Below are 121,896 nucleotides of genomic sequence, written 5' to 3'. Positions count from 1 at the left end.
CATGGGAGGAAGTTCTCAGGCACTTAGCTGTATGCGGAGGAGGTTTGAGACACTATCGTGCCATAATCCAGAGCAGAATTTTTACAGTTGGAATGGTGGGAAATGCTGTTCATATAATTTAACGATGGAAAAATTCTTGAAGAACAGCGCGAATGCTCACATCTGTTCTTCTCTGTGTAAAAACCTACGTGCTTGCTAGCAATCATATTCGAATTAGACCAGCATACCTCATCAGCTGTAAGAAAATATATGATTTTAGGTAGGATTACTACAAGCGTGAATGACAGAATTTGTCTATTGAGTGGAAAATGTAGTAGTTGCGCTACATTAAGAATTATATTCACTTAACATATCACTAATACTTTATTTACATGTAAATGGTTGTGTATCAACATATATACAATAAAAATGTGTTACACACAAAAAACTTGCAATAAATAAATAGGAAACGAACATTCAACAGAAAACACTTACAATGAGGCTATAACCAGGAATGCAATGCAAGATTAATTTATTTATCAAGGGAGTAATCTTAAAACATTCTCATTGAAAGAGTATCTTTTGTCTTTCTTCCAACAATGAAAGTTGACGTTAATTCAGCAGTCTTGTTCACGGATCGGCTGACATCTCCTACGGCCAAAAAATCTTGACTTCGACCTTGTAGCATATGATCTTGTGTTGCACTTCATTATACATCTCCCAAACCAGGCTACCTTCCACCTGAAAATAAATCAAAACTTAGCATCGTACTTACTGCGTTGATACACGTATTTGTAATACTTCCTAACTGCCATACAAATATGCATTGAGTGAACAGCATGGAGAATCAAATGTTCTGTAAGTTAAGCTCTTAAAGTGCTGACAACAGTCACAATAGAAGGTTTACTTTATGCTATAGGGATTGTATCTGTCTTGCATCTTCCTTTACATACTAAATTAAAGCTACCAGCTGTTTGTATATTTGGGCTAATGTCAGGAACTACTGTACGGACTCTGATGCAGTTTTCACAAATAGGTTCACAAAGAAGATTTGTGTATACAGTTTATAACTACACTACTGGCCATTAAAAATGGCTACACCAAGAAGAAATGCAGATGATAAACGGGTATTAATTGGACGAATATATTATACTAGAACTGACATGTGATTACATTTTCACGAAATTTGGGTGCACATATCCTGAGAAATCAGTACCCAGAACAACCACCTCTGACCGTAATAACGGCCTTCGTACGTCTGGGTACTGAGTCAAACAGAGCTTCGATGGAATGTACAGGTACAGCTGCCCATGAAGCTTCAACACGATAACACAGTTCATCAAGAGTAGTGACTGGCGTATTGTGACGAGCCAGTTGCTCGGCCTCCATTGACCAGACGTTTTAAATTGGTGAGAGATCTGGAGAATGTGCTGGCCAGGGCAGCAGTCGAACATTTTCTGTATCCAGACAGGCTCGTACAGGACCTGCAACATGCGGTCGTGCATTATCCCGCTGAAATGTAGGGTTTCGCAGGGATCGAATGAAGGGTAAAGCCATGGGTCGTAACACATCTGAAATGTAACGTCCACTGTTCAAAGTGCCGTCAATGAGAACAAGAGGTGACCGAGACGTGTAACCAATGACACCCCATACCATCACGCCGAGTGATACGCCAGTGGCGCGATGACGAATACACGCTTCCAATGTGCGCTCACTGCGATGTCGCCAAACACGGATGTGACCGTCATGATTCTGTAAACAGAACCTGGATTCATCCGAAAAAACGACGTTTTGCCATTCGTGCACCCAGGTTCGTCGTTGAGTACACCATCGCAGGCGCTCCTGTCTGTGATGCAGCGTCAAGGGTAACCGCAGCCATGGTCTCCGAGCTGATAGTCCATGCTGCTGCAAACGTCGTCGAACTGTTCGCGCAGATGGTTGTTGTCTTGCAAACGTCCCCATCTGTTGACTCAGGGATCGAGACGTGGCTGTACGATCCGTTACAGCCATGCGGATAAGATGCCTGTCACCTCAACTGCTAGTGATACGAGGCCGTTGGGATCCAGCACGGCGTTCCGAATTACCCTGCGAACTCACCGATTCCATATTCTGGTAACAGTCATTGGATCTCGACCAACGCGAGCAGCAATGTCGAGATACGATAAACCGCAACTGCGATAGGCTACAATCCGACCTTTGTCAAAGTCGGAAACGTGATGGTACGCATTTCTCCTCCTTACACGAGGCATCACAACGTTTCACCAGGCAACGGCGGCCAGCTGCCGTTTGTGTATGAGAAATCGGTTGGAAACTCTCCTCATGTCAGCACCTCGTGTGAATGCTCTGAAAAGCTAATCATTTCCATATCACAGCATCGTCTTCCTGTCGGTTAAATTTCGCGTCTGTAGCACGTCATCTTCGCGGTGTAGCAATTTTAATGGCCAGTAGTGTATCTCTGTATTTGAATACGCCTGCCTATTCCAGTCTCTATGGCGCTTCACTGTATAGGTACAGTAAGGTTTTCAGCTACACACAATAGTAAAATGTCTTTATCAGCATCAGTATGTAATAACAAATCTGCACCATCTGCACTTTTCACAGTTAATCTATTCATTACAACATGAACTTCCTGAGTACGAGTAGGTAATTTCAGCAGAAATTTTCTCCTAGCTTTGTAAATGGATTTACTTAAGCTGTTGGCATTTAATGGCTATTTCTTCTCTTTTCGGTTGGTACTAGAGGCTAAACGCGAGGGGCGTGGGTTCTGCGCCCAAATCTACAAGCATCACAGTACCACCGGGGGTGGCGATTTTGCAGTGCCTCTGGCGTGTTAAAAAAAAAAAAAAAAACTTCCGCGCATCACAATTTTTTTTTCAGAGTAACTGCTTTCCTTAAGTTTTACTTAAATGATGCGCAGCAGCAGCAGCAGCAGCAGAACAAAAAAGAAAGATAAATGTGCTGCAGCAACGTAATGCACAGCGGTAGCTCGACAAAAGCAGCTATCAAGGAGCTTGGTTGATTAGGTTTTTGCATATTCCCTACATTCATCCAAAATTGCTCTCTCAGTTTTCCATCTTTTCCACTTTGTACGCAATAACTGTTGAAGAAATTATTTCTGTAACGAATTCGTTCTCATTTTACAGGTTCCGTCCCACTAAGAGCCTTGCACTTATATTAGTTTCTTCTTCTTCATCTTTACCATCACCCTTATCCAGTATTTCTACGGGGTCAGCACCTTTGGATCTGGCAATGCCAGTAATACGGGGTGGCCTCTGGCTGTCGCTATCTCTTCCCCCTCTGCCCACATTTGGACCTCATCTGTCTGCGTCCAGTGTTATCACATGTGAAAGTAGAGAACATTTTCGAAGCGTTTTCGAATCATGTAACAGAGGAGGGATATGGATACCAGCCCAGTATTCACCTACTCGGAAGTGGGGAACCACCTAAAAACCGCATCCAGCTTAGCCAGCACACCGGCCCTCGTCTGTGCGGGCTATGCGGGCGAGTGGGCTTACTTCAGTTGAAGACAGGGAAATTTGTGTAGAAGGTTGTGATTATGTTTCGTTCATTCTTATTTAATATTGTACATCTCGATTCAAATCAGTGACGCATGTATTCCTTGCACTCCATAAGATAAAAATTTATGATCTACGAAGGCGCGCTGAAAATTAATGACCCCGAATTTTTAGTGTTAAAATTCTTGAAGCTTTTTTTTTAAAAAAAAAACGTTAGTAAGATAATCTTTACTCTCCATTTCAAAATATTTATTTCTCAACGAGGTCACTCTAGTGACGAATCCATTTCTCCAAACTAGAGACCTGTTTGTGGATACCGTCACTGTGGAATGTTTGAGTTTGTTACAGAGCCACAACCTCACCTGTGCTAGTATCGCTTCGTCACTATCAAAGTAAATTAAGGTTGGTAGATTAGGTCTTTGAACATCCCACACTGTCGCGTCTCGGCACAGCCTCACTATACAAAGAATGAAGTAAGTGCGAACTGCGCAACGCAATCGGGACGTTAACGACAATGGGTTAGTTATAAATTGCTGTCAACCTTTATATTGGAGATGAGAGGGAGAGAATCAAAGCAAATAAGTTTCCTGAAAATAGGTTACAGAATTGCAATAGGCAGAAAATATTGGTTAGTTTCTATCAAGTTTATTCTCACCTATACTTATGTGAGGTGTTGGACCATAAACCCCTTAGTAAGATTCAGTCTATTTATTTGGACTTGCTACTCCAAAGCTAATTGCCAGTACATATAAGAAACAAGTACAAAGCAATCACTTGTTCTTGATTAGCTCTGAAATCTCGCTAAGTAATTGAGACAAAGACTGACAGCCTCTGTTCAACTCTATTCCAATGAAACTCTAAAAATCCTACTTGACCTGCAGTTCCTGAGTGTCCACCAGAGTCTATCACCGTCTTCTCGTAGTTGAAGTCTTTATCAGCTGTATCGGCTGCTATGGGCCTACTCGGACCCACTGGCGTCTCGCTGCGGAATCTCCAAACTGCCGGCACTGGCTCTGAGTTTGCATCTGAATCTCTGCTTCTAGCTATTCCGCTCCCCGACCTTTTATTTAGTTTCTCATGTACTTGGGTGCACACGAGTTAATTTGTTTCACACGACCCTTTCATTTCTAAGTGATCGGGTTGCACAAGAATGCCTATGGTTCCACACGACACTATCGTTTCTAATTGGTCGGCTTGCGCAAGAATGCCTTCGGTTCCACACGACACCTTCGTTTCTAGCTGCACACAACTCAATTTGGTTCCACACGAGTTTTTTCCGCACGTGACTGACACTCTCTCTTGCTCATACAATGTAAGGTTTCACGGCCGGTATTGTCTTCACTTAGAACTTCCGGGCTGATAGGCCGTGGTCGAAGTATAAAACTCTCTCCTGACGTTTCGTCTCCGACTGCGGGAGACATCCTCGGAGGTACTGCAGTTCGCCGCTTTACCTCCGAGGATGTCTCCCGCAGTCGGAGACGAAACGTCAGGAGAGAGTTTTATACTTCGACCACGGCCTATCAGCCCGGAAGTTTTAAGTGAAGACTCTCTCTTGCTGTATTATCGCCCTGGTGTTTGCGTCTTCCATTGCGCAAGTTTGATTCAAGCTGCTTCCTCTGACAGGAAGTCAAACACTAAGGAATTTGATCAACAAGCCATACTTGGCAGCCTCCGTCGCTTATCTTGTCCCTACGTCCTGGTGGACTATTTCTTAATGTCGACTGGCTGTTTGCCTATGGAGCCTGGACTCTTATTATGGTCTCAAAAGCAAGAATAAAAACTAAAATTTTCTACGGTCACAACAACACATTCATCCAAAATTGCTCTCTCAGAATTCCAACTTTTCCTTTACACTTTTGGAGAAGGTGAAAATCGGATGGGGCCACATCGAGAATGTACAGAGGATGATCGATAACAGTGAATACAAGGCGTGGGAATGCTGCAGATGTCACAGCGCTCCTGTGTGTCCTGGCATTACAATACTGAAGGAAAGGGTGCTCCATGTGTGGACTAAGTCTTTGAATTCGAAACTCGATCACAGCACATTGTTTCTCGTGCACCGACATAGTTACACGCTACAATTCGGAGCCCTCTAGCGGCAGAAAGGTGCAAATATATAGACACGAATAATACAGATTTAGAATATTAATAACGTTTGTTTCACTCAAAAGCCTTGAGAGTTATCACATAAAACAATTGGAGGCATTGCTTTTCTGCACGTCCTCGTAGTAAGGAGCTGTTACTGTTTTTATACTGTGGATGAAGGTGAAGAGCCCATTTCTCTTCAATAAGACCTTTAGGCCGATTTGGTTAACTTTCTGACAGATGGGTGACCGTTAACACTACCAAAAGGTTAACGAGAAATCACGCGCATGCTACTTGTATAGCGCACAGCTTTAGAATATTAGCGTGTGGTTGCAATAGCTTTCGTAGACTCGAAGAGGGGACAAAGTCAACTGTGAGCATCGGTAGGTGAGGACAAGGCGTGAATGGCAGCACTTATGCAAACAGTTCTATTGCGTGCGGGACACCTTGTTTACGAATAACATGCACACCTGATCAGCAATTTGACGTCACGCAGTTAGCTGCTGCAGGTGTCCGCTGAACAGTCCCGAAAATCATGTTTTGGAACTGATGGCGTGTCTGAGATACAGTCTCGCGAAAGTGACGCAGGCTTTCTCGGTATTAACAGACGCAAAAGGGCGACAGGTTTCGGGAGTCTTACTTAGAACACACTGTATTTACATTACACTGTCTTTCTATCGCCATTGTCACAAACAAAAGCACTACGTCGCCAGTCGTGTTATGCCTTCCTCTTCCACCGCCGGTACCAAAACATAAACATACTTTTGGGAATTATACAGTGCGACATCTGCCGACTGTTTTCTCAGAAATTCAAGTCTGGTTCGTAGCTCATGTTTCTGGAATAACGTCAAGGCAGAAATTCTGCGATACGTTAGTGTTGATCACGGTCTCTCTCCGTGGCAACTGGGGCTTCAAGTTTGACGAGATTTTGGATGTCATGTACCAAAAGCTTTCGATTAAAGTTAAAAAAAAATTCTGACTGAAGACCACATGTGTAAAAATAACAGAAAGCGAAAAATTGTCGACAGACAGTATCAAGAACAGTAGAAGGGGCGTTCAAAAAGAAACGAGCCGGAGTCATAATTACAGAAACCAGTACCTGTATGTTACAAGTATTGACCCTGACTGTTGAGACACTTGTCCCACTGTGACACAAGGCGGTGAATGGCTGTCTCATAAAATTCCCGGGGCTGCGATGTTAGCCAGTTCCGCACGTACAGCTGGACGTCGTCGTCCACACCAGTGCACGAAAGGTTATGCTGAGGTACTTCTTTGACCAAGATGGCCCCCTTCTGATTCACTTCCTGCAGCACGGGACAACAGTGACTGCCCAGCGTTACTCGCAAACGTTGACCACACTTCGCCAAGCGACCAAATCAAAACGACCAGGCAATCTCACCTGTGGGGTCATTCTGCTCCACGACAATTTCGCCATTTTTGGTCCCATTAAAAAGGCTCTGAGGGGCAAACTATTCACTTCGGACGACAACGTCCAGCTGTACGTGCGGAAATGGTTAACATCGCAGCCACGGGAATTTTATGAGACAGCCATTCACCGCCTTGTATCACAGTGAGACAAGTGTCTCAACAGCCAGGGTCAATACTTCTAACATACGGGAACTGGTTTCTGTAATTATGCCTCCAGCTCGTTTCTTTTTGAACGCCCCTTATATTTAACAATGATACATTTTATCTTCATTGATTATACAAATTCAGATACAGAAATTTCAGATTGGAAATTTACTTAATACTTTCGGCTCCGTAGCCGAGGTCGCTATGACATGAAATGATAATTAAATGGACACCCTAGCTGCAAGCAGGCGTTGATATACTTCATTGGGGACATATTGAAAATGTGTGCCCCGACCGGGACTCGAACCCGGGATCTCCTGCTTACATGGCAGACGCTCTATCCATCTGAGCCACCGCGGGCACAGAGGATAATGCGTCTGCAGGGACTTATCCCTTGCACGCTCCCCGTGAGATCCACATTCCCAACATGTCCACACCACTACATTCGTACTGCGCCTAATAGATGTTTGCCCATCATACTCATTACTCGTGGCAGATTAATCTACCAAGTCCCGTACGAGTTCGGGCATAGCGTGTGCGTTCGCCCAAGAAGGTCAATGGCCGGGAAGCCATATTTTTAACTATATATGACGGTAGTATCTGTTCCCGTAAGAACAGTTACCGTGGATGACCATGCAGCTTTGCTAGAAATGAAATGATAATTAAATGGACACCCTAGCTGCAAGCAGGCGCTGATATACTTTGTTGGGGCCATGTTGAAAATGTGTGCCCCGACCGGGACTCGAACCGCGATCTCCTGCTTACATCCACGGTAACTGTTCTTTCGGGAACAGATACTACCGTCATATATAGTTAAAAATATGGCTTCCCGGCCATTGACCTTCTTGTGCGAACGCACACGCTATGCCCGAACTCGTACGGGACTTGGTAGATTAATCTGCCACGAGTAATGAGTATGATGGGCAAACATCTATTAGGCGCACTACGGATGTAGTGGTGTGGACATGTTGGGAATGTGGATCTCACGGGGAGCGTGCAAGGGATAAGTCCCTGCAGACGCATTATCCTCTGTGCCCGCGGTGGGTCAGATGGATACCGAGCGAGGTGGCGCAGTGGTTAGCACACTGGACTCGCATTCGGGAGGACGACGGTTCAATCCCGTCTCCGGCCATCCTGATTGAGGTTTTCCGTGATTTCCCTAAATCGTTTCAGGCAAATGCAGGGATGGTTCCTTTGAAAGGGCACGGTCGATTCCCTTCCCAATCCTTCCCTACCCCGAGCTTGCGCTCCGTCTCTAATCGTGTTCGGTCAGAGGGTTAGGTGCCCTCTGTAATAAAAAAACTGAGTTAATCGATCAACAACGAACCTCAATTGACGTCTTACGACGTCCGCCCCGAGCAGATACAACGAACAAAAGCGAACAAAATGAGATAAAAAAAAAGGATGGATAGAGCGTCTGCCACGTAAGCAGGAGGTCCCGGGTTCGAGTCCCGGTCGGGGCACACATTTTCAACATGTCCCCAATGAAGTATATCAACGCCTGCTTGCAGCTAGGGTGTCCATTTAATTATCATTTCATTTTTAGCAAAGCTGCATGGTCATCCACGGTAACTGTTCTTTCGGGAACAGATACTACCGTCATATATAGTCGCTATGACATACTAATACGTTGTTCGAGAGTCTGGAAGAATCGTATCGTGTCTTAGTGATGGAAGGAAATTTCATCAGAAAGATGTGGCTGGTACGGAGATAAGAAGTTGCAGCATGGAGTTTCTGATCAACAGGTCGTGTGCAGTGACCAAGCTCTCCGTAGTGCCTAAAAAAGTAATCACATATAATTCCCTCAGTGTTGCACTGATTCAAAATTTCCGACACTTTCCCTCAGATTAGGGAATTTGTTTGCTCTCTGTATCTGACCATCAAAGCGTCTGGGAGTAAGAATCTGTAGTTATCCAAACAGCAAATACGTGGACTGCTGGTTCTATTCAGGATCTAGGTTTCCGTGAAAGAACATGCCATCCCATACAGCTAAGTGATTGTGATGCTGTCCTCACTGCTTTTAACATTTGTTGTCATTATTATTATTATTACTACTATTAGTAGTAGTAGTAGTAATAGTAGTATTCTGACACATTGATTAATTCAACAGATGATTATTTGAACTGTGGTAATTTTTCATACGTCTGTTATCAACACATTTCTTATTACACAGGCAGCGACGGAAAACTGTTTTAATGAAATTGATTTGCTTGGGTTTTATAGAGTGTTGAACTTTAACACAATAACAAAAAATCAGTATAAGTCATCAGTATTCAAAAAATGCATTTTCAGTGATTTTAATGTCATAAATTTCATTTATTAATGTAGTAATATGAAGCTGAAATTTCGATGGTAGTGGTTGCACAATTATAAATTGGTATCTGCTGCGATAAGCCCTTGGTCTCTCCTGGCATTTACGATGAGTTTATGATTAATAAACGTGAAATAAAAATTACAGGTTTCGTAAAGAGTATACTTTTCGCACTTTAGAAACGTTCTGTCCCTACTGAGACAGAGGGAGGTGATGCTAATTAGTTTTAAATCAGTTGCAAAGTGAAAGAGCTACAACATATTGAATGTTTTCGACTGCTAAGCACTTCGCCGGCGTCGTAGGGTGAAGTGGTTGTCAGGGAGTCCGTTGCGAGGCCACGTCACACTCTACACGGTATCAGCGACACAGATAATACGAAAACAATTGGAAAACAGGTACCAATGCTGGTAGGTGTTAAAAGGCTTAACTCACTGTACAGTGGGATACGTTATTTTTTGGTGAAAAATAATGGGGAGGGACAAAGCCACGCTTACTGAAACGATTACGAGATTAGTCAACGCAGAGAAGATCAGAAATGTTTGTTCAGTCTGCTTTTTTTAATCCTGTATATTGACAAGTTTCGAGAAGATCATTGGTGATTGTGATAAGAAGAGCAAAATTCGTTAGTGTGTTAACGAGATGTAAGAGACTTCTTTTAAGGGCAATGTGAAATATTTTAGTATTGTCACAGAAAAGAGGCTTCAGAGTTTTGGCGATAGCTTGTTTGATATGGTGGAGCAAAACCATCTGAATGTCGTGTGTGCCATAGTAGGCTACATCGTTTGTGATGATGATGTTTGGTTTGTGGGGCGCTCGACTGCGCAGTCAAATGGTTCAAATGGCTCTGAGCACTATGGGACTTAACATCTGAGGTCATCAGTCCCCTAGACCTTAGATCTACTTAAACCTAACTAACCTAATGACGACACACACATCCACGCCCGAGGCAGGATTCGAACCTGCGACCGTAGCAATCGCGCGGTTCCGGACTGAAGCGCCTAGAACCGCTCGGTCACCAAGGTCGGCGACTGCGCAGTCGTCACCGGCCGTACAGAGTCCCAATTTTCACACAGTCCAATGTTTAACTCAATCCACTCTAGCAACTGTCACAAATGACGATGATGATGATGAAATGATGGGGACAATACCCAGTCCCCGGGCAGAGAAAATCCCCAACCCGGCCGGGAATCGAACCCTGGACCCCGTGATCCAGAGGCAGCAACACTAGCCACTAGACCATGAGCTGCGGACTACATGGTTTGTGAACCGAGAAAATGACTACGCATCAACGCCGGCAGACGAACTGTTCCGTGAGAAAACTATTTCGTAAATGCTACAAGGATTTAATTCATAAATGTTCAGACAATGGACAGTGCAGGGGAAACGGATAATGGCGCCAGAAACCTGATTCTTTAATAAATCGAACTCTCATGTATAAAACTGTTTGAAACGTCTGATTAATTTCCAAATGCGTTAATGTGTTAAATATTTGAAGGTAAGGATGTAAAATCTTTGTGGCTGAAGATGCAAAGCCCTAATTATGTTAGTTTTCTTAACGTCGGATTTTATAAGAGGTGTGTGGAATAGGGTTCAAAAATGGCTCTGAGCTCTATGGGACTTAACATCTATGGTCATCAGTCCCCTAGAACTTAGAACTACTTAAATCTAACTAACCTAAGGACAGCACATAACACCCAGCCATCACGAGGCAGAGAAAATCCCTGACCCCGCAGGGAATCGAACCCGGGAACCCGGGCGTGGGAAGCGAGAACGCTACCGCACGACCACGAGATGCGGGCGTGGAATAGGGATGAGACTGGCAACACTCAGAGTGACCTGGCAGCTCTGAGTTGTTCTGCTTGTGTAGATCAGTGTGTTCATCCCTTACAGATGCTCGGTCCGAGTTTCAGCTCCGTAGAACCGTCACGTGATTTTTGAGAGCGCTGTCAGCGAAGCTGTATTTTTGTTGTGTGTTATGGAAATGGAACAGAGGAATTTACAGCAACTTCATACCGCCACGTTCTGTGTTGAACTTGGTGTCTCTGCGAAAACCTTTCAAAAGTTAAAACAGAGTTATGGGAAAATTCCATATCAAGAGCACAAATTTTTCGGTGGCACAAATAACTTTTGAAAGGTCGCGAACACGTTGGAGATGACCTTCAACTTCAAAAACCGACGAAAACGTCGAATGTACGCGTGGTCTTGTGAGATTGTTCCTCCACGCCAAACTGTATACCAAGAGTTTTACACTCCTGGAAATGGAAAAAAGAACACATTGACACCGGTGTGTCAGACCCACCATACTTGCTCCGGACACTGTGAGAGGGCTGTACAAGCAATGATCACACGCACGGCACAGCGGACACACCAGGAACCGCGGTGTTGGCCGTCGAATGGCGCTAGCTGCGCAGCATTTGTGCACCGCCGCCGTCAGTGTCAGCCAGTTTGCCGTGGCATACGGAGCTCCATCGCAGTCTTTAACACTGGTAGCATGCCGCGACAGCGTGGACGTGAACCGTATGTGCAGTTGACGGACTTTGAGCGAGGGCGTATAGTGACCATGCGGGAGGCCGGGTGGACGTACCGCCGAATTGCTCAACACGTGGGGCGTGAGGTCTCCACAGTACATCGATGTTGTCGCCAGTGGTCGGCGGAAGGTGCACGTGCCCGTCGACCTGGGACCGGACCGCAGCGACGCACGGATGCACGCCAAGACCGTAGGATCCCACGCAGTGCCGTAGGGGACCGCACCGCCACTTCCCAGCAAATTAGGGACACTGTTGCTCCTGGGGTATCGGCGAGGACCATTCGCAACCGTCTCCATGAAGCTGGGCTACGGTCCCGCACACCGTTAGGCCGTCTTCCGCTCACGCCCCAACATCGTGCAACCCGCCTCCAGTGGTGTCGCGACAGGCGTGAATGGAGGGACGAATGGAGACGTGTCGTCTTCAGCGATGAGAGTCGCTTCTGCCTTGGTGCCAATGATGGTCGTATGCGTGTTTGGCGCCGTGCAGGTGAGCGCCACAATCAGGACTGCATACGACCGGGGCACACAGGGCCAACACCCGGCATCATGGTGTGGGGAGCGATCTCCTACACTGGCCGTACACCACTGGTGATCGTCGAGGGGACACTGAATAGTGCACGGTACATCCAAACCGTCATCGAACCCATCGTTCTACCATTCCTAGACCGGCAAGGGAACTTGCTGTTCCAACAGGACAATGCACGTCCGCATGTATGCCGTGCCACCCAACGTGCTCTAGAAGGTGTAAGTCAACTACCCTGGCCAGCAAGATCTCCGGATCTGTCCCCCATTGAGCATGTTTGGGACTGGATGAAGCGTCGTCTCACGCGGTCTGCACGTCCAGCACGAACGCTGGTCCAACTGAGGCGCCAGGTGGAAATGGCATGGCAAGCCGTTCCACAGGACTACATCCAGCATCTCTACGATCGTCTCCATGGGAGAATAGCAGCCTGCATTGCTGCGAAAGGTGGATATACACTGTACTAGTGCCGACATTGTGCATGCTCTGTTGCCTGTGTCTATGTGCCTGTGGTTCTGTCAGTGTGATCATGTGATGTATCTGACCCCAGGAATGTGTCAATAAAGTTTCCCCTTCCTGGGACAATGAATTCACGGTGTTCTTATTTCAATTTCCAGGAGTGTAGAAAGGTGTCCTTGAAAGGCTCAGAAAAAGTGTGCATCGAGTGAAACCGGGAGACCGGACACTGCAGACAAATGGATGCTGCATCACGGCAACACCCCATGTCGCACGATCATTTCCAAGGAATTTTTGACCTCAAAAGGCATTCCCGTTGTTGCACAGCCTGATTTAAGTTCATGTGACTTTCTCCTTTTCCCAAAATTGAAAAATGTCTTAAAAACACATCATTTTGCGTCTCTGGAGGTCATTCAAAACAAATATGACCGACATGTTGAAGGCCCTACCATTGAAACTTCTCACGCTGCTACCAAGAGTGGGAACGACGACTAGCCTGTGTATAGCTTCCGAAGGGAATTACTCCGAAGGGAACAATATTGTTATCCGAAAAAAAATAAAAACTTTGGAAGATAAAAAATCAGTCCCATTGTTTTTCTCACACACCTCGTAGCGTGTGTAATTTGCAGTCCGTTTGAAGAAAAGCTAGTTTTCCACACATTTCAATGTTTATGAAGATGTAATTCGTGAACTATGTCTTGTAGAATGATATAATTTTGCAGGTACATTCAGATACTGCCTGGAAAATGTGTTGCGAATAAAAATGGTAGTAAAGAAGTAACAAATTAAAACGCCTTGCCTGGCGCTAAGTTTTAGTGTATGAACATCGAAAATGTGACTTGCAATAAATTTTTTTCCTGTTATTATTTTGTGGTGAGTGTCAGCGAAAAAATTTAGAAAAGGTTTTAAATTATGTGTAAAGTTTGTTTGAAGTCGTAAGTGCTCTAATTTGCTAATACAATATGAATATATTTAGGGTGATTTGGGCACTGCGAGGTATGCTCTCTCTAGACAGATACACAGTTTCTAACTTTAATACCTGTCTTATTGTGGCGAACTTTTAACGTAACGTTATGTCTCATAATGAAAAGCTCATGTTAGCATTCTAAATTAACCGAATAGTTATATGAAATAGAGAAAATCAAATTTTTGTTGCCCCTGGAACCCGTTACATGGGCAACTTTCAAATGGAACTGGGTGACCGGGTCATCGTTTCAGCCGTTTATTGATATATACGATAACAAGGTAAAAGATTTAATGATACTTATTCAGAAATGATTAAAATTTCCACAGCAGGAACACGATGCACCTGCAATTTTTTGAAACCGAAGTTTCTTTATAAACGCTTTAGCTGTTAATGTTTCTAATGTAACTAGTTCAGCGCCCGTTGCCTCGCTCTCATAGACTGTATGACATGTAAATATTTTTTGTTTTTATTTAATCGATTTTTTTTAAAAACCTTCATCCTCCGTTTCACCCCCATAGGGCTTGAATGTCTAAAAACAGTGAAATACTTATTTTTTTAATTTCTAACTGAGAAGCCAAATTTAAATTTTCATAGATTTATCTTTAAAAATGGTTTCATAATAAATTATTTTCATAAAAAAACTCATCCCCTATTTCATCCCCTTAGGGGCTCAATTTCCAAAAAACACTGAATCAAATACCTTTCTACTTGTAACCAAGAAGTCAAATACCAATGTTCATAGGTGTAGCTTTAAAAGAATTTTAGTAGTTCTTTAACAATGATACTTTTCAAAAAAAGCTTTTACCCAGTATTTCATCCCCTGTAGGGTGAAATTTCAAAAATGCTAAAACACCTATTTCTTTATTTCTGGTGGAGAAACCAAATATTCATTTTCGTAGGTCTAGCTCCAAAATTGCCTTAATAGCGACATTTTTTTTTAAAAAAAACCTTTACTCCCTATTTTACACCGTTAGGTTCGGAATTTCGAAAAGTCCCTTTCTAAATGACGCCTATTATGGGTTCCACACCTTCTGTAGAGGGGGTGGAAGATCTGCTGGCACTAGTATTGGCCGCTGCACTAGAAACTGAAGAGACTCCAGGTGGAATAGAGAGTGTGTACCAGAACATACTTCGTAGGTGCAATGTCGGCAATAACGTTGGTAGTCGCCACATCAAGTCGAAGTTTAGACATCAGTACTGTTCTGTACGTACAGTATGCTAGGTTCTTTTTTGTTTCGGGATAATGTTAACTCGTAGTGTTTAAGTGCTAAATGGTTCAAATGGCTCTGAGGACTATGGGACTTAACATCTGAGGTCATCAGTCCCCTAGATTTAGAACTACTTAAACCTGACTAACCTAAGGACATCACACACATCCATGCCCGAGGCAGGACTCGAACCTGCGACCGTCGCAGCAGCGCGGTTCCGGACTGAAGTGCCTAGAACCGCTCGGCCACAACGGCCGGCTTTAAGTGTTAACACTAAAAAAATGTGATAAGGTGCTAAAGGGATGTTTCGTTATATTTCCTTTCAAATTGTTACCTAATAATTGTACTGCGTCACACCTAATTCATTTCCTCAAGCAGAAGGGGATGAGCCAAACCTCTGTCGTAGAACGGAAACAGTACATTTCCGAACTTGGGTTCCTGTTCAGAATATTGTATACTCACTCCACTCTACAAGTTCTAGAAGTTTGTAATGGGAATTTCCGAATACCCTGTATATATTCAACTAAACTGCTTTCGTCGTAGTGTATTCCCTTATTAAGGAAATGCACATTCACTGTACTCATAGTGAACGACCTTATACTTATCTACTTAGTCTTACTAAACAACCAGTTCTAGAACGAAGGTTACATTTCGAAAGTAGGTGCGTAGTGCGTTTATCCTAAAGCGTCAAGTTATCTGTATATCTCGATAACAAGTGTCTTCAAGAGGTCGATTCTGTGTGATCCTTCTTATCACTTTGTTCCACAAAGCGATTAAAGTGCCTGAGATTTCTGTGACCACCGCCTTGCAATGGACTATTTCTCAACTTATTGATAAAACTTCCTTCAAGATGTCAGTTCCGGGAAGTATTCGTTGATATCCGATCATCCTTGGAGGCAATCGTAAGGCCTGGTTGCAATGAGACCTCAATATTGTGATCCTTCGCGTTGTTCAGCATCATTCAAACATTGACTGATGTGTGCAGTCATGAAAACTGCACTCGGGAGCTAGGGGTGCCACATTTTTGTCCACGTATGCCTTTGCTTCCAGCACTTCGTCACATTTACGCAGTCCCATGATTTGTTACTGAATCATTGCATGTACTTAAACAAATGTTTTTAATCATCAGATGTACCATTTATCTAAAAAGATGCTGAGTGTACAGTACGCACACCAAACGACAAATGAAGATTCGGGACTGATTGTATCAACAAGTGGGGAGAAATTACTCTGACGTTCAGAGGGTCCAGTTCTCGGATCACTACTATTATTCCTTATTACACTGACAAGAGCAGAAATATTGCTATTTTCTGATCACGAGTAACGTACAGTATAGGAAATAAGGATATATGTAAAACTGGTTCTTCACAGTTTTTAAGTGTATGCATTGATCACGATTTGCATCAAAATCACATGTTACAGATATTCTCCAATGCTTGAGCGCAGCAATATTTGCTCTAAACTTATTTCCTGATTTTAGTGCTTAGAGCACTAGAAACGTAGCTTAGCTTTCATCAACTGATATCATATGGAATAATTTCCTGTAGCAGTTCCATACGTAGAAAAGGCTCTGAGCACTATGGGACTTAACAGCTGTGGTCATCAGTCCCCTAGAACTTAGAACTACTTAAACCTAACTAACCTAAGGACATCACACACATCCATGCCCGAGGCAGGATTCGAACCTGCGACCGTAGCAGTCGCGCGGTTCCGGACTGAGCGCCTAGAACCGCGAGACCATCGCGGCCGGCTCCATACGTAGACACAAAGTACCCATTTCACAGAAAAGTGCTGTACGGATAATACACCCTTTATCTAAACAATTGCTTAAGAAACTGGCCACACGATAAGCAGTCTCACAATACATTTACTCTTATATGAAGTTTGATATGAGGAATGGGACACTATTTTGAAATAGTTGTATTCATAAATATATCGATTGGATCGAAAAGAGTCTCCAATATCCACAAATTAACCTTACATTTGCACCGAAAGGAGCATAGTATGCACCCATAAAAAGATTTGTCCACCTTTCTAGTGATTAAAAGTACGTCTGACTGATGATCCATAGTTTAATATGAATTTCTGAACAAAAAGCGTGTATGTAAATGGGCTATACTTACAAATTTTGTCTTTTATTAAGGTAAAAAAAGATAAAAATCGAGTTATTTGTATGACCAGCACGTAGCTATACTTTCAGAGAAGTAATTTATCTTACTTATGAATCCAATGACACGATCAAAATACGAAAAGAATGAAAAATACAAAGAGTATGATCCGAAAAGAAGAAAGGAGTGAATGTTTTAATAGCATTAGAGTCTGGGACACAAAGTGGCTATTGAGGATGTTAAATGCCAGCTTGTCTGATTAGTGCTAAGTAGCACTTATCTGTAAGGCTTAATAAAATTAATAGTTGACACACAAATTTGTTATGAATTGGAATGATAATCAGATTTCTACAGCGAATGGCTTCACTTTTACGGGGAAAAAATTACTATTTTCTTGCTAAAAACAACAGTCTTTGTGAAATGTGAATTTAATGAGGCGCGGATTAATACTATCATGCTGAGCTCAAACTTTGGCAAGCTACACAACAGTTTTCCAATCACATTTTATAACGGGGTCGCCTAGAAAAGTTGAAACATCGATTTCTTGTGAAAGGTGTGGTTCTGCTCCGATCGCATTTAGGGTTTATTAGTGGGTTATCAAATTGCGAGAGGAAGGGAAAAGTGAAGGGGAGACAAAAACATTTTAGTAGTGGCTGAGTCGACGTTTTTAGAATTAAACAAGTAGGACGGAAATCCTTATGTATACGAGTTTTTTGATGTCGCGTTCTTTATTTCGAAGTGAGGTGGTGGTAGTAGAGGAAAGCTAATTACGTACATACACTCATTCATTCATTTCCACGTCCAGTCAGCATTTCCAGAAGGCAACAGCTCCCATGGCCTTGTTGTTTCCCTCGATCAGGTCCTGTGTGATGCAGGGTTGTTGATGCTGAAGACAAATTAGCAGGTGGGCCGGGTCTTGTGTTGTTCCGCATTCGCAGCATGTATCTCCATCAGCTGAAAGAGGGTCCCATTTTCGTATGTTGATCTTGCAAAGAAGAACGCCCACCCTACGACGATTGAGCGATCTCCAAATAGGGTAGGGCAAGTCATTTCCTGGAGCTAGCTCTTCCTTTACAGGGATATCAGGTGGTAGTTTGCTCTTCCACCTGGTGATGAGGTTAGACTCTGGTGTTCCCTCTAGTGGTTGAGTCCTGGCGATGAAGCTCTTTCTCGACTTCAGTCGACGGACTGCAGCCTGATTGTCATGCAGTGGATGTCGGGGATCATAAGTTTGCTTAGCCCTCTCTGCATCAGCAGCAACAGCCCTTCTAATAGTTGGGGGAGCTATTCCAACAATCGGTTAGATTTTATCGACTGGAGTTGGCATACATCCCGACAAGATTCGGACGGACTCATTCGTTGTAATATCAACCTGTTTGGTGTGAGTGAATGCACTTCACACAGGTGAAGCATACTCTGCAGCGGACACACACAAAGCAAGAGCCTAAATTCTCAGGACGGGAGGACTTGCTCCCCAGGCGGTGGATGTATGCTTCCTCAAGATGTTATTCCCTGAACTAACTTTCAGCCTGGTGCTATGGCGATGTTTCTTGGAGGACAGAGTTCGGTCAAGGGTAACACCCAGATATACTGATGTTGAACAATGTTCCAGTTGTTTGCCTTGCCATGTAACGTCCAGTTCCCGTCGAGCTTCTCTATTCTTCAAGTGAAATGCGCACGCCTGAGTCTTGTTGGGATTTGGCTTTCGATGATTAGCTTTGTAGTAGGAGCCAAGCGTATCTAGCGCAGAAGTCAACTTTTTCTCTGATTCTTCAAACGTCTTTCCTTGAGCAGCCACTGCAGTACCGTTAGTATAGATCAGGGCTTCACAACATACGTGCTCGCGGAGCAAGCTGTGAGCAGCAAGGCGCGAGCACGGAGCAGCGCGAGCACGCTACCCCCACTACCGGACGGAGAGTGGGGAAAGTCACGTGGGGCACACAACAGCTGCCCCCAGTCAATGTAAATCCGCGGCCGCCTGCAGGGATATCACTCACGAATTATTACTGCGACAAATGAAACAAATAAAGGAGAATGTACACATGCCACATAATTTTATTAGCTTCTTGTATGCCTCTACATTCGCATTAATTTGTGACCTGGTACACAATAAAAGGTGTCACTGAAGTGTGGGATTCACGGTTATCTTGTACTTTTTGCCCTTTACAATTGCGTCTATGTTCGGAGTAATTGTTCTTGTGCATTTTAGGCGCAGTGTGCAGTTTAAATTTCGATCAGACAATGCGTTTCTCAGGCGCGTTTTGTTACATTTCATTGCAGAGGACAGTTGTTCACAAACATACGTGGAACCGAACATTGACATTATTGTAGCCGCCAGTTTGTGCAAACGAAGAAATCTATCCTGAGGGAAGTGTCTGTAGAATTCCAAAATGTTTTTCTTGTTCTGAAATTTGTCTCTGTATTCTCTGTCACACTGCAGGTCAATAATTTCTTGCTGCAACTCAGGACGAATCTCTTAAATATTCGCTGAATATGGAGAGAACAGATCAAAATCACTGTCTAGTGCTGTCAGATCTTGAAAGCGCTGATCAACTAAACTATGTGAATAACGTTCACAGTCTTTGTGAACATCTTGCATGGATGATAATTTAGGAAAATGAGCTAGGTTTCCTGTTTCCAGCTGACTCACCCAAAGTGTCAATTTCATTTTAAAAGCTCGTATTCGATCTATGAAATGAGTAATTAGCAGATCTTTACCTTGTAGTAAAATGTTCAAAGCATTCAGATGGCTAGTTAAATCTGCTAAGAACGCGACGAGATCACATTCAAACGTGATCGCGCATTTCCCCTCCCTCCCCTCCCTCCCTACCCCGCGACCTTGCTCCTGCTCGCGAGCACGCACATGAGCAGACGCGAGTACTCGCGCTGAAAACCGGCCAGTTGTTAAGCCCTGGTATTATAGATGAAAAGCCTGGAATTTTCCATTATGGGCTGGTCATTAGTGTAAACATTGAAGAGCAGAGGAGCGAGTACACTGCCTTGAGGTAAGCCATTCTTTTGTATGTGTCATCTGCTCTTTTTACCATGGAGAGAGACTGTTCTGCGAAGAGTGTACCAATAAGGGATGTTAGTTTGTAATCCTTGGTGAGTTGGTTCATTTTCCTCAGCAACATACACTGATAAGCCAAAACGTTATGACCGCTGTCCACCGCAACGTTGGATGCCGCCTGGTGGCGTTGAGGCGGTAACAAAAGTATGTAAGCGGAGCAAACAAGGACAGGGGACCACCCTAGCGAAGACATGGGCTGCAAATGTGGAGATACATTGAGATAAGGGAATCTGAAAAACGGCAGATTATTATTACGCAGAACCTGTGAGCTAGTATCTCGAAAACGGCGAAACTGGTCGAATGTTCACATGCTACTGCCGTGAGCATCTACGGAAAGAGGCAGAATGAGAGTGAAACTACTACTAGGCGCTAAATGGTTGGACGTACACGACTCTTTACCGAATGTGGGGTTCTGAGGCTTGTTTTCTTTGTAAAGTAGGATAGATGATGATCTGTGTCATCTCTGTCGGAAGAGCGCAATGTTGGTGCACGCACAAGTGTGTCGGAGCACACCATTCAACGTACATTGTTGAACGTGGAGCTCCACAGCAGACCATCCCTACGTATTCACATGTTGACCAAACTACATCGTCCATTACGATTACAGTGGGCACAGGCCGTCGGGTTTCGACCGTCGATTAATGGGAACGTGTCGGCTCTTCGTGGTGAATCACATTTTTGCTACACTAGGTCGATGGTCGTCTCCATTGACGCCGTCACTGAGGTGAACGGCAGAGCGAAACGTGCTGCGCGACATGGACACAGACTGGCGGGAGCAGTATTACACTATGGAGACATTCTCCTGCGCTTGCGTGGCACCTGTGATGGTAATCGGAGACACGCTGACAGCTGCGAACCACCTGCATGCTTGGTGTCTTTCCTGACAGCGATTTCTTTCACCAGAATAAACGTTCGTGTCTCGGAGCCAGAACCATGCTACAGTGGTTTGAGGAGCGGATTTCCAAGTCTGGGTGGGAGTTCAGTTCTGCCAACACTTCATCCTCTGTGATTACCAGGCTGAGCTTGGTGATCACAGTGGTGTAGGTGAGGGGCGACGGGGAGGCTGAGGCTGACGAGGAGTGGAAGCGGAAAGGAAGGGTGTCAGAGAGGCTTGGGGGCAAAACATAACTCACGGGAGTTTTCGCAGGAGGTCTGTGTGAAAGGATGGGGACGGGGACTTGATAAGGACTGAGTCCCTGCGGGGAATGAGTTGGGAAATGGGAGCACCAGGTAAGTACTTTCGTATCTCCATGGTGAGGGTACGAGTGTCGAGGAACTTAGGATCGGCAGTTGACAGGACAAAGGTGTGGAGGGTGGGGGCCGTGGTATGTGTGGCAGGAGGAGGGGTCGTGTCCATGGAGATGGCAGGGGGAGGGGGAGGTGGTGTTGACTTTTTGTGGGAAGTGGCGGGAGCAGGGTCGGAAATGACGCGCTTTTGGGGTTTTTTGGAGACTGGAGGCTGGGAGGAGGGGAGAGGAACGAGGAGGAGAGGAAGGTGGCGGGTGGCAGATCCCTGTGGCGTAGTGGAGGCACCGGGAGAAGCAGCCGGTTCAGTGGTGGCGACGGTGGCTCGGCGCGACGTGATGCGTGCGGGAGATGTAGATGAGGAAGTGACGGGGTGGGTGAGAGAGGGGAAGCCGACCACCTGGGGGGCGGCAGCAGAGGCGGCAACAGAAGCGTACGTGAGGGCGGGGGTAGTACTGGGAGCTGTTGAGGGTGTGGAGGCTGGACGAAGGGTGTAGAGGTGTGGGTATACAGCAGGGGAGGAGGTAGGGGGATGGGTAAGTGAGGAAAGGGGAGGGAAGGTGTGAGGTGGGAGGCCAGGGGCGGCACTCCAGGAAGTGACTGTGGGAGAGGGGGAGGGGGAGGTGTAGATGACAGTGGAGGTGGGAGTATTCACTGTAACGAACTCACGTTGATGTTTCGGCCACCAAATTCGTCTGATGTAAATCCTATGGACACCATCTGGGTCGTTATCGGGCAGCATCATCCCATTCGCAAGTAAGTGTCCCGTTATTTACGCGAATTACACGACGTGTGCGTAGACTAGCTACACTTGGTCCACGACACAATGTTCCTGTAACACCTCCCTCTGAAGATGACCCTGCAGTGGCTCGTAAACATGTTTATGGTTGAATAAATCGTAAAAAAGCGACTGGTTGCATATTTATTACCAGATAAACGCCAACGCACGGTACTGTTTTTTAGCTTGCTGTATATGAGAAGCTCAATATAATACGATGTTATATACGTACTCGTAACACTCAGTCACTACAGTGCCGTTCTTAAACCCTTCAGTTTTAAACTAAACGCATGCCGTATGCAGTTCACCAAATACACCCACGGAAAAATACTGCACTACATCAATCAGCCGCGCGCAACAGTGGGTATACTTCGCGCGTTCATTTGTTCGACAGCAGTAGTCCTTTTAAAAGTAGTAGGTCTTCATTGCAAGCACCGATATTAAAATGAAAATGCAACATTGTCACGGCTTGTTTTGTTTGTTGTTTTTTGCCGCTACATGATACAACCGTGTAGAAAAACAAATAGACATAAACTGATATTGTAACCTTGCTTCAAGTTCACGTGGAAGTGTCATGCAGCTGTCATAAGAAAATACAAGCTGTTACTGGCCTGTCTTTTCTAGTTCGTTCTTATTGGAGCGTTCTTCAAATGACTTGACGGACACGGCGGTGTAATAAAAAGAGAACAAAGCCTCTTTGACGCAGTTTGTCGAACAAATGAACGCGCCAGCTTATATTAAAATACACTGAAATTTGCTGCGACAGATTCACAATGCTCCCAACTTGTAACACAATCTGATAAAAAATGTTGAAACTAAAGAGTAATTAAACGGAAAAGTTTAACTAACTCCGTTTTCATTATTTGGTTTCTGTAAAAAAAAATTAAAAGATGAGATCAGTAAATACGAATTTAGCGACCGAAAACAGGACTTTTGACGTCCGGTAGGGATGTTCCACCAAACACCATATTTTTATTTAAAAACCAGACTGTCCGCTCTAAAATCGGACAGTTGGGAACCCTACCCGTTTCTCTGTGTATATGACACTAGACAAAAATTGTACATTTAACAGTATGCTGTTTTTTCAGAAACTTTTATATTAGGAAAGTTGCGTATGTGGCTTATCGGTCTATGGTTAGAATATTACTAGGCAGTCTGAATGACCAGAAATATTGTAATGCTGCCCATTTGCAGATTAAAACTATGCAGAATAGTATAACAGAAGCTACTGCCATCGAAGACTCAGGTGCTGGAGAGGTCTCTCTCATACCCCGTATACCAATGATCCCAACCGATGTATCCATTCAATTTAAGCGAATCAAGGTTTCGTTTGAAGTAACAGTAAAGGAGGCTCAAGATCGGACATTTAAATACGTTGGAATTAATCTAAGATCAGAGCGTTTTTACCAGGCTCAGTTGTATGTTGCCGTTTCACTAACTCTTACCATACAGTACACCTACAGCTAAAACTATATATTATTAAGACATAGGGTGTATATAGTTTTAACCAACAACTGGGTACTCAGTTACATATACGCTGTGAGAATGTACTGTTTTGTTTTCTTCCTCACAGTCGAGCATTTCAACAATTAGACATACCTCTCGCATGGCCAGCTTGTTGTATGTTGGCCTTTCATGTACTGGTAGTTCTGAAAACCAGTTTATACTCTTGCCACAGAGTATCAAAAGAATTGTAATATTATCAACTTTAAAAATATTGTACTGTGTACAAAAAATTTAAAAAGGAAACCTTAAAAACAATAAAAACCAAAAACAAATACAAAGTAGTATTTTTCATTCATATTCTGTATCATTTGCTGTATTATAATTTCGAGTTCCATAGCTTGAAAGTGGACGACGTCTCAACGAGAACCCGAAATTTGCGTTCTGACAAAATGGTTCAAATGGCTCTAAGCACTATGGGACTTTGAGGTCGTCAGTCCCCTAGACTTAGAACTACTTAAACCTAACCAACCTAAGGACATCACACACATCCATGCCCGAGGCAGGATTCGAACCTGCGACCGCAGCAGCAGCGCGGTTCCGGAGTGAAGCTCCTAGAACCGCTCGGCCACAACGGCTGGCTGCGTTCTGACACAACTGACATGGACATCCCCCCCCCCCCCCCCCCAAAACACACACACACAGAAAAGGGGGGGGGGGGTGGAAAGAGAGAGGGAGAGAGGCCTGTAATCTGTTCTCATTTACATTTCATTGTTATAAAATATATTCATGTTGTAAATAGAGTCAGGTCCAATTATGGAAGTAGGATCAGAAATGAAATACAACACTTAGCATTAGAAGCACCATTGTTATGGGCACCAACGTACAGTTGGAACAGAACTGAACTCCTGGATGGAAAGTGCTGACATTTATACAGGTATTGAATATTCCAGAATATACAAACATAAGAACTTTTGAGAACATTCCAGAAATGATAAATACTAAATAACAAATAATTGCTGGTGGCTGGGTCTGAAGTGATGACCTGCAGGATGCCAGTGAGTGGAGCTAACTGGTACGTATATCCCGTTCCTATATGCATTTAGGTGTTACGAAAGATTGCCAGCTTCGCTAGTGTAAAGCGTAAATCATAGTTCGATATCTGATCTTCAGCCGAAGTCAAGCGTCGAATACTACCGGTCATTAGCAGCTCTTGTTAGGCAACAGACAATGGGAATTCCTAAACACCTTAAAACTTTGACAAAAATATACGATTATTAGTCTTGAGATAAAAGGAAGTGAGAGATAGTGGCTGTAATCTGGTAGAAATCCCCGTTTCTCATGGTGCCGTCTCTCAGACAATTTCCCATTCAGTGATTTGATTAGATCTCCCCAGATATGACGGGTCTGCATTTCACCAAGAACTAATCGCTTTATATCGAAAGACAATATCAGCAGTACATACTTCAAGTGTAAATTGTTTTCGTGTCCTGGCAAAACATGAGACGCTCTATGAAAATATGCTTCATGACAATATGCGAGACTTAGGTGATTCTGTGTAGTTTGAGTATCTCTTTAAACCAGTATATCTCACCTTATAGCTTTGGTTAAAAATTATTAAAAAATCAGTTGCTGTAGAGCGCTGCTTTTTAAAAATTAGCAGTTTTTGGAGGTTCACGTGCTCTGTGGCTCAGGCGATAACTATTTAGTACAGGTGATTTCATCCCTTCTCGCTATGGAATTGTACCTCACTTTTAATTTGACACCCACAAACAGAATCGTAGAATAGTTTCGATACTCTTGCGACACAGAGCAACGATTCTGCATGGCGGTAGCAATCAGCGTGGATCGGGGCGGTGTTATCGGCGCTGGGGTGCCGGCCATTCTTCGTATTTTGTGTAGTATTGTATTGTATGTTAACCTGGGACCTAGAAACGACGGAGAGGCTCCGTCCCCGCCGCAGCCGTTGTGGTCCACAACCCCACGACGACTACCGCAGTCCACTTCACCCCTCCGCCGCCCCACACCGAACCACTCTTTCAGGGTTATCGTGCGGTTCGGCCCCCAGTGGACTGGAACCCCCCATCTCCCCCCCAGGGAATGTCTCACACCAGACGAGTATAGCTCCTATGTTTGCGTGGTAAAGGTGGTGTACGCATACATGGAGAACTTGTTTGCGCAGCAATCGCCGACATAGTGTAGCTGAGGTGGAATAAGGGGAACCAGCCCGCATTCGTCGAGGCAGATGGAAAACCGCCAAAAACCATCCACAGACTGGCCGGCTCACCGGACCTCGACCCAAGTCCGCCGGGCGGATTCGTGCCGGTGACCAAGTGCTCCTTCCCAGTCCAGAAAGACGTGCGTTAGACCGAACGGCTAACCGGGTGGGCTTCTTCGTATTTTACTGTCCGTGTTAATACAAATCGATACAATAAATACCGCACAGGACTAATTTGGGACCTCTCTATCGAATGGGCACTTAAAATTCCCCTTTTAAAAATAATTTTGTTCGTAACGGGAAACAAACCCACGCTTTCTGTTGACAATGGACTTCGCGTGAAAGATCCGATGAGCCGTAATTGTTTGGGCTGACCCTGGCTACGCAACCGCAGATATCTGCCGAAACACCTGAGCCTGACGACTGTTAAGAAGGACACGCTCTGTGCGTGTGTGTGTGTGTGTGTGTGTGTGTGTGTGTGTGTGTGTGTGTGTGTATGTCCATGTGTATGTATGTGTGTGTGTGTGTGTGTGTGTGTGTGCGCGCGCGCATGTTTTTTCTCTGGAACTTATAAATAATATATGAAACGAAAAATTATTTGGATAGGTAAACATAAGAAACGTCACTGTTTCTGCGGAGTTACAATCACACGCTAGTAAGTAATTTTCAAGAGCAATGATTTATAATTTTTTAAGTAGAACATAATATTTTATCATGTTGCTGAAGTATTCAAATCAGCTGTGTACAGATCACTTTGTACAAAATTTCTTTAGGGAGCTAGAAACCATCGAAGTTTTAGAGCTGCTTCGATGTGGTGTTTGAAGTCATCTAGAGTTGTCGGTTCTGTGACACAAACACGAATCTGCTGGTGTCAAACCGGGCGACTGGGCGGGCAGTTACTGAGGACCAAGGCTTCCTAAACATCAGTTTTGTTGTACAGCATCATGCGCAGAAAGCGCTTGGCAACCATGTGCTAAATCCACATTCGGCCTGTATGCGTGATCTTTTTGAGTAAGATTAACTGTCGATGATAGAAAATAGACATACCTCACCCGTTGGAGAACTGGTAAGCAGTGTGGGATTGCCAACTTCATGTTCAAGGATTCCACACCACACATTATTGCACCGACGATCGATACAATCTACTCACCTAGACTTTCTGTGACGCAGTAATCTGTATTGCGACGGTTCAGTGTAGCGTAACTTGTGATTGTGGAGTCACCACAGAACATAATAGACCGTAAGGCGTACAGAGTACAAGTGTTCACGGCGCACTCGCAGAAAGTAGCTCTCTGTTCCCATGTAGCTCCTTTGTCACTGACAGGTGGTAGTGTGAAACCTGAGACCGCGTAATGGAGAGTGTTGTACCTAGTAACACTTTCACATTTTCGCGTCCACCCAGCCTTTTAATAGAAGTTAAATACAGGGCTATTACAAATGATTGAAGCGATTTCATAAATTCACTGTAGCTCCATTCATTGACATATGGTCACGACACACTACAGATACGTAGAAAAACTCATAAAGTTTATTTCGGCTGAAGCCGCACTTCAGGTTTCTGCCGCCAGAGCGCTCGAGAGCGCAGTGAGACAAAATGGCGACAGGAGCCGAGAAAGTGTATGTCGTGCTTGAAATGCACTCACATCAGTCAGTCATAACAGTGCAACGACACTTCAGGACGAAGTTCAACAAAGATCCACCAACTGCTAACTCCATTCGGCGATGGTATGCGCAGTTTAAAGCTTCTGGATGCCTCTGTAAGGGTAAATCAACGGGTCGGCCTGCAGTGAGCGAAGAAACGGTTGAACGCGTGCGGGCAAGTTTCACGCGTAGCCCGCGGAAAATTGGCTCATGCCACAACTGGAGACCGACAGCGCCGACTTCATCTTTCAACAGGATGGTGCTCCACCGCACTTCCATCATGATGTTCGGCATTTCTTAAACAGGAGATTGGAAAACCGATGGATCGGTCGTGGTGGAGATCATGATCAGCAATTCATGTCATGGCCTCCACGCTCTCCCGACTTAACCCCATGCGATTTCTTTCTGTGGGGTTATGTGAAAGATTCAGTGTTTAAACCTCCTCTACCAAGAAACGTGGCAGAACTGCGAGCTCGCATCAACGATGCTTTCGAACTCATTGATGGGGACATGCTGCGCCGAGTGTGGGAGGAACTTGATTATTGGCTTGATGACTGCCGAATCACTAAAGGGGCGCATATCGAACATTTATGAATGCCTAAAAAAACTTTTTGAGTTTTTGTATGTGTGTGCAAAGCATTGTGAAAATATCTCAAATAATAAAGTTATTGTAGAGCTGTGAAATCGCTTCAATCATTTGTAATAACCCTGTATATTTTCTTAGAAGCTGACAAATCCAGCTGTTCAATTTACCAATGTTTTGCTAGAAACGAGAACAAAAATTGAAAGTGTTTGTCGTGTAATATCAAGAAAAAGTTTCATTTCCATGTATTCGTGAAAACACTTTCGAAACCATGAAACAGTCGAACAAAGAAATATGCATAATGTGCAAATGTATAAGTACAGCTACCGAGCGATATGGCGCAGTGGTTAGCACACTGGACTCGCATTTGGGAGGACGACGGTTCAGACCCGCGTCCGGCCATCTTGATTCAAGTTTTCCCTAAATCTCTTCAGGAAAATGCCGGTATGGTTCCTTTGAAAGGGCACGGCCGATTTCCTTCCCCATTCTTTCCTAATCCGAACTTATGCTCCGTCTCTAATGAACTCGTTGTCTACGGTACGTTAAACACTAAACTCCTCCTACAAGTACAGCTACTTCGCGTGTCTACACGCGATTATGCAAACGCCTCTGCGGCAACGCTTCTTCATAGCTCTACTGTTTTCGCATACAGTCGTTTGGGCTTCAAGGCTGAAAGCTGTCTAAAGCTCTGCCAGGTGTCAGGGATTTCCTGAAGTTGACTCGACTGCGGGAGTGTAATGTTTTAATGCTTCATGCATGATGCGGCGTTTTTTCAAGCATCTCACTGCTTATGACGTCATATGTCTTGAATTATGAGTCGTGTCTAAGTACACTACTGGCCATTAAAATTGCTACACCACGAAGATGATGTGCTACAGACGCCAAATTTAACCGACAGGAAGAAGATGCTGTAATATGCAAATGATTAGCTTTTCAGAGCATTCACACAAGGTTGGCGCCTGTGGCGACACCTACAACGTGTTGACATGAGGGAAGTTTCAAACCAATTTCTCACACACAAACAGCAGTTGACCACCGTTGCCTGCTGAAACGTTGCTGTGATGCCTCGTGTAAGGAGGAGAAATGCGTACCATCACGTTTCCGACTTTGATAAAGGTCGGATTGTAGCCTATTGCGATTGCGGTTTATCGTATCACGACATTGCTGCTCGCGTTGGTCGAGATGCGGTGACTGTTAGCAGAATATGGAATCGGTCGGTTCACGAGGGTAATACGGAACGCCGTGCTGGATCCCAACGGCCTCGTATCACTAGCAATCGAGATGACAGGCATCTTCTCCGCATGGCTGTCACGGATCGTGCAGCCACGTCTCGATCCTTGAGTCAACAGATGGGGTCGTTTTCAAGACAACAACCATCTGCACGAACAGTTCGACGACGTTTGCAGCAGCATGGACTATCAGCTCGGAGACCATGGCTGCGGTTACCCTTGACGCTGCATCACAGACAGGAGCGCCTGCGATGGTGTACTCAACGACGAACCTGGGTGCACGTAATTTTTTCGGATGAATCCAGGTTCTGTTTACAGCATCATGATGGTCGATCCGTGTTTGGCGACATCGCGGTGAATGCACATTGGAAGCGTGTATTCGTCATCGCCATATTGGCGTATCACCCGGCGTGATGGTATGGGGTGTCATTAATTACAAGTCTCGGTCACCTCTTGTTCGCATTGACGGCACTTTGAATAGTAGACGTTACATTTCAGATGTGTTACGATCCGAGGCTCTACCCTTCATTCGATCCCTGCGAAGCCGTACATTTCAACAGGATAATGCACAACCACTTGTTGCAGGTCCTGTACGGGCCTTTCTAGATACAGAAAATGTTCGACTGCTGCCCTGGCCAGCACATTCTCCAGATCTCTCACCAATTGAAAACGTCTGCTCAATGGTGGCCGAGCAACTGGCTCGTCACAATACGCCAGTCACTACTGTTGATGAACTGTGGCAACGTGTTGAAGCTGCATAGGCAGCTGTACCTGTACATGCCATCCAAGCTCTGTTTGACTCAATGCCTAGGTGTATCAAGGCCGTTATTACGGCCAGAGGTGGTTGTTCTGGGTACCGATTTCTCAGGTCCTATGCACACAAATTGCGTGAAAATGTAATCACATGTCAGTTCTAGTATAATATATTTGTCCAATGAATACCCATTTATCATCTGCGTTTCTTCTTGGTGTAGCAATTTTAATGGCCAGTAGTGTACATTCAGCGGCATATGAGGATACCGCCTGCGAAACATGTTGCGAATACAGTTTGTAACAAAGAAGTAATAAATATAATCATAGTGCACGGTGCGACAGTTTTTCAGACATCTCATTGTTAATACGTCATATCTTCAATGTATGTGCCATACAACAATAAGCGGCATATGTGAATACTGTCTGCTAAATTTCTTGCGACTGCAGTTAGTAACAACGAGGTAATAAATGTAAACGTCAAGCACTATGTGCCAAAGGCCTTGCCGCAGTGATAATACCGGTTCCCTTCAGATCACCGACGTTAAGCGCTGTCGGGCTGAACTAGCAGTTGGATGGGTGACCAGTTGAATGGGGGCCGGCCGCGGTGGCCGTGCAGTTCTAGGCGCTTCAGTCCGGAACCCCGCGACTGCTACGGTCGCAGGTTCGAATCCTGCCTCGGGCATGGATGTGTGTGATGTCCTTAGGTTAGTTAGGTCTAGGGGTAGCGTCTATGATTCATAATCAAAAAGTCTTCGGTCCCGGCTTCGATCCCCACCACTGCCTAAATTTTGATAAATACTCAGCATTGGCGGCCGAAGACTGCCGACATAAGAAGTCAGCCTCATTCTGCCAACGGCCTTATCAAAGAGGGCGGAGGAGCGGATAGAGGTTCAGGGCACTCTCTTGTCCTAGGGGTGGGAAATTGCCCCTAAAGGCGGAAGAATCAGCAATGATCAACGACATGAGGATGCAGAAGGCAATGGAAACCACTGCGTTAAAGACACGTAACGTGTATCCACAGGACATGTGGCCTGTAATTGAAGAAGTGTCATGATGATCTCTCCATTGGCAAAAGATTCCGGAATAGTCCCCCATTCGGATCTCCGGGAGGGGACTGCCAAGGGGGAGGTTACCGTGAGAAAAAGATTCAATAATCTACAAAAGGATAACGTTCTACGAGTCGGGGCGTGGAATGTCAGAAGCTTGAACGTGGTAGGGAAACTAGAAAATCTGAAAAGGGAAATGCAAAGGCTCAATCTAGATATAGATATAGTAGGGGTCAGTGAAGCGAAGTGGGAGGAAGACAAGGATTTCTGGTCAGATGAGTATCGGATAATATCAACAGCAGCGGAAAATGGTATAACAGGTGTAGGATTCGTTATTAATAGGAAGGTAGGGCAGAGGGTGTGTTACTGTGAACAGTTCAGTGGCCGGGTTGTTCTAATCAGAATCGACAGCAGACCAACACCGACAACGATAGTTCAGGTATACATGCCGACGTCGCAAGCTGAAGATGAACATAGAGAAAGTGTATGAGGATATTGAAAGGGTAATGCAGTATGTAAAGGGGGACGAAAATCTAATAGTCATGGGCGACTGGAATGCAATTGTAGGGGAAGGAGTAGAAGAAAAGGTTACAGGAGAATATGGGCTTGGGACAAGGAATGAAAGAGGAGTTCTGTAACAAGTTTCAGCTAGTAATAGCGAATACCCTGTTCAAGAATCACAAGAGGAGGAAGTACTAAGGAATGACGAGATACGTTTGAAGTTCTCTAACGCTACAGATACAGCAATAAGGAATAGCGCAGTAGGCAGTACAGTTGAAGAGGAATGGACATCTCTAAAAAGGGCCATCACAGAAGTTGGGAAGGAAAGCATAGGTACAAAGAAGGTAGTTGCGAAGAAACCATGGGTAACAGAAGAAATACTTCAGTTGATAGATGAAAGGAGGAAGTACAAACATGTTTCGGGAAAATCAGGAATACAGAAATACAAGTCGCTGAGGAATGAAATAAATAGGAAGTGCAGGGAAGCTAAGACGAAATAGCTGCAGGAAAAATGTGAAGAAATCGAAAAAGAAATGATTGTTGGAAGGACAGACTCAGCATACAGGAAAGTCAAAACAACCTTTGGTGACATTAAAAGCAACGGTGGTAACATTAAGAGTGCAACGGAAATTTCACTGTTAAATGCAGAGGAGAGAGCAGATAGGTGGAAAGAATACATTGAAAGCCTCTATGAGGGTGAAGATTTGTCTGATGTGATAGAAGAAGAAACAGGAATCGATTTAGAAGAGATAGGGGATCCAGTAATAGAATCGGAATTTAAAAGAGCCTTGGAGGACTTACGGTCAAATAAGGCAGAATGGATAGATAACATTCCATCAGAATTTCTAAAATCATTGGGGGAAGTGGCAACAAAACGACTATTCACGTTGGTGTGTAGAATATATGAGTCTGGCGATATACCATCTGACTTTCGGAAAAGCATCATCCACACAATTCCGAAGACGGCAAGAGCTGACAAGTGCGAGAATTATCGGACAATCAGCTTAACAGCTCATGCATCGAAGCTGCTTACAAGAATAATATAAAGAAGAATGGAAAAGAAAATTGAGAATGCGCTAGGTGACGATCAGTTTGACTTTAGGAAAAGTAAAGGGATGAGAGAGGCAATTATGACGTTACGGCTAATAATGGAAGCAAGGCTAAAGAAAAATCAAGACACTTTCATAGGATTTGTCGACCTGGAAAAAGCGTTCGACAATATAAAATGGTGCAAGCTGTTCAAGATTCTGAAAAAAGTAGGGTTAAGCTATAGGGAGAGACGGGTCATATACAATATGTACAACAACCAAGAGGGAATAATAAGAATGGACGATCAAGAACTAAGTGCTCGTGTTAAGAAGGGTGTAAGACAAGGCTGTAGCCTTTCGCCCCTACTCTTCAATATGTACATCGAGGAAGCAATGATGGAAATAAAAGAAAGGTTCAGGAGCGGAATTAAAATACAAGGTGAAAGGATATCAATGATACGATTCGCTGATGACATTGCTATCCTGAGTGAAAGTGAAGGAGAATTAAATGATCTGCTGAACGGAATGAACAGTCTAATGAGTACACAGTATGGTTTGAGAGTAAATCGGAGAAAGACGAAGGTAATGAGAAGTAGTAGAAATGAGAACAGCGAGAAACTTAACATCAGGATTGATGGTCACGAAGTCAACGAAGTTAAGGAATTCTGCTACCTAGGCAGTAAAATAACCAATGACGGACGGAGCAAGGAGGACATCAAAAGCAGACTCGCTATGGCAAAAAAGGCATTTCTGGCCAAGAGAAGTCTACTAATATCAAATACCGGCCTTAATTTAAGGAAGAAATTTCTGAGGATGTACGTCTGGAGTACAGCATTGTATGGTAGTGAAACAGGGACTGTGGGAAAACCAGAACAGAAGAGAATCGAAGCATTTGAGATGTGGTGCTATAGACGAATGTTGAAAATTAGGTGGACTGATAAGGTAAGGAATGAGGAGGTTCTACGCAGAATCGGAGAGGAAAGGAATATGTGGAAAACACTGATAAGGAGAAGGGACATGATGATAGGACATCTGCTAAGACATGAGGGAATGACTTCCATGGTACTAGAGGGAGCTGTAGAGGGCAAAAACTGTAGAGGAAGACAGTGATTGGAATAAATCAAGCAAATAATTGAGGACGTAGGTTGCAAGTGCTACTCTGAGATGAAGAGGTTAGCACAGGAAAGGAATTCGTGGCGGGCCGCATCAAACCAGTCAGTAGACTGATGACCAAAAAAAAAGGTTTAAGTAGTTCTAAGTTCTAGGGGACTGATGACCTCAGATGTTAAGTCCCATAGTGCTCAGAGCCATTTGGACCATTTTTTGATGGGTGACCATCCGGTCTGCCGAACGCTGTTGGCTAGTGGGGTGCACTCAGCCCTTGTCAGGCAAACTGAGGCACTACTTGATTGAGAAGCAGGCTCCGGTCTCGTAAACTGACACATGGACAGGAGAGCGGTGTGCTGACCACATGCCCCTCCATATCCGCAACCAGTTACGCCTATGGGCTGTGGATGACACGGCGGCTGGTAGGTGCCGTTGGGCCTTCATGGCCTGTTCGAGGGGAGTTTTAAGTCAAGCTGTTTTTTCATGGATCTCAGTATTTATGACATCATATTTCCCTGAAGTATGTGTGGTATCCATATATAACTTTGTAGTTATATTTAGTGGTGTATGTGGATACAGTCTGCGAAATGTGTTACGAATACAGTTAGCAGCAAAGAAATAGTAAATTTAAACGTCATGCATGATGTGACAGTTATTCACACAAGTCATTGTTTATGACGTCATATCTCCTGAACTGTGATAGGTAGGTGGTTCTTACCACCACAGAAATTTTTGCCTGACATTAAGAGATGTGTGTACTATGTTTGATTGAAATCAATGTAGTGGTTTAGGAGGAGATGTGGAACACACACGCACACACACACACACACACACACACACACACACACACACACACACATACACACACACAATCACTTTTATAAAATGTATGGATTCCATTTTGCAGCGACAGCATTCACTTGATGTGTGCTGCAGTGTTTTATGAAGTTACAACCATTACTCTGGAAAATTGACGTTTTTACAAATGTGAAAAACTGTTCCAAAATATAAAATGGTCTTGTACCTAGGAACAAATACTGTTTATGATAAACTGTTTCAAGTTGCAACATAATCTTGTATCAAGGAACAAATAATGTTTTCTATTCAAATTTAAAAGTGTTGCAGTCGAGGACACCCTGTCAGTACTGTATTTAATAATTTGTGTGTCTATTACACACAAAAAATCAGTAAGCGCAACGAAGTTAAACGGAAGTGCGTTTTATCAAAAACCAATTGCAGGTTTAAAACGTTATGAAATAGAAGCTATTGACCAATTAGCAAAATGGGTCAAATGGCTCTGAGCACTATGGGACTTAACATCTGAGGTCATCAGTCCCCTAGAACTTAGAATTACTTAAGCCTAACTAACCTAAGGACATCACACACATCCATGCCGAGGCAGGATTCCAACCTGCGTCCGTAACGGTAGCGCGGTTCCAGACTGAAGCGCCTAGAACCGCTCGGCCACACCGGCCGGCGCCAACTAGCAGAAATTCCCATTTTCAAGACAGGAAAAATTATTAGGAAGTTATAGAAACTCAGTTCATTTGCAAATATCACGTCTTCCATGGTAGGAGACCTTCCGTTTCAAGCCGCAAGACTGTGCACAACTGGCGACAAGTTATCTAACTAGTTTTGTAAGTATACAGAATTTTGTTCACCATAAAACTTTGTGACTAAAGAGTTAATAACTTTATTGTGTTATACAGCACTGAAATATGTAAAACTTGTAATACTTACTAACAAAACGCTGCACCAAACACAACCTCACGTCTAAGAACGAAAGTAGTAGAAAATGCCGGAAAACTGTTTTCGGTGGTTTCTAGTGCATAATTCTTTATGTGATTTAGATATCTGTTACTAGACTGAAATTGTGACTGGATGCACTATCGTCCAGGTAGTATGAGCTGAAATTACGTATGTGAGCCTGACTTGGTAGATATGCTAATGCGTTGATGCGGAATCGATTTACGGGGGAAAAAAGTTCGTTTCAGTTTTGGCCACTAGGTGTAGCTCTGGCGCTCTACAGCATATCATCGACGTCTCCGGTGTTTGTATTGTTCAGATTGTCTAAGCGGTGGTTATAATAAAATCAACAGTTAGGTATCTCACTTGTTTTACTTTATCTGCCCATGTCCTGTTCCTAATCCAATTTGTACCTGGGGGCCAAAATTGGAACAAATCTTTTCCAGTGTAAAACGATTCCGCATTAACGCATTAGAATATCTACCAAGTTTCGCTGCCATACTATAATTGCAACCCACACTGGACCTTTGTGAGTAGCTGCATTTTAATTGTAACAACACAGTACAACTCTCGCCTACTATTTGCCACACAGATATAAAGCTGCAGCTGGCCGCTGTGGCCGAGCGGTTCTAGGCTCTTCAGTCCGGAACCGCGCTGCTGCTACGGTCGCAGGTTCGAATCCTGCCTCGGGCATGGATGTGTGTGATGTCCTTACGTTAGTTAGGTTCTATGCGCTTCAGTCCGGAACCGCGTTGCTGCTACGGTCGCAGGTTCGAATCCTGCCTCGGGCATGGATGTGTGTGATGTCCTTAGGTTAGTTAGGTTCTAGGCGCTTCAGTCCGGAACCGCGCTGCTGCTACAGTCGCAGGTTCGAATCCTGCCTCGGACATGGATGTGTGTGATGTCCTTAGGTTAGTTAGGTTTAAGTAGTTCTAGTCTAGAGGACTGATGACCTCAGATGTTAAGTCCCATAGTGCTCAGAGCCATTTGAACCATTTTATAAAGCTGATATTACTGACTGGACATGAGGATCGTCTTGTATTGCAACACTTCCATATCCTCAATTCTTTCTGGTCTTCGTCTATTATGACGCAGCCTTCAGAAACTACTAGTTTCTTGAAGTTGTAATTTAGCACGTAAGCTGATGGAACACCTCGACCAAGATAAACTATGTGATCGAACGCATCCGGACACCCCCAAAACATTAGTTTTTCATATTAGGTGCATTGTGTAGCCACCTACTGCTAGGTACTCCATATCAGCGACATCACTAGTCATTAGACATCGTGAGAGACCAGAATGGGGCGCTCCGCGGAACTCACGGACTTCGAAAGTAGTCAGGTGATTGGGTGTCACTTGTGTCATACGTCTGTACGCGAGATTTGCACACACCTAAACATCCCTAGGTCCACTGTTTCCGAAGTGATAGTGAAGTGGAAACGTAAAGGGACATGTACTGCACAAAATCGTACAGGCCGACCTCGTGCCGGTCGCTGTGGCCTAGCGGTTCAGTCCGGAACCGCGCTGCTGCTAAGGTCGCAGGTTTGAATCTTGTCTCGGACATGTGTGTGATGTCATTAGGTTAGTTAGGTTTAAGTAGTTCTATGTCTAGGGGACTGATGACCTCAGATGTTAAAGTCGCAAAGTGCTTAGAGCCATTTGAACCATTTTTAAAGCCGACATCGTCTGTTGACTGACAGAGACCGCCGACAGTTGAAGATGGTCGTAATGAGTAATAGGCAAGCATCTATACAGACCATCACGCAGGAATTCCAAACTGCATCAGAATCCACTGCAAGTACTATGACAGTTAGGCGGGAGGTGGATTTCATGGACGAGCGGCTGCTCATAAGCCACACATCACGCCGGTAAACGCCAAACAACGCCTCTCTTGGTGTAAGGAGCGTAAACGTTGGACGATTGAACAGTGGAAAACGTTGTGTGGAGTGACAAATCACGGTACACAATGTGGCGATCCGATAGCAGGGTAAGGGTATGGCGAATACCCTGTGAAAGTAATGTGCCGGCGTGTGTAGTGCCAACAGTAAAATTCGGAGGCGGTGGTGTTATGGTGTGGTCGTGTTTTTCATGGAGGGGCTTGCATCCCTGATTGTTTTGCGTGGCACTATCACAGCATGATGTTTTAAGCACCTTTTTGCTTCTCACTGTTGAAGAGCAATTCGGGGATGGTGGTTGCATCTTTCAAAACGATAGAGCACCTGTTCTAATGAACGGCCTGTGGCGGAGTGGTAACACGACAATAATATCCCTGTAATGGACATGCCTGTACGTAATCCTGACCTGCATCCTATAGAACATCTTTGGGATGTTTTGGAACGCCGAGTTCGTGCCAGGCCTCACCGACCGACAACGATCCTCTCCTCAATGCAGCACTCCGTGAAGAATGGGCTGCCATTCCCCAAGAAACCTTCCAGCACCTAAATGGTACCTGCGAGAGTAGAAGCTGTCATCAAGACTAAGGGTGGACCAACACCATATCGAATTCCAGCATTACCGATGGAGGGCGCCACGAACTTGTAAGTCACTTTCAGCCAGGTGTCCGGATACTTTTGATCACATAGTGTATCTCACGGCATTATTCACGCCTGTTTCCTGGCATGTTGGCATTACTCGAGCATTAGTAACATCCCAACGTACGCACTGGATGTGTGCTGCATATTTATTGCACGTCAGTGTCTGTAGCATGTCGAATCTTGTTTGTTTGTGTAATCAGATTTACTTCGTCTGTGCCAGTGTAAGAACACACTTTACAATTTAAAAGAACATAACTTCAAAGAGGGCATCGAGGACGCGTATCGCTACGTGACACCAGCAACTTTTATGTAGCACAGTGTCGTGCATCCATACCTAAAACTTTGAAAGTTTCTGGCTCCATTACAAAAACTGGTAGAAAGGAAATTTAAATAGGTTCAAATGGCTCTGAGCACTATGGGACTTAACTTCTGAGGTCATCAGTCCCCTAGAACTTAGAACTACTTAAACCTAACTAACCTAAGGACATCACACACATCCAAGCCCGAGGCAAGATTCGAACCTCCGATCGTATCGGTCGCGCAGTTCCACACTGTAGCGCCTAGAACCGCTCGGCCACCCCGGCCGGCTCTACGTAGTAGGTTTAAATACAGGGTGAAAAGTATTTAAACCGACAAACTCTGGCAGGTTGAAGGGGACATCAAAACAAATATTTTTCCCTAATGCCATTTTTTCCTATGAGGATTATTTAAACCTGTGGAGGCCGTATTAACCTGTGTAACCTTTGTTTACGTGTAAATGGAGGCATTTTCTTCAGTTGTAGGCAACTGCTATCCACCAGTGTAGTAGTGCATTGTCTCTGTTTACTAATGAAGCGATACACCTGGAGTGAGTACACTGATATGGTTTGTGCGTACTACGTAGCGCACCACAACGGACGAGCTGCACAACAATATCCTAATCGCCGTATCCCGCATCATACGACCTTTGCTGCTGTGTACCAACGTCTGCATGAGACCCGGTCATTTAGCAGATTACCTGGACAGGGACAACGTCGTACGGTAAGAACGCTGCAATTTGAGGAAGCTGTCTTGCAGCATGTGGAGCGGGATCCTTCAGCCAGCACTCGTGCAATTGCGCGTAACATGGGGACGAATCAGACGAATGTAAGAACAGTCGTTCGAGAGCAATTGTTACGTCCATTTCACTTACAGCGTGTCCACAACCTGGAACCAGTTGATTATCCACCCAGAGCACAGTTTTCGCAGTGGTACCTGGAACAGTGTGAAATGTATCCTACATTTCCATTGTTTACCGATGAAGCAACGTTCGGGGGTGATGGAGTCTTCAACATGCACAGTTCGCATGTTTGGAGTGAGGATAACCCCATGCCACAGTTACTAGCGATCATCAAGTGCGGTTCTTCGTTAATGTGTGGGTCGGTGTCGTTGGGGACTGTTTAATTGGGCCGTATCTGCTGCCTAGGCCATTAAATGGCAGGCACTATTACAATTTTCTCGCCAGAGCATTGCCAGAATTGCTGGAAGACGTCCCGATCAGTAAAAGACAAACCACGTGATTCCAACATGACGGGGCGCCGGCACATTTCAGTCGTCGTGTGCGTCGATTCCTGGACCGACTTTTCCCAGAAATTGATAATCTAAGTTCATAGCTCCACAGAAACAGTGACGTTTCTTACGTCTACTAATCAAATAAATTCTCCTTTCACATACTATTGTGTAAGTTTCAGAGAAAAAAACGTTACCTGAAACACCTGGCACGTATAAAGCACGTTCGACAACGGATGCAGAAATATTTTGTACCAACTTCCTGTTTTATTTCGCTTATCATCGCCTCAGCTGTAAACAGTACAACAACCTTTCCCAAAAAGAATAAATAATCTTTTTAATTGTCGACCAGTGTGATTTGTTAGAGTAGCATCTGTATTATCACCAAATATTATCAGTCATTCAGTGCCCACTGTGATTGTAATCATATCGCAGTGATTAAGTCATAATTTTTTCTATTGAGGTAAGAGGTACTCGTCCCCTGTGTAATTTGCTTGTCAGTTCTTTGTGTGTTGATACGTTTCCGACGCATCTTTAATTTATCGGCTTTATCTGTCATCGCTAATTGAGTTGGCGCCATATGTGACGTGAAAAGAAAGCAGAGCCCTGATAAACACCATTTACGCAACGTCGGTATAAAAACTTCATTAAAGAAATCAAGCCTGAAACTTGGTGATGAACAGTGGAAAATGAACACAGCTCAGAAATTTTATATTTGCATGGGACACTGATAGAGATCAGTAAGCACTGCATTGGAAATTTGCCACTTGAGGCAATGATGTATATAAGAGTCAATTGTGCTGACCTCCGTCAATCCTGTGTGGTAAGGATCCCACAGCAGAGCGATACTCTAGCAGAGGACGGACAAGCGTGGTGTAGGCCCTATTATTATTATTCTTATTATTATTGTTATTGCAGTGCCTAAACCAGCGAAAAGAACGAATGAAATTTTAGGAACACGCAAAAATTCATTACAAATAGCCAGTAGACTAGAAACAGATTGCAAATTTTTCGGTTGCCCTGTACTGTTGTCTCTGAATTAGAAGGCCCTCTCGGAAAGGTCCGATCAGGGGAAGAGGATTTGAAAGAAGAATGTCCATTTCTACCATAAATAGTTTGCGCTCACACACATTTACATGATTGTTCTCACTTCAATGTTTGGTAGAAGCTACAAAGAACACTTTCCGGCTATTTCTCCACCGTTGTAGCCCAGAACTGCACGTGGAAAGAAAATACACACATAAATCTTTTCGTACGATCTCTGATTTCTCCCTATGTTGATGTAAGTCACCAAAATACTTTGGCAAAATTGGTGATTAAAGGTTCATGAAAAACGACTTTGTTTTCATGATTACCATCCCTTATTGTATCCTTGACACTCTCTCCACTATTTCCAGATAATACAAACCGAGCTGCCCTTCTCTGAACTTTTTCGAAGTCTTCTGTCAATCCCACCTGATAAGGATCCTGTACCGAGCAGCACAGCTACTACCAGTAATAATAATAACAAAATTAATACTAATAATAACAATAAGATGCATAACTTATCCGACAAATAATTGTATTTTTAGAATTTTGTTGCTTTGTACATAATAAAGTACAGTTTAGGGCAATAACGAAATAAAGTGCAAGCCTTTGCAACTCTCCATTTCGCATTTTTGGGTAAGTGGGAGTTTTTCGTGCTTTTTCATTTTTTAGTACAAATGTACAAGATCTCTAACAGATGTATTAATTCACGAATTTACTTCCGGTCTGAAAATCAGATATTCTTACGCTGCACCCACACAACAACTTGTGCTAACTATCACGATCAAAGGATTTGTTCTAGGAGGCCCCATTTCCTTTGCGGCTAACCTTTTTTGGTAATTTACTTTTCTGTTCCCAGAACGAGATTTTCACTCTGCAGCGGAGTCTTCGCTGATATGAAACACCTGCCGCACCGAGATTCGAACTCGGGACCTTTGCCTTTCGCGTGCAAGTAATCTACCGACTGAGCTACCCAAGCGCGGCTCACGACCTGTCCTCTCAGCTTTACTTTTCTGTTAGCATTTAAAATAGATTCAGCATAGTTCTTGTTTACACTGCACGCGATAGCCGATTCACATATAGTAAGCAACAAACTTCAAAGTGCGTTTGTGGAAATTATTAAATGGTTCAAATGGCTCTGAGCACTATGGGACTTAACATCTGAGGTCATCAGTCCCCTAGAACTTAGACCTACTGAAACCTAACTAATCTAAGGACATCGCACACATCCATGCCCGAGGCAGGATTCGAACCTGCGACCGTAGCGGTCTTCCTGTTTTCATGCTTGATCTGTGTTCATTTTTTGACGGTCTATCCACTAGAACGTTTTGCCACTACATCTGCCCGTTGTCAGCGCCTCAAATGGATTACTGTATGATAAAATTCATAACTTAATATACTATAACTCATTCACAAAATAAGTTTACTGAGAGTACATCTTTAATATATACTGATGTCTGATCTAATTTTACTCCAGTAAAAGTGAGTCATTCAGCGTACCTGAGGAGCGTGCTATCACCTAGCGGGATTTGTACCGAGGAAATGATGGTAAAAGTCTGCCATAGAGCGCTACTAACTGGTGGCCCTGACGTAAACTTCTTGTTGAAAGGCAAGGGCTAGCTGTGCACGTGTTGAACCGTGCACATTATTTACCAATGCGTGTGCATTTGACCCATGAGCCAATTATGTCACGCAAGTTGCTCATGCGTAAAAGCAGGTGCAGTTCTGTGACCAGTGCCAACCACCACGGATGAACTTTGGATCCAGGTGAATGCAGCATGGATGGCTATACTACAGGACGCCAATCACGCCTTATAAGCGTCGATGCCATCATGCATGGATCAACTTATCATGGCCCATGGAGACTCTGTGACTACAAGGCAACAGGACACATGCTGAGCCGAGGTGACTGAAATACTGATTATTTCTGCAGAGCACACTAATGTACATATCCTGTGAATATAAACGTTCTATCTCTAGTCGTTCAAGGTGTTCTGTTTTTTTTTTTCTCTCAACATGAGTGTATGTTTCCAGACCAGAGATGAATGGAGAATCAGTCTAGCGACGATGCTAGCCACAAATCATGAAATCCGCAGATATGAGTGATTTTGTCAAAGGTGAGGTTGCTACGGTCCGCCGCCTGAGAAAGAGAGTCTCAGAAACGGAAAAGGTGGTCGGCTTTTCGCAAGCTACTGTCATGAGTGCCTATGGAAAGTCGTTGAAGGATACTGTTCAAAAGTTCAAATGGCTCTGAGCACTATGGGACTTAACTGCTGAGGTCATCAGTCCCCTAGAACTTAGAAAGACGTAAACCTAACTAACCTAGGGACATCACACACATCCATGCCCGAGGCAGGATTCGAACCTGCGACCGAAGCCGTCACGCGGTTCCAGACTGCAACGCCTAGAGCCGCACGGCCACACCGGGCGGCGAAGGATACTGAAACCACGAGTAGGCGACAAGCTGTTTTATGTCTACGCTTCATCGTAGAACATTGATGATGTCGGAAGCTTGCCCGCTCTCTAAAGCTCTCTCTGTGGCGAATATAACGACAGAGTGCTGGCACAAGTGTTTCTGAACATATTGTTCAGCACAAGATGTCAAACATGGGGCTTTTCAGCAGCCGATCCCTGTGTGTTCCCATGTTGACCCAGCAAGAATGTCAGCTACAACTGCAGTGGGCGCTGGATCATCTAAACTGGACCGTGGATCTATGGAAACGTGTCGAGTGGTGAGATGAATCACATTTCTTGATACACCAGGTCAGTGACCGTGTCAGGATAAGCCGTCATCTGGACAAACGGCTGTTCGAAAGATGCATTACGCCACGGATGCAAACTGATGAGGGCAGTATTACCTGGACTCTCATCGCACCTGTGGTACTAATAAAAAAGAAGCAGCATGACAAGCCGTGAGCTATGTGAATGTTATTGCAGACCATGTCACCCCTTCACGCTCGATGTCTTCCCTGATGGCGATGGGATCTTCTATCCATGTCACAAGGCCTGATTCTTGCTACAGTGTTTTGAGGAGCATTCCAGTTAATTCGCGTTGACGTCATGGCCACAAAATACGTCTGATCTTAAGCCGATGGAACACATGTGCTTTGCTGTACGGAGCCAGTTGCGCTCCTCAAACCTCCGACCCGTAATTTGGGAAATTGCCTGATCTGTCCGTAGATATTTGGTGCTATCCGTCTCGAGAAACCGACCGAGTACTTGTCTTATCCATGTCGCGTAGAATCTCTGACGTATTGCGTTCCAAATGTGGCCTACGATGCCATAAGTTTATAATGTTGTGGCTCATCAATGTATACACGGGGTCAGAAACAGTCTGAATAGATAAGTGTGTTGAAGGGTAGATTGTGCTGTGAAATAATTGTTAAGAAACAATGACATATGATTCCATATTAATTTAATACTGCCGCCTTCTGAAGAAGACAGATTTAAATCTGTCGAAACCTAGGTAAAGATTACTTTATCCATTGCAACTGGTCGGCTGTTTTTAGTCTTATTATATTGTTGAGAAACAACTTCGATACGTTGCGCCGTTTCCGAACTAATTAGCATTGATGCTAGCCAACCAAGCCGTTGCACGCACAAATTCAAGCGGCCCGCCAGATACACCTACATCCACACTCCGCAAGCCACCTGACGGTGTGTGGCGGAGGGTACCATGAGTACCTCTATCGGTTCTCCCTTCCATTCCAGTCTCGTATTGTTCGTGGAAAGAAACGTCGTCGATATGCCTCTGTGTGCGCTCTAATGTCTCTGATTTTATCCCCATGATCTCTTCGCGGTATATACGTAGGAGGGAGCAATATACTGCTTGACTCCTCGGTGAAGGTATGTTCTCGAAACTTCAACAAAAGCCCGTACCGAGCTACTGAGCGTCTCTCCTGCAGAGTCTTCCACTGGAGTTTATCTATCATCTCCGTAATGCTTTCACGATTACTAAATGATCCTGTAACGAAGCGCGCTGCTCTCCGTTGAATCTTATCTATCTCTTCTATCAACCCTATCTGGTACGGATCCCACACTGGTGAGCAATATTCAAGCAGTGGACGAACAAGTGTACTGTAACCTACTTCCTTTGATACAATTAGTGACAGTTGTTGTCATAGTGTAGACGATAGCACACGAGACTGCTCAGCATTTGACTCGGGTTCAGATCTTACTGTCGTCCCATCCCTAAGTTTTGTATAGCTGTCTTATTCGGTTTTAGAAAAACAAACGAAGAATTCGTTTGGCGACGTCGTTTGTGGTGCTATACTTGAATTTGCTCACTGGCTAACTTCACTGTTAAAAGAATAGGTAACGTAGCAACGTGGCGATTTTTTTCTTAACAGTTGTTTCTCAGCACAACCTTCTTTGCAACATGCTTACAAGGTTTTCAGACTGTTTCTGACCACCCTTCATAAACGACCTAGTGGGTAGTATCGGGAGTTACGTGGGGCTGTTTGCAAATGATCGCAACGCTGGAAAGTTGTAGTGAAACGCAGGAAGACTTGCATTGGTACAGGGATTGGTATTCGACACTCAGCATCAACATATTGGGCATAAATAGGTCAAAAGGCATGTTACTGTAAGATAACACGATTGCTGAACAACCGCTGGATGCAGTCACATACATTAAATACCTGAAATTATACGTGTGGAATGGTTTAAAGTGAAGTAACACTCCAGAACCTATCTTTTAATTCCATCATTGCTTCTTCGATGTAGAGATTGAACAGTACGCCTGTCTTACACCCTTGTTAATCCCAGCACTTCGTTCTTCGACGTCCACTCTTATTATTCCCTCTTGTCTCATGTACATAATGTATATTACCCCCCTCTCCCTATAGCTTACCCCTATTTTTCTCTGAATTCCGAACATCTTGCAACATTTTACACTGTCGAACGCTTTTTCCGGGTCGACGAATTCTATGAACGTGTCTTGATATTTCTTTAGTCTTTCCTCCATTATCAATCGCAAAGTCAGAATTGCCTGTCTCGTGCCTGTACCTTCCCTAAAGCCAAACTGACCGTCATGTAACACACTCTCAATTTTCTTTTCCAATCTTCTGTATATTATTCTTGACAGCGACTTGGATGCAGGAGTTGTTAAGCTGATTGTGCGATATTTCTCGCACTTGTCGGCGCTTGCAGTCTTCGGAATTGAGTGGATGACATTTTCCCGAAAGTCAGATAGTATGTCCCCAGACTCATATATTCTACACACCAACGTGAATAGTCGTTTTGTTGCCCCCAATGATTTTAGAAATTCTAATGGAATGCTAATAAGGACATCTGTCCTATATGATACTAAGTCCTCCAGAGCTCTCTTAAATTCTGATTCTAATATTGGATCCCCCATCTCTTCTAAATTAACTCCGTTTCTTCTTCTATCACATTAGACAAATCTTCCCCCTCGTAGAGGCCGTCAATGCAGTCTTTCCACCTATCCGCTGTCTCCTCCGCAGTTAACAGTGGAATTCCTGCTGCACTCTTAACGCTACCGCCCTTGCTTTTAATTTCCCCGAAGGTTATTTTGACTTTCCTATACGCTGAGTCAGTCCTTCCGACAATAATTTCTTTCCCTATTTCTTCACATTTTTCCTGCAGCCATTCCATTCTAGCTTTCCTGCATTTTCTATTTATTTCATTCCTCAGCGGCTTGTATATCTGTATTCCTGAATTTCGCCTAACATTTTTGTACTTCCTTCTTTCATCAGTCAACTGAAGTATTTCTTCTGTTACCCATGGCTTCTTCGCAGTTAGCTCCTTTGAACCTACGTGTTTTTTTCCAACTTCTGTGATTGCTCTTTTTAGAGATGTCCAGGATGCAACGTATACAAGGTTTTAGGGGTATGCATGCGGTTTCATCTCTTGACGACCGAGGTCAGTGTTCCGAACAACGTTACACCAGTATTTACTTCATCTGCAGACTAATAATTATAGCTATTACGAATACCATGTTTTTACGTTGTTTAGTACTTTGTTCGGAAACCAGACGGCAGTTATGTCGAGGGGCACAAAAGGAAAGCAATCGTTGAGACCTGAGTGAGTCTGGGTTGTAGCCTATCCCTAATGTTATTCAATCTGCATAAAGGAAACAAAAGAAAAATTTGTAGAAGGAATTAAAATCCATGGAGAAGAAATAAAAACTTTGAGGTTTGCCGACAACATTGTAATTCTGTCAGAGACTGCAAAGGACCTGGATGAGCAGCTGAGCGGAATGGACAGTGTTTTGAAAGGAGGATATAAGGATATAAGATGAACATCAACAAAAGCAAAACGAGGATAATGGAATGTAGCCGAACTAAAGCAGCTGTTTCTGAGTGAATTAGATTAGGAAATGAGACAAAGCAGTAAACGAATTTTGCTATTTGGGAATCAAAATAACGGATGATGGTCGAAGTTGGGAGGTTATAAAATGTAGACTGACAATGACAAGAAAAGCGTTTCTGAAGAAGAGAAATTTGTTAACATCGCGTATAGATTTAAGTGTCAGGAAGTCCTTTCTGAAAGTATTTGTATGGAGTGTAGCCGTGTATGGGAGTTAGACATGGAGGATAAATAGTTTAGACAAAAAGAGAATAGAAGCTTTCGAAATGCGGTGCTACAGAAGAATGCTGAAGATTAGATGGGTAGATCACGTAACTAATAAGGAGTTACTGAATAGAACTGGTTCAAAATGGTTCAAATGGCTCTGAGCACTATGGGACTTAACATCTGTGGTCATCAGTCCCCTAGAACTTAGAACTACTTAAACCTAACTAACCTAAGGACATCACACACATCCATGCCTGAAGCAGGATTCGAACCTGCGACCGTAGCAGTCGCGCGGTTCCGGACTGAGCGCCTAGAACCGCTAGACCACCGCGGCCGGCGAATAGAACTGGGGAGAAGAGAAATTTGTGGTACAACCTGACTAGAAGAAGGGACTTGTTGGTAGGACACATTCTGAGGCATCAAGGGATCAGCAATTTAGTACTGGAGGGAAGCGTGGGGGGGTAAAAATCGTAGAGGGAGACCAAGAGATGAATACACTAAGCAGATTCAGAAGGATGCAGGTTGCAGTAGCTACTCGGAGATGAAGAGGCTTGCACAAGATAAGAGTAGCATGGAGAGCTGCATCAGACCAGTCTTTGGACTGAAGACCATACCACAACAGTACTTGCAGGTACATGTGGCATAAGCAAGCCATTAATGCTTATTTTCTCTTGGGCAGCAGGTCAGGTACTAGAGTGCGGACACATGGCTCAAAACGGATAGACTGTACTGATAGGCGTACTGTGCTTCACAGTGCTGTTACGATGCAGATAACCAGTCCTTGGACGATGCGAGCTGCGTAAACGGGGACGCTATCGTCTTGGAATACGCAGTAACAACAGGGAACAAAAATTCTACCACGGGATGGACCTGATCAGCCAAAACGGTCGCAAAATTCTTGGCAGTAATGAGACCTTGCAGAGTAGCTACAGGGTCAAAGGAATGCTCTGAACTGGCTGGCCAAATCATCGTCGAACCCTTGCCAGGCTTCATTCTTGGGACGCAAACTCGGTCAGAAGTCGGAAAAGTGCGAGACAAGACTCATCCGATTAAATGACTTCCTTGTGTTGCTCCATTGTCCAGGTTTTAGGGCTTCAGTGGCACATTTTCCTGCTACTGGCATATGCATCATTGATGAGTGATTTTGAATTACAGATCGCCTTCAGTTCACACCTTCTGGAGTTCCCTTCATGTCGTTTTGACGCTGAGAAGATTCGTGTGAGGACATTCACTTCTGCTGTAAGTTTCACAGCTGACATCCTCTTATTTTTCATCACAATCCTCTCCTGAGACCGTATCACTCAACACACACTTTAGTTGTGACTTAGCGGATGATATTTTTCCATTTTCCCTGTATGCGGATACATCTTTGATACAGTGCCTCTTGGAACACCAAGTTCTTTCGCATGGGAACACCTACCATGGGCCCCATTCTGTATTGTTCATACCGACTGGTGCAGTAGGTTAGCCTTTGTAGTGACGTCATTTTCGGTTCTTTATCCGAAGTAGCTATTCTGTAAGCTTCTGAAACCTTTTACCGATCGGAACTCCTGCCGATTTTTCGACAACTGTACCGCGAGGTTTTAGATTTCGGTATAGCCTTCTCATTCGGTTCGGTGTAATTTATTTGCACCTGGAATTTGTTGTTTTAGACATATTGAGAGGTTTTACCTTCAGATATAGTGATTGTGTTTCTGAAGGATCACCAGGACACGTCCGGGTGAAAAGTGAGTTCATGATAGACTGTTTTGCTTTGTTAGAAATATGGTTTGTATTGTTGTTACTGTGAATAATTATAACATAAAGAACCACTTCACTCAATATCATCACAAAATACCTATTATTTTTATGTAATTAAGAGTTTAAAAAATCATTAACTTTCAAAACGTCAGCTCTGCTTATGTATATCACCTGAGTGTTAGTCAAAATTACTAGTGACTTCGCATACCTTTTTCTGCAAATGGTTTACTTATGAATTATCGAAACACTTGTAAAACTTTTAAGTAACAATGCAAAGCAATTTTGTGAAGCCTGATAGAGGAAACCTTCCAAAATTTCATGCATTTACGGCTTACGTCTGCATCATTCGGCAATGAAGTCAGCTTACATCTCTCTCGACTGGAATTATGTGGTATAAAGCACTAAAGGCATGCAAGTTGTAGCAGCCAACTGGGTAAGGCCACTAGCTGCCTTGTCGTAGGTTGCAGGTTCGCAAACCGCTAGGTACAAAAGACTTCATTAATCGTCAAAATAAAGCATTTATCTGAGATATTCGTTGTTTTTTACACGTAAGAGCGCGCTTTCTCAGTAACGAGTATCTTCGATTTCGTGACTTCCGTATGTTTAAATATTGCTGTGCGTGAAACAACTGCAGTGACATTTATACTTTTTCTTGTCACAAATAAATCACCATTTTTTTCTGAATATGTAGCGATTTCCGAGTGTGTGAGCAGACAGAAATCTAAGAGTACAACTTAAATTACTGCGAATGAAACTAGCAGCAATCGTCTTTGTACGCTAGCTTGTCATAAGTATTTATCTGCGATCGAATCCTTAACAACAGTAGACAGAGATGACAGATTCCCGCCACAATATTTTATACCACCATACATGAAACATTTTGATTCATCAGATGCATGTTATAAACTACAAAGAACTTCTGTAGCTGCACTCGCCACATGGTCTTGAAAAGGCGCTTTTCATAAATTTCGTTTTTATGAAACACATCGTTGATGTATCACGCAGGGGAAGAAGCTACTTCGTCATTTGGATCTCAAGGACCGAGTTACAACCACCTTCTAAGCATCTTATTATTCTTTGACACTCTCTTAAAAGAATTTTCGGGTTCGTGGAGATGTGTTCCATCTATGCAGTTGATTGCCCTCTATTGAAGGCAGTTTGTTTATTGCCATACACGTTTCGCTTCTTTTATTTGTGAAGCATCTTCACGAATCAAAGAAGCGAAACGCGTATGGCAGTAAATAACTGCCTTCAATTAGTTGCATAGATGGAACGTTCCTCCACGAATTCTGTAACAACTAAGGAACGAAGGCAAACAGAAAAATGACTAATTTTTTGAGTGTTTCTATAGATGTATTTGTACAGTGTGGTACTACAAATAGTTCAAATGGCTTTGAGCACTATGGGACTTAACATCTGAGGTCATCAGTCCCCTAGAACTTAGAACTATTTAAATCTAACTAACCTAAGGACATCACACACATCCACACCCGAGGCAGGATTCGAACCTGCGACCGTAGTGGTCGCGCGGTTCTAGACTGAAGCACCTAGAACCGCAGGGCCACACCGGCCGGCTGAGGTAATACATTACTAACTTATATTCCGAAACGTAAACCCAAAACAAGACGTCGATGTCAATGAGAATAAAGTGACATAATGTGGCACATATGACAGTTTCCAGAACACAATCAATATTCTGTTGTTATAATGCATTCATGGAAGAACGTTCTCAGCGAAATTTGAACAGTATTACAGTATTATGTACTCTAACCACACTTTTCGGAACTGTGATGAACAGCGCGCCTGTTTCGGCTGCTAGCCACTTCAGGTTCGTGCCGCTGTGGCGCTGCAGTGCGCATACGAGATCTGAGGCAGATTGCTTTTGATTGGTTGGCGCGAGGAGAACTGACATCAATGTTTCGGCTCGCTAGGAAGTTTCGGCATCGTTTCTGAAATGCTTACAGAATAATGTTGGGGCATTACTTCGAAAACAGGACCGTTCGGTGTGCTTGCGTACCGAACCGATCGGCAAATTGCCGGAAAGATACAGAAAAGAGCCCCATACGAGTACCAAAACTGGCTAACGTTCTAAGTAACTTAACAGTGACATAATGCACTCATAACTACACAGAACACTTCTGACAACTACTGACACTAGAAAGGTGTTGAGGACACCGTATAAGGGAGTACAAAAATAAAAAAAAACACAGTATAACATTGCCGTGGCCGGAGCTAGTGTAGTGAGCATTACTGCTGCTAAGCGTGTATAGAGCAACTCATCGCTAGTTCAGTGCCACCTGTATTGTCGACCTGGCTTGTTCTGTTCATCTGCAGTAATTGTTTTTGCTAGCACTGTTTTGTTCTGGTTTCCTTTTCATGATGGCAAGTTTAAGTGAACAACATGCAGCTGTAAAATTTTGTTTCTACCTGGTAAAAATGGTGCTGAAACTGTTTTTATGTTGAAAACAGGTTGCCAAGATGATGCTATGGGAAAAACTCAAGTGTACGAGTGGTTTGCTCGATTAAAAAATGGCGACATGTCGATTGATGACAAACCTCTTTATGGACATCCATCAACTGCCCGAATCTAAGAAAATATTGAAAAAATTCGAGAGCTTGTGCTCACAGACTATCGGCAGACAACTGATCAACTGTCAGAGATTAATTGATCATCTTGGAGCTCGTCTCAGCGAATTTTAACGGAACATTTGGGTGTGAAAAGGTCTGCTGCCAAGTTCTTCCTCGGGTTCTGACTGACAGTCAAAAGGAATGTCGAGTTGAAATATGTTGTGCTTTAAAACAACAGACTGAAACTGGTCTAGATTTTCTGTCTAAGATCATTACTGGTGATGAGTCAGCCGGCCGATGTGACCGTGCGCGGTTCTAGGCGCTTCAGTCTGGAACCGTGTGACCGCTACTGTCGCATGTTCGAATCCTGCCTCGGGCATGGATGTGTGTGATGTCCTTAGGTTAGTTATGTTTAAGTAGTTCTAAGTTCTAGGGGACTGATGACCATAGATGTTAAGTCCCATAGTGCTCAGAGCCATTTTATTTGGTGATGAGTCATGGTGCTATGGTTACGACCCTGAAACAAATCAACAGTCAAGACTGTGGTGTCACCGCCAGACACCACACTTGCTAGGTGGTAGCTTAAATCGGCCGCGGTCCATTAGTACATGTCGGACCCGCGTGTTGCCACTGTCAGAACTTGCAGACCTAGCGCCACCACATGGCAGGTCTAGAGAGACGGGTTAGCACTCGTCCCAGTTGTACGACGACTTTGCTAGCGACTACACTGACGAAGCCTTACTCTCATTTGCCGAGAGAGAGTTAGAATAGCCTTCAGCTAAGTCCATGACTACGACCTAGCAAGGCGCCATTAACCGTATCTGAAGATAGTCTCATTTGTATCGTCAAGAGCGATGTACCACAATGATGGAATAAAGTTAAGTATCCGAGGAACTGCATATTTTTCTCTATAGCATTCACCAAGTACCCTGTTCCAGAACTCACGCCAGCCGGCGTGTGTGTACGCGTGCCTTTCGGCTACTTCCTAGTGGCGTGGCTGTCTTGCTACGCCACAACAGTTTGGCGACGAGTGTAAACGTAATGGGCGGCAGCCGTTTTTGCTTTCGTGTGTAGGTGTGTCCACCTACCGTGTGATAGTGAAATTGTTTCCCCGACGCGACGTAGCAACTCTGTCCTACGACGAAATTGTGTCGGCTTTAGATGCCTATTTCAAAGAAACAGTTAATGTAGTTGCAAAAAGGTATACGTTCTTTCGTACAAAACGTACGGCCGATCAGACTAATAGGGAGTGGGTTGCAACTTTGCAAGGCCTTACTAGGGATTGTGCTTTTCAATGTGACTGTGGCCTTCCTTATTCAGATACTATGGTGCGTGATGCAATAGCACAGAACGTTTCTGATGTTCGCATAAGGGAACAGATTTTGAAACTAGTCAATCCCTCCCTTCAACAAGTGATAGACATACTGGATAGGCAAGACACACTTGACTTTGCTCAGGAATAATTTGCAACTTCGCCAGCTGTGTGTCGCATTAACCGGCCCGCCGGGCGCGCTGCAAGGAACTGTAAACAGCCTTCGCGCACGTCCGCACCGCCTAGTGTGCCGCGCACGCGAGCAAATGCAGTGCTGAAATCATGCCCGCGGTGTGCAACTAGACATTCGCGTGAGAATTGCCCATCACGCCAAGCTATTTGCTTTTTCTGTAATAAGAAAGGACATGTTCAAAGTGTTTGCCAGAAAAAGCTTAGATCGGACACTACCAACCATTCCAGGCCCTTTGCTTCGCACCGGAATCGAACCAAGGACACTCAGGCTCGGGAACCTTCGCCCATGGACATTCATGTAGTTAACGCCACTCCGCCCAGTGTTCCTCTCTCTAACAGTGACTGTGTTCGTCCCACAAAAAGTGTGCGTCGACGTCGACGGCAATCCCGTCACGTCGCAAGTGATTTTGTACCAGTGTCTGTTCAAGTTGCACAAAACAGTCGCTCTTGTCGTCAGCAGGACAATAAACTTTTTGTAGATTTGGACTTTGCCGGACAAGTGATACCGTTCCAGCTCGATACCGGAGCTGCAGTTTCATTGCTCAATCACGCCACGTACAGACAACTGGGCGCACCTACGTTGCGTGCCGCAAACGTTCAGCTCACTAGTTATTCAGGACAGCATATCCCTGTGTTAGGACAGTGCAGCCTCTTGTAACATACAAGGGACAAACAAAACTTGTGTCATTTTACGTTCTTCGTTCTTCTGCTGCAGTGAACTTGTTTGGTTTAGATTTATTTCAGTTGTTTAACTTGTCTATCGTAAATCAGGTCCTATCAGTGAACCAGACTGTGCCTTCCGAAAGTGTTTCTCGTCTATGTGAGGAATTTGCAGACATTTTTGCACCGGGCCTCGGTTGCGCTAAGAACTATGAAGCACATTTGGAACTCAAAGTCAACGCGCAACCGAAATTTTTCAGAGCGCGCAATGTTCCCCACGCATTGCGTGACGAGGTCACAAGAACATTAAACGATTTAGAATCACAAGGTGTAATTGAACGTGTGCAGGCTTCTCTCTGGGCCTCACCCATAGTAATTTTGCAAAACCCTTCTGGAAAATTGAGACTTTGCGTGGACTTCAAGGCCACAGTGAATCCACAACTAGTGACTGCTACTTTTTCTTTGCCTCGACCGGAAGATCTTTTTGACAAACTGTGCCCGGGAAAATATTTTTCGAAGTTGGACCTAGCAGATGCGTACTTGCAAATACCGGTGGACGAATTATCCCAGCGCGCATTGGTGGTTAACACGCATCTTGGATTGTACAGATTCAAAAGACTGCCATTCGGGTGTGCATCCGCCCCTGCATTGTTTCAGCAATATTTACAAACTACTTGTGCGTCGGTCCCTACTGCAGCAAACTATCTGGACGATATAGTGATCTCCGGAAAGACAGAAGCGGAACATTTACAAAATCTCCGAACATTATTTCAGGTCTTGCGACAGCATGGTCTTCGCTTGAGGAAGGACAAATGTGTGTTTTTTGCTCGTGACTTGCCATATCTGGGACATGTAATTAATGCTCAAGGCATACATCCGAGTCCGGAGCTCCTCCGTGCCATACAGGACTTGCCTTCACCGCAAACTTTGAAGCAGCTACAGAGTGTGTTGGGAAAAATAAATTACTACCATAACTTTATTCCGCATGCCTCTTCCATTTCAGCTCCGCTTCATCGCTTACGCCGTAAAGGTGTTCCGTTCGTCTAGTCGACGGAATGCGAACGCGCCTTTCGCCAATTGAAATCGGCGTTGCTTTCAAATACTTGCCTTACGCCATTCGATCCCCAGAAACCCCTTTTGTTGATGGTAGATGCATCGGATTTCGGGATCGATGCTGTGCTTGCGCACACAGATGGTTCGCATGATCGCCCTATTGCCTTTGCGTCCAAATTGCTCTCGTCTGCGCAAAGAAATTATTCCCAGATAGAGAAGGAAGCTTTGGCTCTCGTGTTTGGTGTTACTAAGTTTCACGATTTCTTGTATGGTCGTCACTTTACCATCATCACAGACCACAAACCTTTGACATCGCTTTTTCATCCGTCCAAGCCTGTACCTCCACGTACAGCGCAGAAGTGCATTCCCTGGTCTATTTTCCTCTCGCAGTACCGCTACGATATCTTGTATTGGTCCACTGCTAAGCACGGAAACGCCGATGCGTTGTCCCGTTTGCCTATTGCTGAGGATAAAGCATTCGATTCTTCCGAACTTGCTTGCATGTTCATTGATGCGGAAACTGATGACGTGGTCGAATCGTTTCCGATTGATTTTCGTCGTGTCGCTACAGCCACAGCTGCCGACCCTGTCCTTGCTACCGTTTTGCGTTTTTTTGCTACGCAATGGCCCTTGTCGAAGTCACGGATCGAGGATCCGTTGGTTCGCCGACTTTTTGCTCACAAGGAGAGACTTTTTGCACGACGTGGTGTTTTGTTGTTGCGTTCTGATAATGATCAGTCTAGGGTCGTGGTCCCACGTTCTGTCTTAAAGCTTCTCCACCAAGGACATTGGGGTATAGTGCGTACGAAACAACTTGCTCATCAGCACTGTACTTGGTTCGGAATCGATGCTGCGATTACGAATATGTGCTCTTCTTGCATGGCGTGTGCCGAACAACGATCCGCGCCACCGCGGAAATTCTTTGCTTGGCCAAAAGCCACTTCCCCTTGGCAACGCTTACACATAGACTTTGCTGGTCCATTCTGGAATGCTCGATGGTTGGTTGTTGTCGATTCCTTCAGTAATTTTCCTTTTGTTGTCCGGATGTCTTCCACGACGTCTTCTGCCACCATCCGAGCGTTGTCTGCTATCTTTTGCGTGGAAGGTCTTCCACAGACTATTGTTTCCGACAATGGCCCACAATTCATGTCCGCAGAATTTCAGTCATTCTGCAAGGCGAATAGTATTCAACATCTGACGTCCGCGCCGTTTTCGCCTCAAACGGTGCCGCTGAACGTTTGGTCCGGACTTTCAAGTCACAGATGTTGAAATTGAAAGAGTCGCATTCTCGGGAGGACGCGTTGTTGCTTTTTTTGTCTTCGTATCGCTCTCAGCCCCGCGATGGTCGCTCGCCGGCTGAGTTGCTTCACGGTCGTCCTCATCGAACCTTGATGTCTTTGCTGCATCCGCCGCATCAGGTTCCTGTGCAGCGGCAGACTCCTGCTTTTGCTCCAGGCGACGTTGTATTCTATCGCAACTATCGCGGTTCACGGCGTTGGCTCGCAGGGCGCATTCTTCGCTGCCTCGGCCGCGCGATGTATTTGGTTTTGGGGGCCTCTGGTGAGGTGCGTCGGCATCTCAATCAGCTGCGCCTCTGTCGTCGCCTGGGTTCTGCCGCTCCCCGTCTGCTTTCAGCGACGGAGCCGTCCGGTCAGCGCCCTGGGGACCCATCTACTGGCTCGCCTCATCCCCAGGTGTTACCGACGATGCCTTCCATTTTGCCCCATGGCGTCGCGCCGCCGCCGCCGCAGCCGCCGCCGGCGCAGCCCGCAGAGGACGCTTCGCTGCAGCCGCCATCCGCCTCCCTGGGTCACGCGCCGCCGATCGCTTCCCGTGACCAGCTGTCCTCCGCCATGGAACTCTTGCCCGCTCCGGAACCCATGGCGTCATCGCGCGTCGGATGCCCCGACGCAATGGAGGTCGACCCTTCGGCCCCTCCTGTCTCTTTACGGGCGCATACGCCGCATGTTGACGTGCACCCTGGAGTAGGTTTCCAGGCGTTTCCTAGCTCCCCTCGGACCGAATGGCCGGGTGCGGGTGGCACAGCCTCGCCTGTTGTTAGGCTCCCCACCTCATCGCATACGTCAACATGGGCCCCCCCCCCCCCCCCACGGCGGGCGGCAGCCTTATCACACGACCGTTCGCCGATTTGCGGGGGAGGAATGTGGTGTCACCGCCAGACACCACACTTGCTAGGTGGTAGCTTAAATCGGCCGCGGTACATTAGTACATGTCGGACCCGCGTATCGCCATTGTCAGTACTTGCAGACCTAGCGCCACCACATGGCAGGTCTAGAGAGACGGGTTAGCACTCGCCCCAGTTGTACGACGACTTTGCTAGCGACTACACTGACGAAGCCTTACTCTCATTTGCCGAGAGACAGTTGGAATAGCCTTCAGCTAAGTCCATGACTACGACCTAGCAAGGCGCCATTAACCGTATCTGAAGATAGTCTCATTTGTATCGTCAAGAGCGATGTACCACAATGATGGAATAAAGTTAAGTATACGAGGAACTGCATATTTTTCTCTATAGCATTCACCAAGTATCCTGTTCCAGAACTCACGCCAGCCGGCGTGTGTGTACGCGTGCCTTTCGGCTACTTCCTAGTGGCGTGGCTGTCTTGCTACGCCACAACAAAGACAATGGAAGATGTCATCGTCACCCCATCCAAAAAATGTCAAGTCAAACCAAGCATCAAAACAATGCTGATTTGCTTTTTTGATGGCAATGGCATAGTTCATTCAGAGTTTTTGCCCCCAGGTCAGACCGTTAATCAAATCTTTTATTTGGAAGTATTAAGAAGATTGCACAGCAGTGTTTGTAAAAGAAGACCCAATTTTTGCCAGACAGGAGACTGGTTCTTCGATCCCGGCAATGCATCTGCACACACAGCCATCTCTTGTTAGTTTTTGGCTAAAAATGGCTTGATCCCGGTGACCCACGTACTTAACTCGCCTGACCTGGCACCGTGCGACTTTTTCTTATTTCCATACATGAAAAAGGGCATGGAAGAACACCGATTTCACAGCACTGAAGAAGTCAACACAAAAACGTGGGAGGAGCTGTCAGCTATTTCTAAAGATTACTAAGACGGTCACTCCAAAAGAAATGCACATTATTTTTTTAAAATCCATCTTTTATTCTACATGTTTGAAAGTTCTACAGCGTGTAGATACATCCTTTAGGAACAATATTTTCATTTTTCCACCTGATTTCCATCCCTCTCAACTGCATTACACCATCTTGGAACCTGCGCCTGTGTACCCGCACGGTAAAATTCTGGACCAACCTGTTGGAGCCACTGTTTGGCTGTGTGCACAAGGGAGTCATCATCTTCAAACCTCGTTCCACGAAGAGAGTCTTTCAGTTTCCCAAAGAGACTATAGTCACATGGAGCCCGGTCAGGCCTGTAAGGCGGGTGTTTCAGTGTTGTCCATCCAAGTTTTGTGATCGCTTCCACGGTTTTTTGACTGACATGTGGCCGTGCATTGTCGTGCAACAGCAAAACATCCTGGTTTTGCCTATGTGGTCGAACACGACTCAGTCGAGCTTGAATTTTCTTCGGTGTTGTCACATATGCATCAGAATTTATGGTGGTTCCACTTGGCACGATGTCCACAAGCGAGAGTCCTTGTTTCTTTGTGAGCCACTGTCAACATCCTGGGAACCCACCTGGCACAAACCTTTTTTAACGGCAACACTTTCAGTATTCTGCAAACACTTCCTTCCCCTATCCCAACGTAGCGTGACAATTCGTTCACTGTGATGCGTCTGTCAGCAGTCACCAGTTCGTTAACTCTCTGCACATTGTCTGGAGTGTGCCGGCCGAAGTGGCCGTGCGGTTAAAGGCGCTGCAGTCTGGAACCGCAAGACCGCTACGGTCGCAGGTTAGTTAGGTTTAACTAGTTCTAAGCTCTAGGGGACTAATGACCTCAGCAGTTGAGTCCCATAGTGCTCAGAGCCATTTTTTTTTTTTTTTTTTTGTGTGGAGTGTGTGCAGTACGAGGTCTGCTGCTGCCAGCACAATCCTCAATATTGCCGTGCCCACTTTCATCACGTAACCTGCTCGCCCACCGACTGACTGTACTGCAATCGACAGCAGCATCTCCGTACACCTTTCTCAACCTCTTGTGGATGTTTTCCACTGTCTCGTTTTCACAGCACAAGAATTCTATGACAGCACGTTGCTTCTGTCGAACGTCAAGTGTAGCAGCCATGCTGTGACGGCGCCACTCACGGGAACAGGTTGAACTAAGTTTGAAAACAAGCGGGAAGGATGTATCTACACACATGCAGAATGAAAACTGTATTTTTACAAAAATAGTGTGCATTTCCTTTGGAGTGACCCTCGTACAAAAAATGCTTCGAGCAGTGGAAGCATTGGTGGGACAATGGAGAGTATTTTGAAGCGGATAAGGTTGTTTTGTAAACAATTTGAAAATATATAGGTTTAAAAAATAATTTCGATTTTTTTCTTGGGTACCACCTCGTACAGGCGCCGTCTCTGGTCAGATAAACGAGCGCATCTATAGGCTTCGTCTGCATTTATGTTCAACCACGCGTTTCTCGCATGTTTCCATATTTTTGTCCAACCCCCAAGGGAAAATAAACAGTACCCGGCGTGTCTGCGGACTGCGTCGCCACTCGTTTAGAAGGAACGCTACAGATGGGTGTAATAAGCTCGTGAAAGATCGTTTGGGTGTTCCCTTATGACGTACAATAGCACCAAAAAATATTGGCACACGTGAGTATTTATCGTTGCTGGTTACAAACACCGCACCTTCCGGTACACAGCACATGTACGTGCTACCTCACATACCAGACATTACAATTCTGCCCACAGTGCCTACCATTAACAAAGAAATCCAGTGTTAAGGGCAAACCTCTGCATACAAAAAGTATTGGCACAGAGCGTGGCTTCTCGGTATATTACTGTGTTTTCAGGTACCAGAATGCCATCTGCTGACGCAATAGACACTGCTGGTTGTTGGCGGCCCAGTCGCTAGTATTTTGCTGTATTGCGCGATAGCCGTCAGCATGGGGCCGAAGAAGAAGGAACATTCAGTGGCGTTGCGTGAAAGAGTGGTATTGCTCCATTCACAAGGGAGAAGCTACCGACAAATTGGAGCACAGGTGTCTGTTAGCTACACCACGGTAGGAGCCATCATTCATAAATATAAAGAGACTGGAACAACAGTGAATAAGTGTCGTCCCGGAATTCCAAAAGTGTTTACAACCTGAGAGCGTCACCGTATCATCGCACTTGCTCGGAAGGAAGCTGCTACAAAAAAATGGTTCAAATGGCTCTGAGCACTATGGGACTTAACATCTGTGGTCATCAGTCCCCTAGAACTTAGAACTACTTAAACCTAACTAACCTAAGGACATCACACACATCCATGCCCGAGACAGGATTCGAACCTGCGACCGTAGCAGTCGCGCGGTTCCGGAATGCGCGCCTAGAACCGCTAGTCCACCGCGGCCGGCGGCTGCTACAAATGCAGCAACTATTGCTGAGGTTGTTCAGACAACGACGTCAAGACGGTTAGTGTTGAAACTATACGAAATGTGTTGAATGAGCTGACATGCATGGATGTTATCCCAGGGAAAAGTCATACATATCGGACATTAACCGGCAGAAACGCCTGCAATTTGCCAAGCACTACATCAGCAAGCCGATGGAGTTTTGGAACAGTGTGATATTTGACGACGAATCGAAGTTCAATGTGTTCGGAATTGATGCAAGAAAGACAGTTTGGCGCAAGCCGAATACGCACCTCGACATCAGACACATGCACCCCACAGTGAAACACGGTGGGGGCGGTATCATGATCTGGAGCTTATGGCGGCGTCCGGCGTTGGAAATCTAGCTGTAATCCACGGTACAATGGATCATATGAGATACATCGACGTGTTGTGAGGTAATTTACACGCTAGTGCACAGACATTGGGCCTTACTGGGGTGTTTCATTTCCAGCAAGACAAAGACACAAAACAATCCGCCATGAAAACCCGGGAGTGGTTACTGTACAATGCCCCCAGAAGGGTTCTAACACCACCTCAGAACCCTGATTTGTACCCCCCTGCGAACCTTTGGGCTCATCTTGACACACAAAGCAGAAAAAGGCGTCCGTCCGGTAAAAACGACTTAGAGAAAGTGCTCCTGGAAGAATGGTCGAAAATTACCCCTAATCTGCTGTTACTGATCTATATAAATGACCTGGGTGACAATCTGAGCAGTTATCTTAGGTTGTTCGCAGATGACGCTGTAATTTACCGTCTAGTAAGGTCATCCGAAGACCAGTATCAGTTGCAAAGCGATTTAGAAAAGATTGCTGTATAGTGTGGCAGGTGTCAGTTGACGCTAAATAACGAAAAGTATGAGGTGATCCACATGAATTCCAAAAGAAATCCGTTGGAATTCGATTACTCGATAAATAGTACAATTCTCAAGGCTGTCAATTCAACTAAGTACCTGGGTGTAAAAATTACGAACAACTTCAGTTGGAAAGACCACATAGATAATATTGTGGGGAAGGCGAGCCAAAGGGTTGTGTTTCATTGGCAGGACACTTAGAAGATGCAACAAGTCCACTAAAGACACAGCTTACACTACACTCGTTCGTCCTCTGTTAGAATATTGCTGCGCTGTGTGGGATCCTTACCAGGTGTGATTGACGGAGGACAAAGAAAGGGTGCAAAAAGGGGCAGCTCGTTTTGTATTATCACGTAATAGGGAAGAGAGTGTGGCAGATATGATACGCGAGTTGGGATGGAAGTCATTAAAGCAAAGACGTCTTTCGTCGCGGCGAGATCTATTTACGAAATTTCAGTCACCAACTTTCTCTTCCGAATGCGAAAATATTTTGTTGAGCCCAACGTACATAGGTAGGAATGATCATCAAAATAAAATAAGAGAAATCAGAGCTCGAACAGAAAGGTTTAGGTGTTCGTTTTTACCGCGCGCTGTTCGGGAGTGGAATGGTAGGCAGATAGTATGATTGTGGTTCGGTGAACCCTCTGCCAAGCACTTAAATGTGAATTGCAGAGTAATCATGTAGATGTAGATGAATTTGATACAAAGCATTGCTAGGCGTTTACGTGCTGTTATAGATGCTAAAGGGATGCACACTAGCTATTAGAAGGTGAACATCAATGAAGAAAACGAACACACTGTCCGATTGATACGCGTGCGCCAATACTTTTTTAGATGTAGAAGAGCGATGTTTATTTTCATAATACTGTATGTTACTTTACGGACAGGTGATTTGCACATATTTGTAACCTATGTAATATAAGGTGGCACGTGTCTGGGATCTGTTCTGAAATATATGTTTCGTTTAACCTACAACCACTAAAATGTAACTGTGGCAATACTTTTTGGTGCGACTGTAGCTGGGTATAGAGCGGACTGACTGCAGCGTGCTACACTCACCGGCGGCAAGCCCCTGCCGACGAGCACCTGCGCGTGGTAATCCATTGTCGCGCCCTGTGCGATGGCGCAGCCTTCTTGTCCAACGCACGTGCCATCCACGCCCGAACAGGTGCACGAAGTCACCGTGGCCGGCAGCTGCACTGTATTCATCACGAAGTACACGTCATTCTGCACGCTGTTTGAGGCGGACTCTGCAAAGAGAATAAATGTGTTCTATTTGACTCATTAGACGACAAACGTATCTGGGGATATGGATACCTTTGTAAGCCATACAGGTAATGATCATCTTTTGGCTGTAAGAATTTTAGAACCAGGTATACAGAAGCATCATAGCATTAAAAATCAATGGCCCCCACTCAACAATTGCTGGTTACCTACACAGCAGCATGGACTATCACATCGGAGGCCATGGCTGCGGTTACCCTTGACGCTGCATCAGAGACAGGAGCGCCTGCGATGGTGTACTCAACGACGAACCTGGGTGCATGAATGGCAAAACGTCATTTTTTCGGATGATTCCAGGTTCTTTTTACAGCATCATGATGGTCGTATCCGTGTTTGGCGACATCGCGGTGAACGCACATTGGAAGCGTGTATTCGTCATCGCCATACTGGCGTATCACCCGGCGGGAAGGTATGGGGTGCCATTTGTTACACGTCTCGGTCACCTCTTGTTCGCATTGACGGCACTTTGAACAGTGGACGTTACATTTCAGATGTGTTACGACCCGTGGCTCTACCCTTCATTCGATCCCTGCGAAACCCTACATTTCAGTAGGATAATGCACGACCGCATGTTGCAGGTCCTGTAGGGGCCTTTCTGGATACAAAAAATGTTCGACTGCTGCCCTGGCCAGCACATTCTCCAGATCTCTCACCAACTGAAAACGTCTGGTCAATGGTGGCCGAGTAAACTCGCTCGTCACAATACGCCAGTCACTACTCTTGATGAACTGTGGTATCGTGTTGAAGCTGCATGGGCAGCTGTACCTGTACACGCCATCCAAGCTCTGACTCAATGCCCAGGCGTATCAAGGCCGTTATTACGGCCAGAGGTGGTTGTTCTGGAAACTGATTTCTCATGACCTATGCACCCAAATTGCGTGAAAATGTAATCACATGTCAGTTCTAGTATAATATATTCGTCCAATGAATACCCGTTTATCATCTGCATTTCTTCTTGGTGTAGCAATTTTAATGGCCAGTAGTGTAAAAATCAAGCTGAAAGGATATCAACCCGACAAGATCCGATAATCCTCAAGGAATCTGAGGAAGAATTACTGGATATGTTGAACGGCATGAACAGGATAATAGAGGACAAAATTTCAACCGAAGTTAAACCATAGGAAGATGAACGTCAGTAGGTACGATGCTCTGTACGGTTCTTTCACACTGAAAGCCCCAAGAATCGAACAATAATACAGATTTTTCTCCGGGAAGGGAAACATCATGCAAATATATTTTGACCTGGTCAGACGTTTGTTCACCAGATTTCGATGCTGTCACAAAGTCATTTGGTGCTTCAAAAAGAGAGTCTCGAGTTCTCGATCCAAACTCAGCATTACTTTCCTTTAAAACCATGAAAGGCGGGTGGTCAGTGTGAAAAAACCGGTTTGATCATCATACCGCAAGACAAGGCACTTGTTCACCCGGTGATCCCAAAGGCTCGATGGCACAGCTACAGTCGTGAGACGTACACGGCTTTCGATGATGGAAGAATTTTGTGAGAAGAATTTCAGAGCTTGTTCTGTTGAATGAACATGATGTCAATCTCCACTTTAGAAACAAGATAATTAAACAGCAGTCACTAGTTCATAATCAGTTATCTTCTCCAAGACATAGTAATGTACTGAAATATTCTTGATACAAACCAGAATATTTAGAGGGTCACCCACAATAATTTAAAATAATGCTGAATTTGTTTTATATTGTGTTCTCTGTCGTGTATATTATATGAAGAAATTTCGTACATTTTAATGTGCATGGTATAAGAAAATCTTACGTTTAAAGCATTTGTTTACAGACTGTCATTATTGTAATGAGTTATTTATTATTTTCAGTTAGCAAAATACACGTATGTGAAAAGGTAAACTAAAAAGAGTGTAAAACGTAAAATAACAATTTAGATCATAAAACAATGTAAGTTAAATAAATAGCTAGACTAATAATGAATGTTTAGATATTTCAATTAGGTATCTTGAAAGCTCTCTGACAGCACACTGTGTACGGCTCATTTTCCAAAAATAGTATTTTGGAAACCAGCTGAATTACACATGGATGTATGTAGCGTGAAAGCGTCTTTAAGTTATGTTGTGACAAAAGTTTTCATTTTTCAAAATTCGTTAATGGTGGCGGGACATTCTGTAAAATTTCAGATTATTACAAATTCGATTGTACAATTTTTTTACAAATCAACATTTACATGAGAAACACTTTTTATATACCATCGTTTCAAAAATATTCCCTCCAAACCTCGTAATATGTCAAATTATCTTTCGGGGTGTGTTTAGCCCCCTAAAAGTGAAATTGGCCACAAAAAATGAAAAAATATATTGCATTTTGTCCCCTCTACACACTGCAAGTAGCCTGTTTGCATGTTGGCAGCGCTACAGACTGTGTTAATATCGCTGACAGCACTCTGCGCCCTCGGTAAGAGAGTCTGTCGTTGGACGGACTAGAAGTTAGAGAGTGGATAAGGTATTTACGGACATGATATTCTTAGTGGAGAGACTGTGTTGGTAAGGCATGCATTTTAAAGTGAGATGAAATGACGTGTTTATAAGAAAATACACAAGGAAATTTATGATGGTGGATGTTTGGTTGATAATGTTTGGGCAGTGGAATTATTAACACCCACATAATATTTGGAACTGGATGTCATATTAAAAAGGTAAAATTTTCTAAATACATTGTTTGCTTTTCAACAAAATCTTTCTTTCGCTAACCATATGCCTCCTACTAGTTAGAGTCTATAGTATCAGAATCTTTTTATTTAATTGGCTGTAGTTGCTAGTTGCTGTAATTGCTGTAGTTCGTGTTATGAAGAGTTTCTGTGAGGTAAGTAACTTATGAAAAGGAATGGGATTTGCACTGTAGGAATTCTTGATTGAAATGAGTTCAGGCAATTAACGGAGTTGGAGGTAGTTTCATATTTTTTTTAAATTTCATGTTTTTTGCATTCGTATTATTATTAGGCCCCCCCATGAACCATGGACCTTGCCGCTGGTGGGGAGGCTTGCGTGCCTCAGCGATACAGATGGCCGTACCGTAGGTGCAACCACAACGGAGGGGATTCTGTTGAGAGGCCAGACAAACATGTGGTTCCTGAAGAGGGGCAGCAGCCTTTTCAGTAGTTGCAGGGGCAACAGTCTGGATGATTGACTGATCTGGCCTTGTAACATTAACCAAAACGGCCTTGCTGTGCTGGTACTGCGAACGGCTGAAAGCTAGGGGAAACTACAGCCGTAATTTTTCCCGAGGACATGCAGCTCTACTGTATGATTAAATGATGATGGCGTCCTCTTGGGTAAAATATTCCGGAGGTAAAATAGTCCCCCATTCGGATCTCCGGGCGGGGACTACTCAGGAGGACGTCGTTATCAGGAGAAAGAAAACTGGCGTTCTACGGATCGGAGCGTGGAATGTCAGATCCCTTAATCGGGCAGGTAGGTTAGAAAATTTAAAAAGGGAAATGGATAGGTTAAAGTTAGATATAGTGGGAATTAGTGAAGTTCGGTGGCAGGAGGAACAAGACTTTTGGTCAGGTGATTACAGGGTTATAAATACAAAATCAAATAGGGGTAATGCAGGAGTAGGTTTAATAATGAATAAAAAATAGGAGTGCGGGTTAGCTACTACAAACAGCATAGTGAACGCATTATTGTGGCCAAGATAGACACAAAGCCCATGCCTACTACAGTAGTACAAGTTTATATGCCAACTACCTCTGCAGATGATGAAGAAATAGATGAAATGTATGACGAGATAAAAGAAATTATTCAGGTAGTGAAAGGAGACGAAAATTTAATAGTCATGGGTGACTGGAATTCGTCAGTAGGAAAAGGGAGAGAAGGAAACATAGTAGGTGAATATGGATTGGGGGGAAGGAATGAAAGAGGAAGCCGCCTTGTAGAATTTTGCACAGAGCATAACTTAATCATAGCCAACACTTGGTTCAAGAATCATAAAAGAAGGTTGTATACCTGGAAGAATCCTGTAGATACTAGTAGGTATCAGATAGATTATATAATGGTAAGACAGAGATTTAGGAACCAGGTTTTAAATTGTAAGACTTTCCTGGGGCAGATGTGGATTCTGACCACAATCTATTGGTTATGAACTGCAGATTGAAACTGAAGAAACTGCAAAAAGGTGGGAATTTAAGGAGATGGGACCTGGATAAACTGAAAGAACCAGAGGTTGTACAGAGTTTCAGGGAGAGCATAAGGGAACAATTGACAGGAATGGGGAAAAGAAATACAGTAGAAGAAGAATGGGTAGCTCTGAGGGATGAAGTAGTGAAGGCAGCAGAGGATCAAGTAGGTAAAAAGACGAGGGCTAATAGAAATCCTTGGGTAACAGAAGAAATATTGAATTTAATTGATGAAAGGAGAAAATACAAAAATGCAATAAATGAAGCAGGCAAAAAGGAATACAAACGTCTCAAAAATGATATCGACAGGAAGTGCAAAATGGCTAAGCAGGGATGGATAGAGGACAAATGTAAGGATGTAGAGGCTTGTCTCACTAGGGGTAAGATAGATACTGCCTACAGGAAAATTAAAGAGACCTTTGGAGAGAAGAGAACCACTTGTATGAATATCAAGAGCTCAGATGGCAACCCAGTTCTAAGCAAAGAAGGGAAGGCAGAAAGGTGGAAGGAGTATATAGAGGGTTTATACAAGGGCGATGTACTTGAGGACAATATTATGGAAATGGAAGAGGATGTAGATGAAGACGAAATGGGAGATAAGATACTGCGTGAAGAGTTTGACAGAGCACTGAAAGACCTGAGTCGAAACAAGGCCCCTGGAGTAGACAACATTCCATTTGAACTACTGATGGCCTCGGGAGAGCCAGTCATGACAAAACTCAACCATCTGGTGAGCACGATGTATGAGACAGGCGAAATACCCTCAGACTTCAAGAAGAATATAATAAATCCAATCCCAAAGAAAGCAGGTGTTGACAGATGTGAAAATTACCGAACTATCAGTTTAATAAGTCACAGCTGCAAAATACTAACGCGAATTCTTTACAGACGAATGGAAAAACTGGTAGAAGCCGACCTCGGGGAAGATCAGTTTGGATTCCGTAGAAATGTTGGAACACGTGAGGCAATACTGACCTTACGACTTATCTTGGAAGAAAGATTAAGAAAAGGCAAACCTTCGTTTCTAGCATTTGTAGACTTAGAGAAAGCTTTTGACAATGTTAACTGGAATACTCTCTTTCAAATTCTGAAGGTGGCAGGGGCAAAATACAGGGAGCGAAAGGCTATTTACAGTTTGTACAGAAACCAGATGGCAGTTATAAGAGTCGAGGGGCATGAAAGGGAAGCAGTGGTTGGGAAAGGAGTAAGACAGGGTTGTAGCCTCTCCCCGATGTTATTCAATCTGTATATTGAGCAAGCAGTAAAGGAAACAAAAGAACAATTCGGAGTAGGTATTAAAATTCATGGAGAAGAAGTAAAAACTTTGAGGTTCGCCGATGACATTGTAATTCTGTCAGAGACAGCAAAGGACTTGGAGGAGCAGTTGAACGGAATGGACAGTGTCTTGAAAGGAGGATATAAGATGAACATCAACAAAAGCAAAACGAGGATAATGGAATGTAGTCAAATTAAGTCGGGTGATGCTGAGGGAATTAGATTAGGAAATGAGACACTTAAAGTATTAAAGGAGTTTTGCTATTTAGGGAGTAAAATAACCGATGATGGTCGAAGTAGAGAGGATATAAAATGTAGACTGGCAATGGCAAGGAAAGCGTTTCTCAAGAAGAGGAATTTGTTAACATCGAGTATAGATTTAAGTGTCAGGAAGTCGTTTCTGAAAGTATTTGTATGGAGTGTAGCCATGTATGGAAGTGAAACATGGACGATACCTAGTTTGGACAAGAAGAGAATAGAAGCTTTCGAAATGTGGTGCTACAGAAGAATGCTGAAGATAAGGTGGGTAGATCACGTAACTAATGAGGAGGTATTGAATAGGATTGGGGAGAAGAGAAGTTTGTGGCACAACTTGACTAGAAGAAGGGATCGGTTGGTAGGACATATTTTGAGGCATCAAGGGATCACAAATTTAGCATTGGAGGGCAGTGTGGTGGGTAAAAATCGTAGAGGGAGACCAAGAGATGAATACACTAAGCAGATTCAGAAGGATGTAGGTTGCAGTAGATACTGGGAGATGAAGAAGCTTGCACAGGATAGAGTAGCATGGAGAGCTGCATCAAACCAGTCTCAGAACTGAAGACCACAACAACAACATTATTATTAGGATGTCTTGCAATTCAGAGCCATTTTTTGTGTCAATTATTGGAAGTCTTGTTGTCAATTTATAGCAATCAGACTGCGTTGGGCTTATATATTGTGCGTAATCAATGAATAGGTTAAGTTTGAGTCATCTGAAGACCAGTATCAGTTGCAAAGCGATTTAGAAAATTTACTGTATGTTGTGGCAGGTGGCAGTTGACGCTAAATAACGATAAGTGTGAGGTGATCCACATGAGTTCCAAAAGAAATCTGTTGGAATTCGATTACTCGATAAATAGCACAATTCTCAAGGCTGTCAATTCAACTAAGTACCTGGGTGTTAAAATTACGAACAACTTCAGTTGGAAAGATCACATAGATAATATTGTGGGGAAGGCGATCCAAAGGTTGCGTTTCATTGGCAGGACACTTAGAAGATGCAACAAGTCCACTAAAGAGACAGCTTACACTACACTCGTTCGTCCTCTGTTAGAATAATGCTGCGCGGCGTGGGATCCTTACCAGGTGTGATTGACGGAGGACATCGAAATGGTGCAAAAAAGGGCAGCTCGTTTTGTATTATCACGTAATAGGGGAGAGAGTGTGGCAGATATGATACGCGGGTTGGGATGGAAGTCATTAAAGCAAAGACGTTTTTCGTCGCAGCGAGATCTATTTACGAAATTTCAGTCACCAACTTTCTCTTCCGAATGCGAAAATATTTTGTTGAGCCCAACGTACATAGGTAGGAATGATCATCAAAATAAAATAAGAGAAATCAGAGCTCGAACAGAAAGGTTTAGGTGGTGGTGGTGGTGGTTAGTGTTTAACGTCCCGTCGACAACGAGGTCATTAGAGACGGAGCGCAAGCTCGGGTTAGGGAAGGATTGGGAAGGAAATTGGCCGTGCCCTTTCAAAGGAACCATCCCGGCATTTGCCTGAAACGATTTAGGAAAATCACGGAAAACCTAAATCAGGATGGCCGGAGACGGGATTGAACCGTCGTCCTCCCGAATGCGAGTCCAGTGTGCTAACCACTGCGCCACCTCGCTCGGTGAAAGGTTTAGGTATTCGTTTTTCGCGCGCGCTGTTCGGGAGTGGAATGGTAGGGAGATAGTATGATTGTGGTTCGGTGAACCCTCTGCCAAGCACTTAAATGTGAATTGCAGAGTAATCATGTAGATGTAGATGTCTTTGTCAGAGAAAATTCTGTAGATCAGTTTTAGTAAAAATAATTAAAGAGGCAGTTTCAAGATCGGCCAAGTTTCAACAAGATCGTTTATTTCGTTTATTGACACTTGGGAATGTTCCCTTGTCAGTCATTTCTCTGCATTGTCCTTTCTTCCAGGAGTCGTAGCTCCGTAGAATACACAGGAGACGTTCTGTGAAATTTGAAGAGGGATTCTGTCAGAAGTGAAGCTTTAAGGACGGATTGTGCGTCGTGCCTGGACAGTTCAGCTGGTAAGAACATTATCCACGAAACGGAAGGTTCCGATTGGAGTCCCAGTCCAGCGTACCTTTTTATTCGGCCTGGAAATTTCAGTGCATTTTTACTTATAGGACCAAAAGTTTTGGCCAAGACTGTCGTGATCGGCCTTTCAAAATTTCGCTGAAGATAGTATTAGCAAAGTCACTACCAATCCACACTCCTCCCACCATCTTTCGACAAGATAACTCCAGTTCCTCGGCAATGATGTCTGTCACTAGGATAGCACTTAATATTCAACCAGGTGATATTCATATCAAATCTCCAGCCGGAACATATCGCCATCTTGAGACAATATTTTGACTGTCCACCTGGCCGCCATCTTCAGTTGAGTGAACCATCGCACTAAATCGCCGGAACTGATACCAGACTCGCAGCGGCGGTTCGTTTATACACCGCCTGTACGCTCAACGCGCGTGCGCGAACGTATCTGCCCTCTAGCGCACCGGTGCTGAAAACTCGCGGAAACGATAAATAGATAGCAGACGCTGTTGACACCTTTTGATGATCGAACCAAAAACCGTTGGTTTTTAAATGTCAAACAAAACAGGGTTTCAATTCTTATCTAAAGGATACCGCTTTTCTCTGTTTATAATATTGTCGGACAGCCGAATTTCAGTAGTTTCTTTCACTACACATTCCCAACAACGCGACGCAGGGTGAAAGACTGGAGGTAATGAAAGCTCAAAATGTAGTAAGAGTCCTTCACACAGTGGTTGCTCCTCTCCTCTCCCATCCCCGCCCACTGCCACGTCTTCACTGTTGTGTCCCCCCTACCCTCCATCTCCTTTCCCAAGGTGGCTTCTATCAACTCCCCCTCCCGGATGATGCCCTCTCTCCCTCCATTTATCCCTCCTATCAACTCTGATCCTCACTTCCCCTCCTTTCATCTGTCCTTTTCCCGGGCTCCCTCTCCCCATCCTCTTTTTTCCCCACCTCCCCTCTCTCTGCCCCCCTTCTCTCCCTCCGAGTCCTTTTGCATTTCCCTCCTCTGCCATTTCCCATTCCCTCTCGTGTCTGCCCTGGCCCTCTCCCCCTTATGAGTCCTCTCCGTCCTTTGGTTCCCCCCCCTTTTCGTTTTTTTCCTCTCCTCCCTCATTGTTTTCCCCCTCCTCCAGGTCTCCCCGCCCCCCCCCCCCATCTGCCCTTGGCTAGGGAGTATCATCTTTGTGCCGACATTTTCGTGCAGTGTTTTACAGTGAGTGTTTTCCAGTGTGTGTTCCGTGTTGTGTGTCTTTTGGGCCATCATACTGTCGCTGGGTGTGATTTTTTATCTCTTGCAAACAGTAACCAGACTGCCGCCATGTTTTTTTAATTGTGTGTCTACTATGTTACTTGTCTGATTCCTGAGTATTTTATTAACATTGCCAACCCCTTTCTTTTTGTTTTAACTTTCCACAATTTTCCGCCATTTTACACTTTAAGTCACCGTTTTATCGCCTGTTTTTTCTTGTTTCTTTTCTTCTTCCGTTTTTAAAAAAGTCTGTAGGCTGTAGAGCAGCGTACTAATTTGCTGCCAGCCCGCCCCCTTCGGGGGGAATTGAAATTCAATAAAAGAAAAAAAAATTCACACAGTGAGGGTAAATTATGTTCTAGTACAATTTCAAAAGAACAACTTCATTTTTTTGCCGAAAATGAAAAAGGTATAATATGAAACAAGAATATCGATATTTTATTTTGGTATCGATATTTTGGGGAAGAAATATTCCCGATAATTATCGATATTCAGTGGAAATATATCGATGTATCGGTGTTTTAACATCAGCCCTAATTCGGTTGTGGCACCGATCCGATTTTGGACAACTTTTGAACGTGAGAGGAGGCGTACTCGCCAAGGTTCGAGTTGATTATGTCCGACCACCCCGTGGAGGATCACCGTATTGTGCACCATGCACATCTTAACTATTTTTGCCCGTGCCATCCGAGAACAAGTAATGGAGTCACAGCAATATTCTGTGTCTTCCCGCACCATTGGTCAGAGGCTAGCAGCATCTGAACTAAGGAATTACAGTCACCTACGTAGGTCGCCGCTAACACCGAAGGACAAACGACTGCGTTTCGAATGGCGCGTCCTCATGTGTTATTGTCCACACATGGCACGTGCCTCTATGAGCTATCTTCGTTATGATCTAATGTCCTGGCCATCAAGATATCCAGATATGACTCGATAGGTCAAGTGTGGGACCAGCTTGGACGTCAGGTCCATCCCAGAGCCAGTATCCAGTATGTCAAGGACCAGTTACACCAGTTGTGGGCCAGCTAGTTCCACTAGAGGATATAACGGCTGTAAGACAGACACACTTCCCAAGCGAATCGGTGTCAGCATCCAGGAGGTACAACGCCATGTTGGTATGTGGACTCATATTGCCAAACTCTAGGGTCATTTTATTCGATTTTGTAATCACTGAAATAACACCATAAATTCCATTTCCTCCTCCCCTTCTGGGTCTTCGCTTTTTCGTCAGGCAAAGTATTATTACAATTTTTTACTATTCGAAGAGTTATTTCTGTGCACTAGCTGAGAAATTCTTTTTCGCCCACTGTAGTGTCCACGTTTTTGTTGAGATTAAATTAATAATATAAAGCGAAGACATACGACTCACTGGCGTAGAACGTGGAGGTGACGTTGATCGTTGCACCAGCCACCAGAGGACACGGCGGTTTTTCACAACCTGCGAAGTCAACACCCAAGAGGTCGTATGTGGAACCTGCGAACAGAAGAGAAGCAGTCACTCGTCGGCATAGAGGGCGGGAGCTTTCGTTACAGTACCCCCAACTGTGCTGAGACTCTGTAACTACTTTCCATATTCTTTTTTATAACTTAGAAAAAATACAATTCATTCAATTCTGTGTAAGGCAAGATACACTAACATCAATAACAATACAGCATGAGAGAAATGTAACTTTAAAAAATTCTGGATGTCCATATTGATCTTAATTAAAATTGGAAATCACACATTATAGATTTTCTCCAACGCAGAATATCCGTTGTACCTGATATTGGTGATAACATCCTTAGAAAATTAGTTTATTTTACATACTATCTTTCCCTGATGGCATGTGGAATAGTTTTCTGTAGCAGTTCCACACTTAGACACAGTATTTCTTGCCCAGAAATCTACTACACTACACGACAATTGCTAAGGGACAGCTGACGCTTGCTAAGGAAAAACTATCAATTTTTACAGAACGACCGGCAATTGCTACGGAACACCCGACCAGCGGTAGTGTCATGAAATGGAGAGGGCGGGACGTGTTGACTGTAGCGAAGCCTGTTATAAACACTCTTTTAATTAAGAACAATGTTATCAGCCTTATAGGGGAGAGGTGATCGATAACATCGGGAATAATTAATAGCATTGACAAAGTTTTAATTAAAATTATCGATGTATAATCTCTCATCGAATGTCGCAGGCAGCAAAGTAGCGCTTCAGAGAAATCAAAGAGGATTTAACGCGACTACATTTGTTTCTAAATCCTACTATATAAACCATGCACGGGTATTGTTAGTTCTCTTGTCTTGTTTCATGCGCTCTGAATAAGTCTACGTACACTATGTGATCAAAAGTATCCGGACACCTGGCTGAAAATGACTTACAAGTTCGTGGCGCCCTCTGTCGATAATGCTGGAATTCAAATGGTGTTGGCCCACCCTTAGCCTTGATGACAGCTTCCATTCTCGCAGACATACACTATGCGATCAAAAGTACCCGGACACCCCCAAAACATACTTTTTTCATATTGGGTGCATTGTACTGCCACCTACTGCCAGGTACTACATATCAGCGACCTCAGTAGTCATTAGACATGGTGAAAGAGCAGAAGGCGGCGCTCCGCGGAACTCATGGACTTCGAACGTGGTCAGGTGATTGGGAGTCACTTGTGTCATATATCTGTACGCGAGATTTCCACACTCCTAAAAATCCCTAGGCCCAATGTTTCCGATGTGATAGTGAAGTGGAAATGTGAAGGGACACGTACAGCACAAAAGCGTGCAGGCCGACCTCGTCTGACAATGATGGCCGACAGTTGAAGGAGGTCGTAATGTGTAATAGGTAGACATCTCTCCAGACCATCACACAGGCATTCTAAACTGCATCAGGATCCACTGCAAGTACTATGACAGAGGGGGGGGGGGGTGAAAAAACTTAGATTTCATGGTCGAGCGGCTGTTCATAAACTACACACCGGTAAATGCCAAACGACACCTCGCTTTGTGTAAGGAACGTAAACATTGGACGATTGAACAGTGGAAAAACGTTGTGTGGAGTGACGAATCACGGTACACAATGTGGCGATCCGATGCCAGGGTGTGGGTATGGCGAATGCCCGGTGTACGTCATATGCCAACGTGTGTAGTGCCAACAGTAAAATCGGAGGCGGTGATGTTATGGTGTGGTCGTGATTTTCATGGTGTTTTGTTGTTTTGCGTGCCAATATCGCAGCACAGGCCTACAATGATTTTTTAAACACCTTCTTCCTTAACACTGTTGAAGAGCAATTCCCAGATGGCGATTGCATGTTTCAACAGGATCGACCACCTGTTCATAATGCACGGCCTGTGGCGAAGTGGTCACACGAGAATAACATCTCTGTAATGGACTGGCCTGCACAGAGTCCTGACCTGAATCCTATAGAATACTTTTGGGATGTTTTGGAAAAATTGACTTCGTGTCAGGCCTCACCGTCCGACATCGATACCTGTGCTCAGCGCAACACTCCGTGAAGAATGGGCTGTCATTCCCCAAGAAACCTTTCAGTACCTCATTGAATGTATGCCTGCGAGAGTGGAAGCTGTCATCAAGGCTAAGGGTGGATCAACACCATATTGAATTCCAGCATTACCGATGGAGAGCGCCACGAACTTGTAAGTCATTTTCAGCCAAGTGTCTGGATACTTTTGACTACGCAGTCTTCCCGGTTGTTGTTTTTTAACTGCGCCTGCAAGACGCCTCAGTTGTTGTTAATAAATGTCAGCAGTGGCGACAACACCTCAGCGAAGTAATCTGTAGTACCACACAGTAGTAGTTGTACCAGATGCAAGACATTATCTTTTGTACATGCGCACAGGTCTTTGTACGGGCAGTTACTGCTTTGTGTGGGCTCAACCATTCCTTTCTTTTTCTTGTATTTGCATAAAGATACGATTTCTCGTCACTAGTAACGTTACAGGATAGGATCTGTGGGTGCTGTTCACGAACCAGTCGATGACGAGCAAGCAGAAATGCACATATGACACCCACTGGTTTTTGTAATTTTGGCTTACAGGATGTGGTGACCATACACCCTATCTTTGAACCTTTCCCATTGCATACAAATGCCGCTCGATGGTGTAATGATCACATTTGTCATTTCTGGAGTACACTGACGTGGAACAGTGTGGATTAACGTGGAGAGTCACTAATGTAAAAACGAGAAAACAAGTTTCTTGCCTTGTTCAGTCCAGTGGCATTATCCCTATACACCGCGCAAATGTTTCTAGCTGCTTCCGCTACTGTCACGCCTCTTTTGAACTCAAACAAAAGAATATGTCGGAAATGTTACGATTTCTCCACTTGGCACTCCATTTTCTAGCGCCCACAGCTCCACTCGTTATCTCCAAAGGGCAATATGTAATCTCAAATAGCAATAGTGAACTACAACTAAAAAATGACAATCGATAAATAAACTCACAGCAACCGGAATGTCAAATGGTTCAAATGGATCTAAGCACTGCAGGACTTAGCATCCGAGGTCATCAGTCATCTAGACTTAGAACTACTTAAACCTAACTAAGGACATCACACACAGCCATGCCCGAGGCAGGATTCGAACCAGCGACCGTAGCAGCAGCCCGGCTCCGGACTGAAGCGCCGAGAACCGCTCGGCCACCACGGCCGCCGGAATGCCAACGTGCAAAACAAAAACGCTACGAATTTATGCACCATGCTAATAATTATGGGGTCTTGGGGTTTAATGCCATGTAACAATTACCGGTATTGTTCTAATCAGCTTGATATCTCGTACTCTTTAGATGAATTTCTGAGCAGATAATATGTATATGGTTGGGTTACATTTACAATATTTTTGTTGCAGATTAAGTTTAAAAAAATACAGTTATGTAAATGGCCAGAGTACAGCTATGCTTTCAGAGAAGACGTGTCCCATTTGTCATCCTAATGACAAGTCTCACATCACGACGAGTTGTCGCGAATATGACCCATGGGACATATAAGGAACTAAACTAAATGGAGCACTCTAGTCCACTCTGACGTCCGATGAGGAACACTGAAATGGAATTACCTTCTCGTGTCATTAAAAATAGCCGAAAACATTGTGTAACATAATGTTTACGGTGTCGTTCAAAATTCAAACTGATGAGCAAAGGCAGTTAACATTATAATGTATCTAGTTTTAGTTTGTATGTTCTGCAAATAGGAAAACTACCGTACTACCTCTTTTAGATCTGGCATCTGATACAGAAGTTTCACTATTCTAGCTGGAAATTCAAAATACAGTGACAAGTATCGTAACCTCCATATACTGCCAAATTATTATTAACATTACTTTTATAATTAATTTTTATTTCGAACGTTTACTTTTTGATTCGATAAGGGCTAATTGAACGCATTCAATAATTTTATGGACCAGCTGAGAGGCTTCATTAGAGTATAAACATGTTAACAGTGGGTAGTTACGATGGTTCAAATGGCTCTGAGCACTATGGGACTCAACTGCTGTGGTCATAAGTCCCCTAGAACTTAGAACTACTTAAACCCAACTAACCTAAGGACAGCACACAACACCTCAGCCATCACGAGGCAGAGAAAATCCCTGACCCCGCCGGGAATCGAACCCGGGAACCCGGGCGTGGGAAGCGAGAACGCTACCGCACAACCACGAGATGCGGCCGGTAGTTACGAGTTATGTGAGAAATGTTACGGAACTAGGATCTAGATAACCAAGTGTTGTATAAGCCCGTTCATTGCGCTTGCGATATACGTCCTCACAATACACAAAAAGATGGGTAAAACCGTGGAAATCGCATACAACACGGATCTGCGTAGAATGTTAGATATAATCTAGTAAGAATTATGATATACAAGCCGAGAAGTGCGAGTAGGAGACGAGCTCTGAGGGTTACGTACAAACTTAATTACGCGTATAGACAAAAATAATTTCGTGAGGCTGGTGCAAGTCTTTCTATTGGACGCCGCTTCGGCGAGTTGCAGGTCTCTAACCTACCCTAGTTATCCCACCGCGGAAAGGGGAGTCACAGTTTACGTGGAGTTCGAGCCACGTTTTGTTTCTGCCGACTCCTCACATCGTTGAAGGGTGAAGGCTAGGTTAACACCGAGAATGAAAAATCCGTTGTCCGACAGTGATTCGATCGCGTGACCTCTCCGTTGCCCGGCACGTAATTTACCGCTAGTCCTCGAGCCTCCATACGTACAGGGTGGCAGTTATTGAGCGATATGAAATAAAATCGTCATAACTTCTGAACGGTGTACGTTAGAGCGTTGAAACTGCACCTTGGCCAAGGGGTATGATGGGAATTGTATGGTTTGCTTCAGCGACGAAACCCACAATTATTTGGATTGGTTCGTCAATAAGCAAGATTGACGCACTTGGGGGATTGAGAATCTGCATTTCGCGACCGATAAGTCTTTTCACCCTCAACGGGTGACTGTGTGGCGTGCAAAGTCCAGTCACGGGATAATCGGTGCGATATTCCTTGATGGCACGGTGACCAGCGAACGATACGTCAAGGATTTGGAAGACGATTTCATCCCCATTATCCAAAGTGACCCTGATTTCGAAAATATGTGGTTCATGGAAGGCGGAGAGTGTTTGTTCAGGAATACCACTTTGGGGACCGCATCCTGGCTCTGGGGTACCCAGACGCCACTGGAATGAGCCTCGATTGGCCGCCATATTCTCCGGATCTGAACACTGGCGTCTCCTTTTTGTGAGGCTATATTAAAGACTTATCTCAGAAAATAGATTATAGAAAATAGATTATAGAAAATATCTTAGAAAATAGATTAAGGAAAGGCAAACCTACGTTTCTAGCATTTGTAGACTTAGAGAAAGCTTTTACCAATGATGACTGGAATACTCTCTTTCAAATTCTGAAGGTGGCAGGGGTAAAATACAGGGAGCGAAAGGCTATTTACAATTTGTACAGAAACCAGATGGCAGTTATAAGAGTCGAGGGGCATGAAAGGGAAGCAGCGGCTGGGATGGGAGTGAGACAGGGTTGTAGCCTCTCCCCGATGTTATTCAATCTATATATTGAGCAAGCAGTAAAGGAAACAAAAGAAAAATTTGGAGTAGGTATTAAAATCCATGGAGAAGAAATAAAAACTTTGAGGTTCGCCGATGACATTGTAATCCTGTCAGAGATAGTAAAGGACTTGGAAGAGCAGTTGAACGGAATGGACAGTGTCTTGAAAGGAGGATATAAGATGAACATCAACAAAAGCAAAACGAGGATGATGGAATGTAGTCGAATCAAGTCGGGTGATACTGAGGGAATTAGATTAGGAAATGAGACACTTAAAGTAGTATAGGAGTTTTGCTATTTGGGGAGCAAAATAACTGATGATGGTCGAAGTAGAGAGGATATAAAATGTAGACTGACAATGGCAAGGAAAGCGTTTCTGAAGACGAGAAATTTGTTAACATCGAGTCTAGATTTAAGTGTCAGGAAGTCGTTTCTGAAATTATTTGTATGGCGTGTAGCCATGTATGGAAGTGATACGTGGACGATAAGTAGTTTGGACAAGAAGAGAATAGAAGCTTTCAAAATGTGGCGGTACAGAAGAATGCTGAAGATTAGATGGGTAGATCACATAACTAATGAGGAGGTATTGAATAGAATTAGCGAGAAGAGAAGTTTGTGGCACAACTTGACAAGAAGAAGGGATCGGTTGGTAGGACATGTTCTGAGGCATCAAGGGATCACCAATTTAGTACTGGAGGGCAGCGTGGAGGGTAAAAATTGTAGAGGGAGACCAAGAGATGAATACACTGAGCAGTTTCAGAAGAATGTAGGTTGCAGTAGGTACTGGGAGATTAAGAAGCTTGCACAGGATAGAGTAGCATGGAGAGCTGCATCAAACCAGTCTCTGGACTGAAGAGCATATTCGTCTGCGCCACATCATCACCAATTATGGCAGGCGTATCCAACATGTCATAACCTAAATCTAAATATCCGTAATGACGTTTACATGTTGAATAAAGTGTGTGCACGCCGTAGTTTGTAATTAATTTACGTTTGTTTCATATAGTTCAATAATTGTCACACTTTATGTAGGTAGTTCACCTGTAGGTATTGACGACTGAGTTTGTATCAAAATACGTGACGTATATGGCTGTATCTTTTGATTGCATGCAGTTAGAAGCTTCGCTGGGCATCGGGGCATGGAATCTCATTGACTGAAGTAGAATTGTCCTCGGTGATGAGTCCCGCTTCGGAGTGAACCCCGATGACAGAGAAGACGTGTCTGGAGACGCCCTGAACAGCTGTGGGATACTAGCGTGACTGATGCTCTCCTTACAGCCGGACAATTAGGAATGATGGTGTGGTGTCTCATTTCATTTCATAGCAAGACCTCTTTTATTGCCATCCTCGGCACCCTTGCACAACAGCGGTATGTAGAAGATATTCTATGCCCCGTTTTGTTGCCCTTCATGGCAAGTCGTCCTAGACTTACATGTCAGCAAAATAATGTCCTTCCGCACACGGTGAGAGTTTCTACTGATTGTCTTCATGCTTGCCAAACTTTGGCCAACAAGGTCGCCGGACCTCTCCCCGAAAGAGAAAGTTTGGAGCATTATGAGCAGGGCCTCCAACCAATTCGTGATTTGGAGAATCTAACGCACCAGTTGGACAAAAATTGGCACGATATCCCCTAGGAGGACACCCAACAATTCTATCATTAGATTAAATTAGATTAGATTAGATTTACTTTCATTCCAATTGATCCGTAATGAGGATGTCCTCCAGGATGTGGAACATCAATCAATGCCAAGCTGAATAACTGCTTGCGTAAGGGCCAGAGGTGAACTAACGTGTTATTTGTGAAGCTTTCTCTTGAAAAAGTCATTCAATTTTTATGACACTGTAGTCATTTGTTTGTCGGCACATGTACATCACACCTACGGATTTTCGCTCTGTTCGGATAATTCCTTCGTGGTGTGTTCATTCGACTTAAAAATTAAAAAAAAAATTGCGACGGAATGGAGATTAGTGGATCTTAAGACCAACAGAAAACAACAAAATCAGCAAAGTAAATCAGCTTTGTGCATAATACTTTGCAACGCCTTTCCAGTCTGCACCTCTGAATGTTGGCCGCTGTAAATTCGTGCAGGCGCTGGTAGAGAAAAGGCAAAGATTGTTTATCCCCGCCGCCAAAGAGAATACTAGCGCCACTCACCCGTCAAGGAAGTTACTACAATCGAGCGGTCAGTGCCATTGATAGGCGCGTAGTTTGGGCAGGAGGGAGCCGTTCAACACATAGATGCTGTGAAGATGTTCGACTTTATGAAAAAATGTGAAAAATGCACTAGACTTATATCAAGTGCCACAGGTCAGTATTGATTAATTACGTCTCAGCTAGAATGGACCACTCTCGTATTCCCACAAATACATGTCAGCTAACAGGATTCGGACTATCCGAAACACCGGTGAAATGACTACAGACCTAATACTGACAGTAAGATTTAGAAGATTTCATATGTGACGAACGAAGATTATTTTACTATTTGTAAGTCCATCTTCATAAAAACTAAACTAAACTCCTCCCGCACAGGTCATGAAGGCCCAAAGGTACCGACTGGCCGCTGCGTCATCCTGGATGCGGATATGGAGGGGCATGTGGTCAGCACACCGCTCTACCGGCCGTAGATCAGTTTCCGAGACCGAAGCCGCTACTTCTCAATCAAGTAGCTCCTCAGTTTGCCTCACAAGTGCTGAGTGCACCTCGCTTGCCAACAGCGCTCGGCAGACCGGATGGTCACCCATCCAAGTCCTAGCCACGCCACGTTTTGATTATGAATCAAAGACGCTACCCCTAGACCTAACTAACCTAAGGACATCATACACATCCAAGCCCGAGGCAGGATTCGAACCTGCGACCGTAGCAGTCGCGGGGTTCCGGACTGAAGCGCCTAGAACTGCACGGCCACCTCGGCCAGCCCCCATTCAACTGGTCACCCATCCAACTGCTAGTTCAGCCCGACAGCGCTTAACTTCGGTGATCTGACGGGCACCGGTGTTACCACTGCGGCAAGGCCGTTGGCAGTCCATCTTTATACAGATATTTTATTTTTATTATTTTATTCTTCATGTCAGTGTGGGACCATGTGGCATGCTCAAATGACATAATTGGGAGCACACTGTCCACAAAAGGATAGAGGTACAAATACCAGTGCGACACGCCATTTTAATCTGTCACATACGATCATCGATGCAAAAATTCTGATTGAAGAAAAAAAATTGTCATGTGTATTTTAGTTTTGTTGCGATTTTGACAAACTCTATTACTACGGTATAATAAAATGACTTTCGTCGTTACTGGTACTGCTATGCGAGTGCCTCTAGCCTAGCTTTGCAATACGTGTTTCGTTTGACTGTTTACTTAACACATCCCTTCCAAACGCGCGAACTATGCGTTAAAACTGCGCCACATCGTTGCGTCTGTAGTTTTACACTTACTGAGCCCGTTTCTTGTGTGATAATACTATTAGTAGACTATACAGTGACTGCCACTGCCTAAATACAATGCATAACGATACAAAAATTATGATTCAATGAATCTTAAGTGAACATCCAGTACGTACGATGTTTTTACCAGAATTTCTACTTAAAGCTTGTCTGAAATTTTTTCCGTAGTTTATGTAGCTCAACTTAATGCTAGAAGTGTGAGTGAAAAAAAATCATCCAATAAAATCATATTCATTAAGTAGCGTATGTTTGTTCCACAAAGAAATTATTTATGTACCTAAAAGCTATATAAAGTACTTTCGATTCTAGAATTGGTCGTAACAACGTCTTGTTTATGAGAAGATGGATGCAACGTTAGGATTTAATGTCCCGTTGAGGACGGGATGATTAGAGACGCAGAGAAGCTCGAATTGTAGCAAGATGTGGAAGGAAATCATACGTGAGGTTGAAAGTTGGCTGTTACGTTGCAACTTTTAATATTTAATTTGTTATTTTTACAATTCAGTTATTTCTTGTTCTAGTTACCGCAGGATTAGTGCAAAGATGCAGTTCTATACCTAGTATCGATTCCAAACAACTTAAAATGTGAGGTATTCAGAAAGTGTTCTTTGAGTTCCGGCTATGTCGGCTAAACAACTCACAGCCCGCCTCGCTGAGAATGCGGGGAAGTGAGTCTGAAGAGGGCACTCTATTGCTTTCACTTGTTGGAGGTCGTGAGTTAGAGGCGGATGCCACTGGTTGCCTTTCTGCTGTACTGCACACTGGACTGGTATTCGGGAGGACGCCGGTTCAATACCGCATCCGGCCATCCTGATTTAGGTTTCCCGTGATTTCCCTAAATCGCTTCAGGCAAATGCCGGGATGGTTCCTTTGAAAGGGCACGGCCGACTTCTTTCCCTGTCCTTTCCCAATCCGACGAGACCGATGACCTCGCTGTTTGGTCTCTTCCCCCAAACAACCCAACCCCTCTGCTGTACTGTGAGGTTATGATGCGTGGCTTGTCTGTCTGTGTTCAACCTGAGCGCACTTGCAATAGGACCGTGTTAATCATTCACAGCGAACACGGGCTTCATGAGTTTCACGCGCCGCCTAGCTCGGCAAGAGTAGTAATCACTACGATTATTACTGAGGGTGGTCATAAAAACTCGATCCGTTTCCAAAAACTAATGGATACATTTACATAATAAGCATGTATGTTCACTGTCAGTATTAATGTTCATCACACTTTAACATTGCCTCCGACCGTTTTGAGATATTACTCGCTTCTCTCGCTTCGTTGAAGAGCAGACCTGAGTACATTTTCAAGCATACCTTGTGAAATACACGCTGCTGCATGCTGGACTGGAGCATTTAGATTCTGGCAATCCCTTACCTTAGCTTTGTACGTACTTGACTTCATGTCCAACAAAATAATACCAACGGTGTCGAATCAGGTGAAAGCGATGGCCACAGTCTTGCAGGATCTCTGCTACCCACCCGTCGGCGAACCTTCAATTTAGGTGTTCTTTTACTATGAGGGCAAAAAGAGGGGGTGCGCAGCCCTGACGGAACACAACAGTGTCAGCTGTGTCTTCTTGCTGAAGCTGCGTTTCCAGTAATTTCTCTTTGACATTTAATGGTAATGTGAGGTGGTTCGTTTCCCCATATGTGGCAGTTCTGTTTCTCAACTTCTCCACAGATGTGGAATTTGGTTTCATCAGTAAACAAAATGCGATGCATAAGGTGTTCGTTGCGTGCAGCTCCTATCGCATCGTAACGTGCAGCGTGCCGAGTTGCGGAATCTTTGTGGTCTAATTTGTGAGACAGCTGATTGTCATTGATTTTGGCACATCTAACTTGTTGTTTAAACGACGAGTTGCCTCACTCGGACCCCTTTCGATTGCTTCTCTGAGTCGCTGAACAGCATCTTGTGATATAGAACGGCTCCAAGCACGAGATTCATCGGCAACTTTTCAAGTTCTTTGGAACTTATTGACAATTAACAAGATTGAGATTTTCACTCTGCAGCGGAGTGTGCGCTGATATGAAACTTCCTGGCAGATTAAAACTGTGTGCCCGACCGAGACTCGAACTCGGGACCTTTGCCTTTCGCGGGCAAGTGCTCTACCATCTGAGCTACCGAAGCACGACTCACGCCCGGTGCTCACAGCTTTACTTCTGCCAGTACCTCGTCTCCTACCTTCCAAACTTTACAGAAGCTCTCCTGCGAACCTTGCAGAACTAGCACTCCTGAAAGAAAGGATATTGCGGAGACATGGCTTAGCCACAGCCTGGGGGATGTTTCCAGAATGAGATTTTCACTCTGCAGTGGAGTGTGCGCTGATATGAAACTTCCTGGCAGATTAAAACTGTGTGCCCGACCGAGACTCGAACTCGGGACTTTTGCCTTTCGCGGGCAAGTGCTCTACCATCTGAGCTACCGAAGCACGACTCACGCCCGGTACTCACAGCTTTACTTCTGCCAGTACCTCGTCTCCTACCTTCCAAACTTTACAGAAGGTCTCCTGCGAATCTTGCAGAACTAGCACTCCTGAAAGAAAGGATATTGCGGAGACATGGCTTAGCCACAGCCTGGGGGATGTTTCCAGAATGAGATTTTCACTCTGCAGCGGAGTGTGCGCTGAGAGCTTCTGTAAAGTTTGGAAGGTAGGAGACGAGGTACTGGCAGAAGTAAAGCTGTGAGTACCGGGCGTGAGTCGTGCTTCGGTAGCTCAGATGGTAGAGCACTTGCCCGCGAAAGGCAAAGGTCCCGAGTTCGAGTCTCGGTCGGGCACACAGTTTTAATCTGCCAGGAAGTTTCATAATTAACAAGATGTTTGTTCTTGTTCGCGCTGGTTTTTCAGATTTACTTTTGTGAAATAAATAAATAAGTGAATAAGGCCACGTTACCACACAAACGGATTATGTTGCTGTTGTTGTTGTGGTCTTCAGTCCTGAGACTGGTTTGATGCAGCTCTCCATGCTACTCTATCCTGTGCAAGCTTCTTCATCTCCCAGTACCTACTGCAACCTACATCCTTCTGTATCTGTTTAGTGTATTCATCTCCTGGTCTCCCTCTACGATTTTTACCCTCCACGCTGCCCTCCAATACTAAATTGGTGATCCCTTGATGCCTCAGAACATGTCCTACCAACCGATCCCTTCTTCTGGTCAAGTTGTGCCACAAACTTCTCTTCTCCTCAATCTTATTCAATAGCTCCTCATTAGTTATATGATCGACCCATCTTATCTTCAGCATTCTTCTGTAGCACCACATTTCGAAAGCTCCTATTCTCTTCTTGTCCAGACTAGTTATCGTCCATGTTTCACTTCCATACATGGCTACACTCAATACAAATACTTTCAGAAACGACTTCCTGACTCTTAAATCTATACTCGATGTTAAAAAATTTCTCTTCTTCAGAAACGCTTTCCTTGCCATTGCCAGTCTACATTTTTATATCCTCTCTACTTCGATCATCATCAGTTATTTTGCTCCCCAAATACCAAAACTCCTTAACAACTTTAAGTGTCTCATTTCCTAATCTAATACCCTCAACATCACCCGACTTAATTCGACTACATTCCATTACCCTCATTTTGCTTTTGTTGATGTTCATCTTATATCCTCCTTTCAAGACACTATCCATTCCGTTCAACTGCTCTTCTAAGTCCTTTGCTGACCGAATTACAATGTCATCGGCGAACCTCAAAGTTTTTATTTCTTTTCCATGGATTTTAATACCTACTCCGAATTTTTCTCTTGTTTCCTTCACTGCTTGCTCAATATACAGATTGAATAACATCGGGGAGAGGCTACAACCCTGTCTCACTCCCATCCCAACCACTGCTTCCCTTTCATGTACCTCGACTCTTATAACTGCCATCTGGTTTCTGTAGAAATGGCAAATAGCCTTTCGCTCCCTGTATTTTACCCCTGCCACCTTCAGAATTTGAAAGAGCGTATTCCAATCAACATTGTCAAAAGCTTTCTCTAAGTCTACAAATGCTAGAAACGTAGGTTTGCCTTTCCTTAATCTAGCTTCTAAGATAAGTCGTAGGGTCAGTATTGCCTCACGTGTTCGAATATTTCTACGGAATCCAAACTGATCTTCCCCGAGATCGGGTTCTACCAGTTATATATTGATATATTATGTACGAGGGTTGGAACTTAAATAGCTGCAACTATTTATTCACAACCGATACAAAAGAGACACATGTTTGCACCTGTTACTGTCCTTCAAAATAGTCAGCAGCGTTGTGTAGAACCCGTTGCCAGCGATGAGGAAGGCATGGTATACCGTTAGCAGAGCCTGTTCTGTTGATGGTGCGAACGGAGCGGTCTAAAGTTATGGTGATTCTCGTATACGACTGTGATGGTGTTATCCTAACGCATTACGTTGCTCCACGGGAGACCGTCAATGCCCGGTATTACTGTTCGTTTTTGGAGCATCACCTGTGACCAGCTTTGCGAAAGAAGCGGCGACGCTTTCTGCGCAACCCATCCATCATTTTGCACGACAATGCGCAGGCGCATACAGCGCAAGCTGTGGCTGCTCTGTTTGGTTGATGGGACTGGGAAGTACTGTACCATCCACCATACTCCACGGACTTAAGTCCTTGTGACTTCGTGGCATTCGCTTCAGAAATAATTATTCAAAAACTTAATCGCATTTATTATTATTATACCGCCAACTGGTTTCAACCTGACTTAGGGGTCATCTTCTGGGCGTTTACACTGTGAAATTGTAGATATCCGTCAGAAAGATTCCATTATACAGCAGCTAAAATTACGTAAATTTAAAATATGTTTCCCATTGGTCGACTGCTGGTGGTGTCACTCCTGTCTACATAACGGCAGGAAACTATTCGAGACTAACCCTTCGTATGGGCTCAAATAGTGTGCTGAGGTCACATGAATAGACGGTCCTTCTATTATTTACTGTCACGTAAATTTATGTTAAACCAAGGTCACTAGTAATTACATATTATAAAATGTATTAAATGCCGTTGATCGCCGCTGGGGGTGTTGCCGTCTAATCACGTGAACTCAGCACACTATTTAAGCCCATACGAAGGGTTAGTCTCGCATAGTTTCCTGCCGTTATGTAGACAGGAGTGACACCACCAGCAGTCGACCAATGGGTAACATATTTTAAATTTACGTAATTTTAGCTGTTGTATAATGGAATCTTTCTGACGGATATCCATAATTTCACAGTGTAAACGCCCAGAAGATGACCCCTGCGTCGGATTGAAACCGGTTGGCGGTATAATAATAATAAATGCGATTAAGGCTGTTTTTGATTAATCATACTAATCGCTGCTTCATCTCCACAACCATGTTGTCCAAAAATTCGCATCAGAACTGTTCCAGAGATTCGACAGGCAGTAGACCGCTCCATTCGTACCATCAACAGAACAGGTTCTGCTAACGGTATACTACGCCATTCACATCGCTGACAATGGGTTCTACACACCGCTGGTGACTACCTTAAAGGACAGTAGCAGGTGCAAACATGTAACTCTTTTGTATCGGTTGTGAATAAATAGTTGCCACTATTTAAGTTCCAATCCTTGTAAATGCATGCAATGGATTTTGGGTATGGATGGAGACTTTATGACCACCCTGTATTTCACATACCTTTGCTTGCGATTTAGCAGAAAAGGTAGACGTGACTGTTGTCGCAGACGCAGTGGTTTATTCTGCAAAAATGTGCGTCTTCGATGCCTTGTTTCTGTGAGTAATTATAACATACTGGATCGACATACCCACCGCAGTGCGCAGAAGTCACTCTGTTTTACAGTCTTTGCGCTTGATGTGATATTTGATCCGACTGTTCATGTTCACTTAAATTCAATTTCCTGATCCTATGCCCATTGTAAATCGTTGCGCAAAAAATTTGTGTTCCCTGTCTAGGTAATTTTCTACAAACTCTTTGCAGTTAGATCGCGTTACTAATTTGACTAGTGGGACTAACCAATGTATTTAATGCGGACTTTTCTTAATTCAGCACATATCCAGACTCACATTTGTTGGTAATCTGTCTTTTAAACGATACAAGATTTTTCGAAGGAACCGTACTGGTATTTGAAGCTTCCTGACGGATGTAAATTGTGTGCCGGATTGGACCCTAATATAGAACCCGTAATCTTGCCTTTCTCGGGTAGTGATCCCACTAATTGAGCTATCGAAACACGACTCACAGTTTTATTTCTGCCAGTAACTGTCTCCTGCTTTCAAAACCTTACAAAAGCTCTCTTGCATACCTTGCTGTGCATAGCTTAGCTTGAAGAAGAATATTGCGAAACCGCAGCACAGGGTTTTGTTTCAGGACGAAAAATGCACTGCCTGACAAAAAAGAGAAGCATCCAGAAGGGGAGAAAAAACCGAAATGAAGCCTCACTGATTGAGAGGGTATTTGTTTTGATTTCAGCGATCGCACAATCAAGGCAAATTTACAAAGCACTTGGCAGTATGAGCCCACTTATTAGCTTAATCTGGCACCCGCTCTGGTCTGGACGCATACACTGATTCGATTACGAAGGGTGCCACAAAACCGTTGCATCCTCTAGTGAGGCTAGTTGGCCGAAAACTATTGTGACTGGTCCTTGATAACCTGGATACTGGTGTGGGATGGAGTTGACGTCCGAGCTGGTCAACACATGTTCTGCTGGGGAAAAATCTGGGGATGTTGCTACGCACGGGAGTACGTCAGCATCACACGCAGCTCATAGCGACAAGTGTCATGTGTAGATGAACACTGTCCTGTTGAAAAATGGCGCCATGATGCTGTCACATGGAAGATAAGACATGAGGACACAGATGTCCGTGACATTAGTAATCGTGAACTGAAGTTAAAACCAGTAGCTGCCTACACCATGACGCCAAGGGGAAATACGCTGTACCTCTACAAAACATTGGAAGAATGCGACCTTCTCTCCTCAGGTGGCGGTCGTATTTTCCGATGATATTCGTTCAAGGCAGTGCAGAAGCACCACTCGTCTCTGAACGAGATGTGATGCCATTAATGAGCAGTTTGTGCTTCCGACTCACGGCACCACTCCAGACGCAGCCATTTGTGTTGTGGTGCTAACAGTAGCCCAGGACAAGGTATGGTAATTGCCCAGTTCGGCTGCTGCTAGTCTGTGACTACTGGAGCGGGATGACACGGAATTTCAGATAGTTCATTATTTATTCTCGAGTGGCAGGTACTATAGCGAAAGAGTTACGGTGTTACTGGTGCACAATACGGCGATCTTCCCTTGTGGTGATCAGATGTGGTCGGCCGGAAACTTGACGGCGAGTATGCCTAGCCTCACTTTCCCATGAAATCTAACACCGGATGACTGTCACATCCTTATGCCTCACAAATCTGTATACTGCGCGATTCGACCAGCCGACAAATGCAGATACACAATGAGGCTCCTTTCAAACTCTGTTGGGTACTGACAAGGCTGTCTCACACATGTATGTGGCATCTTTGTATCCTCCAAAACTCTCTCTCAACATCTGATGCTGTTAATACCACTTATATGCCATAGCAGGTCTGGTAACAACACTACACACGAGCAACACAAATGCACTATGGTGGCCGTTCTACCTCTCACAGAGAATTGCAACTCTAATCGTTTACATAGCCGGTACTAAGTTACAGTGACCGAGCGAAGCGGCGCAGTAGTTAGCACACTGGACTCGCATTCGAGAGGACATCGGTTCCAACCCGCGTCCGGCCACCTTGATTTAGGTTTCCCGTGATTTAACTATATACGACGGTAGTATCTGTTCTCGAAAGAACCGTTACCGTGGATGACCATGCAGCTTTGCTAGAAATGAAATGATAATTAAATAGACACCCTAGCTGCAAACAGGCGTTTATGTACTTCATTGGGGACATGTTGAAAATGTGTGCCCCGACCGGGACTCGAACCCGGGATACCCTGCTTACATGGCAGACGCTCTATCCATCTGAGCCACCGCGGGCACTGTAAGCAGGAGATCCCGGGTTCGAGTCCCGGTCGGGGCACACATTTTCAACATGTCCCCAATGAAGTACATCAACGCCTGTTTGCAGCTAGGGTGTCTATTTAATTATCATTTCATTTCTAGCAAAGCTGCATGGTCATTCACGGTAACTGTTCTTTCGGGAACAGATACTACCGTCGTATATACACTCCTGGAAATGGAAAAAAGAACACATTGACACCGGTGTGTCAGACCCACCATACTTGCTCCGGACACTGCGAGAGGGCTGTACAAGCAATGATCACACGCACGGCACAGCGGACACACCAGGAACCGCGGTGTTGGCCGTCGAATGGCGCTAGCTGCGCAGCATTTGTGCACCGCCGCCGTCAGTGTCAGCCAGTTTTCCGTGGCATACGGAGCTCCATCGCAGTCTTTAACACTGGTAGCATGCCGCGACAGCGTGGACGTGAACCGTATGTGCAGTTGACGGACTTTGAGCGAGGGCGTATAGTGGGCATGCGGGAGGCCGGGTGGACGTACCGCCGAATTGCTTAACACGTGGGGCGTGAGGTCTCCACAGTACATCGATGTTGTCACCAGTGGTCGGCGGGAGGTGCACGTGCCCGTCGACCTGGGACCGGACCGCAGCGACGCACGGATGCACGCCAAGACCGTAGGATCCTACGCAGTGCCGTAGGGGACCGCACCGCCACTTCCCAGCAAATTAGGGACACTGTTGCTCCTGGGGTATCGGCGAGGACCATTCGCAACCGTCTCCATGAAGCTGGGCTACGGTCCCGCACACCGTTAGGCCTTCTTCCGCTCACGCCCCAACATCGTGCAGCCCGCCTCCAGTGGTGTCGCGACAGGCGTGAATGGAGGGACGAATGGAGACGTGTCGTCTTCAGCGATGAGAGTCGCTTCTGCCTTGGTGACAATGATGGTCGTATGCGTGTTTGGCGCCGTGCAGGTGAGCGCCACAATCAGGACTGCATACGACCGAGGCAAACAGGGCCAACACCCGGCATCATGGTGTGGGGAGCGATCTCCTACACTGGCCGTACACCACTGGTGATCGTCGAGGGGACACTGAATAGTGCACGGTACATCCAAACCGTCATCGAACCCATCGTTCTACCATTCCTAGACCGGCAAGGGAACTTGCTGTTCCAACAGGACAATGCACGTCCGCATGTATCCCGTGCCACCCAACGTGCTCTAGAAGGTGTAAGTCAACTACCCTGGCCAGCAAGATCTCCGGATCTGTCCCCCATTGAGCATGTTTGGGACTGGATGAAGCGTCGTCTCACGCGGTCTGCACGTCCAGCACGAACGCTGGTCCAACTGAGGCGCCAGGTGGAAATGGCATGGCAAGCCGTTCCACAGGACTACATCCAGCATCTCTACGATCGTCTCCATGGGAGAATAGCAGCCTGCATTGCTGCGAAAGGCGGATATACACTGTACTAGTGCCGACATTGTGCATGCTCTGTTGCCTGTGTCTATGTGCCTGTGGTTCTGTCAGTGTGATCATGTGATGTATCTGACCCCAGGAATGTGTCAATAAAGTTTCCCCTTCCTGGGACAATGAATTCACGGTGTTCTTATTTCAATTTCCAGGAGTGTAGTTAAAATATGGCTTCCCGGCCAGTGACCTTCTTGTGCGAACGCACACGCTATGCCCGAACTCGTACGGGACTTGGTAATTTGCCACGAGTAATGAGTATGATGGGCAAACATCTATTAGGCGCACTACGAGTGTAGTGGTGTGGACATGTTGGGAATGTGGATCTCACGGGGGGGGGGGGGGGGGGGCGTGCAAGGGATAAGTCTCTGCAGACGCACTGTCCCCTGTGCCCGCGGTGGCTCAGATGGATAGAGCGTCTGCCATGTAAGTAGGAGATCCTGGGTTCGAGTCCCGGTCGGGGCACACATTTTCAACATGTCCTCAATGAAGTACATCAACGCCTGTTTGCAGCTAGGGTGTCTATTTAATTATCATTTCATTCCCGTGATTTTCCTAAATCGCTTCAGGTCGGCCGACTTCCTTCCCATCATTCCCCAATCCTATGCGACCAATTAGCTCCTCAAATCAACCAACCAAGTTACATTGACATTTGAGCTTTTCTTCTGGGTGCTCGACGTCTTTTGTTGGGCAGTGTAATTTTGTCTTGAGTAAAACAAGAAGTTAGCTCAGAGGTTAAGAAAGTAGGATTGTCCTGGGAAGGAATGGCCTTCCGTTTTCATTCGGTGACGTCAGGAGAATGTAGGGATGGCTGTTTTATTGCGGACATTGTAGATCCCTTCCTCTTTCAGTTAATCTCCTGGCAGTGTCCCACAACTTCGAATCAGGTGATGCGATAACCTCTAATTCTTCTTTTTCTTTTCAGTCGTCTTTATCTCGGTGAGGTTTATCAGTGAGATTTGATAATGCTGCAACAGGTGTATTATACTAAACGTAAAAATGAGAAACCCTATTTCCTTTACGTGAGGGAAAAGCGGATGAGTAAATAATTCACAGTTGTAGATTCAAACTAAAATAAATGCACAGGAATACCTTTGACTGCAACTTAAGCAGTTATTCTAAGCAACGAAAGAAAATTAGGGGGAAAAATTCGTGTAGTCGCTAATTTTTGTACAGTACTAGTGGAAAGTGTCATGAACAACACACTAAAAGTCTTTCCTTGTGGGGCGTGACGATGGGGTTTGGGTTGCGGTCATATAAACGTCACCTTTTTTTTCTGCACTATCTCGAAAACCGCGGCTCCGACGGTTAATGTTCTCCAGTACAAAAGTAAACTACGAGGTGCATTCAAGTTGTGGTGTCACCGCCAGACACCACACTTGCTAGGGGGTAGCTTTTAAATCGGCCGCGGTCCGCTAGTATACGACGGACCCGCGTGTCGCCACTGTCAGTGATGGCAGACCGAGCGCTGCCACACGGCAGGTCTAGTGAGAAGTACTAGGACTCGCCCAGTTGTACAGCCGACGTTGCTAGCCATGGTTCACTGAGAATTACGCTCTCATTTGCCGAGACGATAGTTAGCATAGCCTTCAGCTACATTTACTACGACCTAGCAAGGCGCCATTACCAGTATAGATATTGAGATTCTATTAATGTATCATCAAGAGCGATGTTCTACAAATGTGGATTAAAGTTAAGTATTCCAGAAGCTACGTACTTTTCTTTATAGCATTCATTACGTATCCTGTTTCAGACCTCACGCCAGCCTGCGTGAGCTTATAGCGTCCATTTCGGTCTCCTGAAACAAAACAGTGTTGGCACTTCTGCCGACACTTCACAAGTTCTAAGGCAACCGATTTTTTTTCTCCGGACTGGAAAGAGATAGAAACATGCGCATTGTTTTAAAATGAGGCTGCATTCATTGTCAATACGTCCCAGAGATGGCAGCATCATACGGCGGATGGAATTTTACCACCAGCGGCGAGAATGAGAACTGTTTTAAATACTTAAAATGGCGACGTTTTCCTTACTTGAACAGCGTGCAATCATTCGTTTTCTGAATTTGCGTGGTGTGAAACAAATTGAAATTCATCGACAGTTGAAGGAGACATGTGGTGATGGAGTTATGGATGTGTCGAAAGTGCGTTCGTGGGTGCGACAGTTTAATGAAGGCAGAACATCGTGTAACAACAAACCGAAACAACCTCGGGCTCGCACAAGCCGGTCTGACGACATGATCGAGAAAGTGGAGAGAATTGTTTTGGGGGATCGCCGAATGACTGTTGAACAGATCGCCTCCAGAGTTGGCATTTCTGTGGGTTCTGTGCACACAATCCTGCATGACGACCTGAAAATGCGAAAAGTGTCATCCAGGTGGGTGCCACGAATGGTGACGGACGACCACATGGCTGCCCGTGTGGCATGTTGCCAAGCAATGTTGACGCGCAACGACAGCATGAATGGGACTTTCTTTTCGTCGGTTGTGACAATGGATGAGACGTGGATGCCATTTTTCAATCCAGAAACAAAGCGCCAGTCAGCTCAATGGAAGCACACAGATTCACCGCCACCAAAAACATTTCGGGTAACCTCCAGTGCTGAAAAAATGATGGTGTCCATGTTCTGGGACAGCGAGGGCGTAATCCTTACCCATTGCGTTCCAAAGGGCACTACGGTAACAGGTGCATCCTACGAAAATATTTTGAAGAACAAATTCCTTCCTGCACTGCAACAAACACGTCCGGGAAGGGCTGCGCGTGTGCTGTTTCACCAAGACAACACACCCGCACATCGAGCTAACGTTACGCAACAGTTTCTTCGTGATAACAACTTTGAAGTGATTCCTCATGCTCCCTACTCACCTGACCTGCCTCCTAGTGACTTTTGGCTTTTTCCAACAATGAAAGACACTCTCCGTAGCCGCACATTCACCAGCCGTGCTTCTATTGCCTCAGCGATTTTCCAGTGGTCAAAACAGACTCCTAAAGAAGCCTTCGCCACTGCCATGGAATCATGGCGTCAGCGTTGTGAAAAATGTGTACGTCTGCAGGGCGATTACGTCGAGAAGTAACGCCAGTTTCATCGATTTCGGGTGAGTAGTTAATTAGAAAAAATATCGGCGGCCTTAGAACTTGAATGCACCTCGTATATTAAATTTCCTATAAAATGACCCTATTCATTTTTCTCTAGGACTAGTAGTTTTCACGTTCAAGGGGATGGAAAAACACAGATTATTGAAAATATTGGTTTAATGGTATAAAATTCATGCGTATTGCTGATTAAGGTGGGTTAAGAACAAAATAATGTGATTACTTTGTGCCCATATGAGCTCAGTAGAACGCTATTAAGGGGTATATTGTGTTCTGTGGGAGGGGGGGGGGGGCAACGGAATGGAAAGGTGTGGGTGGAGATTAGAAGCGTGAGAGAAGATAGGTCGCCGGTTTGTGGTCGTGCACTTACTTGCTTCATAGGTCTGAAAAGTGAAGAACGAGCAGGCAATACCCAATTCTATCTACTGCACTTTCTACAGTGCTAGAGGGAAACTGATTCTTAGTCACCCTGTACGCCAGCTGTAGCGCTCTTTCGGGTAAGGAAACTTCCGCTTCATAAGTGCTGCTCGCTTTTCAGTTGCCGCGCTGTGTAGCCACGTGGTCCGGGGCGCCTTGCCACGGTTCGCGCGGCTCCTCCCGTCAGAGGTTCGACTCCTCCACTGGGCGTGGAAATGTGTGTTGTCCTTAGCGTAAGTTAGATTAAGTAGTTTGTAAGCCTAAGGACCGATGACCTCAGCAATTTGGTCCCATAGGAACTTAACAAAAAATTAAAAAAAAAAGACTATAGCTTCCCATCATTTCCTATTCAGAATGAGATTTGGAAGGTAGGAGACGAGGTACTGCCAGAAGTAAAGCTGTGAGTACCGGGCGTGAGTCGTGCTTCGGTAGCTCAGATGGTAGAGCACTTGCCCGCTAAATGCAAAGGTCCCGAGTTCGAGTCTCGGTCGGGCACACAGTTTTAATCTGCCAGGAAGTTTCATTTCCTATGCAGCTCTACCATGTGAGTAGAGAAAATAAGTTCACTGAGCACGTGTCTGTATATTGCAGTTATTTTCAGTTTATTAAGTGAGTACTTATTTGCGGTTGTGACTGAGCTATGCCGGCCGCGGTGGTCTAGCGGTTCTGGCGCTGCAGTCCGGAACCGGGGGACTGCTACGGTCGCAGGTTCGAATCCTGCCTCGGGCATGGGTGTGTGTGATGTCCTTAGGTTAGTTAGGTTTAAGTAGTTCTAGGGGACTTATGACCTAAGATGTTGAGTCCCATAGTGCTCAGAGCCATGTGAACCATTTGACTGAGCTATCATATAAAAAAGCTCAACCGCTGGAGCTGTCAACTGTCTACCACACTGAAAAGCCTGTCGCAAGTGTAGCATGCTATCAATATGTATTTGACAGTGTCGATTTCATTGTCTCCACTATCAATGGCTGCGTTACTTTTCGCAGCTTAGGGGTATTAAGTATCTCCCAACGCCTGAAGTGGCCCAGTGGCTTAAATTGGCTCTCGCTGCAACAGAAATCACGTATATGTTATGGAACTTCAGATATTTTAACACAAATCAAGCAGTGCATTACGACAGATTACTGTTCTTGATTTATACATGATCAGTCTTATTCGATGAGACATATTGACACCACATTGCGAGATAAGTGGTAAGTGGCTCCACTCAGAGCAGCTTACTCTACAAGTATCAGTAATTGCTGACTGGAAGAGACTTATCCAGTCTTCCGCTAACACAAATAATGGCGAGAAAAGTGCTGTAAGTTTCTGGTCATTCAGTAACTCATCACCAAGGGACTACAGCATAATTATATGGTTTTACAATTTGCAATGAATGACAGACAGCAGCATGATGCAAGATTTACCAATTCAACCCAATTACCACTAACGACAACATCACACTTGCAAATTAAGCACTTCTCAGTCATTGTTTATAGGAATGTACTTCACATAATAACTTTATTAAAACCTACCGAGCGAAGTGGTGCAGCGGTTAGCACACTGGAGTCTCATTCGGAAGGAGGACGGTTCAAACCCGTTCCGGCCATCCTGATTAAAATTTTCCGTGATTTCCGTAAATCGCTTCAGGTGAATTCCGGGATGGTTCCTTTGAAACAAGACGGCCGATTTTTTCCACACATATTTTCCTAATCTAAGTCTGCGCTCCATCTCTAATGACCTCGATGTCTACCGAGCTCAGTGAAATTATTTTGAGCACTACACGAGACAAGAGATTCTAGGGCTATATACACTGTGATATTCTCCAAATCGAAACCATCAGTGGTCAGGTTAAATGAGACCTGACCTTCGACTGCAAAAGAAACTGGTACAGGCATGCGTATTCAAATACAGAGATAAGTAAACAGGCAGAATATGGCGCTGCGATCGGCAGTGCCTGTGTAAGACAACAAGTGTCTGGCGCAGTTGTTAGATCGGTTACTGCTGCTACAATGGCGAGTGAGTTTGAACGCGGTGTTCTAGATGGCGCACGAGCGATGGGACACAGCATCTCCGAGGTAGCGATGAAGCACGGATTTTCCTGTACGACCATTTCACGAGTGAGCCATGAATATCAGGAATCCGGTAAAACATCAAATTTCCGATATCACCGCGGCAGGAAAAAGATCCTGCAAGAGCGGGGCAAACGACGACTGAAGACAATCGTTCAACGTGAGATAAGTGCAACCCTTCCACAAATTGCTGCCGATGTCAATGCTGGGCCATCAAAAAGTGTCAGCGTGCGAACCATTCAACGAAACGTCATCGATATGGGCTTTCGGAGCCGAAGGGCCACATGTGTACCCTTGACGACTGCGCGACACAAAGATTTACGCCTCACCTGGGCCCGTCAACACCGATGTTGGACTCTTGATGACTGGAAACATGTTGCCTGGTCTGACGAGTCTCGCCTCAAATTGTATCGAGCGGATAGACGTACACGGGTATGGAGACAACTTCATGAGCCCCAGCAGGGGACTGTTCAAGCTTGTGAAGGCTATGTAATGGTATGGGGCGTGTGCAGTTGGAGTGATGTGGGACCCCTGATATGTCTAGATACAACTCTGACAGATGACACGTACGTAACCATCCCGTCTGATCACCTGCATCCATTCATGTCCATTGTGAATTACGACGGACTTGGGCAGTTCCAGCAGGACAATGCGACTCCCCCTTCATCCAGAATTGCTACAGAGTGGCCCCAGGAACACTCTTCTGAGTTTTAACACTTCCGCTGGCCAGCAAACTCCCCAGATATGAACGCTATTGAGCATATCTGGGTTGCCTTGCAGTGTGCTGTTCAGAAGAGATCTCAACCCCCTCGTACTCTTAAGGATTCATAGACAGTCCTGCAGGATTTATGGTGTCAGTTCCGTCTAGCACCACTTCACACATTAGTCGAGTCCTTGCCACGTCGTGTTGCGTCGCTTCTGCGTGCTCGCGGGGGCCCTACACGATATTAGGCAGGTGTATCAGTTTCTTTGGCTTTTCAGTGTAGTCCATCTGTAAACCGAAAGGCGAGCAGCGTTTGTGGTGGACTTATTGGCCTTTCTCGAAAGAAGAGTGCAAGTACGTTAAAGGAGACGAAGAAACAATTTTCACTGTAGCAGTGTATAATAGTCTGCAGAGATATATGTAGAATCTGTTCATATCCGTTTCATGTGGTAGTATTGTCAGTATCTCACATCTGCAATCGTTGTAGAGTAACACACTTAGTGTAGGATATACATACCGTGGGAGTGTCTGCGCTCAGCATCGCCATTGATTCTTAATGTGAAGTACCCTGCTTGCTCTTCGGTTCGCAAACTTAGAAAGGATGGAAGTGCATGAGCACAATCTGGCGACGAGCCTTCCCTTACGCATCTAACCTCCATCCGCCCTCCATAGCGCACATCCGCGGAACACAATCTACCCCTTAATACGGTTCTACTGCACGGAGATGTGGTACATGCATGTAATTTATTTGCTCTTAACACACTTCAGTGGACAATAAAAGTTAATTTTACACCATTAAAACACTAAACTGCGGTTAATACATCCACTGCACCGAGTGTGGTAGCGCAGTGGTTAACACACTGGACTCGGAAGAACGACGGTTCAAACCCGTGTCCGGCCATCCTGATTTAGATTTTCCGTGATTTCCCGAAATCGTTTCAGGTAAATGCCGGGATTGTTCCTGTGAAAGGTCACGGCCGACTTCCTTCCCCATCCTCCCTTCGCTGTTCCGATGGGACCGATGACCTCACTGTTTGGCCCCCTCCCCCGAATCAACCAGCCAACCAGCCAACCATCCGCTGCAACTCGGAAACTATTAGTGCCACGGAAAAATGAATAGTAAATTTAATGTAGCGTAATTTCGTACTGCGAACCGTTTTCGCTAGGAGGTGTGGTTTTCGAGATAGTTAAGAAAAACCTAAAAAGGGACCTTTACACGTCCCCTCCAACCCCCCTCCCGCTCCAACCCCCACGACCACAACCTATTGGCTAGGATTTCTAGTATGCTGTTCATGACACTCCCCTCCACCACTGTACAAAAATTTGCGACTTCACGAATTTTTTTCCTCCAGTAGATTGGGCTAAGTTGCGGTATGAACGTGATGGATCTTTAACAAAAGTCTGGATGCGGTACTGGAGCTATACTCATATTCGGCAGAATCTGGTTTCAGATTCGTGTCTGGCTAGTCTGGTTTTTATTGTCCATGTTTTTCATAAACAATTACCTATTAAAATAGTTCACGGCAAATTTCTTATCCCAGTTCTTATGTAATTTTTGTTCTCTAAAGTTTATGCAGGCAGTTTTGATGACAGTACAGTGACTGGAACTAATCATCTAACATGGATCATATTCGTTAAGCAGCGTATGGCGGTTACGCAACAAAAACAATTCCTATGTCAGGAAGCTGTGCGGCACAGCTTATGACAAATATTTTCTGTTCTATAAGTGCTTCGTTTTAAAGGCGGCGATAAAGTCCACGGGACGTAAAACTTTGAACTTTCTTCCTTGGAGAAGATAATTATGACTATTGTTTCTTTGTAGGGAAATAAAAGTGAATTTAAAATATTAATACTCTATGTAATGTAACTCTCTGGTATTTCAAGAACGCCTCGTATTTCATTGTTACGATTAGCTCAGCCGGCCGGAGTGGTCGAGCGGTTCTAGGCGCTACAGTCTGGAACCGCGCGACCACTACGGTCGCAGGTTCGAATCCTGCCTCGGGCATGGATGTGTGTGATGTCCTTAGGTTAGTTAGGTTTAAGTAGTTCTAAGTTCTGGGGGACTGATGACCTCAGCAGTTAAGTCCCATAGTGCGCAGAGCCATTTGAACCATTTTTGAACGATTAGCTCAAATCTTGGACTTATGAGATGCCAGACCATTTATTGACGGAAATAGCAGAGTCCCTTTTTTAGCAATATTTTATTGAAGGAGCCATGTGGAGAAGATTAACAGAATGCCTTTAAGCTTTTCGCAAGTCGACTTATACATTCCATGGAATTCCTATTCAGACGTGATGATGTGAGGTCGTCTCCATATTGAAACTAGCGATATGGCTCTTCAGAAATATCTGTCGCTTAAAGATTGCTTTGCAGGGTCAAACTTCTTCCACAACCAAGGTTTAAAAATGCGTCACCTGTAAATATCTTGATGTTAAGTGTACTTGAAGCCAGCAGTTGGACAGTATGTTCTTAAAGTGGTCAAAGTTTTTCAAAGGTCAACTTTAAGGAATGCTGCAGTCCCACATGGGCAGTGGATCACTATTATCTTTGGACACATCGATTCGTTTACAGGATAGTAACTGATTGTTGTTCCCTGAAGAACGAACGTGATCACATTAGTACAAATGTTTTTCAAAGGTCAACTTTAAGGAATGCTGCAGTCCCACATGGGCAGTGGATCACTATTATCTTTGGACACATCGTTCGTTTACAGGATAGTAACTGATTGTTGTTCCCTGAAGAACGAACGTGATCACGTTAGTACATTGACTCTCAGAGGACCGTCATAATAACAGGTAAAAATTAACAATGGTTATGTTACGAGGGGCTCCGCTGGGAGCCAAGCAATCAGCACTTCTAAAATGTGCCAGATACACGTGCGGGATTCCCCGCCAGGTAAAACATGTGTTTTGACATGTAGAAGATACTCCATCCTGCTTTTGCGCACTCTTACACGTACATCCATGCTCCGTCCTACCAGCTACTGTCTTACATCTGATTCATCCTCATTACGTTTGCATAGAAAGCTGTGGGCTTTTCATCTACATCTACATCATACTCCGCAAGCCGCCTAATGGTGTGTGGCGGAGGGTACTTTCAGTACCACTGTCTGATCCCTCCAGCTCTGTTCCACTCGCGAATAGTGCGTGGGGAAAATGACTGTCGGTAAGCCTCTCTATTGGCTCTACTTTCGCGAATTTTATCCTCGTGGTCAATACGCGAGATGTATGTGGGGGGAATTAATATGTTGTCTGACTCCTCCTGAAAAGTGCTGTCCCGAAATTTCAGTAGTAAATCTCTCCCCTCTTGTAAGTTCTGCCAATGAAGTTAGTATCTCCGTTACGCTCTCTCGCCAGCTAAACGATCCCGTGACGAAACGCAGCGCTCTTAGTTGGATCTTATCTCCTCTATCAGTCCTACCTGATAGGGAGCCCAGGTAGATGAACAATACTCAAGAATTTGGCGAACAAGCGCCTATAAGCCACTTCTTTCGTGGTTGAGTTACATTTTCTTATTCTTTCGATGAACCTGAGTCATCTGTCTGCTTTTCCCACTGTCTGTTTGATACGATCATTCCACTTAAGGTCGCTCTGGATAGTTACTCCTAGATATTTTACGGTAGACTCTGGCTCTAGCTGTTTGTCATCAATAGCGTAGGTGTACAGTAGTGGATTTCTTTTCCTATGTATGCGCAATATGATACATTTATTTACGTTCAGGGTCAACTGCCAGAGTTTGCACCATTCATCAATTCTCTGCAGGTCGTTCTGCAAATTCTTACTATCTTCTGGCATTGCTACTTGGTATAAACAACTGCATCATTCGCGAAGAGCCTTAAAGAGCATCGACGCTTTCTACTAGATCAAATTGTGAACAGCAACGGTCCTATCGCACTTCCCTGTGGTACTCCGGATATTACCTTTACATCTGTCGATTTAGTTCCGTTACGAGCGGCGTGTTGAGTTCTATCTGCAAGAAAGTCTTGAATCCAATCTCAGATCTACTCCGATACTCCATAAGCTCGTATTTTTTCCATTAAACAGCAATGCGGGACGGTGTCAAATGCCTTACTGAAATCAAGAAAACGGCTTCAGCCTGAGCGCCGTTGTCCACTGCACTGTGGATCTCATGGAGGAACAGAGCGAGCTGAGTTTTGCAGGATCTCTGTTTGCGGAATCCATGTTGATTTTTATAGAGGAGCCGGCCGATGTGGGCGTGCGGTTAAGGGGCTCCGGAAAGGCTCAAAATCACGAAACGTTCAATTTTTTCTTTTTTGCGTTTTCTGAATCTGCAGGCTATTACCTTTTAATAGATATATAATTTATTCAATTCCGAAGACTACAACTATTTTTAATTTTTTTTTGAAATGTGTTCTACATGGGCGTGACCCACTGTGGCGCTGTTAAACTGCTGTCAAATGGTGTTATTATTAACGTCCGTGTTCATCAGGTACATTTTAGTGATGTGAGATAAAGTATGTGTTGTGGCTAACCTGTGATGGTTCAATATATATCGCTGGTGTGATTGTCGATTGTTTCATGTTTATTGACTCTGTCGTTATCTCGAAAATATTCGTAATTAATCTGTTTCTTGAGTCTCTGTTTTGTTGAAGTATAATAATGAGTGGTGTGTATGATGCTGTTGTGACATTCAATGATGGCAACATTGTAAGGTGCAAGGTATTTAGAAATATGGGAATGAAGATAGGTTCTAACATGGTACGAGCGATGCTTGCTTTAGACAAGGAACGCCTTCGGGCTGCAGACAGGGCTGTAAAGAGTCTAGAAATACAAGCAAGAGTAAACAGGAGGAGGAACAAGAGGAAGCTGGAGGAGGAGTGTGCAGAGGATGAAGATAATCCATCCTATGGACCTGGAATGCACTAAAAAGTTAATCCAATCTTTGTCGCTCGATTCCCAAAACTTTTATTTTCTCATACTAATTACATGTTTTCTAAGGATCTTCCAAACATATTTGTTTCAAACTTGTTACACAGTACCTTCTGCATAATTTAACACAGCCTTTTTCCAAGAAACTGTATATTTTTGCAATATATAAATAAAAATTGCAAAAAAATGTTGTGAATTTTCATTACAATTGAAAAAAAATCATCTTTAATAACTGAACTAAAATTTTGTAAAATCGCTGTGTTAAGTTGTAGCCCATATTCCAATAAATAATCTGTAAAAAGTTCAACTTCCTACCTCAAATACTTTGTGAGGAAAGATGTAATTTATAAGCGTTATTTTAACATTGCAAGTATAGGGCGTTCCGGAGCCCCTTAAAGGCGCTTCAGTCTGGAACCGCGTGACCACTACGGTCGCAGGTTCGAATCCTGCCTCGGGCATGGATGTGTGTGATGTCCTTAGGTTAGTTAGATTTAATTAGTTCTAAGTTCTAGGCGACTGATGACCTCAGAAGTTGAGTCGCATAGTGCTCAGAGCCATTTGAACCATTTTATAGAGGAGTTGTTCATTTTCCAAGAACTTCATAATTCTTGAGCATAAAATATGTTTCATAATTCTACAACAGATTGACGTCAACGATATAGACCTATAATTGTGTGGATCTGTCTTATGGCCTTTCTTAAAAACGGGAATGACCTGCGCTTTTTTCCAGTTGTTAGATACCTTCGTTGCTCAAGCGATCTACATCTACATCTACAAGGATACTCTGCAAACAACATTCAAGTGCCTGGCAGAGGATTCATCGAACCACCTTCATAATTCTCTATTATTCCAATCTCGTACAGCGCGCGGAAACAATGAACACCTATATCTTTCCGTACGAGCTCTGATTTCCCTTATTTTATTATGGTGATCGTTCCTCCCTATGTAGGTCGGTGTCAAAAACATATTTTCTCATTCGAAGGAGAAAGTTGTTAATTGGAATTTCGTGAGAAGATTCCGTGGCAACGAAAAACGCCTTTCTTTTAATGATTTCTAGCCCAAATCCTGTATCATTTCTGTGACACTCTCTCCCATATTTCGCGATAATACAAATCGTGCTGACCGTCTTTGAACTTTTTCGATGTACTTCGTCAGTCCTACCTGGTAAGGATCCCACACCGCGCAGCAGTATTCTTAAAGAGGACGGACAAGCGTAGTGTAGGCAGTCTCCTTAGTAGGTCTGTTACATTTTATGAGTGTCCTGGCAATAAAACGCAGTCTTTCGTTAGGCTTCCCCACAACATTTTCTATGTGCTCCTTCCAATTTATTACCGAGCGAGGTGGCGCAGTGGTTAGACACTGGACTCGCATTCGGGAGGACGACGGTTCAATCCCGCGTCCGGCCATCCTGATTTAGGTTTTCCGTGATTTCCCTAAATCGCCCCAGGCGAATGCCGGGATAGTTCCTTTGAAAGGGCACGGCCGACTTCCTTCCCCATCCTTCCCTAATCCGATGAGGCCGATGACCTCGCTGTCTGGTCTCCTTCCCCAAACAACCCAACCCAACCCCTCCAATTTAAGTTGTTCGTGATTGTAATACCTAGGTATTCAGCTGACTTTACGGCTTGTAGATTAGACTGATTTATCTTGTAACCGAAGTTTAACGGGTTCCTTTTAGCACTCATGTGGATGACTTCGTACTTTTCGTTATTTAGGGTCAACTGCCAATTTTCGCACTATTCAGATATCTTTTCTAAATCGTTTTGCAGCTTGTTTTGATCTTCTGATGACTTTATTAGTCGATAAAGGACAGCGTCATCTGCAAACAACTGAAGACGGCTGCTCAGATTGTCTCCAAAATCGTTTATGTATATAAGGAACAACAAAGGGCCTATAACACTACATTGGGGAACGCCAGAAATCACTTTTGTTTTACTCGATGACTTTCCGTCAGTTACTACGAGCTGTGACCTCGCTGACAGGAAATCACAAATCCAGTCACATAACTGATACAATATTCCCTAAGCACGCAATTTCACTACGAGCGGCTTGTGTGGTACAGTGTCAAAATGCTTCCGGAAATCCAGAAATACGGAATCGATCTGAAATCCCTTATCAATAGCACTCAACACTTCATGTGAATAAGAAGCTAGTTTTGTTTCACAGGAACTATGTTTTCTAAACCCATGTTGACTGTATTTCAATAGACCGTTTTCTTCGAGGTAGTTCATAATGTTCGAACACAATATATGTTCTTAAATCCTGCTGCATATCGACGTTAACGATATGGGCCTGTAATTTTGTGGACACAGATCTACGGTAAACTACTGCTAGAAGGGGAGCAAGTTCTTTTGCATAATCTTTATGTGGCATATTTCAAACATTGGAATCTTTACTTCGTGGTCTGACTCTTTCTGTGTACGTGACAGATAATAAACTACGCCATCAGGCGTTGAAGGTCCGAGGGATGTCGGCCGGAGATCGTGTCATCTTCTGCTTTGTGGCATCACTCGGATGCCGTACAAAGGGTGACGGGGGGGGGGAGGGGGGGGGGGCGGTGGCTTGGGTCAGCACACCGCTCTCGCGGCCGTCGTTGGCTTTGCAGAGCTTGGAGCCGCTACCTCTCAATCAAGTAGTTCCTCATTTGGCATCACGAGGCTAAGTACACTTCGTTCCAGTCTTCTCATCGAAGAAAAAGCAGTGGCAGCTGCGTCTGAGAATCGTACACGCTGATCACTCGGCTACAGAGATTTGCAAATAATGCTCATTAGAAAATCAGTGAATCTGCTAACGTTTCTCTTACATACGAGCTCACCGGGCAAAAAAGTAGTCACCCCTGGAGAAATAATTACAAACATCATTTAATATCGTGTAATTCCACCACTGGACGTAATGCCCGCTTGGATTCGGTTAGCAAGTGAGTCCCACAAGGTTCAGCAATTACGTCGTATACAGGTTAAGCCACCCGCTGAGGATTTGATCACGCAGTTCAACCAAATTGTAGGGATGCTGACGACGCAGTTTTATCCACTGTTCCAACATGCCTCATAGATTTCCTATGAGGGACAGGTGATTTTGCAGGCCAGTCGAGAAGTAGTACGGTTTGGGAGTGTCCAGAAAACCAGTCACATAGTCTTCTAGCCCAATGAATTTTGCTATTGTCATTACGTTTCTGTGCGAGCAATGGTCTCTTGCCAGGTGGCCAAGTCTAAATGTTCATCGTATGCAGTTTCCGTCGCAATGTTCTTTCGCTAACAGTTTGGTATCGACCTTCATCCACTGACTGCAGGAATCTCTGTCGTGTTTGAAAGCGATTTTTATTGGCAAGCCGTGAAACGCGTCTCCAGCCCCTCTGAGTGTTGCACCATTACTTGGACACACTTTGCAAAAACAAACATAATGTCTGATGGAATAACCGCAATCAGTGGTTTTACAATGTTACTTATAATCCGTCTTGATTGCATAAAATGTTTATTCACATGACCGGTTTCGGTTCCTCTAGAACCATCTTCAGATTTGCAATTTCGGTTACAGGAGTAACCCGTCCACACACAGCAACCTCCACATGCTGCGTCACACAACAGTTTCATAAAATTTTTCATCCCCTATTTTACCCCCTCGGTGGTTGAATTTCCAAAAGTGCTGAAACATGTTTTTTTTTATTTATGACTGAGAAATTAAATGCCAATTTTGGCAGGTCTAGCTCCAAGTTGCCTTAATAGCGACATATTTTCAAAAAGCCATTCATTCCCTGTTTTGCCCCATTAGGAGTGTAATTTCGAACAATCTCTTCTTAACCGAGGTCTACCGAATAAGATACAAACCCTCTCCATATTTCAGATTTTATCACCTATTTTACTCCCTTAGGGATGGAATTTCGAAAAATCTGTACTTAGATTACGCCTGTAGTACAAGATCAACATCTTCTGCAAATGTTAAATTTCTTTCGTTAGTGGTTTGGGCTGGGCGATGATCAGTCAGTAACAGAGTCAGTCAGTCAGGATATTTTTTTATATACAGGGTGGTCCATTGATAGTGACCGGGCCAAATATCTCACGAAATAAGCATCAAACGAAAAAACTACAAACAACGAAACTCGTCTAGCTTGAAGTGGGACACCAGGCGGCGCTGTAGTTGGCCCGCTCGATGGTGCTGCCATAGGTCGAACGGATGTCAACTGCGTTTTTTAAACAGGAACCCCCATTTTTTATTGGATATTCGTGTAGTACGTAAAGAAATATGAATATTTTAAATAGTCCACTTTTTTCGCTTTGTGACAGATGGCGCTGTACTAGTCACAAACTTATAAGTACGTGGCATCACGTAACATTCCGCCAGTGCGGACGGTATTTGCTTCGTGATACATTACCCGTGCTAAAATGGACTATTTACCAATTACGGAAAAGGTCGATATCGTGTTGATGTATGGCTATTGTGATCAAAATGCCCAACGGTCGTGTGCTATGTATGCTGCTCGGTATCCTGGACGACATCATCCAAGTGTCCGGACCGTTCGCCGGATAGTTACGTTATTTAAGGAAACAGGAAGTGTTCAGCCACATGTGAAACGTCAACCACGACCTGCAACAAATGATGTTGCCCAAGTAGGTGTTCTAGCTGCTGTCAGGGCTAATCCGCACATCAGTAGCAGACAAATTGCGCGAGAATCGGGAATCTCAAAGTCAGTGTTGAGAATGCTACATCAACATCAATTGCACCCGTACCATATTTCTATGCACCAGGAATTGCATGGCGACGACTTTGAACGTCGTGTAGAGTTCTGCCACTGGGCACAAGAGAAATTACGGGACGATGACAGATTTTTTGCACGCGTTCTATTTAGCGACGAAGCGTCATTCAACAACAGCGGTAACGTAAACCGGCGTAATATGCACTATTGGGCAATGGAAAATCCACGATGGCTGCGACAAGTGGAACATCAGCGACCTTGGCGGGTAAATGTATGGTGCCGCTTTATGGGAGGAAGGATAATTGGCCCCCATTTCATCGATGGAAATCTAAATGGTGCAATGTGTGCTGATTTCCTACGTAATGTTCTACTGATGTTACTACAAGATGTTTCACTGCATGACAGAATGGCGATGTACTTCCAACATGATGGATGTCCGGCACATAGCTCGCGTGCGGTTGAAGCGGTACTGAATAGCATACTTCATGACAGGTGGATTGGTCGTGGAAGCACCATATTATGGCCCGCACATTCACCGGATCTGACGTCCCCGGATTTCTTTCTGTGGGGAACGTTGAAGGATATTTGCTATCGTGATCGACCGACAACGCCTGACAACATGCGTCAGCGCATTGTCAATACATGTGCGAACATTACGCAAGGCGAACTACTCGCTGTTGAGAGGAATGTCGTTACACGTATTGCCAAATGCATTGAGGTTGACGGACATCATTTTGAGCATTTATTGCATTAATGTATTTACAGGTAATCACGCTATAACAGCATGCGTTCTCAGACATGATAAGTTCACAAAGGTATAGGTATCACATTGTAACAACCGAAATAAAATGTTCCAACGTACCTACGTTATGTATTTTAATTTAAGAAACCTACCTGTTACCAACTGTTCGTCTAAAATTGTGAGCCACATGTTTGTGACTATTATAGCGCCATCTACCACAAAGCTAAAAAAGTGGTCCAACTAGAACATTCATATTTCTTTACGTACTACACGAATATGTAATAAAAAATGGGGGTTCCTACTTTAAAAAACGCAGTTGATATCCATCTAGCGGGTCAGCCATATCGCAATCTGGTTTCCCTCTTCAAGCTAGACAAGTTTCGTTCTTTGTAGTTTTTTCGTTTGACGCTAATTTCGTGAGAAATTTCGGCCGGTCACGATCAATAGAGCAGCCTGTATACAGGGTGTTACAAAAAGGTACGGCCAAACTTTCAGGAAACATTCCTCACACACAAATAAAGAAAAGATGTTATGTGGGCATGTGTCCGGAAACGCTTAATTTCCATGTTAGAGCTCATTTTAGTTTCTTCCACCTACGCTCAATGGAGCACGTTATCATGATTTCATACGGGATACTCTACCTGTGCTGCTAGAACATGTGCCTTTACAAGTAAGACACAACATGTGGTTCATACACGATGGAGCTCCTTCACATTTCAGTCGAAGTTTTCGTACGCTTCTCAACAACAGATTCGGTGACCGATGGATTGGTAGAGGCGGACCAATTCCACGGCCTCCACGCTCTCCTGACCTCAACCCTCTTGACTTTCATTTATGGGGGCATTTGAAAGCTCTTGTCTACGCAACCCCGGTACCAAATGTAGAGACCCTTCGTGCTCGTATTGTGGACGGCTGTGATACAATAAGCCATTCTCCAGGGCTGCATCGGCGCACCAGGGATTCCATGCGACGGAGGTTGGATGCATGTATCCTCGCTAATGGAGGACATTTTGAACATTTTCTGTAACAGTTTGAAGTCATGCTGGTACGTTCTGTTGCTGTGTGTTTCCATTCCATTATTAATGTGATTTGAAGAGAAGTAATAAAATGAGCTCTAACATGGAAAGTAATCGTTTCCGGACACATGTCCACATAACATATTTTCTTTCTTTGTGTGTGAGGAATGTTTCCTGAAAGTTTGGCCGTACCTTTTTGTAACACCCTGTATAGAGATTAAAATACGGTCACAATCGGCTTCTATGTTCTTAGTCGATGGAATGTCGGTTACAGCGTCAACTTAAGCTGTCGAAGATTTAGGCTAGGGAAAATTCAGCTAAAAGAATTGCGCACACCAAATAGGTTATATGGTTCGCAAAATTTTAACATCGGCTTGTAACACCCTGTATAGAGATTAAAATACGGTCACAATCGGCTTCTATGTTCTTAGTCGATGGAATGTCGATTACAGCGTCAACTTAAGCTGTCGAAGATTTAGGCTAGGGAAAATTCAGCTAAAAGAATTGCGCACACGTATAGGTTATATGGTTCGCAAAATTTTAACATCGGCTTGTAACACCCTGTATAGAGATTAAAATGCGGTCACAATCGGCTTCTATGTTCTTAGTCGATGGAATGTCGATTACAGCGTCAACTTAAGCTGTCGAAGATTTAGGCTAGGGAAAATTCAGCTAAAAGAATTGCGCACACGTATAGGTTATATGGTTCGCAAAATTTTAACATCGGCTTGTAACACCCTGTATAGAGATTAAAATACGGTCACAATCGGCTTCTATGTTCTTAGTCGATGGAATGTCGATTACAGCGTCAACTTAAGCTGTCGAAGATTTAGGCTAGGGAAAATTCAGCTAAAAGAATTGCGCACACGTATAGGTTATATGGTTCGCAAAATTTTAACATCGGCGGATGTGGGTAAAGACGGGATGGATGCGTAAATGGTTCTTGCGTAGGCCTCTCGTTTCTCTCACCCGCGCAGAGGTGCGCCTAATTCCGCACGCTCGGACTTGGGCAGTGTAACAGTGCGTGCCAGACTACTCACCACAGTCGAGGTAAGCCACGGCTGAGACGGCGGCGTTCAGCAGGCTGGCGACGGACGCGAAGAGAAACACTTTGGCGGAGGCAGGCGCCATGGCGGGCGACGAACACAGACCTCGTCTACACACGCAGCCCCGCTGCCGCCGCCTTAAATACTGACGCCGCTGATATCTCGCCGGAGACGCAGAGTCTGCGTCACGACGCCTGCGTGCCGAGCCGCCCGCCGTCCCCCAGTGGAGCAGGTGTTTTCTGTCGCATCAGCTGCCTGCAGCACCCCACTCTCTCAATGCCGTCGCCTACAGCACGCGACGCAATAACAGTCAACCGTGTGCGGTGATAGCCGGCGGCGCGACACAACATTAGTCTCGCTCTGATATACCGTATTTACTTGCGATATCTTCGGTAATCTGTAGGTAGACGTAGAGACAGACTTCCTGCATTTCGCGATGACATACGATATCAATCCCTGCTGACGACTGATTCGGTGGGGCTAAGTCCCTACGGGACCAAACTGCTGTGGTCACTAGCGGTTCTAGGCGCTCAGTCCGGAACCGCGCGACCGCTGCGGTCGCAGGTTCGAATCCTGCCTCGGGCATGGATGTGTGTGATGTCCTTAGGTTAGTTAGGTTTAAGTAGTTCTAAGTTCTGGGGGACTTATGACCACAGATGTTGAGTCCCATAGTGCTCAGAGCCATTTTGCTGTGGTCATGGGTCCCTAGGCTTACAAAACTACTTAACCTAACTTAAACTAACATTCGCTAAGGACAACACACACGCCGCGCAGGATTAGCCGAGCGGTCTGGGGCGCTGCAGTCATGGACTGTGCGGCTGGTCCCGGCGGAGGCTCGAGTCCTCCCTCGGGCATGGGTGTGTGTGTTCGTCCTTAGGATAATTTAGGTTAAGTAGTGTGTAAGCTTAGGAACTGATGACCTTAGCAGTCAAGTCCCATAAGATTTCACACACATTTGAACATTTGAACAATACACACACCCGTGCCCGAAGGAGGACTCAAACTTCTACATCTACATCTACATACATACTCCGCAATCCACCATACGGTGCGTGGCAGAGCGTACCTCGTACCACAACTAGCATCTTCTCTCCCTGCCTATATGCCTCTGTACGAGCCCTAATCTCTCTTATCTTATCTTTGTGGTCTTTCCGCGAAATATAAGTTGGCGGCAGTAAAATTGTACTGCAGTCAGCCTCAAATGCTGGTTCTCTAAATTTCCTCAGTAGCGATTCACGAAAAGAATGCCTCCTTTCCTCCAGAGACTCCCACCAGAGTTCCTGAAGCATTTCCGTAACACTCGCTTGATGATCAAACCTACCAGTAACAAATCTAGCAGCCCGCCTCTGAATTGCTTCTATGTCCTCCCTCCTACCGACCTGATGGGGACCCCAAACGCTCGAGCAGTACTCAAGAATAGGCCGTATTAGTGTTTTATAAGCGGTCTCCTTTACAGATGAATCACATCTTACCAAAATTCTACCAATGAACCGATGACGGCTATCCGCCTTCCCCACAACTGCCATTACATGCTTGTCCCACTTCATATCGCTCTGCAATGTTACGCCCAAATATTTAATCGACGTGACTCTGTCAAGCGCTACAATACTAATGGAGTATTCAAACAGTACAGGATTCTTTTTCCTATTCATCTGCATTAATTTACATTTATCTATATTTAGAGTTAGCTGCCATTCTTTACACCAATCACAAATCCTGTCCAAGTCATCTTGTATCCTCCTATAGTCACTCAACGACGACACCTTCCCGTACACCACAGCATCATCAGCAAACAGCCGCACATTGCTATCCACCCTATCCAAAAGATCATTTATGTAGATAGAAAACAACAGCGGACCTACCACACTTCCCTGGGGCACTCCAAATGATACCCTCGCATCTGATGAACACTCACCATCGAGGACAACTTCCGAATGGAGGAGCCGCGCGAACCGTGTCAAGGTGCCTAGACCAGGCGGCCAAACCGCTTGGCTACGGCTGATACGGTCTACCTCTCCAAGTAAGTGGTTTTTCACGATATAATCTAATATTGCTATTTTGTCTAAAACTGACATAGTGAAACCGTGGCTGTGTACAGTTAATGTAGGTTGCTTCTTACAAAGAAGAAGACAGCAATCAGCCACTATTAATACTGCTATTTATTTAGGTAAAAGCGCCATAACCGGTTTCGAACTGACAAGTTCATCATCAGACGGCTGTTCACATGATTTGCAAGATACACTTTACATAATCGTCAGTTTTCGATTTTTAATCTTCCACTATGGCGAAATGTTCTTGGTGTGTTGGTGCAATCGAAAATACCGCGAATTTTTTGCGAAGTTGCAGGATTGTATTTTTCAAATATTCCAAAATATATGCAGCACTTATATAATTTGCACGTCACCATATTGTGCAAAGGACCACACACACACACACACACACACACCAAAAAGGGTTTGCCCCTTGTGAAGTTGACACAAAGATTGCATTTTTACAATTTTCTTCTCTTTTTTTTTTTTTTGTAAAACTGCAATCTTTGTGTCAACTTCACATGTGGCAAATACTTTTTGGTGTGTGTGTGTGTGTGTGTGTGTGTGTGTGTGTGTGTGTGTGTGTGTGTGTGTGTTTGGTGCTTTGCACAATATGGTGACGTGCAAATTATATAAGTGCTGCATATATTTTGGAATATTTGAAAAATACAATCCTGCAACTTCGCAACAAAATCACACATAATTTTCGATGGCACCAACACACCAAGAATATTTCGCCATAGTGGAAGAATAAAACTCGAAATCTGACGATTATGTAAAGTGTATCTTGCAAGTCATGTGAACAGCCGTCTGATGATGCTCTTGTCAGTTCGAAACCGGTTACGGCACTATTTACTTAAATAAATAGCAGTATTAATAGTGGCTGGTTGCTGTCTTCTTCTTTGTAAGAAGCAACCTACATTAATCCAATATTTCTTGCTTATTTGTTGGTTTATCATACGCAGGTATGGCCTGCACTCCCTTACTGACGTCAGACCAGACATCTTACACTTGACATGTTATACATGAACAATTAACATAACCGCCTCTCCGCTCTCACACCTTCCACCCATTCTGTAACGAATCCGAACACTCATGTGTAAAACACTTTGAAACGTCTGATTACTTTAGAGTTCGCATGTTAAATATTTGCCAGTAAGCTGTTAAAATTCTATGGTTCAAGATGCAAAACACTAGTTATGTTGGTTTTATTAGTTTCGGAGTTTTCATCCATACACTAATGAAGAAGTCAAAACGAAGACTCAATGTTTATGACATCACATCTCCTAAACTGTGTGGCATACAATGACATAATTCTTCAGGTACACTGAGTGGTATATGTGGATGCTGGATGCAAACGGTTTTGTTAACGCAGTTAGTAGTAAAGAATTAATATATTAAAATGCCCGGCCGTACGCTGAAGTTTTACTACACAAAGAGCGAAAGTGTATTATTTTATGGGACTGGAACTATTCTCTGCATTCCCCCACATGTGCAGCTCTCACGTCGCTTTGGTAATCGGTCTCCAGACTAGAAAACACGGTTGTAAAGTTACCTTCTCTACTAACAATAGTTTGAAGAAAAATTTAGTGCATACATTAAAAACTGAACAACATCCTTTCACAAAATCACGCGTATATGAAATTGCCTGTAAAAAATACCCTAGCTATTATGTAGAGCAAACTAGTAGAGCTATTAAGGGGACCACACCGTGGTTCATGTCGAAAAAAATCGATTTTCGGTTTTCATCATATTTCGATAGATTAAGGTTTTATTTAAGTACTCTGAAAAGGATTTTGCTGAAAAAAATTTTTTTCGAGCATTTAAAGAGTATTTTCCTACCACGTGTGTTTATGTGCCACGCCCACTTTTCTGTCAGCCACTGTCAACCCACCCACTGTCAACTCTAAGCCATATGGAGATGCCATTATTAGAAAAATATAATGGATAGGCCATGTTCAAAAACGTTTGGGAACAAGGCTGAGAAAACTAACTGTTCATATGAGAGGAAAAAAATTAGAAGATGGAAAATTGTTGACTGGACATGGTCGGTTAACTAAAACTGAAATAGAAAACTTGCAGGTATACTATGGGCAGGCAATTAGGAGAAATAAAGAAAATCTGGAGGCAATGAAGAGAGGTTTTTGGACCATATTCTTCCATAAGTTCTCTACTGATGATAAGCCATGTCATGGATTGTGTCCATCAGGAGAAAATTCGTGATGCAAATACAATAGGGGTCGGGCAACTGGAGTATCTTATTCTCACCAGCATTCTCTTCTGCTGTCATTACAGCAATTAAACCTATTTTCAGAGACTTGGCTCGTCCTGACCTTCTAAGGAAATGTCTGCATGGGCAGACACAGAACCCAAATGAATGTTTAAACAGCGTAATTTGGAACCGCCTTCCTAAAACTGTATTTGTAGGCATGCATACAATGAAACTAGGAGATCATGATGCTGTTATTTACATTCAATTGTGGTAATATTTGAAAGTGTTGGGTACTGAAAAAGCTGGGAATTAATTCGGTGAAAATACGATCACTGGGCTGCAACATTGCGATAAAATTAGGATAGCCGATGCAGACAGATCTGCATCTAATATGGCCAAGAAAGCACGATAAACATCCAGGAAAGTGAAAAAGAAGCTGGAAGACCTGCTAGAGGACAAAGAAGGGCCATCATATGCAGCAGGACAGTTTTAATTAACTGTAAGTAACAAATTTCAAAAGCTTTTTTATAAGTCAATTTCCCGCAAACTAAAATTTTCAGTACATATGCCCCATTATAACAGAAACTATCATAGATAAATGAATGAAATTTTCAGATACTCTGCATAACATAAAACGCCACCTTTGGTACTACATTCATTAACGTTCCCCCGTTAGGAAGTTCACAAAAAAATATTTTCTACAGAAAAAACTTAATAGCTTTTGTTAATAAATTTAAAAAAGTATTTCTTAAAAACTGTAAAATGGATAAAGTAGATATTAGTACAGTTGACTCTATTAGCATCATGTAACATACAGGAAAAATATTAAGGTCCTGCATCAAATAGTTTTTTCGGGAATGGGGCACATACTTTCCTAAATTAACATGGATTACATAGGCCGGGTGTGGTCCCCTTAAAGTGAGATATAAGGAGCACCTGTTGGATAAGAAAGGGGAAAATGGTCATAATTCTTCTTTTGCTGAACAGTTTCTTATTTCAGACCATTCTCCGAGGGAATTAGCAGAAACCATAATCCTAAGTAAGGAAATAAAAGGTTAACCATTTCCATGATGGCTTTAAACCGCTGCTCACGGTCACATAATACTTGTTTATCGATCTTTGCTAAATGTGGCGAATGTGCCGTTTTCCTCATAATGCTTTCTCTCTACTGTTGAGCTATTGACATTTCGTATCACTGGGTTTCATATCTCGTGGCCTTTTCAGCACGTTTTCCGCATAAGTCTCCGTACAGTTAAGCAAAAGGTTCTCATTTTTTATGTTGTGACGTTAACTTTTAGTCTTTCCTCCACCTTGTTGTAACAGAAGTAACTGAGAGCTGGATTCTCAGAATGGGGCAGGATAAGGTTACAATTGTGGATGGAGCAGTAATCAATTACTCTCTGTTGCACAACAAATACATAAACTTTATTTAAAGAAATTAAAATTTAAAACAATCTCATGAAAAAAACACAATTGACTGTATGACAGCTGAAGGCCTTATTACAGAAAAAAATTTTACAATTTTAGGGCCGAAGGCCCCCAACAATAACCTCAAACAACAAACGGCTGAAGGCCTGAATTAGAAGTCAAAAGAACAATTCCAAATAGCACATATTAAGATAAATACTTCGTTTTAAAACACACTGTAACACGGCTGAAGTCCTTATCATAAAAAGTGAAATTATTACTCGGCTAAAGGCCACAAACAATTTCAAACAGCTAAAGGCCTGAATTAGAAGAAAGGAAAACAATTCCAAATAGCACATATTAAGATAAATACTTCGTTATAAAACAAACCGTAACACGGCTGAAGGCCTTATTATAAAAGAAGTGAAATTATTACTCGGCTGAAGGCCACAACAACAACAATAATTAGAAAATTACAAATATCCTTAAAACAAACATCACAATCTAAGGAATCAGGACAAGCGGTTTTTAGCAAGTGTCTCAAGAGTCGGCCTGGGAAGGTAACTCAAACATAAGGTAAGGTGAGACAGGCAGCCAAGAGTTGAACTCACGTAACAGGATGGCAACTGAAACTAGGGGTAACCTAAGCGCTGACCCACCGACTAACCAATCCACCTAACGTCCGATCACTGGTACAACGATGGAATATTTTCAGGCAAGGGCGAAGAGAGAGGCAGCACTACGTCTTCAGAGAACACCTAAGGTCGAAGGAAAAACTAGAACCAAGGTAGACTTCCCCAAAAACATGCACAGTACAATACAAGAGGCTGTCGAACTACACGCCGTGTCAGACAGCATCAACACAATGTAGAAAGGTACACTGCCGGAAAAGTACGCTAACCTCCAGGGCAGGTAACTGGGGCGTTAGTGGCCATAAGATATAAAATATCGCTGGTTGCACTTTACTAATAAGATAATACTAAATTCCATGATGAATAACGAACAGAGAAAGACGGCTTCAAGATTTCACCGCCTCGAAATACTTCAGTCGTTGCTGCCAGGCTCAGCGGCCCTGGGGGTAACAACCCGCAGACCAAAGGCGAGATCTCAAAATAGTTAGCAGTTAACTCTTCTCTCAACTTAAACATCCAGGGTTCGATGTGCAACGAAGTCGTCGTTCTCGCAGCTACCCCTCCTCGATCTGTCAGTGGCAGCACGCCGCCAGTGGCCCCGGTTTGCCCGCACGCTGCACGGATCTGCTCACTGCTGCGGCCCAACCGAACTTATGTCCGTTCGCAACTCTCACCAAATCCAGTATGCAGACAGCATTAAAATAACCGCTCATTCAAAACCACAAGATACACACGGATCCGGGAAAACAATTCCACCAACAACTCACAATACTAAAGCCAATCACTGTGAAACAACACGGACGAATTGTAAGTCGGCACAAACACAGCGGTCGGGCTGTCTGGACCTCACTGCTGCTCTGTCCCAACTCACCTCTCGACAAGCGATGACCCGGAAATACTCATGGAGGTAACAATAAGGGGAGATGGCGCTACGTATCCCAGCCGTACTACGTTTTGAAGCCATGGGGGCGTGGCTCGCTGCTATGACACTCTGACCAAAACATTGCCAGTGTGCTATAGCGCTGCGTGTATTACAGTCGCTAATTGCACCATATACGCATGTAACGTCATCAGATTGGTTGTTTCAAAGTTTTTGTTTAAAATAAAATCTCGTAAAGGGGAAATTCCGCGTTTCTTCTGATTAAAAATAGTTTTTAATGTAATATTACGAATAGCTAGCCTTCAATGTAAACGATACAATTTTGTTAATTCAGTAATAAAAGTGTATCACAAACTAAATAATAGAAACTGAAAACTAAGTTAGCTATACCCTCCCTCCAAAGCCCCATAAATACATCTTGTTTGTAATACGTACTGGGACATTTCAGTTACGTTACACTACTGGGAAAAACTGTTCATTACCACCAATATTTACTGAAATACGGCACATAGAATGGCAAATCTACACAGTGTCCTGTTCAGGCCTATACTTTACGCCAGTTAATGTAGTGTTATCTTTTAATTTGGTACATGATGAAGACAAAGTGAGTTACTCAACACTTCGATTATCGACGATACGTACGTATTATACTGAAACGCGAACTTGAAAACTAAGAATTTAATTCTTTGAATTAACATACCTTTTGCAAATGTTTTGGGTGTGTAGGGAAAACTGATGGCCCGCATCTCGTGGTCGTGCGGTAGCGTTCTCGCTTCCCACGCCCGGGTTCCCGGGTTCGATTCCCGGCGGGGTCAGGGATTTTCTCTGCCTCGTGATGGCTGGGTGTTGTGTGCTGTCCTTAGGTTAGTTAGGTTTAAGTAGTTCTAAGTTCTAGGGGACTTATGACCACAGCAGTTGAGTCCCATAGTGCTCAGAGCCATTTGAACCATTTTTTTGAAAACTGATGGTACAGCATTTTCTCGGAGCCTTACTGTTGGAAGGGAAGTTAGGTCTATGTCTTCTTCTCGGAAATGCTGAGAACATATAGTGCTCCATTTAGACTCACGCCAATTCTTCCTCTTCACGGCATTCTCCCACAGAGCTTTCCGACTTTCATTTTTAGGAAATCTAAAATCATACAGGAGAAAAACACGCTATAGTACAAGTACCGATGTAGCACACGTTCATTCACAATGAAGTTGTAAAATCACACTTAACGAGACAACTTACACATGAAATGTTATTCCCTTCGATTTCGCATCACAATCAGAACGATTCGTACATCCGAACACCACACAAGTCACCATAATGGCGCAAAATCCTTCCAAAAGCGAGCGACAAGCCTATGCACACAAGTTTACAGCAGCAATGTTTTGGTCGGATTGAGATGGCTACCTTCGGCTTCACATAGCTTCACAGCTGTAACGTCACGGCGTCTCCCTCTATTCTTACCTCCATGGAAATACTAGAGGCCGCTCCAAAGATGGTACCACAGTACGCGCTATCGATATGCCCTGCTGCTGCCATTCACGGACAGACAAGGCGAGCAAACGTAGTGGCGCCAGTGAACACACTAAGAAAGCGAGACGCCACTATCGCTATTACAAGATGCCAAGCTATGAACGGCACCAACGCGAGCCGCACACGGCTCAGTAACTCTTTGTAGTGGAATTGTTATCTTTTGCACACTAAATTTACATGCAGTATCACATAACTGTTTTACAGATTTGTATTCAATGTATACTTTTAAAATTATTGCATTTGTTACTGACCTTCTATAAGAAGATCGTCATTTTGCTTTAATGTAAAATTCCGTTACTTAAGGGGAGCCGGAGGTGGTCAAATCCAAAAAATTACGATTTTTTTTGCTACCGAAAATTAATTGGAACATTCCTCTTTAATGTAAACTTTGAATTATTGTTCTACTCGCCCTAGAAGTGGAGTTATTACCAATTTCCCCCACGCCTGCAGAGGAAATGGGCGGTCGCTGAATGCATCTAACACCCTCTTGTGACGTCCTGGCGAACTGCTTGGGATTTTCTAGGCCTGTTACGCATACAGCGCCTTATGTTACGCATACAGCGAGTGTGCAAGGGTTGGCTACATTGTTTTCTGTGACAAATATTACCCGTATTTCCTTACAGCTTACTCCTATTTTCCTCAGAATTTCGAACATCTTGCTCCATTTAATATTGTCGTACCCCTTTGTTCTGGTTACGATGCCACGTTTTAGTAACCGTGTATATAAGAAGAGGAAGAACGTAGGGAAAAGAAATTTAACACTAATACCAAGTTGTGATACTACAATGAATAAGAGCGCGGAACATCGTCTCTTTGCTGTTTACCGTTTCGAATTAGTTCAGTGTTGCGCCTGTTGTTGGTAGTATTATACTTCTTGTGTAAAGCGGGTAATATGCAGTATGTACAAGAATCAGGAGGGAACAATAAAACCAATTTTTCATGACTTAGCACAGCCAGAATTGTTACACAAATGTCTACACGGAAAGACGCAGAATCCTGATGAGAGCGTAAACAATTTGATCTGGAAAGTGATTCCTAAAAGGGTGTTTGTAAGCATAAAACACTGCACTTTGGCATTTATGATGCAATAGCAACCTACAACCAAGGGAACAGTGTGAAGTGTGAAGTTCTGAAGGCATTAGGATTTACAGCTGGGGTGAACACTGTACGAGCACTAAGAAATATTGACAGAGAAAGGATAAGAGGAGCAGAAAGAAGAGAAAGGTATATGAAGTATGATGGAACAACAGGCCAGAAAAGAAGACAGAAGAGGAAGCTTTTGGAGGATGAAGAAGAAGACCCTGATAATCCATCCTATAGTGCAGGCATGTATTGAGAAACTTTGATAGCCATTTCCCGTAACTTAGAATTTTTCGAATATAAGGAACATTTTCTCAAAATCCACTCAAGCTAGAGAGATGAAATTTTTATACAGCACTCCTAGTGGTCAAACTTACATTGTAACACAGCCATATGGCAATATGTTCAGTAGTTTCATTTCAGTTTAATTATACAGCAATTATTTGTAAAAAAATTTGGATCATTAATAAAAAAAATAATTGGAAGGAGACTAGAACAAATACTCCAAAATCCCTCTGTCATAACTGCAATACTAAACCACTCTATATGTAAAAAAGAAAATTCAAATTTTTCTATTTGGTAGTTTATTCATAAATGTTCCTCAAACTTAGTGATTTTAACATGGGCAGCATAGTCACCTCCGGCTCCCCTTAAGACCAGTCAGGCGCAGTGCTTAAGCGCATATGCGAGGGTTTCCCAGAAAGTTATGCACCGCATTTTTTTCTCAGCCGAAAACAGTGCTACGAAAGCGAAACGTTACGTACGTATTATTTGAAGTCTCCTGAGTGAGCGCGCCAAGTTTCCATCACTTCCGATAGATGCCGTATCTGTAGGATAGTTTTAAAATGGCGTCTGTAGTTGATGTACGTTACAAGCAACGTGCCGTCATTGAATTTCTCACTGCAGAGAAAAAAAAAAAAACGGCTGGGAATATTCACAAACACTTGCCCAAAGTCTATGGAGCATCTGCTGTCGACAGAAGTAGAGTTAATCGCTGGGTACGGAGGGTGAGGTCATCAGAAGGCGGTTCGGCGGAGCTCCGCGATTTGCAACAGTGAGGGAGACCATCCACGGCTGTCACACCTGGCATGTTGCAGCGAGCTGATGTCATTCGCGAGGACAGGGGCATTAAAAGATGCCATTCCTGAAAGACGTTTTGAGGATGATGAGCGGGTGATTCACATAGTGAAGCACTAGCTCCGCCACCAGGACCAGGATTGATACCGACAGGGCATACATGCCCTTATTTCGCGCTGGAGGAAGGCCATAGAATGGGATGGAAAAATAGGGTATGTAGATAAAACACCATTCTTACGTGTGTGTAATTCTCTTATCTTCAGTAAAAAAATGTTGAAGAAAAAAAATGCGGTGTATTACTTTCTGGGCAACTCTCGTATTATAGCGGCCACAGCATTCCAATTTTTCCTTAGCGCTCTACCTCCCGTAGTATTAAGCGGTAGTTTCTCTTTTTAATGACGTTGTTTCGCTTTATATTTGCTCTTCCTTCCCCATGCATTTGTAACAGGGGTCCTTTATAAATAGAACTGTGGTTTCTGCACGTTGAATTTACGAACAGTATTATCCAGTCAGCAAATATATCAGACATTTTATACGCAATGTACACCTGTAAATTTATTGCATTATTAGTAGCCGTGTAGAAGAAATTTTCATTCTTACTTTAATTTAAAATGCTGTTACTTAACACAAGGAAGCCGTAGTTCTTACACGCACGTACTGAACACCCTCTGCATCCCAATTTTTCCTTATCACTTGAGCCTGTTCCTCTGAAGAGTTGCCCTTTGTCTCTGGCACGGTGAATACCTATGTTATGCAAATATTTTATTCTTTGGCCTCTTGTTATAATTTTATACAGACAAGAGCCTTTGCCAGTGAGCGAATCCATTTGTGCATTTATTCCAACATATGCTGCGTGTTTGACAAAGGAAGCTTGTTTTTAAGTGGAAAGTCCATCCTAGGAACGAGTGGTGTGAGGTTAGGAGGCACCCTGCAAAACAGTGAGAAATAGAGATGTGTAAGTCTTCACGTGGAACAAGCTGGTCAGATTGTTGAAAATTTATAACTCCTTGCGGGTTAAGAGTAATAACTTAGCACAGGGCACCTGTTGAGTGCTACCTTTCAGTGAATCCAAAACGTAGAGCCAACAGTTTGGCTATAGGGTAAACTTGA

At 44.2% G+C, this 121,896-nt stretch overlaps 1 protein-coding gene and 3 non-coding genes across 4 annotated transcripts; 1 reads left to right on the top strand and 3 right to left on the bottom strand.

The window, feature by feature from the left end:
* Window positions 1–494: 494 nt before the first annotated feature.
* On the bottom strand, window positions 495–110,096 carry LOC126156442 (uncharacterized). Its single transcript, XM_049916314.1, has 4 exons — window positions 109,942–110,096; window positions 72,783–72,887; window positions 62,225–62,415; window positions 495–720 (listed from the first exon to the last, which is right to left on the bottom strand). Exons 1-4 carry the CDS (start codon window positions 110,030–110,032, stop codon window positions 631–633), a joined length of 477 nt encoding a protein of 158 aa, XP_049772271.1. The 5' UTR covers window positions 110,033–110,096; the 3' UTR covers window positions 495–630.
* Window positions 7,438–7,512, bottom strand: Trnat-ugu (transfer RNA threonine (anticodon UGU)). Its single transcript has one exon. It is a non-coding gene; the product is annotated as a tRNA-Thr (tRNA).
* Trnat-ugu (transfer RNA threonine (anticodon UGU)) lies at window positions 89,780–89,854 on the bottom strand. The gene has a single exon. It is a non-coding gene; the product is annotated as a tRNA-Thr (tRNA).
* On the top strand, window positions 91,694–91,768 carry Trnat-ugu (transfer RNA threonine (anticodon UGU)). Its single transcript has one exon. It is a non-coding gene; the product is annotated as a tRNA-Thr (tRNA).
* Window positions 110,097–121,896: the final 11,800 nt, after the last annotated feature.

Source organism: Schistocerca cancellata, chromosome 1, assembly GCF_023864275.1.
Source record: "Schistocerca cancellata isolate TAMUIC-IGC-003103 chromosome 1, iqSchCanc2.1, whole genome shotgun sequence".
In the NCBI taxonomy this organism is placed as follows: Eukaryota; Metazoa; Arthropoda; class Insecta; order Orthoptera; family Acrididae; genus Schistocerca; species Schistocerca cancellata.
Note: the sequence above shows the minus strand (reverse complement) of the source record. Positions and strands in the feature narration are given on the sequence as shown.

Excerpts from the sequence above, each read along its gene's own strand:
- LOC126156442 (XM_049916314.1), bottom strand. The coding sequence starts at position 110,032 with ATGGCGCCTGCCTCCGCCAAAGTGTTTCTCTTCGCGTCCGTCGCCAGC. Across the intron at positions 72,888-109,941 it reads CGTGGCTTACCTCGACTGTG|GTTCCACATACGACCTCTTG; the intron begins GTGAGTAGTCTG and ends TTCTGTTCGCAG. Across the intron at positions 721-62,224 it reads TCGGCAGGGGCTTGCCGCCG|GTGGAAGGTAGCCTGGTTTG; the intron begins GTGAGTGTAGCA and ends ATTTATTTTCAG.